This window comes from Armigeres subalbatus, chromosome 3 (genome assembly GCF_024139115.2).
Source record: "Armigeres subalbatus isolate Guangzhou_Male chromosome 3, GZ_Asu_2, whole genome shotgun sequence".
NCBI classification, from domain to species: Eukaryota; Metazoa; Arthropoda; class Insecta; order Diptera; family Culicidae; genus Armigeres; species Armigeres subalbatus.
This window is the reverse complement of record NC_085141.1, coordinates 380,215,833-380,360,011: the sequence shown is the minus strand read 5'-3', so window position 1 is coordinate 380,360,011 and position 144,179 is coordinate 380,215,833. Positions and strand designations below refer to the sequence as shown.

The 144,179-nt window shown below is 39.5% G+C and overlaps 7 protein-coding genes and 1 long non-coding RNA gene across 9 annotated transcripts in view; 4 read left to right on the top strand and 4 right to left on the bottom strand.

Annotated features, from left to right (window-relative positions):
* The first annotated feature begins 19,478 nt into the window (after positions 1-19,478).
* On the top strand, positions 19,479-21,568 carry LOC134226624 (senecionine N-oxygenase-like). Its single transcript, XM_062707511.1, has 2 exons — positions 19,479-20,197; positions 20,263-21,568. The coding sequence occupies exons 1-2, from the start codon at positions 19,633-19,635 to the stop codon at positions 20,973-20,975; spliced, it is 1,278 nt and encodes a 425-aa protein (XP_062563495.1). The 5' UTR covers positions 19,479-19,632; the 3' UTR covers positions 20,976-21,568.
* Positions 21,569-21,584: 16 nt separating this feature from the next.
* LOC134223755 (uncharacterized) lies at positions 21,585-22,971 on the top strand. The gene is made up of 2 exons (XM_062702947.1): positions 21,585-21,997; positions 22,064-22,971. Exons 1-2 carry the CDS (start codon positions 21,608-21,610, stop codon positions 22,937-22,939), a joined length of 1,266 nt encoding a protein of 421 aa, XP_062558931.1. The 5' UTR covers positions 21,585-21,607; the 3' UTR covers positions 22,940-22,971.
* A 15,382-nt stretch (positions 22,972-38,353) lies between these two features.
* LOC134222923 (senecionine N-oxygenase-like) lies at positions 38,354-44,756 on the bottom strand. The gene is made up of 2 exons (XM_062702068.1): positions 44,741-44,756; positions 38,354-39,707 (listed from the first exon to the last, which is right to left on the bottom strand). Exons 1-2 carry the CDS (start codon positions 44,754-44,756, stop codon positions 38,398-38,400), a joined length of 1,326 nt encoding a protein of 441 aa, XP_062558052.1. The 3' UTR covers positions 38,354-38,397.
* Positions 44,757-48,949: 4,193 nt separating this feature from the next.
* Positions 48,950-50,549, top strand: LOC134223754 (senecionine N-oxygenase-like). Of its 2 annotated transcripts, none has more exons than XM_062702944.1 (2): positions 48,950-49,083; positions 49,149-50,549. In XM_062702944.1, the coding sequence occupies exons 1-2, from the start codon at positions 49,081-49,083 to the stop codon at positions 50,448-50,450; spliced, it is 1,305 nt and encodes a 434-aa protein (XP_062558928.1). In that variant the 5' UTR covers positions 48,950-49,080; the 3' UTR covers positions 50,451-50,549. The 2 variants fall into 2 exon arrangements, with proteins under 2 accessions (XP_062558928.1, XP_062558929.1); XM_062702945.1 differs by having other exon boundaries at positions 48,960-49,083; positions 49,155-50,549.
* A 15,144-nt stretch (positions 50,550-65,693) lies between these two features.
* Positions 65,694-71,230, bottom strand: LOC134226621 (uncharacterized). The gene is made up of 2 exons (XM_062707509.1): positions 71,089-71,230; positions 65,694-70,833 (listed from the first exon to the last, which is right to left on the bottom strand). Exon 2 carries the CDS (start codon positions 70,706-70,708, stop codon positions 69,041-69,043), a length of 1,668 nt encoding a protein of 555 aa, XP_062563493.1. The 5' UTR covers positions 70,709-70,833; positions 71,089-71,230; the 3' UTR covers positions 65,694-69,040.
* Positions 71,231-71,232: 2 nt separating this feature from the next.
* On the bottom strand, positions 71,233-122,620 carry LOC134226623 (alpha/beta hydrolase domain-containing protein 17B-like). The gene is made up of 3 exons (XM_062707510.1): positions 121,791-122,620; positions 86,943-87,317; positions 71,233-71,501 (listed from the first exon to the last, which is right to left on the bottom strand). Exons 1-3 carry the CDS (start codon positions 122,063-122,065, stop codon positions 71,285-71,287), a joined length of 867 nt encoding a protein of 288 aa, XP_062563494.1. The 5' UTR covers positions 122,066-122,620; the 3' UTR covers positions 71,233-71,284.
* Positions 122,621-124,057: 1,437 nt separating this feature from the next.
* LOC134223753 (uncharacterized) lies at positions 124,058-125,161 on the bottom strand. The gene is made up of 4 exons (XR_009982706.1): positions 125,046-125,161; positions 124,658-124,987; positions 124,405-124,517; positions 124,058-124,327 (listed from the first exon to the last, which is right to left on the bottom strand). It is a non-coding gene; the product is annotated as an uncharacterized LOC134223753 (long non-coding RNA).
* Positions 125,162-137,120: 11,959 nt separating this feature from the next.
* LOC134222922 (uncharacterized) overlaps positions 137,121-144,179 on the top strand; it is a 9,338-nt gene continuing 2,279 nt past the window's right edge. Inside the window, exon 1 of the mRNA XM_062702067.1 lies at positions 137,121-137,437. Coding sequence (XP_062558051.1) covers positions 137,151-137,437 — 287 coding nt within the window. The 5' untranslated portion in view covers positions 137,121-137,150. The remainder of the gene's footprint in view (positions 137,438-144,179) is intronic.

Sequence of the window (144,179 nt, the reverse complement as noted above, 5' to 3'; positions counted from 1 at the left end):
GCTCGCGTTTTCGGGGGCACACCACTTGATTCAGAGGCGGCACACAACTGTCATTTTTGTTGATTTAGTTTTGCTGCGTCGCAGCATGCGTGAAATAATAAAATTGACAGTTGTGTGTTGCTTCCGTATCGAGTGGTGTGCCCCCGAAAACGCGAGCACTTTTAATCTTGGATTCCGTCAGGAGTGACCTTAAATCGAGCCATTCAGCAATACTTCCATTCCACAGTTCTGACTTTTTTTGCCTTACTTGTACAACACAGATTAAAGTGGTTACCTCCAATACATTTTTCAAATCAATATCTTCCACATAATGTACATACAGGAGTTAGGCAAAATGATTGAGATAGGCAAAATTTGACCCAAATTCAAATCCTTATAACTTTTTGAAAAATTGATGAAATTGGACAAACCCGGAATCATTCGACGGCTAATTTAGTCAAGATTTGGGAACATGCACGGTCACGAATACTGGCCACCGGACACCGGATTTTCGGAGGCCATGTCAAAAACACATTTTTTCTGCCGCTCGTATTTTTGTGTGGTTTGAAGTTGCATCGATAAACACTATTTTCCTTGAAACTAGATCTTATTGAAAATTGAATGCGGGCGGTAGCGCTAAGATCCGTTGAAAAACATCCGAGATATGGCCATTTCAGTATACCTGTTTCCGGATACTATGGTCAATTATGTATATCCTTCCAATCACGTATATATTATCCGGTACCATATCAATATTGGTATCAAACTTCAAGATTTTTCATGGAGATGCTTCAGGAAGCATATGCAGGACGATCAGTTGCCCTGACCACTCCACTATGGGGCGGCTCCTTATAAGTAGGTGGCCGAAAATATTTTCATTTCATTTCTGCAATATTTCACACTTATATCGTAGATTATTGTCTAAAAGATGTGAAATACTTGTTTTGCAGGTCGTTATTACTTCTAAGGTCTCCAAACTCCCTGGAATACAGACCTTTGATCTCTATGGAATATATCCCTTTTATCTACGAATGTCTCATGTACACAGCAGTCTATAGATGTGTATTTTATTGCAGCGCAGACCTGTAGAGTTCAAACTAGAAAATTGTATACTGTTTTTATGTGAATTGAGTTGTACAGATGTTCTAAGTTGCACAAGGACTCCGTCAAATACAGGCCATTGCATCTACATACGTAACAGGTTGTCTTTGTAGGATTTTTCAGATTGGTTCAGGCCCTTAACCCGTAAAACAAGTAAAGGGAATACAATATAAAGCTCTATTAAAGCTAAACGAACTCCATGCAATAAAAGCTTCAAGATATATAAGTATACTGCAACAACATTTATTTATTCATTATGTACATGAACATCCTCAACAAAATCATCATTTATTTCTTCAAGATCGATTAAAATATCTGCTATGGTATATTTTCTGTACTCGAATCTGTTGTATTGCAAGAAGTTTCAGTCACTAAAAACTTTGAACATCTTCTGGATATTCCAGATTAGATTTATTTTGAAGTCGCTTACCTAAGTTGAGGGAGCTTATCAAAGGATCCGACGAGTTCATAGCACGAATGAAAACGTCATGTAAATTTTCTTCTCTTGAGGCTTTCCTGGCATGATGAGTCCGACTTTTTTTAAGTGCTTGTGTTGACACTCAGCTGCTTCTTCAGCCAACATTCCAAGTGGTGCTGGTGAATGAATAATTATATCCCCAGCATGGGCAAGGACTTTATGCACCGTAGCAGGAATTTTATACCAATCATACAGCTGCAAATATAGCCGGTAGGTTGCTTTACAATAACTGTCTAGCTTTTCAGGATTGATTGGCTCTTGGCAGTTTATCGCGATCAGAATGTTCCAGAACCGGTGAATTAGCTCTTCGTTGACATTTAATGCTTCACTTAACAGATTTGGATTCGAAAACGCTCGTCGACAAATGTTTCCAGTTGTACTTGATCCTGCTCCACCTTGCCTTGGCTGGTCGACTCTCACACCAAAGCTATCATAAAGCCTTTTCTGTATAAGTTGTTTTCTCTTCAAGTACGCTTCCTTTAATATCTTTGATACCTGCCACTTTTAAAATCCATTCGGTAAGATATGTGAAGAAGGCACTCGAAAAATCACATCCATGCATGTAAAGGAGATATTCCATAAATAAGTGTCCCTATCTTTGGTGTATATCCTTTTTCGAACTCCTAGAATATTTAAAAAACAAAACAGTTTTTAAAAATTACAAATATTTCTTGAAAAAATAATACCTCTAGGCTTGTCATGACATTTGGAGTGGCTTTACAAATTGGGCAATTTTGCATAGATGACGTACCAGTTATGTAATTTAGAACTTTACCATCCACCATGCTCATGACAAAATCGAAGTCAACCAAAACATATTTCTCCTGCTCCAAATCGATCTTAACTGGAACTAATTCACTTAGTTCTCTCTCTATGGTGTTTTTGCAATCGATCACAACTTGCTTCGATTCCTTCACAAACTCTGGCATAATTGGTCTGCAATAACGAATACTTTGTGGGGTCAAATTGGACCAGAAAATATGTTTACGATTACTTAGTAAATGCAAATGTATTGGAGTCGTTGTCACTGAAAATACATCTGAATCATCTTGTTGATTCGTACCTGGGAATGGTATTGCGAGTATCCCGTAGATCCGTCCATACCCCAACTACTTAAAAGGACCATTTCGACGAAGTCCTGGTTATTTTCATCCATATATTGATTGATTTCGTGTTTCAATGATTTCACTATTCGTTCTACAGTATGTTGCATTAGCGATTGTATTCTAACCTAAAAGAAAAATATGAATACATATATTATGTGGGAGAATCGGGTAGCCCCTCGGCAAAAATGTTCGAAAAAGGACAGTTCTGATCAAGCCACCGTACTGGTGACCACGTATGTGCGTGTTATTATTCAATTACTTTAAATAAAGATATGATTTTGTTATTCTCTCAACTCTAAACCGTTCCATTCTACATGGGGGCTCAACCGGAATGGAGAGTTGTTGAGACAGTGCGCTGTAATTGAAGTGTGATTAAAATAATTCGCGAATACGAAGTCGCGAATCACAAGTGAAACGAGGAGAATCGGTCGATTCAAGATGGAGGGCGACGTTGCAATTTTGTGCGACACGTTCACCAAGCTTGGCATACAACGAGAGTGCGAAAAACGAGGATTGCCGATGACGGGAAATAAAACGACCATGGCGAAACGGATCATCACTCACGACAAGACGATGGCTGAAAACGAAGATGCTTCTGAAGCTAACGACGCGGCGCAAGGTCGCAATCACCACGACGAGGATGTAAAAGTTGGAAACGATGAACGACGCGCCGACGACGACGGCTCAGTCGACGAAGTTGATGATGATGACGGCTTGAACGACGAAAACGATGATTCCAACGACGACGCCAATAACGAATCGGATGACGGCGAATTTTTTACACCAGCGGCGATTAGAAAGAGAGAAACATCTACACCGAAGAGAATTCCACTCGCACAACAGGAGCAGCGACCATACTCATTCCGTGATGTCGAGGACAGCATCGAAGCGTTTGGTGCAGACGACGGACAGGATGTGAAAATTTGGATGAACCAGTTCGAAGCTATGTCGAAAATAGCATTCTGGAATGACGAGCAGAAGATGTTTATGTGCAGGAAAAAGTTGGTCGGAACGGCACGGAGATTCGTATTTTCCCAGCGCAACTTGACAACATTCTCGAAGCTAAAGACTGCCCTTGTTCGTGAATTTTCCCCTTTTGTACGGGCAAGCGATGTCCACCGTGTGTTGGCAGGACGTAAGAAGAAGTTGACGGAATCGACGCGAGACTATGTGTACGAAATGCAACGAATTGCCCTCGCGATCGATTTAGATGAGCCTAGCATCTGTGAGTACATCGTCGACGGAATAACGGATGACGAATTCCATCGATCCCTTCTGTACGAAGCCAGCACTATCCGTGAGTTGAAAGAGAAGTTGCTCAATTTCGAGAAAGTACAGCGGAAAGCGGAACGCAAATCGAAGCCTGACGACGGCGTCTGCCGAAAGAAAGAGCGCACAAAATCAGAATCAACGAAGAGCGGCAAGTTCGACGCGAAGCGCAATTGCTTCAACTGCGGTGAAGCTACTCACGTAGCAAACGAGTGCCCACAAAAAAGTAACGGACCGAAATGTTTTTGTTGTAACTTGTTCGGTCATCTGTCAAAAGATTGCAGCAAAAAGAAGGAGAAAAAGGAGAGTGACAAAAAAGTGGTATCCAAAGTGAATGTGGTGCAAGCCGACGGCAAACCTTGTTTGACAATAAAGTTGTTCGGTTGCAACTTTTCCGCGATAATCGATACCGGGAGTGAAATTTCGTTGATTCGGCGGGATTTGTGGACTGATTTACCGGAATCCTGTCCACCGTTAAGAAAATCATCGATGAAAGTACGCGGCTACGGTGGCAAAGTGAACATGGTTTGCGGTGAAACAGATCTCGACGCCAAAATTGAACATGAGAATTACTCTATGCGTTTTTATGTCGTGCCGGTCGACGCCATCGACATGCAGCTGTTGATTGGAATGGATTTCCTAAACAGTGTTGATTATTCGATTACTCCCGACGGTGCGCGTGTGAAAAAGTTTTCAACAAAAGTCGGAGATCAAGAGCCGTGTGATGCCAAATGGATCCGTCGTGTGGGGTACATTGGTGAAGACGAAATTTCGGTACCGTACAAATACCGCGAAGAAGTTTTGGAATTAGTTGAGAACTACAAGTCGAGTGAGTCGGCGGTTGCAGCCAATGAATTATCGATTAAACTAAAGGATAACGTTGTCGTGTGCGAAAATCCACGTCGCTTGGCGCAGTTGGAAAAGGAAGTGGTGAAGAGACAAATCAGTGAATGGATGGATAGTGGCATAGTACAGCCATCCGAAAGCGAATATGCAAGTCCGGTTGTGGTTGTTCCGAAGAAGGACGGATCGTACCGTGTTTGTATCGATTACCGCGAACTGAACAAAAAAGTGGTGCGCGACAAGTTTCCGATGCCCAACGTAGAGGAGCAAATCGATCAGCTTTCGGGAGCTCGCGTTTACACGACGCTCGATCTGAAGAATTCGTACTTCCATATACCAGTGGATGAAAATAGTCGCAAGTACACCGCGTTCGTGACGAGTGACGGACAATATGAATTCCTTCGAGCATCGTTTGGATTGTGCACCAGTGGTAACGCGTTCAATCGATTCATCACCACAGTGTTCAAAGATTTGATTAATGACGGGTCGATTATGGCATTCGTGGACGACGTCATCATTCCGTCAGGTGATGAAAACCAAGGATTAGAAGTGTTGAAACGTGTACTGGAAGTGGCTAAGAAGGCTGGATTGCAGTTTAATTGGAAGAAGTGTGCTTTCCTGCAACGTCGAGTGGAACATCTCGGTTACACAATTTACGATGGTCGTGTGGAACCGGCCCCAGCGAAGGTCGAGAAATTGTTGCGTTTCCCGCAGCCGACAACAGCGAAGCAACTGCAACGGTTTTATGGACTAGCCAGCTACTTCAGGAAGTTTGTTCCGGCGTTCGCAAGTATAACGCGTCCGCTTTCAGGTATGTTGAAAAAGGGAAGTTTATTTCAGTTCGATGACGATGCAGTGTATTCCTTCAACCACGTTAAGGAAATTTTGGCTAGCTTCCCAGTATTGCGTATTTTTCACCCTGATGGCGACGTAGAAGTTCATACCGATGCCAGCAAGGAAGCGTTGGCTGGTATTCTGATGCAAAAAGCAAAGGACGATGGGAAATTCCACCCCTGCTATTACTACAGTCGATTAACCAATGGTTCCGAAAAGAATTATCATTCCTACGAGTTGGAAACGTTGGCTGCTGTCGAATCCGTTAGAAAGTTCCGCTGTTACCTACTTGGACGGAAATTCAAAATCATTACGGACTGTATGGCCTTCAAAGATTCGATGTCCAAGAAGAAGCTTAACCCACGTATTGCAAGATGGGTCGTGGATCTCGCTGAGTTCGACTATGAGGTTGAACATCGCCGTGGAGATAAGATGCCCCATGTTGATGCTCTGTCCAGAGCAAGTGTAATGGTCATATCTGCACCAATTGTCGCCAAGGTTCGTGCGGCACAGAAGGACGATGAAGAAGCGATGACGATTCTATCTAGTTTGGAGCAAGGAGATAAGGTAGATGACTACTCTGTGGACAATGGTATCTTGTACAAAGGTGATGGAGAGTCAAAAAGGATCTATGTTCCAGAGTCAATGGAGACAGAGATAATTCGGTCGGCACATGAAAGAGGACATTTCGGGGTCAAGAAAGTGAAGAAAAGGATCATCGCGGATTACTACATACTGGGACTGGAAGACAAAATCAAACGGTGTATAGCTACCTGTGTTGCTTGCATTGTTAGTGAGAAGAAACGGGGAAAGCTTGAGGGGGAACTGCACCCCATCCCGAAAGGTGATGTTCCTTTAGACACCTTTCATGTCGACCACCTAGGACCCATGCCATCTACAAGGAAGTCCTACAACTATATCTTGACCGTTATTGACGTCTTTACAAAGTTCGTATGGCTGTTCCCCACGAAGTCAACAACCGCAGAAGAAATGATAAAGAAGTTACGTGTTATCACCGATACCTTCGGTAATCCAAGAAGAATCGTTTCTGATCGAGGGGCCGCATTTACGTCGGGCTTGTTCACTAAGTTCTGCGAAGATGAAAACGTTGAGTTACATAAGATCGTTACTGGAGTGCCTCGTGGCAATGGACAAGTGGAACGTGTCCATCGAATCATTATTCCGATGATCACCAAGATGTCCATCGACAAACCGGAAGAATGGTTTAAGCATGTAGGTGACGTTCAGAAGTACTTAAACAACAGTTGGCAAAGAGCGATTAACATGACACCTTTCGAACTACTGATTGGCGTGAAGATGCGAACGAAAGAAGACCTCATCCTACATGAATTGCTGCGGAAAGAGATTCAAAAGTGTTTTGAAGAAGAACGGAGCGGGTTGCGGAGTATAGCGCAGAAGAACATCCAGAAGATACAAGAAGAGAACCAGAAGTATTATAATCTTCGCCGTAAGCCAACGGTGAAATACAAAGTTGGAGATCTGGTGGCGATACCGAAGACCCAGTTCGGTGTGGGCCTGAAAGTTAAACCGAAATTCTTTGGGCCGTATGAAATAACTGAAGCTCTACCCAACGATCGTAATGAAGTGCTCAAGGCCTGTGACGAAGCCGATGGACCTAGGAAGACGACTACTGCTGGTGACTGCATTAAACCATGGACACTTCCGGGTCGAAAGTAGTGTCAGGAAAGGCCGTGTGGGAGAATCGGGTAGCCCCTCGGCAAAAATGTTCGAAAAAGGACAGTTCTGATCAAGCCACCGTACTGGTGACCACGTATGTGCGTGTTATTATTCAATTACTTTAAATAAAGATATGATTTTGTTATTCTCTCAACTCTAAACCGTTCCATTCTACATATTATTCCATTTCATGGGAGATGGTCTATCTTTCATTACCTGTATTTTTCTTGCCGTTTTTTTTATGGAATCCAGCGGAGGAGAACATATCGCTTTCATTTTTTGTATCACTTTGTAAGTAGGAAATCTTGCAGGATTTTTTTTTATGTGTTTGTTCGTACACATATTTACTCATATCACAATCGAGAAAATATTCAAAAGTTTCTTCATCGGACATCATTCCATGAGAATCACTTAGAGTAGTGTACATTCTGGAAGCGTGATCTCGGTTTTTTAAAATATGGCCTATCACTTTCACCATACTCGTATCACTTCTGTTGTAGGCAGTTCTTCTTGCTCCCAGTAGCGCTTTTTCTATGGTATCCTCTCTTGGATCCATTAGCTCGTCATTAATTCTTCTGCGCTTCGTACGCTCACTTAAATCCTTAAAATTTTTTGATGGCCTTCCACGAGATGTTGAAGCCACTGGCTCAGCATGATAAAATTCTTCTAATTCAAATTCTGTGTCAAGCCATTCCTCATTATATGAGTCAAAGTAAGTTTTGGACCGGGATGCGGCCTGCCATTTTTTTCAAATTTCAAATGCAGATTTTTCAATTTTGTATGGAGTTGACTCTTTTTTGTTTATCTACAACGAAGCTTTGGCAGATATATTACAAAGCTTTTTCAACGCGATCTACCTGACGTCCCTCGTGAGCTCTAAATACTTCAATGAGTTGCCTATAATTCATGATTCACCAAATAATAAGTACAAACACTTCACACGATTTACCTTCGCAATCACAGCTCACTATGCACTCAGATAGACATTCATAAATGTTCTGTTTTTTTATTTCACCTAGGTACATACCAATAATTATCGAAAGATGTCCTTAGGTACAGACATTTTTGCTTCTTGTATTCACATATTGGATTTTAATTAATATCAAAATTTTACTTTTTATGAAATAATTTCAAATCAAGCCTAGAGTATTTTCGTAACCTTCAAGAGTATATTGTTTTTTTTTTTCATATTTATTTGCTTGATACTTGATAGATAATGAGTTGCCTCCTCTTGGTGAGCCTACGCCAAATGGAGTATCATATAGCTGCATAAGCTATCGTGTACACGGCCTACCACGAAGCCTACGACACTTTTCGTGTTATCTACTATCTCTATTTTAACTGTTCTTGATGCTCTTTTGTCATACGCATGGGATTTGTATCCAGCCCATCACAGTCTGCCGTGTATTATGAGAATAATTACATTTAATGTTTCAAAATTAATGACTTTTTTTTGAAAAAGTGATCGGAATCGCAGATTTGCAGCCATAAGCAGCTGGAATTTGTTTTAATGCCTTCTGGGAGGTCCAAAGAAAGTCGTAGTGGTAGTCGCTAAGCGAAACTTTGAGAAACTTTTTTTGTATGGAACTTTTTGTATGAAATTTTTTTTTTTTTTTCTTCGGGTCATTTTCGGATGTTTCACTACCTATTTTCCCATAACTAACCCGTTCTTCGCAAGTCCATGAAACAAGCTTTCAGAAACTTTTTAAAGAGTACTGTAGCCTACTGTAGCCGAAGATATTGACAGTTGAATAATGCATTGATTTTTCAAGAACTAAAAAGTGTCTGGCTCTAATGCCTATATCTTGATAACCATATAACTTAGAGTGCTGATATGCTGGGGTTTAATGCTCCAAAGCATTAGCATTTAGTAGGTCAACTTGAATTACGAATCAGAGAAAGTCGATTTTTTTTATTTTCGGGCACCTGATTCCCCATAGTGCACTCTGTAGTAGGTTCCAGGTGCCCCGGGAGAAGTGGCCAATTTGAAAAACGTTCAGAACCCTTTCAATATGGGTATCAAACTTCAAGATTTTTCATGGAGATGCTTCAGGAAGCATATTCAGGACGATCAGTTGCCCTGACCACTCTGTAGTAGGTTCCAGGTGCCCCGGGGGAAGTGGCCAATTTAAAAATCGTTCAGAACCCTATCAATATGGGTATCAAACTTCAAGATTTTTTGAGGTGATACTTCTAAATGCATTTTAGAGACGAGCTCGGTGGTCTAGTGGCTACCGCTTCTGCCTTATAAGCAGGAGGTCGTGGGTTCAATTCCAGGCTCGTCCGTTTCCTCCTTTGTATTTCTATCTTAGTTCTTTCTGTGTTTCACGTTATACCAAAACGATTCCTACTGTTATAACCTTCCACGCAATCCCAAAAACCTCCCGTGGCACCTATGATAACAAAACGTAGTGGAATTAAATGAAGTGTACTAAACTCGTCTTAGACGGTCGAAATCATTTTTTTTATGCCAGTTGTCTTAGAAATGCATGAAACGTCGAGATCTGGCGCTATCTAAAAAAATGAAAAGAAAAAGAATTTTTGGGACTTGGACTTGGGTTGGACTTGGAAATTAGAAGGGATTTCGAAATTTAAATAAAAAATTTTGTGATGCCAAATGTCTGAAAAATGCATGAAACGTCGAGATGTGGTGTTACCACGAAAAACATTTTTTGAAAAAAAAAATATGACTTTTTAGGACTTAAATTTTTTGGAACTTAGATTTTTTTTTCGAAATTAAAAAAAAATTGGTGCCAAATGTCTCAAAAATGCATGAAACGTCGAGATCTGGTGTTACCTTTTTTTATCAGGACGACTTGGATAATTTTTGGGACTTATAAGTGCATGAAACGTCAAGTCAACACCAGATCTCGACGTTTCATGCATTTCTAAGACATTTGGCATAAAAAATTGGGTTTCGGATTTTTCCTGTACCACAAGTTGCATTATTGGGAATATGTCGGTTCTTTACAGGATCATTATTTTACACGAGATCCAAGCATTTTCATCAAAGTGCAAAATTAATAGTTTGGCGATGACAGAAAGTTACCCTTCGGGTAGCAAAATCACATTCGTGCTGCTGAGTCCGTTCTGCGTGAAATCTTCTCCGATCGCTCTCTGCGGTATCCCGATCAAAATGGATCGCGCACGCCGGAAAACAGCTTTCTTGTATTCAATACAGTAAAAGCGTTAGCCCCGCCCCCCCTTTGTGACCTGATATGGGTGTAAATATGATGTGCACTCATAACGATTAACGAAGGGGTGAAGCGAATAAGATTAATTAATTAGATACAAGAAAGCTGCTTTCTGGAGCGCGCAAGCTATTTTGATCGGGATTCTACATAGAGCGGTCCCGAAGCATGGGAGACTGGAATTTCAAAGCATCCTGTGAAATTTTCCCGCAAGATGTTCAATTTGGTTATGAACTGTTATTGATTCAAAATACGTTTTGTTTAAAAGAGTAACAAAATAATTTTGAACAAGACGAAATTTTCTTCATAGTACGAAACATAATCGTTTGGCGTCTGTCGGTCTGAGCAACGGTCGCCGATGGGTGAATGCTGTGAACAAATTTCCTCTAAAGTAGCGTCTTTATCGATTTTACTGTCGTCGGCAGAAAGTGCACTTTTTTGCCTTTTTTGCAAGGTTCTTTGGTTTTGTTTTTGTTAGTATTTCATAGTCATTGAAAATAAAATCATTTTTTTCCGATTCGCCATTTTATACAACAGATCCGAGATTGATTTTCTTCAAAGTGCAAAATTAATCCTTTGGCGACGACGGACAGTTGCCCTTCGGTAGCAGAATCACAAGCGCGCGTCGAAATTGATGAAATCACTAACAGCAACCAAGCTACCACGGCGATGCCACCGAAGTAGGCCATTTTTGTAATCAACCATTTCTGTCCAGAAAATGATGATCCTGTGATCCAGTTTTCTTTCCCAAATGCGCTTTTCCAATAGCTAAATGTAACTAAACTTAATGACTTTTTGGTAAGACGCTACCACGGCGTGTGTATGGGGGACCTTTATGACAAAAAAATGAGCATCGCCAAAACTTTCACTACGTGGAAATATAGCTCTTCAGCTTTCATTTCGTGACTATTTGAAAAAAATCTACCGAGGGGTCTCGAACAACTTTTTTTTCGCCCTGAAACGGATCTTTGTAGTTGGAAGACCAACGATTATTATTTATCGCGTCCCATTTAAAATGAGATTCCTGGATTTTTTTTATTCCAATAAATCGTATATAAACTCAGGGCTACCGAAATTACCAAGTTATAGTCTAAATTAATAGTTTGTTGGAGCTCAAGCGTCAAAGTGCATGACGAAGCCGAACTCGATATATTTATGTTATCCCCTGCAAACAGCTAAGAAAGGCTTGGGTGGAGATTATGCTCTGCATCGTCATCTTATGCACATATAAACCCAATTCTTTCCCAAATATATACCAAAATTGAAACTTTGGTGGTAAATTTGATGGTAAAAAAATGGTAACTTGGCTTAGAAACCTCGCAGTTAATAACTGTGGAAGTGCTGATTCAACACTCAACTGTGAGGCGGCAATGTCTTAGTGGGGAATGTAATGCCAAAACGAAGAAGGAGAAGTAATGTAGATACACATAATTCACTTTTTACACTTTTTTTTCTGGCGTATCTTTGATTGTGTAACTTCAATTTATCACTAAAAACTATCCAACATGCTCATAGAAATCCTTAATACCTCATTCAAATAGAAATCAGATTTCAATTGATATACGGTAAACAGATGAGCGCAAAAATGAGTCATGCTAAGTGCACAATAAAGGCAAAAATGAAGTAAATATCTAGCTTTTAGTTTAAAATAAAATCTCTTCTGATTTCAACAAAAAGTGACATGGGTATAAAAAAAACTTAAAAATATGTACTGTATTTTGTCCTAGAGATCATATCGCTGCGATGCATAGTTGATGAGAATGAGTGATTCATCCAGACAAGCAAATTCATTTTACTACAAATGTTGTGGAAAACATGCAACATTCTATGATATTGCTCTGCGTGAGCTTGGAGAAATACTCATTCGAAACGATTATTTTCACTCGAAATTCATTACCAATTTAAAAATTAGTCCACTTTTCATTGTGTTGTCGCATTATTGCTATTTTGCTTTTGGCAATCACTTTCAATAAAGTTCAATTATTTGGTCAAGCCGAATACCACCAACATAAAACGCAAACACAAAACCTGGACGATCAGAACCAGGGTAGTTTTAGAAGTTTTTGGAGAAGAGTTTGAATTTTTAAACACAAAAATCGTGCTGAAGGGATGACTCTAATAAAATCTAAATTGCCTAAGAGTTCAGAAAAGTTAACCAGTAAACGAAAATCAATCTCCTGCCCTATGCATCAAATGCATCTTCTTCTAAAAAGACACTTATTTTCATGACTCTTGGTACAACCACCAGACTTTGAAGTAATCGATGAGCTTTACTTTTATTCATCTATCTAGTGGAAGAAATCTAGCTCAACAATGATCAGAAGCGTAATTTAGAAAAGCTTTACTAATTATTAAGCCCCGTTAATATTTATAAAAACTCCATAGAATAAAATGTATTCCTTATTTTCAAAACCAAAAATATCTTTATAAAACCAACCCGCATAGAAATGCCGAGGAAATGTCCAACCTAAACATTTCCTAGACCGAACCGGGAATACAACTCAGCCAGCATGGTCTTGGCATGCTTATCTCGGTAGGTTAAAATAGTTTTATATTATCTTGGAAATGTTATAAAAAATCATTAGGTTTTCAGAAATCGTTATGTCTTGAATGTCGGAATCCTGTCGTTTTTTGAGCTCAAACAATCAATTTGAAATTTCTCAATTATCTGGAATAATTTCTACGAATTTCGCTAATTTTCATTTAAGCTTGAGCTTGATTGACTGCTCGTAGTTGCTACTCCATTATGACCAGATCAGCTGTTCTTGCACAGGGAACCAACAGATGTTTGCTTGGGACTAGCACACATCTTCAATGTACAAGTACTGGTGATCTCATTTGTTAGGTCATACTGGCGCCTGCCACGTCAGAATGCAAGTCAATGTAGGGAAGGGGGAGGAAATGATGATGCAATCACTCGCCCACTGCAAGCCGAATATACCTCTGCACTTGCCACGAGTTCATGCGGAATTTGTTGGAATTTCTGGGTTAGGTTGGAGAGGCAGAGGTCCGTCTTGGTTAACGAGCTGCCAATGTGATAGATAGGAGAAGGTAACTGATGGATTTTCTAATTGGATGTAGGAAACGAGCTCTATAGTTCATTTCCAATTCTAGCAGATTACTGATAGAATACTCAAGTTGAAGGTATAGGAATAGTAATGGAAACGGTATGGAAGTCCATTTCCAGTTCTAGCGATTGCTAGAACATGATAAATAAAGAGAAAGATACAAAGTAGGAGAATGGAACGGACCTGGGATTGAACCCACGACCTCCTGCGTATGAGGCAGAAGCAGTAGCCTTATGACTACCAAGCCCGCTTTGAAACAAGAGAGATCACGCACTGAACTGATTAATTTTATTACCGGCCGCGCAGTGCAGAACACAATAATTCGGGCGACCGCACGATCGTTCTGCTGTCCGGAACATGATAGAACACGCACTGAACTGATTAATTTTATTACCGGCCGCGCAATGCAGAACAGAATAATTCGGCCGACCGCGCGATCGTTCTGCTTTCCGAAACAAGAGAGAACACGCACTGAACTGATTAATTTTATTACCGGCCGCGCAATGCAGAACAGAATAATTCGGCCGATCGCGCGATCGTTCTGCTGTCCGGAACAAGAGAGATCACGCACTGAACTGATTAATTTTATTACCGGCCACGAAGTGCAGAACACAATAATTCGGGCGACCGCACGATCGTTCTGCTGTCCGGAACATGATAGAACACGCACTGAACTCCGAATTTCGCTAATTTTCATTTAAATCCAAAAAGTATAAAATTGAAACTAAACAAACACTGTTAAAAATATTAGTGGGTTCAACCCTTGCGAAGAAGTATGTTTGCTAGCCAAATGTTGAACTTTATAATTTTGGCTCCGTCATGCTTTTCCATATTTGAGCCTTTGAAATTAGGTTCAAAATAAAAGTACATGAAGAATATTCATTCCTTGCATTTAATTCATGAAAAATAGTTAAAAAAATAAATGACGAGTCAACTCGTGAGCGACTCGTGACTGGCAGCTGGTATTAGATTAGAATGCAGGTTCCATTTGGAAAGGAAAAAAAAAGTTGTTCGGGACCCCCCGGTAGATTTTTTTAAAATACCCAGGAAATGAAAGATAAGAAGCTATATTTTCACGTAGTTGAAATTTGAGCCATGCTCATTTTGACGTAAACTACGTCTAAGGGGAAGACTCGGATACAGGGGGACAAATGAAAATTTCCAAATTCGAGACCGTCACGAAATCATGTAAGATTTTGAACTTTAATAGCGTCTTTATCTTCCGATGGATTTTTGAGATTTATATATCAATCTACGCGGAAATTCTCTACCAATTTGTCAATTATATTGAAACTTTGGGTTAGGACGTTAAAATAGGGTATCGGATCATTTTGGCAGCACCCTCTTTTCTTGCCCGCAAGAGTCACGTTTCGGTCGTCGCCGTTCAGTGCGGTTGGCTTTTGGACTTTGCTTTTTGTGCGGTGTTTCGCACAAAAAGTAGAACAATGGAGCCGGACCAGTGACCGCGGTCGAAACAAATGTAACGAAAATGCGTAATGTAGTGCATGGTATATAAAAAGTGATGCAGATAGGGGCATGTTTGTGCAGGCATGAGACGATCAATTGTTATCAATGCCAATGCCCTTGGGGAACGTCCACAAATTACGTAACGCTTAGAGGGGGGAGGGGGGTTGAGTGAAGTGTGACAATTCAAACAAAATTTTTAAATGATTCATATAAAAAGTTTGACATAGGGGGAAGGGGGGTTGAAAAGGTCCATTTTTTGCGTTACGTAATTAATGGACCTTCCCTTGCTAGTAATGCAATCATCGCAATGTAATTGCATAAACATGTTTATATTTAAAAACGACTTTGGAAAAATGTTTAGCATTTTTTTGCAAACTGAAAACTAATAAGGCCGTTACACATATTTATTAAAAACTAGCGAAACAAATGCAGCTTTATCCGGATGTTGAAAATGCCACAATGAACTATTTGCAGCACCGCACTCTTGATCATTTTTCGTCCGTTTGTTTTGTTTTCCTCAACAGCTGTTTTCCTTCCCCAAAATAGTATTCTAATGATTTTTTACATTTCCCCGTTAAATCACCATTTTTTTGTATGTACAGTGATCGTTCGCTAATTGGGGCACGACCTCACCCCAACTAGCGAATGCCGTTCGCTAATTGGGGCGGTTTGACAAGCGTCAATGTTGTTTACTTTTTGCATTGAACAAAAGAAAATTTTACGCGCCAGAAAATATCGATCCCGCCAAACACGGAAACAAAACGTCAACGCGTTTTTGACATCACATTCTGACGTTTAGCTGCTTTTTAATTGGGTTTCGCCCCAATTAGCGAACCCCCAACTAAAAAGCGCCCCAACTAGAAAAACCCCAATTAGCGAACGTTCACTGTACAAACCTTGTGGATCCCAAAACGAATCGATTAGGGAAAAAATCTTGCAAATCGATCAAGCCGTTCGCGAGTTAAATCGTCAGGAAGGAAATCTCAACTCATTTTTATTATATAGAAGATTATGGTCTACGCAAGGTCAAGGTCTACTGGCCTCCGACTCTCCGCAAAGTCAAGTGGGAGGGGGTAATCTTCTTCTTCTTCTACTGAATCGAGCGGCGTGAAAATTTGAATGCAGAGGTCTTTGGGGCCGGGGAAGGTTCTTAAGATGGTTCGAGATCCCTCTCCTCTTTGAAACCTGGCTCCTATACAAATGAAACACCAATTTCATCATAACTCGAGATCAAGCAAATGGAACCAAATCTGGCGTGTGGAGGAAAGAGGGGCTCCCGTACAAATGAACCAAAAATTTCTGCATAACTCGAGAACTAATCAGAGAATAAATCAATTTTAGACGAAATAATGTTCGTCGGGTCTGCTAGTAAAAAATAAATATAAAAATGTTTAAAAAAAATGAAAAAAAAACTCCTCGAATTTGTTAAAGAAATTTACCTGAATTTTTTTTGTTGTCCCTCAAATTGTTATTTTAAGCAAAACAATGCGAAGGGGGGGGGACTTATTTTAAAAGATATTTATATCGGCCTAATAATATTTTGTCCAATTAAATGCGCGCCTGAATCAGAAGGATTTAACTTTGATTCAGGAAGTGTTATTACAGGAATGAATCATGCGGTACTTATTGTACACGACAAAAGCTTCGGAACGCATACGTTCTTGAAACGGGCTATATGAGTTACAATAGAGTTATCACCTTCTTGATCCCTGATTCAAAAGTCTTGCAATGATATTAATAAAATGGTTGCACGAATATTTTATCCATAGTGACACTCAGTGTTGGTAGAATCATACTCAAATCTGAATCATCGAGGTTTCATGCACGAGCTAACTCACCTGCGATTCTGTAGGGGGAGCATCGCGCTTGAGTTTCTCGGCCAGAATCGCATCGCTTCGCTCAATCACCGAAAAATGATTTCGTTTTAAAAAGCGTCAAAACGCAATCGAGGCGTAGGGACACGGCAGGTATTTCCGTCCATCGTCATAGGGGCTAAAACCATCGAAAGCAACATCCATTTGCTAGAGCTCCACTATAGCAGAACGTATCTCCTGTGCTTAAGATTTGATACGAATGAGTTTGTCAAAAAAGTGTCTCCTTTATTGGTTTTCGAGACTATGACGAAAAGACGAAAATACCTGCCTTAACCCTATGTTTTGTTATATATGCAATTATTAGCCATTGTTTTAGAAGAAAAACAGTTAATCCAATGCATTCAACAATGAAGAACACGTAAATATCATGCAATGATGCAAATTGTGATTCGAATTATGAGCAAATCTCTGGGCCATGATTCTGATGGGATTTGACTCACGCATGGTTTGAATCGCCGATGAGATTTGAGATTTTGAGATTTTACCAACACCGGTGACACTGCCAGACAGTGGGAGTTAGATTGTAATAACACACACTCCCTCTTTTCCCGTCCGCAACGTTTACTACTCGCGCGCATCACCACCAAATTAATTGGGTTTTGGTACATGATTGACATTTTATGATTTCTAGTGATGCACGAAAAACAAGATATGCCTATGATTGGAATGTTTCTGAATAATAAAAGTTGCAAACGGAAAATATTTCTATTGAAATATTTCAACAAATGCTTCAAAACCCAAATAAAAGGCAATTCGGATCCAAGAAAGGCATCATTACCACTGAGGAATAAATTTGGGTTTTCATAGTAATTTTTTTAAACAATTATCGTATCCAACAATTTTCATATCTTAAGATACGCTAGTTTTGTTCGAAACCAGTGACATAAGTAATCAAATGAATTTTCTAAAAATATTCATGTATGATGGCACTACAATCCTCAATGAACAAACTGTCTTACGTACTTTACGTTGGGCGGTTGTGTCTTGTACATAACCCTTCTGATTTTTTTGTGATAATATTGTTCTACTGAACACGCCGTAGCTACCATCTGCTTTATACATAAAAATGAATTTCTGTCTGTCTGAACCTTATACAGTAGACGTTCGATAACTGCAAGTCATTTAACTGCAATTCGATAGTTGCAACAGTTTTGCAGTTATCGGACCGCTAAACTTCAAACTGGTGTCAATCTCAATGACAGCTGCATTGCGCTGCACATTTAGATGCACTTTTATTGCATCTGACGTCGATTGACAATGGTTTGACGTCTAGAATGCGTTGCAGTTATCGAACGGCATTCGTTAACTGAAAAGTGAAAAATTTGCAGTTATCGAACGGCTACTATAGACTCCGAAAATACTGAACCGATTGGCATGAAAATTTACATACAAATTGTAGGGTTTTAGGGGCCGGGGAAGGTTCATAAGCATTGTTGGTAGAATCATGCTCAAATCTCACTCACCGAAGCCTCATGCGCGAGCTGACTCGCTTGCGATTCTGCATGGAGAGCATCGCGCATGAGTTTTTCACGCAGAATCGCATTCGCCAAAAAAAAAAAAAGATTTCGCCCCAAAAAGTGTCAAAATCCAACCAAAGCGTATTTTATGTTTACGTATGGATTTATTATCTATTGTCTTAAGCAAAAAAAGTTATTCCGATGAATTTAACGAAGAAGAACGCAATTCAAGGGCCGAAAACCTCATTAATAAAGACAATAATAATAATAATAAGAAGAACGCGCAAAAATCACGCAATGATGCAAATCGCGAGTCAAATCATGGACGATTATCTGGGCCATGAGTCAGGTGAGGTTTGCCTCGTGCTTGGTTTGAATCGTGGATGAGATTTGAGAATTTGAGTTTTTACCAACACTGTTCTTAAGATGGTTCTTCCCCAAGGGGGAGGGGGGTTCCCATACAAATGGAACACCAATTTCTTCGAAACTCGAGAATTAATCAAGCGAATGGAACCAAAACAATTTTCAGCCCCTACTTTTTAATACTTACGAAAAATTAATCTCAAAATTATTCAAATATTCATTCTCCAAGTTCAGTAGATCCTCTAGACTGCCCAATTGCTCCTTTTTTGATTATTCGGATCTAAAATGATTCATTAGTTTTGAGCGCTTTAGGGGAAATTTACACAGTTATAAGAATTTACAAATCTTCGCTTGAGGAGTATTTTCGATTTTCTAAGAACAGTTGTAACATGAAATAGTCTCGTCTCAACTAGCTAGTTTATCGCTAGATTTTAATTTAAACATTATTGATACATTCATAATGTATATAGTTGGACGATATAATCTTTTCTTTTTAAATAAGGACATGATCATAAAGCTTGTCGAGAACAAAGCGTCAGAAATAACTATCAATCAACAAAGATAGTCGTATCAGCTAGATTAGCACTGGATGTGATTGTGCGTTGACCGTTGCTCAACTGCCTGCTAGATTGTGACAGGCGGACGATCTACAATGCAGTTTTCTCCGTCGATGCCGACAGGTCACTATAAGTCCACAATCACACTATAATGGGTTGGGTATCATGTACGCAAACGACGTCCACCGTTCGCACGAGAAAAGAGTGCAGTTGATCAATTGATAAGGAGCAATGGAATTTTTGCATCTCTATGAGTCAAGCAGTATAAATTAATAGTGCACCAGTTGCGCACACTTTAGTTTGTAGTAGCACGTGTGGGGAACTGGTTCGTCGGTAAATAAGGTGGAATGGATTCCGGGCAAAGATACTGCGTGATCGGTGCTGGGACAGCTGGATTGGCGGCGGCCAAAAGAATTTTGGAAACCGGTGCGGAAGTGATCGTGTTCGAACAAACTGATCAACTCGGCGGAACGTGGAACTACACGGACTCGGTCGGAAAGGATAAATATGGGCTGGATATCCACACTAGCATGTACCAAGGGCTGCGGACTAACCTTCCGAAGGAAGTTATGGGTTTTCCGGACTTTCCGATCCCTGAACAAGAAGAATCGTACATTCCTTCGCAAGATATTTTGAGCTTTTTGAAATCGTACGCAGACAAATTTGAAGTTACGCGACATGTGCGATTGGAGCACCATGTGGTCCTAGTGGATATAGTGGAGGGGCCAAAAAAATGGAAAATACTAGTGAAGAACCTACCTGAACAAAGGATGGAAACGTTCTTCTTCGATTTTGTGTTTGTTTGCAACGGTCATTATCATACGCCTCGATTGCCTTATGTACGCAATTGTGATTTGTTCGAAGGAAAGCAATTACATAGCCATGATTATAGAACCTCAGACCATTTCAAAGGTATTAAGATGCATTGATTTAATTTTGAGTTTGCATTTTTATTAAATATGAAATATTTCCAATAGATGAGAGAGTGCTTGTTGTCGGAGCAGGTCCTTCCGGTATGGATTTGGCTTTAGAGATTTCGAAGAAAGCGTTCCATGTAACGTTAAGTCACCACACAAAGGAATCGTTCAAAACTGTTTTCCCATCGAACTTGATTCAAAAGCCCGACGTCTCGGAGCTAACGAGCGTTGGCGCTGTGTTCCAGGATGGCACCAGTGAAAGCTTCACCGTTATTCTCTACTGCACCGGCTATCGCTATAGCTTCCCTTTTCTCAGCGCAAACTGCGGTGTTGTTGTTGAAGACAATTACGTTCATCCGCTGTACAAGCACTGCATCAATATCAATCAACCCACTATGACCTTCATAGGACTTCCGTATTACGTGTGCGCGGCGCAAATGTTCGATCTACAGGCGAGATTCTGTCTCGCATATTACACGGGGAAAAAGGAGCTGCCGACAAAAGATGACATGCTTGCCGATATGCACGAACAGATGAAGCAGAAATGGATGCAGGGTTTGCGGAAAAATCAATCCCACATGATGGGACCGGCGCAGGGCGATTATTACGATGATCTGGCGAAGACAGCGGAGGTGGAACCGATTAAACCGGTCATGACCAGACTGCACAACGAAAGCAGCCAACGATTCAATGACAATTTGCTCCATTTCAGGAAAGATGTTTTTCGAATTGTGGATGATAATACGTATGAAGAAGTGGTAGGAAATTTGTAAAAGAATAATTAAATTAGTTTTTTGCAATAACATGTACAAATTTTTAAATAACAATGAAATGTTTTTCAAACAATAATAAAATCCACCGAAGAAGTCAGTAAACCTATAAATCCAATACGCAAACTGGCAAAATATTATCTCCATATGTAAAATCATAAATCCGTGGGGTAAATAATTTCTTAAAAATCACCTCCTTGCAACGCACAAGCCATGTGATTCTTACCTTTTTCGTTTTCCGAATTTATCTAAGATAACAGTAATCTGGGGATTCGTAACAAGTATTTATGAATTGCAGTCTGGAGTCCATTAGCAAACACATCTACCGGTTATATCTAGTGACTGACCTCGCTTTTTATCTAGATCTATATAAAAAGAAATTGGACTTTACGGATGCATTCGGAAGGGGTAAGAAATTACTGTTCTAGCCAATCAATCACAATCGTGTATCTTCCGGTTTAATTATTTCTACGATTAATTATAATGCCAACGTATGTCCCGCTAATCCGGACGCTTGCGACACATTTGATAAAAAAAAGTTCAATCTATGATAAGATGCTTCCCATCTGGTTGAACGGCTCAGTTCTACCAGTACCGTTGCTCGGGACGGAAGTCTTTCGGCGAATCGAGTGGAAATGACCAAGTCCACCTACGGTATCATCGGAGCTGGCCTGGCCGGAGTTAACGCCGCCAGACATGCCCTGGATGCAGGCGGTGAAGTGACAGTGTTCGAGCAGACCAGCAAAGTGGGTGGCACTTGGGTTTACACCGATGAAACCGGAAAAGACAAATACGGACTGGACATCCATACCAGCATGTACCAGGGATTGAGGACCAATATTCCAAAGGAGATTATGGGATTCCCTGATTTTCCCATTGGACAGCAGGAAGAGTCGTACGTAACCTCGCAGGACGTGTTAAAGTTCATTGAGAATTATACGGAGGAGTTCGATCTGAACAAGTACATAAAGTTTGAACATCATGTGATCAGGGTGACTAGGAAGATGGATTGCGAAAAATGGGAGGTGAGTGATGTTATGCTTGGCAAGATTGTTGTTTTGTGTTCAACTGAGTCTTGTTATATTCCGAAGGTATTGGTTAAGGATCTCCGGGCCAACCGTTACGAGTCATATCTGTTCGACTACATCCTCGTGTGCAACGGTCACTTCTTCAGTCCATTCACACCGAAAATTGTGGGACACGAAACGTTCAAAGGTGAACAAATGCATAGCCATGAATATCGAAGTCCGGCACGATTTGCTGGCAAAAATGTGGTGGTTATCGGTGGCAGCCACAGTGGTATGGATGTAGCGATTGCTGCTGCTCCTCTTGCCAAGGAGCTTGCCCTTAGTCATCGCTGTTCTGAGCGGTTGAATATTTTCTATGATAAAGTTGTGCAGAAGCCAGAAATTGCAAGGATCTATGAGAACGAAGTGGAGTTTGTTGATGGTACCCGACAGATTTGTGACGTTTTGGTCTATTGTACGGGGTATCGGACTAGTTTTCCATTCCTTAGTGTGGATTGCGGTATTACGGTAGAGGAGAATCACGTGCAGCCATTGTACAAACACTGCATCAATATTCGACAACCGTCGATGGCTCTGATTGGATTGCCATTCAATGCATGCTTTACCCTGATGGTGGACTTGCAGGTTAGGTTTTGCATTAAATTTTTCAGCGGTGGCAAAAGTCTACCAACGCAGGAAGAAATGGCTGCAGATACCAGGGCGGATGAAGAGGAGCGTGCCGCTAAGGGATTCATAAAACGTGAAGCACACATGCTTGCTGGTGATCTTCAGCAGCGCTATTACGACGATCTAGCTTGCATAGCGGACGTGGAACCTTTGAGACCTGTGTTGACGAAGTTGTACGCCGTCTGCATTCAGGATAAGAAGCGAGACATTATGAACTACAGAAGCAATGTATATCGTATTTTAGACAATGATACTTTTATAAAGGTAAATTAGGCAAAGAGAATAAATTAAATATACAAAATCAATACTCTACGAAACATGTATATTATTCCTACTTTCCAAACAAATAAGTGTGTAAGGAGTCGACTTTGATTAAGGTTATGTAGATAGTTCTCGGCATTCAGTCTTAATAAGGATCATAAACGGATATCCGTTTATGATCCTTATTAAGACTGAAAGCCGAGAACTGTCTACACAAACAAATAAGTGTTGATAATTATATACACGTTGAAGAATGCCTGTGTTAAGCACGCGTCTTTCGAATACCCCGAGAGCTTGCAAGTTTTCCTCGAGCATTGTCCAGGTTTTATGTCCGTCAAGTACGGAAACTTTAAATTTGTTTTTTTTTTAATTTGGATTACAATGTATCTACATTTCAAGTCTTCGACTACATAGCCCTTCATATCTGTATGATTATTTTATTGTTTTTCCTTTGTATGAAGTTTAATATTTTTAAAGTTTCGTTTGAATAATCCTACATGTTAACCTCTTGAAGGTGATGTTTAGGTGTAAGCATTACAAAAATTTGATACCCCAAATTGGAACGAGCGATAATCGCTGGAAAAGGCGCAACGGACCCTAAACCAATCTTTAAACTCACCAAAGCGTTCATGTAGTGCTTTCATCCCGGCCAGACGATGGACCTCAGATGTTCTTGTCGTGGGAGGGGTGTTCATAATCATCTACAGGAATTTGTTTAGGACCCGTTGAAGTTTAAGGTGATGGGTTTTTGCGCAGCTCTTCCAGACTGGCATGCCGTATTCGATCACAGGGAGGATGATTTTCTTGTAGACAGCAAGCTTATTTTTCAGGGACAATGACGTCCGGCGGTTGATCAGAGGGTACAGTAGTTTCAACAAAACGTTACACTTTGTCAACCTGTTGCCTGGAAATAAGCTTGCTGTCGAGGGTCAAGCCAAGGTAGTCGGCCTCATTGGCCCATTCCACAGTCGTGCCATTAAGGATGATGTTGCAGTCATAGGCATGGGGGATCTAGAGTGAGGGAAAATGATGACCTGGGTCTTCGCCGCGTTGATACAGATCTTCCAGCTGGTGAGGTTCTCTGGCAGGGCATCCAGGCCTCGTTGGAGTTTTGCCACTAGCGCTCTGATCACTGTACCTTGGTAGACGATGGAGGTGTCATCTGCGAACAGAGACAGAATGCCGGCTTCTGGAGGTTCTGGCATGTCGGAGGTGAACAGATTAAACAGCAGGGGCCCCAGGATACTGCCCTGGGGAGCGTCTGCAGTAATGTAGTGCGCATTGGAACTCGCTCCGCTGATTGAGACCCGGAATGTCCTTGTCGACAGATAATGGTTGATGATTTTCACCAGGTAGCAGGGAAGATTGTAGCGATGTAGTTTGTACACCAGGCCATCATGCCATACACTGTCGAATGCCTTCTCGATATCGAGTAAGGCCAAGGTCTGAGGATGTTGGTAGCTCGGGTTAGTTATGGTATGTCGGAAACCAAACTGTTCCTCGAGCAAGATGTTATGGTGTTCGACAGACTCAAGTAACCGGCGTTGGTCCAGTGTTGGTAAAATCTCAAATTCTCAAATCTCATTGACGATTCAAGTCATGCGTTAATTAAATCCCATCAGAATCATGGCACAGAGAATCGTTTATGATTCGAATCGCGATTTGCATAATTGCATGATTTTTACGTGTTCTTCATTGTTGAATGCATTGAATAATTGCATATTTTTCGCAACTCGGCCGTACGAAAATATTTTTTTTTGTTAAATATCTTGTTCGAAATGGACAAATTTATATGAAATTTACGAAAAAGAATCCACGTGGAAATCAGAAGTGCTTTTTTTTTCGTTGTGTCATTTTTTCAGTTTTTATTTTTCTTTTTTCTAAAATGTTCTGGTAAAAGCTTGAAAAATATTAAACCTAAAAGGTGATAATTAAGTCTTCAGATAGATAGATTTGTTGTGCGTTGTGTGCAGAACTTGTGCTTTCCAAATTTAGGACAATCCGTGTGTGTTAATATGTCTTAATCTAACCACCTAAATAGCTTTTAAAACTTTGACGAGATGAACGATTTTATCAGTGAATAATATCACGGAGAGCTAAATGAGTCACCATGTAGCAACGATAATAATTCGTCTTCCCATGTTTCTATCTAATTTCAGGGCTTTCGAATACCTAGCTGACATTTGTCTTTAAATAATGATTTTTGTTAAGTCCGCACGTTAGAGGCGATTCAAATATGCTGTCCGCTACTTCTTGAGATTTCTAACCCCCCTAACGCTTTCTTGTATGCCTAGAATATTTACTGTCACAAAATAGTAGCCCCCCTCTCCCCATGAAAAAGTGGCGTCATTATTAAACGACCCAAACTTTGATTTTTTGTTATTATTGGTTTAGGCGAGATCGGAGACCCATAGTGATGTAAATTGGATGGTGAAACAATCCGTTCAGTACAGATTTGTTCGTGTTTTGTATTGGACGTAGAACGATCGGAGATCGCGTCCAGACGTGTTTTTTCAGTAAGCAGAATGATCGGCCGGTCATCGAAATTTTGTTCTGCTTTGTGCGTGTGAGTAAATTAATTAGAAAGTAAAAGTTTAAATCGCGTCCAGACATGTTTCTTCAGTAAGCAGAACGATCGGCCGGTCATCAAAGTTTTGTTCTGCTTTTTGCGGAAAGCAGAACGATCAGCCCATCACCGAAATTTTCCGAATTAACCGAAATAAAAATATAAGTTTTGTTTTCATCGATCAAACTACACGCTATACACGGCATACCGTTTACCAAAACGAACCCTGCCACACCCCCTACCCTATATATCCAACATCCCAGTGATTTCTCGTGGAAGTGCAGATGACTCGTCGGCTTCTATCAAAGCGAGTATCACGTCAACAATTTCCTACCTATTCCCTAATTGACCTGCATTCGGACACGGCCGGCGCTGGTATTGCTTATATTTGAGTCACCAGTTCTTACATATTGAAGTCCCAAACTTCATCTGTTGGTTCTCTGTGTAATTATAACTGACCTGGCAATAACGGAGTAGCAACCGTGGGCGGTCAATCATGCTCATACTCATGCTCATGATCATTGTTGAATGCATTGAATTAACTTTTTTCGCCTAAAACAATGGCTAATAAATGCATTTACAGTCGCCTCTCCGCATCTCGATATTGAAGGGACCATCGATATAGGGAGAGATCAAGGAATGAAAAGAAAGTTGAAATGGGTACTAGATCAAAAAAAAAGCTCGTTGCTATAAAAAACAACAACAAAACAAATGTTGTTTCCTGTTGTTGACGTGTTTGTTATTGTCCAAAGATGGTCTAGTAGCCTAAAAATTTGAACATATCGAAATAAGGAGAGCGAATCCTGAACAAAATATGATCATAACCCATCGAGATAGGAAGGTTATCGAGCTGTAGAAAGCCCAAATGTATGTAGATAGAAGGGACTGAGGAAACCATCGACATAGGGAGAGATATCGAGATATAGAACATCGAGATGTAGAGAGTCGACTGTATAAACAAAACGTACGCCGCGATTGCGTTTTGACGCTTTTTAGAGCGAAATCATTTTTCGGTGAGTGAGCGAAGCGATGCGATTCTGGCCGAGACACTCAAACGTGAATCACCTTTCCAAACAGCTTTGATGTGATGACCCTGAGAGAAGGCTGATGGGACGATAGTTTTTTGGAGAGGAAGGATCCTTCCCAGGCTTCTGGATGGGAATGACTTGCGCAGACTTCCAGGACGATGGGAAGCAACTGAGTTGCAGACGCTGATTGAAGATCAGCGAAACTCATATGTTTGAGTTCGAGATTCTGGATGCTGCAGAAGCCTGGGGCTTTCATGTTTTTCGATGATTTTATATAGGCCATCAATTCGCCAGCTGAGATCTCCAACTCATCCGAGAAGTCGTTGGGAGTAAGATGGATGTTGTTTGCATGCTCGTTAACGGCTGCTTCGTTTGGGCTGATGATGTGCTGTCCAAGATTATGTGAGCTGACAAAGTGACGACCTATTTCAGCAACCTTCTCCGCAGGAGTTATCAAGCGATCCTTAGAGCCATTGTTGTTTAATGGGATCAAAGGTGGAATAGGTCGAGGCTTGTATTTTAGAATTTTGGTCAACTTCCAGAACGGCTTAGCACAGTCTGGGAGAGCGCGGAATTTTAAAAACAAAATCACTATTTCTGAGGTCCACCATTCTGGCCTGGATGACTTTTGTCAAGCGATTGCAAACAGGTTTCGAGTGCTGGCAGCCCAGTACGTTGCTACTGTCTGCGAAGCACGTTACGAAGACGAATGAGATCTTTGGTGAGGGTTTGTTTACCTGACGAGCCTTTTTAACATGCCATTTTTAACATCTGGCCACCGAGATGGCCTCTTCAAAGGCGCACAGCTGGCGATCGATACTTTCTGGCGTCTCCGGACGCACCTCGTAGTCGATAGTGGTATCAACGCACTGCTGGAATTGCTGCGCGGCTACAAAACAAGACCATGCTGATGGTGGCAGGGTTAGATTCCCGGTGCCGGTATAGGTAATTTTCGGATTGGAAATTGTCTCGACTTCCCTGGGCATAAAAGTATCATCATGTTAGCCTCATGATATACGAATGCAGAAATGGTAACTTGGCTTAGAAACCTCGCAGATAATAACTGTGGAAGTGCTTAATGAACACTAAGCTGCGAGGCGGCTCTGTCCCAGTGAGGGATGTAATGCCAACGAAGAAGAAGAAGAACCTGATGGTAGTTCCTTCTGGAGAATTGGTGACGGTTGATCGACGAACCGATTTCGGCCACCACCGGGTAGTGATCCGAGCTGAGTTCTTGATAGGCGATCAGCTGTGATACGTTATCCATATTCGTGATGAACAGATCTAGCGTTGAATGAGCACCGGATATGCTCAAGCGGGTGGGTTAATCCAGGCTTAGGATGATGTAATGACCTTCTTCCAGATCGCTACTCCAGATCATGCCGTTCCTATTGCTTCTTGAGTTTCCCCAGGCTTGATGTCTTGCACTCAGATCAACGGCGATAATGTACTGCTCTTGGCGCCGCGTTAGCTGCGGAGGGCGGCCGATGTACCATCGATCTCCTTGGCTTGAGTTGGGCAGTAGACCACGATGAGGGTAATTACTCCGACGGAAGTGATGACTTCTACCCCAACGGCATCGATGTGTAGAGCGGTGGGTCGCCCTCGGCCGGAAGGGGGCCGGAATCCAGGGGGAGGAAGTGGTAGCCAATCGCTGGTGGATAAAGCCTGTGGTGTTGGAGCTTTAATCGATGCTGCAGCGGCCGCCAGCCGTTTGTGCGGTTGCAAAGGTGGAAGTATTGGTATCGCTCGTAGGGGAGCCGGGATGGCCGGAAAGTTCGCCTTGTCGATTACTGGAACACGATTTCTTTTCGAGAGAGTATTGGATGAAGCTTTCCTTCGGATCTCCAGGAACTCAGTTTATTATTCCGATCAGCTTCAGGTCCTTGAACGTAGTGGAGCCGTGGAAAGCGATAGGTCATGAGGTCATGAGTAAAAACTTATATTTGTGGACCCCGAGGAACTCCACGATTGATCGGTGATGGTCCTTGTTGGTCGGCATCACCTTCACGCCCTCGTTACACACCCGAAAGGCGCACTTCAGCCCTTTTGCGATCAGCTGGCACTTCTCCTTCCGCTCTGGTTACACCTGCGGCAGCGGCGATTGCTGCTTCCATCTCTTCGGCGGGTTTCCATCGTCGTCGATTGGCAATGACGAATATACATTGCTCTGCAAAAGCTGCTTGGAGAGGGGTTATCCGCGCCTCCAAGAGCAGTGCGCATCGGCACCTTTCCCGTCATCGAGTCTCCCATGACGGGTCCGGGAGAAAACAACGCCAACGCGACGAAGCGAAAACGTAAACACAGCCAACGAACGAGAAAAAAAGCTTGGTAAAAATGCGCGAGCAATAAGCACGTCCGTACGCGCTGCTGTCACAAACTGGAATGACCAAAGGTAGACGAATTCCTCGACCATTCCTCGAAAGCAGAAAGCACAACATCCTTTCATGAATGCTTTTCATGCGAAATTGATCAAAGAGATCACGATATCTTCATTTGGTAGACTGAAAGAGAAAAAGGTGCTCTGCTTCCACTCATCCGGTATCTGTTAAGTTTTCCGGATTCTGACTATTAGTCTAGCTGGCAATAAGGTACCAGTCAAAACGATTAATGCAAGAGATGGCGTTTTTTCAATGGTAGTAAAATCGAAATTTCATCACTATTAGACTACTAATCAGTGCAAACTAAGTGCAGGAGATAAACTTTTCACCTCATACTTCATTCCTTATCACTACTTTCTTCTAAAACACCACAATTTTCCATAAATTTGCAAAACACTTGATTTTCCCATACATTTTATCGATTTCCAACTACCATTCTTCCATGAGCTCATGGTGAAAATTGTGAAAATCCCAGAACATAGAGTAGCAGGCTTAACAACACAGATAGAAACGCCGGTATCGCCACTCAGTGACGAGTACCGTAAACATGGTGCACGGAAGGTTGTTGTCTACACTTTTTACGGCTGCTGCACCCTGGAAGTAAATGTCATCGAAGTAAACAGTCGGTCCCTTATTGTCTAGCTTTTCCGGGACGATCTTTATTAGATCAGATCCAACATCATATTTTTCAGGTGTGCCATTGCGATCAGTTATTAGATCTATAGCAGCATCCTTGACAAATATCCCCCCCACACACACACATCCCTGACATTGACACCATCCATTACCTGCTTTACTTTTCTTGCGCTGTTGGATGGCATCCTTAATTTTTCTCAAGGTGAGGGCTGGGTTGTCTCTTCTGCTGCCTTGACCTTCACTGCCTCTACTCTCACTTCGTGTTCCTCGAAGTGCTGCCTTTCGATTACCAAATGTTACCATCCTCATTCTTGCAAATTTCGGCTCGTGGAAGCATTCAATTAATAACTGAGGAAATGCTAATAGAATATTAAGTTGAAAAGCCGCCCATGTTCAAGTTGGAATTTAGAGCCATTGAAGAAGAAGAAGAAGAAGAAGAAGAAGCAGAAGAAGAAGAAGAAGAAGAAGAAGAAAAAGAAGAAGAAGAAGAAGAAGAAGAAGAAGAAGGAAAATAGAATTTGCGGGAAGCATTGAACTTCTGATATATGTTTCTTGATAACGGTTCTTCTGTCCCAGCTCCTTGTACTCCGCTTTTTCCAGGCGGCGTTTACTCGCCTATAACTGGCGATCTACTAAGTCCCTTGCTGCAGCGCGACCGCCCTCGCTGCGTCTTTCTTCTTCAGAATCTGTCTTTGTAGAACCAATCGTTTCGTTGACCTCATCCCACATACCCAACATTGTTCTGCGCTGCAACGTTAATGGCTACTTCAACTGTACTCCAGCAGACCTCAATAGGGGCCTCATCGAGCTCACCCTCTTCCGGCAATGCTGCGCGTATGAAGTGGCGACATCAGGTTGCTTCAGTCGCTCTAGGTCGTACCGAGGCGCCTGTCGCTACCGAACATTGTTGATGACAGATAGTTTTGAACGCAGTTTACCATCAACAGGTAGTGATCAGAGTTGATGTAAGCGCCACAATATGTCCTGACGTCGATAATGTCGGAGAAGTGCCGTCCGTCAATTAGATATGGAATATGGAACTTCGAGATGTAGAGTCGATTGTATTTGAAAGTCATAGTACAATATGGATTTAAATCAGTTTCAAAAGGAGCGAAGTCAAGCCCCGGAAGTTATTAGAATTTGATACAGCATCCATTCGCTAACTGGGCGAACGCCGCTTTTTAACTGGGTTGTCGGGGGGATTTACTATGCATTGTTATGGAACGTACACACGGCAAGCAGTTTGACCAACATTGACTCCACCTCTCGTTTATTCAAACATCCAGCAAGTTTTACCAACAGCGGCACGAACAATCAATTTATTCGACCAACAATATCACACACGAACGACCGAAGCGCCAACTTGAGCACCAACCATCAAAAAATATATGGGGGTTTGTGCAACTTCACTACAAATGCTCAAACATGTTCGGCGAACTTTGACTCCACCCCCGACAACTTAAACCAAAATCAAACCGTTTTAATTTTTTCCAACCGAGCCGCCAACTGTCAAATGGTTGTTCAAGCAACTTCACACACGTTCAAACGAAGCGTTTTCTTGGGGGTGGAGTCAATGTTCGTCAAACTACTTGACTGGTGTGTACGTTGCATTATGATCAATGTTTTACATGGAACGACAATAATATACCATTTAGACTCCTCTCGCTGCCTAGTCTTTGTTTTTGTTTTTTAACTGCTGGATAACTGCTTTTTAACTGGGCTATGGCCTAATTAGCGAACGCCTAGTTAAAAGGCACCCAGCTATAGACCTGTGCGCCGCCGCGCCGCGCCGCCGCCGCCGGTGGTTTTACTCACGCCGCCGCCGCCGGCGATTTTGGGTCGGCGCGCCGCCGATCATAATTTTGCCACGCCGATGACTAATCGCAATAAAAAAAATCATTTACCTTGAGTCGAGTCGAGTAAAATAAAAGACACTGAAGATGGCCTTACAGAGACGAAATACGTATTTGTAAGACAATACAACGTGGTGGAATTGATTGGAATAGTACTAAACTCGTGTTATGATTGTTGTTGTTAGTTAGTTGTTAGAATGTTGTTCGGGTGGAACTCGTTTGAATTCAATTTCAAATCTACCTCAAGTGATGGTGCCTCTAAGACAGTGACAAACATTGGATAATGAATTAATTGGTTTATTAGTTGTGAATTTGAATTAGGCTGTATCTAGTAGATTTAATCTACTAAGTAGAATAATACAAAAAATGTTGAAATGGTCTTTGGAATTCGTCTAAGCCAAAACCTCATTTAGTCGGGCACCTAAATCTGCTCTATGATTTTTCTCCATCCAAACGATTTTACAATCTTAACTAAGTAAGTGCAACTAATAGAAGGCTATTTGAATTTTCTAAATGTCCATCGATTGATGGAGTAAAATCAAAGAGTAGAATTTCTTGCACAGAGTGTAAGACAACACTGCCTGTAGGTGACTCGCAAATTGTGTTTGTTGTGGCACATAAGCTTTTGTGAAGGCTTGAATACATCCCTAAAGCGCCAAAACCACTTGGTATATTTCCTAATAAATTCCTTCAGATATTCCTCCGAAAAGTTTCAATAAAAAACCTTGGAAAATTACTTCATGTATTCTTCCGAAAATGTCTTTCAAAATTTCTCCGAAAATTCTTTCAGAAATTCGATAACGGATTTCTTCAAAAAATCCTTCAGGAATTTCTTCAGGAAATTCCTTATGCATACAAAAAAATTGTATCAGTAATTTCTACGAAAAATGTTGTTAAGAATTCCTTAGGAGAATCGTTAAGGGATTCCTTCGGAAGTTTCTTTAGCGATTCCTCCGGATATTTCTTAATAAATTTCTCAAGAAATTCCATTTGGAGTTTCTTCAAGAACTGTTCAGCAACTCTTCATTTTTTTAAAGGAATACCTCCTCATGAATTTCTTCGGCAATTATTCTATGAATTCTTCAAATAAATTCTTCCAGAGATTGCATAAGGGATTTCTTCCAAATTTTCCAAAGGAATTTCTTCAGAGCTTCTTCCAGCAATTTCTTTAAAACATTCTTCGAGAATTCTTCCAGAACTTCCTGCAGGAATTCCATTGAAAATGCCTCCATGGGTTTTTTACGAAATTCTTTCAGTAATACCTTCGGATTTTTTCAGTGTTAGTTGTTTAATTTATTTATTTTATTTTTTCAAAAATTCAATTAGCAACTCCAACGAAAACAATTTCATTATCTAATTAATTTTCAATGGATTTCCTGGAATAAATCTAAGAAGGAATCCGGGAGGCTTTTCGAAGAAATTTTTAAGGAAACCCCTGGTGAAATATCCAAAAGAATTCTCGGTGGAGTTTTTTTTAGATTATTCAAGGAAAATTTTTTGAGGAGCTCTTAAATGAATTTTTGGAGAAGTTTTTGAAGAAATTCCTGGATGGTTTTGTGCAGGAATTTCGAAATATATTTCCGAAGGCATTTTTAAAAGAGAGCCTGAATGGATTTTCGAAAATAATTCCCGTTTGAACTACTTTATGAGATTTTGAAAGTATTTCTAAACAACTTCCCACAAACCACGTAGGCCGAATTTTCACATTTTCAAACCCACCCCCCTTTCCCCCTAGTAGACTTTTCCAAAACCCCTTCCCCACCCCCTTGAAGTATACGTAGACTTTTTCAAATTTAACAAAATGTCATAAGTGATTGGAAAAAAATTGGAAATCTGCCACGTTTTCAGCAATTCAGATATACAAATTTCAAACCTAACAAAATAAAACTGAATAAAATCCAACTCAATATCAATTAAAAATTCAAAACGAAATCAAATTCAATCCTCTGTCCATAGCTCGTGAAACCAAATCTCGAAGCCAATTAATTTAATTTCTGTTGGATTTGATTCCTCCTAGAGGTGTGCGCCACCGCCACCGGCACTTGCATAGGCGTACCACTGACTGCTTAAAATCTGTCACGCATCTGAATTATAATTCTGCATGCCGGTTCAAATTTGTAGAAAACCCAATCAGAATTTCGAGTTGAAATTTCGAGAACGTCAAGTCTACATTCCAAAAAGTTTGTCGTAGAAATTCCGTAGAATTTCCCGATTGATAACCTTCAAAGTTTCCAGGTAATACTCCAAAGAACTCTCCGTGATAATTCCGATATTTTTCTTAAAAATTCCATTCCGTTGAAATCTCAAGAATTTTTTCTAAATTCCAAAAGTTTTTCCGTTAAAACGTCGAGTAATTTTCCGTGAAAATTTTGAATTATTTCCCGTTGAAACCATGCTAAAGGTTTCTTACGATATTTTGACATTTCTCTTGCAAAGTAGAAGCGATTTCCTGAAGAAATTAAAAAAAATCCTATGGACATTCCAAAGAGTTTTCCAGATAATTTTCGGTGGAAATTATGGAGGATTTCAGTTGAATTTGTGGTGAATTTATCGTAAAAAATAGAATAAATTTTCATGAAAATTACTAATGCTTTCTTACAAGAATTGCAATATTTTTTTTGTGAAAACTCAAAGAGTTTTTGGTGGGAAATTAAAATAATTTCTCGTGAAAGTTTTCAAAAATTTCTTTTTCCATCGATAAAGCTATGTCCATTTAGAATCCGGAATCATTTATTGTTTTGCAGAGGCACGGAAAGTGACCGCAGCAAGAATTCTTTTACAGCGGTTTGTCTACCTAGGCGCCCACTTGCGGTGGTATAAATTTCACGAAGTTTCGTGCAGCGTGTCAAAAATTATTCCAGATGGAAGCCGAAAGGGGAGAAAAAAGTCTGCACACCCACGTTGATAATCCTGTCATAGACGATGGAACCTACGTCAAAATGGATTTCGGACAGCTTCTTAGCCAAAAATTCTACATGGTGACGGCACAAGGAGTAGTTCCTGCGAAGATTAAGTTTGCTTTAATGGACAAACTTGCAAAAAAAAAACGGATGATTGTGGCAAGGGATATGCAACTGTGGGGCAAAGACCTAAGTGTTTGTGACGAATAAGACGATGGACTCAAATCTGTACAAGGAGGAATGTCTCAAAAACCGCGGTCTACCTTCCATAAAGCCCATAAAGGTCCCGTGAAGTTTTGGCCAGATTTGGTGAGTTGCCACTACAGCCGGGAAGTCATCCAGTGGTACCGCGATAATAACGAAGATTTCATTGATAAAAACATAAATCCACGCAACTGCCCACAGCTCCGGCCCATCGAGACATTTTGGGCAGTAATGAAGCGGAAGCTCAAGAAAAGTGGAAAAACAGCTCGGGACGCGACTTAGATGACCAAAATGTGGAACAAATGTGCCAAGGAAGTTGACTCCGGAGGTGTGCAACTTTTGATGAGAGGAATAAAGAAGAAGGTGCGAATTTTCACTAGAAACAAGAAGAAATTATTTGTATCAATATTTTTTTCTTAAAGTACAGTGAATTACCCTTGTTTCGATGTATTAACCTTATTTGTACGTCAATCCGTTACCGAGATACAGATGATTTTATTATTCCGGATTCTAAATGGACATAGCTTTAATTCCAAAGAATTTTCATTAGAACTGCCGAAGAAATTGCCGTTAAATTTCGAATAATTTCGCTCATATACATCCGTCCAAAGAATTCCTCGCGAAAATTCCAAGAATTTCAGAAATTAAGGAAAATTTCCCGGGGACTTCCCGGAAAATATTCAGTTAAAATTCTGAAGAATTTCTCACGGAAATTTTGGAGAATTCCCCTTGAAAGTTCCAAAGAATGTCTTTTGGAAATTCCAAAGACTTCTTCTTGGATATTCCAAAATGCTTCCGTTGTAAATTCTAAAGAATTTTTCATCGAAGTGCGATATAATTTCCCGTGAAAATTCTAAAGAATCACTTGTAGTTTCTAAAGAAGTTCCTGCCGAAAATCAAAAGATATTTTAGTAGAATCTACAATGTAATCCAAGCGGAAATTTTGAATTTTTTTCGAAATTAAAAAAAATCAAACAAGTGAACTTTGCACTGCCGTATGAAATGTTTTCCGAAAAAAAAAAGTCTACGTAGACTTTTCGTATACCCCCGCCCCCCTTCGTAGACTGATGTAGACTTTTTCGAACCCCCTCTCCCTCAAGAGTCTACGTGGTTTATGGACAACCCCTAAAGGAATTTCTGAAAGAACATTTGAGGAATTTCCGGAGGAATTCTGAAGAAAGAAGAAATGAAGAAATGAAGAAATTTCTAATAGAATTCCAGAGGAAATGCCTACTGGTATTTCTGAAGTCATTCCTAAAATTCTCCAGGATTTTTTTTTGTAATTCTCCAAAAAATCCTATGGAGATTCGTCCAGGAATTCCCTCGTATATTACCTCAAGAAGTTCTACAAAAACTCCTCCGGAAACGAATTCCAGAAAGTCTTTTTCTCAACTATATTCGGAAATTTCTCTCAGGAATTATTTCGGAAAAAGTTCCTTCAGAAATTTGTTTAAGAAAACCTTGGGAAATCGTTAAGTTGTTTTCCCGAAAATTTCTCAAGAAATTCTTCTAAGAACTCTTTTGGAATTCCTTGAAAATTTCTAGGGCGAAATTTCCTTAAGAATTCCTGAACAAGTTCCTGAAGGAATATCCGTTTTTTTTTTTCAAAGTGACTCCTGAAGAAACTTCTGACAGTCTTAGATATCTCCGAAAATTCCTTTGGACATTCTGTCAAGACTTCGTTCAGAAATTCGGATATACCTTCTGAAAATCCTTCTTTTTGAAATATCTACAGAGAATGTTTTAGGAGTTCCTCAGGAAATTGTTTCAAAATTCAAAATCTCTAAAAACTCCTTCAGAAATTTATTAACTGATTACTTCGGAAATTTCTGTCAGCTTCGGAATTTTGCTTTGGAATTTCTTTGAAAATCAATTTGATATTCCTTCGGAAATTTTTGTTTAGTAATTCCTCTAGGAGTTCCTTAGCAAGTTCCTTTACAATAATTGTTTTTGAAATTCCCATAGGAATTCTTCCAAAACTACTTTAAGCAATTTAATATAGAATTTCTCAGGGTAATCCTTTGAAAATTCCTCCAGAAAATTCTTTGGTAACTTCATGACGCTACCTACAGACACTGATAAAACTAGCTCTGTACACATCGTTGATTCGTCCAGTCGTCCTGTACGGCCATGAATCATGGATGTTAAAAGATGCAGATTATCAAATTCTCAAAGTGTTTGAGTTGAAAATACTGTGCTCAATACTTGGCAGCGTGGTGGAAAATGGTAAATGGAGCAGACGAATGAATGAACCACGAGTTAAACCAAGTATACAAAAATGCAGACATAGGCAGGTTGATAAACTAAGGCAGATTACAGTGGGTTGGACATGTAGTGCGTATGCAGGAAGAGAGACCAGCAAAAGAACTTGCAGAGAACCTGGAACAGGACGTTGGTTCTGGGGTGTGCAATCGAGGAGGATGCGGAAGCAGCCGCTGATGCATTTTGGAAATACTGTTAGGAATTCCTTCGAAAAGTCTGTGGGGATTTGCTCAAAATTTTCTTAAAAGGTTCCTACTACACTTTCCAACACTACTCCAGGAATTTTCTCGGAAAGTCCCTTAGAAAATTCTCTTGAATTCAGAATGAATTCCAGGAATATTTTATGTTTTACTAAAGGAATTTCCCAAAGAGAACCTGAATGGTTTATTCTTTCTGAAATAGAAAAATTCTGCAGACATTGTCATAGGATTTTACGAAGGAATTCCTAATGAAATTTACTGAGAAATGCCTGTAGAAATTAAAAAAAATCATAGTTTCCTCCAGAAATTCTTTCAGAAACTTCACCAAGAGCTTTGTTGGCATATTTAGGAAAATTTCAGGAAAATTTTAGATTTTTTCTGAAACTTAGTTATTTTGAGATCAAAACGACTGAAATGTATCTAAATCCTAAATTGGAAATAACTTTTGAAAAAGTTATTACCAATTTGTTCTATGACACCGAAATCTAATTCTTAACACTTTGGGGTCACGAAAAAAAATTATTGTAAAAATTTGATTAATCAAAATCAAAGAGTAACAAAATAGTGGTAATTCAAATAACATTTTGAAATTAGGTATTGATTAGTATCACCGGCAATTGACTATTTTGAATGTGCTGTTTGATGATCAGCAAACGCAGAATATTGCAATTTTAATCCACTGAAGTCGATTTTTATGCGGCGATTCCGCGTTAATCCAAAAATCCACGGTAAAATTGATTTTTTCAGCCATTGATTTTTTTCTCCACGCCGGTTCACGCCGCCGCCGCCGCCGCCGATAAAAGTCAACGGCGCGCCGCCGTGACGCCGCCGCCGCCGGTGCAAAAGTGACCACCACGCCGCCGCCGCCGATGATATGACCGGCGCACAGGTCTACCCAGCTAGCGAACTTTTGCTGTATCTGTTTTTGTGATGCATAAAGAGAGTGAATTTCAAGACTTTCACTATGCTCGACAATATCGTAGTTTTTAATAGTTCACTGCAATTTATGAAGGAAAAATTTATCTACCAGATATGTATAATTGTATATGTAAGGCATATGGTCGGGGTTATACCAATTGCACCAAGTGCCACAAAAAATATTATTTTTTTCTGCCCAAGCTTTCATTTAACAGATTTAATTGATCACAAATCGCATCGGATGTCCCTCCATCCTATAACTGAGGATATCCTACAATAAATGAATGAATGAGCTGATATGAAATGATTTCCGTTTTCCTTTTACGAACAAAATATCACAAGTCAGTCAAAAAACCGCTTGGTGTGGTTTGGCAGAATCCCGACCATATGCAGTTTTATTTTATTAAAAAAATCTTTCTTTTCGGCTCTTCTAAACAACGGGAAAGTAGTTAACAACGCCTACAAATATATAACGCAATTTGAGTTTTGTTAATTTATTCCTTTATTTGACAAATTGTTATTTCATAAGAAACGAAACTCTTCATCATTTATCACTTCAAAGTTATCCTCACGATAGCGCAGAACATCTTTTGTTCTCCTTCGCATGCTCTCATCGAAAAGCGCCATCACCACTGGTCTAATTGGTTGAATGCCGGCAGTCCTCGCTAAATCATCGTAGTACTTGGAATGAAAATCTCCCTGCATCTTGTGCATCCACTTTCGTGGTAATCCTCTGCGTCTTCGGAGAGCAACGTCGTCTGCCATATCTTGTAACATTTCATCTTTGACTGGAATCTGTTTCTCACCTGTGAAATACCCCATACACAGTTGTGCTTGAAGATCTACCACCTGAGTGGGGATGCAGGAGAAGGGTATGCCAATTAGCGCCATTGTAGGGTGGTTGATATTGATCACATGTTTGTATAGCGGCTGTACATGGTTTTCCTCCAATCGAATGCCACAATCGACACTTAAAAAAGGGAAAGTATAATTGTAGCCGGTGCAATAGATGATCACCGAAAAGTCCTTTTGGCTTCCATCAACAAATTCTACCCCTGTTGAAGTTAGTTTAGAAATATCGGGTTTGACGGTTATGGACCCCTCAATGTCAAATTCAACTTTCTTTGGGTTGTGATAACTGACGGTGACACTTTTCGCAACTTTAACGGTTGCAATTGCTATATCCGATGCACTGTAACCTGCACCGACCAGCAGAAGATCTTGTCCTTTGAACTGATCAGCTTTACGGTAGTCGTGACTGTGAAGTTGCAACCCTTTGAAAATATCTTTTCCGGGATATTTTGGAATCTTTGGATGCGAGTAATGACCATTGCAAACCATTACGTAATCGAAAAGATGTGTGTCGTATCGATCATCCTTTAGATCCTTCACAATCACCTCCCATTTTCTTTTCTTGTTGTAGGTCGGTGACACTCTTATTACTTGATGTTCAAACCTTATGAGCTTCAGTAAATTGAATTTGGTTGCGTAATCCTCCAACCATTGCAGGACTTCCTCTTGTTTGACGTAAGATTTATCCGAAACAATTGGCCAATCCGGAAATTCCATCGTCTGTCGAGGTAAGTTGGTGCGCAGACCTTCGTACATGCTCGTATGAATCGGAAGCCCATTTTGATCTTGACCAACAGAGTCCGTGTAAACCCAAGTGCCTCCAATTCGAGTAGTCTGCTCGTATACTGTTATATCTGCTGCAGCTTTGGACGCGTGCCTGGCACAGATCAATCCTGCAGCCCCTGCTCCAATGATACAGTACTTGGGTGTACGCTCCATCACGATCACTAGCAAGTCACGAAATGATTCCGTAGAATACGCTGAGAGTTTTACTAGTTTTATTAGATACAGTGGCGTAACTTAGGGGGAATGTTATTTTGAAGATCTACACTTTTTTTTATAGATAATAAGGAATATCAGCAGATGATTATAAGAGGAAAGATGGTTGCGATGCGTCCATCAGGCATTCCAATGTCAGTGGTTAAGGAGAATCGCGTTAGAATTTTTAAAAGCAAATGACAAGCAACAGCGAAACCCAGTTTTAAAAGTATGCTTCGTTGCATCATGAATTATTTCCATGTGTTCCTGATAATCTATTAATTGAGATTTATATCAATAAAAAAGCGATATGAAGTTATTTTGGCATTCATGTTTACCGTAATTGTTCCTAAAACAATTTTTATGGCTATTTGTTTCCCTTGTTAGATGAAGAACAGGACTTTTATAACAATCAGCATGACAACTAGATAGAAAAGATTTTCAGCTAGGCGTTCAGTGCCCCTCGTACTGGCGTAAGTTCAAGTTCCGCTCATGTTATTTGGACAACGATAATTAGCACTCGTTTATTTAGGTTTGTCTGGAGATTTCTTATCGTTCAGAGTAACAGACAGTAAGAAGCAGTTGATTAACAGTTTGTGTATGCATATAGCTTGGAAAAACTAGGAAATATACATTTGGGTGGAGAGCTATTTTGGCATATAAGACTTTGTAATATCGAGTTTCGTAAAACATAAAATGGCATAATAAGGTGTTTTAAAAGCAAGGGATCTGTCAAAATTAGTTGAATGACATTGAGTAAGTTACCTTGTGTTTATAAATTAATATATATATATATATATATATATATATATATATATATATATATATATATATATATATATATATATATATATATATATATATATATATATATATATATATATATATATATATATATATATGCCTATAGGCAGCAAGCCAAGGGGCAACTAACTCTAAACTTTTGACAGTATCCAAAAATACTAGCAAATACTAGCGAAAAACTACGTCGTATCTATGGTAAATTGATCGAAGAGCCCTGGTTGGGAAAGCATGAAACACAACGCCACCCAGTCAATACAGTCCTCCCAGTTTTATGCAACACATGATTTCTGTCTCCTTTAAATTCTTAAAAAATCACTAAAAAGCTATTTCTATTACTAATACTTTTTGAACAATCTTTGGGGTTCACGTTTTGGTTTGATGGTATTGGAAATATAAAATGCGGTTTGAAAGTTTTCTAGAATCTGTAGAAGGTACAAATCAGGTGTTTCCAATACGGGGGAGTACTGTGTTTCATCAACTAACTGGAAAACGCCATAACAACCGAGCTAGCAACCGTTTCTTTGTTTGACGAAAATCATGGATACTAGAAATATCACGAATTACTATTGCGGTACAATGAGTAATATTATCGCAAAGTTTAGAGTTGGTTGCCCCTTGCAGCAAGCCATGATTTGGCATCTTTGGCATTTGGGATTACACATTTCGGCGATCCAGGTTATTTTTTTTTTGATTTTCGAGTTACAAAATAACGCTGGCGCTGATTTCATGAGGCTTAGCTTACACTCTGAAAAATCATCACGTCATATTCACGTGAAAAATCACGTAACTGATCTGTTTTTTTTAACAAACGACGATTATTACGTGACGTTAGTAATGTTCACCTGAAATTCACGTAACTTTTACTAAAAATCATGGTGAATATGTTTGTACGTACTACTCGTAAACAATTTAAGTGACATTGTGTTAGTGTGATTGCAGCTTCGGCATTTGCGGAAAACCAGCATTGTAAACAATCTTTACGTCAGATTTACCTGAAAACAAATATGGTTCTCATCCACCATACTTTTCACGTGAGAGTGACTTGACACTCACGTACGAATGAATGACACATAACCTAAACATATTTAGGCTTCGCAGAGGTAAGCAATATTTCAGGTGCAACTAGGCGGGGATTTTCCGAACTTGCAGGTTCCTTTCTTGAAAAAAATATCAACGGAAGTCGGATGAAATTTATAAGATTCGTAGAAACTTAATATGGAATAAGACGAAGCTACATGAAGATAGGAATTACGCTTTTTCGGTAGCGTTAGTTTAAAATTTCATTCCAGATTTCACCTTCTAAGGGTGGACTATACTTTTTGATTGATTTAACAGCGGAAATAGCAGCAATTTTCGAGAAAGAAACTAGTTTCATCATTTCTTAACAAATTTGATAAATTTCATTCGATATTCGTCAGTAACTTTGATTTGTTCTCCAACAGTGTTTTTGCGATAACTCCGAAGCGCAATGGCCGAATGACAGCATTCCCTGTCTAATGATAAAAACATCGTTCTGCATCAAATGCATTTCAACACATCAACATGCGAAGAGGTCTCCGTTTTACGGCTGCAGGCGTCACTAACTTATTTTGCATTCATTAAAAAAAAACAAACTTCAAACCATTTAGTGGTTACCTGAAGTCATGTAGCTTTCACTAAAAGTTCACGTAACCGGTACGTAGAAGCCACGTAAGGTTCACCTGATCAAACACGTAACTACTTTCAAACTTCACGTCATTAGTACTGGAAAATCCAGTCAGATTCACCGGATAAATCACGTAACTCAACGAAGCTAAATTTTGTTCAGTTTACATGCCATTCAGGTCACTCTTACATGAAAAGTATGGTGGATGAGAACCACATTTGTTTTCAGGTAAATATGACGTGAAGATTTTTCAGAGTGTACCTATGTCTATTTGGAATACTAAGGATTTTTTTTTCCTGTTCGGGTGTGCCACTGCGACCTGTTATTAGATCTATTGTAGCATTACCTGTATCCTTAGTGTTTAAGTGCATGTCGAATTACTTCATTAGTGATTACTATTGATAAGCAATGCAGTATCGGTTTCGATACAGATGTTGTTTTGTTTTCTCAAGAGCACCATGACAAGGTCCCGCTATTTAGACCCTTCACCGAGAGCAACCCCATTGAAGGCGCGCCCCTTATCAATAGGAAATCAATCCTTTTTTGAGAAAACAGAACAGTGATACTGTTTTTGGCCATGCATCGGAGCCCTAGCCACATCCTTGTCTTGCTTCTAGAATATCAACAGTAAAACAATGAAACTAAGGATACGGAAAGGCTATATAGTCAATACAAAACTGAACTTTTGCTTATTATTCTTTAGGCCGGATCAAATTTTATTTTCTTCTCCTCCTCTCCTGATAGGGCCTACTTGCGGATACTTACAACTTATTACAGCTTATTATTTAACACAGCGGTTCTCAACCTTTTCCTTCAGTGGTACCCCTTCAGACGTTTGCATAGCTTGAGGTACCATCTGGATTTTTTTTTTTGAAAATTTGTAAAGTAATAATTTCGTATTCGATCCTCACGTGGCTTCTATCGAACCGATTGAATTTTCAAAAATAATGTTGGGCTTCCAAAGCATTTATGCACTTCGACTTCGCTATTTTAAACTTTGCTATCACTAATAATCGCATTAAATTGAGTTAATTTCAAACTGTTTAGGTTTAATTATAATACAAATGCGTACACAAAGAAATTTTTAACACTACCAATGAAAGGTTTTTGATGTTGGAAATCAAATACCGCCATCGGGGGTGACAATGGGTCTGGGGGTGAGAATGGGTCATCGCTCTCACCGGCAGCCTGGAGGTCGTAGAGCAAAATCGTTCAAAAAGGTCTCTTATATTTTAGTAATCTTACCCTCAGATACATTCATTCCATTCTACAAGCATTCTAAGTAGTTGAAACAGTGACCCATTCTCACCCCCATTTGACCCATTGTCACCCCCTACGACGGACTTTTAGTCTTCTGATGCAGTATCATAGTGAAGGAGGCTAGGTTTTATTCCCGGTCTAGTCTATACCCAAGTAACCATTAGCACTATATTACGCAAAATTATAATTATTTCTGGAAGGATATTGAAATTATGATCTTTTTATTAGTTCAATATATTTGAATATTTCAGAATATTTTTAAAATGTTGAATTTTAAGTAAAACATTGCAATTCTGATGAAAATTCTAGGACATTAAAGGTTATTACTTGCTGTCAGCTGCTAAGTAATTTGATGTCCTGTTCTCAGGAATTTGATAGAAGTTTTTGATAGAACTTTTGAGAATTGAGGATCTTGGAATTTCAATTAAGAAACAGAGATTATAATGCTGTGATGTGCATCTAGGGCTTCTATAGCTCAGCAAAATTATGCATTGCCATAGAGACGATAATGCTGAAGTTGACTGGTTTCGAGATTAGACTCGGTTTGGGCTAGTCATTTTGCCTAGAAAAGTCAAGTATGTACAATTGTACAGGGGTTGAACAAAAAAGTTTAAATAGGCAAAAATTTGACGAAACTCCATGCTTAAAATAATCCGAAACCATTAGACGTAGAATTTCTTCTAGTTTTCTATCCTTTACCTAAATCATCGATTTACGAACATTAGAGATTTTCCGGTTTTTTAAGGTATTTCATAGTAATTCATGATTTACCAAGAATTAGAACTAGTTTTTCGACCAACGGTAAAATCCGTTCGCGAAAATGTTTCTGTAATCAGCCTCTCGGAAAGCCACGAGCTTTGATATTCGAGCCCATATTCAGACTAGAGGAATTCCTGCGTTCGAATATTCCAGCTTCATCAAAATGGGATAATCAGCCTTTTTGTCTTTTTCCTGTACATCGATTGCTTATTGTTTTGCCTTTGTCAAACCGATGTGGCTAGTAGAATTCGTAATTGGTTGCACACTAACTGAGGGCCAAATGTGGCCAAATGTGACGATGTTTTAATTTTGAAGAAAACTCGCACTGTATTCCTCTCTAATAATATGTTAAAATCTACGCCTGGTTTGTCACAAGCAGTCCCGTATTTAGTTCCTTTTCGCCATGAGGACGTAATGCATGTTATAGAATCTGTCTCAAACTCTACTGATCAAAAGTAGTTCTTGCCAATTACGAAGTAGCAATTATGATTTAGTAAAAATGAACAAAACATTATCAGTTTTTCACCGATTTTGACGATTTTGGTTGCTACGGATGCAGGAACTTACCCGCTATTCGATACATGTTACATAGAACCGATACGGATTTCGGAATTCCGGATTAACTGGGCCAAGTCCCAAAGTATGTATAAATTGAAGATATATATTCAACCAAATGAAGATTTCTTGCGTCATGACTAATAAACTTCGTTGGAAATTTAAAGAATATAACTTAACTACGTTACAGGACCATCTTATGATTAAATCCCGGAACGGTTATTCCGGAAACAGGTTCCCGTCGGGCCTAAAGTGGCCACAAACTCATTTTGAAGAAACCCTGGCAATATGGGAATCAAAATTCATGAATGTGTTTCGGAAGCATGATCTGATAAGTAATTGGATCATAGGATGGTTTGACAACAAACCGGTCATCCTGGAACAAGTTCCCGTGGGGCATAAAATGGCCACAAACTCATTTTGAAGAAACCCTGGCAATATGGAAATTAAAATTCATGAATGTGTTTCGGAAGCATGATCTGATAAGGAATTGAACCATTGAATGTTTGGACAACGAACCGGTCATCCTGGAACAGGTTCCCGTGGGGCCTAAAATGGTCACAAACTCATTTTGAAGAAACCCTGGCAATATGGGTATCAAAATAAATGAAATTGTTTTGGAAGCCTGATCTGATAAGGAATAGGACCATATGATGGTTTGACAACGAACCGGTCATCCTGAAACAGGTTCCCGTCGGGCCTTAAGTTGCCACAAGCTCATTTTGAAGAAACCCTGGAAATATGGGTATCAAAATTCATGAAATTGTTGGAGATCGCAGCAAGCCATGCGCGGGGATGGTTGGTTTTGAATTTGCTGTCACGTTTTAGTTAGTTCGCGCAAGAAACAGATTCGGCTGATGTTTATATTTTGCATGTACTAGAAAAGTGTTTTGAAGTTTGGAATTTACCTTTAATAAAGTATATTTCTTAATTGAGTGCGCGAAGTCGTTAGTGTATGCGGGGATGTTTTTGGTGAAATATGTGTGGCTGAGTGATAATACCAGAGATAGATGTTTATTTATCACTTATTTATCGAATTACTCCGTATAGCTTTGAAAGAGTGAAGTAAATTGTTCGTGAAAGTAATTGGATCAATTTGGTGAGATTGTTTCAATATGTTTTTATATGATTCCAAAATTAAATGCGCGCTGGATATAAAAATCCGGAAGTTTGTTTATAAATCCATTTTCCAATTGATAATTGTAGCATAAACAGGCGGGGCTTATTGCTAGTGAAAGTGACCTCGGACTGGACGTGAGTTACCAGGCAGTCTGAAATGGGTCACTGGAGCTGCAGTAGAGCTAGCACCTTCTAACTCCCGGGCTAAAGCTAGGGTTCTTAGTACCGACCCTTTTTGGCGAGTCCCGGTACTACGGTACTGAACCTCTCAGTACCGGGAGTACCGGGAAAATACCGGTACTGGAAGATTTTTTTTTCGAAAATCATTAAAATCAATAAAAAGTCAGGACTTAATGGTAACGATTCAAACTTTATTCATTGCTTTGTATGTATTCAACACTTGTCTTGGGGCTTGTCCTTATCCTTGAAATATGCTTTCAAAACGCACAGCATATTCATTATTCTATTATATATTATATATTATATATTATATATTATTCAATGTTTCGTTAGACATACGGGATCGTATTTTAGTAGCGAAGCTTCCAGAGAACAGCTCTTTCTGAGTCTACAGAATTAGGGCGAACTGTTGCTAGTGAATCATGAAGCATTGACAAGTATTTTCCTTTCAGCTTTTTCTGAGTCGTTGTAAGTTAACTCTTGTCTTACAATCTTTACGAATCCTGGTGCAGTAATCGAACTTACAGGAACAAGCGGGGACGATTTGGAAAAATACTGATGAAGTGTGACGATTTTTTTGGGATGTGACGATGTCGTTGCGGTTTGATTGTCTTGAGGTACGTCATCGGACGCCTGACGTTTGTTCTAATTGATTGTCGCTGTCGTCACTGGCGAGACATCTTTTGCTGGCAAGGATAGAGCACTAAATGTCAACGAAGGAAAAATTAGTACGTTTTGATAGATAGGTAGCCAACATGTTTGAAGACGATAACAAAGGGAACCGCAGCGACAATCGTCCTCTATAGTTTATTACCTCTATTGTCAGGTGTTTGGAATTTTAGTAAAAAAAATAATATCTTTCTTACTAGCTGCTGCATTCAAATAATGTGGTTTTAACCATCGGAAGTTTTACCCAAAACTTTTTCCTTAGTACCGAAAATACCGGTACTTTCATTAAGCTAGTACCGGTATTTCGGTACCGAAAATTGGTCGGTACTCCCGGGAATTCCGGTACCGGTACTCCCGGTACTAAAACCCTAGCTAAAGCTGACTTTATTAAAAACAGCTTTCTTCCATAATACCACTGCCGGACAGTGGGGGTTAGATTGATTGAAGAAGAAGAAGATACAAAATTCATGAAATTGTTTCGGAAGCATGATCTGATAAGTAATTGGATCATAGGACGGCTTGACAATGGATGGGTATCAAAATTCATGAAATTGTCTCGGAAGCATGATCTTTTGGGTTATTAGGCCATAAGATGGTTTGACAATGGACCGGTCATTCTCAAACAGGTTTCCGTGGGGCCCCTCATTTGGAAGAAACTCTTGCTATCTTCTTTTTCCGTTATTTCTTGTCAAAAAGACTTAAAAATTCTTGACAGGTACTCAGAAATGATTTATAATAAACCACATGCGCTGTAAGTATCATTGGTGTTTGCTGAATAATTTACAAAAATAAAAAGAACGATTAAAATTTTCAAATATTTTTGTGGTGACAAAATGGGTCAAAAACGTGACAAAAGCGGGACGTGATAAAATCGGATCGAAAATGTGATAAAGTCGGAGGTAGATAAAATCGGGGAGTGACAAAATCGGGTCAACACTGTGTCACTTTTCACTTCTCTCTTCTCTCTTCTCATTTCTTTCATTTCACTTTTCACTTTTCTCTTTCTACTTTTTACTTTCCACTTCTCACTGCTCACTTCTCACTATTCACTCTTCACTTGTCATTCGACCCAATAACCATTCGGCCTAACGGCCATTCAGCCTGATGACCCACCATCAGTCCCATCTTCTAGGAAAAACATGTTTCCGAAAATATTCCAAGAGTTTTGATGCCAGGGTGTCTTCTAAATGAGTTTGTTGCCACTAAAGGCTTTTCGGGAACTTGTTCTAGTATGACTGTTCCGGTTGATATCCATCCTATGGTTTCAACTTTATGGATAACATATTGCCGAAACAATTCCAAGAGTTTTGATACCCATATTGCCAGGGTTTATTCTAAATGAGTATTTGGCCCCTACGGGCCCTCCTAGAACCTGTTCTAGAATGACCGTTCCAAGTCATATCCATCTTATGGAACTACATGGAAAACATGTTTCCGGAACAATTCTAAGAATTTTGATACCCATATTGCCATGTTTTATTCTAAATGTGTGTTTGGCCCCTACGGACCCTCCGGGGACCTATTCCAGGATGACCGTTCCGGTTGATATCCATCCTAGAGTCTCAACTACATGGAAAATATGTTTCCGGAACAACCGGTGCGTTACGGAGTAAAACAATTCAGAAGCCCCTCCCCAAGCCCCCCTTACTGGATATTCATTTTCATACCACCCAAACCTTAATTTTGCCGAGTTTGAAGATGTCACGGAGTTTCAAATTCCTGCGATGTTTAGAGCCCTAAAAAAATTTCACTTGAAAACGAAAAAGGTACCCGGGTCGGTAACAAAAGGGTTAAATTAATATCAAGTTTAACACCGAACAACGAAACTTGTTTTTTTTAATATAAATTCGACCGTAATTCACAAATTAATTAAATTTAAATCTTCAAAATTTAGCAATACATATTTCATTATGCACACGGATTTCAATCCAAAACGGTACCTAATAATCGACATCATTTTTATGATTTTTTAGAGTACAATTACTGTAGTATGTCCTGATTATCCTCTAAAATGACCTATGCTCGAGAAATCGCAAGTAACCAGAGTCTTCTTTATCATTGAGGCGGGTACTTTTGCGATTTTCCCTCTACGTTACGCATTTTGATTAAGTTTCGAACGAAGTTTGGTCGTAAGGGGTTCACATACGTATTTACTACACAAACATAGCTAAACCAAACGCTTGTTGAATACTTCTCCATTCTCGTTATGCATATCTCGCTTCGTCGTGGTGGCTAACGACGATAGCCCGACGCAGTTAGTGTGATTTCGGACACTGTGAGAGATGGTACACAAGCACTCATACGTAGCGTGCAGAGAAGCAGAGCAATAATAAACGATTAGAACCACTTATCATAGTTCAATAAGAGCTGGCAGTATAGAAGAGATGGTAATTTTTGATTCGCTTCTGTAATCAAGCTCAACTTCCGAATTGCAAAAGTTATATAATTTCAGGAAAAGACACAGAAACGGTACTGTGTCATTGGTGCCGGTGCTGCCGGAATTTGCGCAGCCAAGTATGCCCTTGAAGCCGGCGGAGAGGTGGTAATTTTCGAGCAGACCGATCAAATTGGTGGAACCTGGTCGTACACCGATGACGTGGGGAAGGACCACCATGGGCTGGACATTCACAGTAGCATGTACGATAGCTTATGGACCAATCTACCCAAGGAAATAATGGGCTATGCGGACTACGATATGCCGGAACAGCGGAGGTCCTACATTCACTGGAGTGAAGTATTGGCGTTTTTGAAAGATTACGCCTCGCATTTCCAAGTGGATAAGCACACGAAATTTCATCACTTGGTTGAAGAGGTTCGGCCTTACGGGGATGCACAGTGGCAAGTACGAGTCAAAGATCTGAACCAAAATGCAAGCGACACAATGATCTTTGATTATGTTATAGTGTGTAATGGTCACTACTTTGATCCAGTAGTTCCCGACTACGAAGGAAAGGATCGATTTGAAGGAATTCAGTTGCATAGTCATCAATATAGGAAACCTCATGTACTGCAGGACAAAAATGTTCTAATAATTGGGGCCGGTCCAAGTGGGAGGGATTTAGTTTTCGCTGCAGCGAACTGCGCAAAGAAAGTTTATTTCAGTCATCATGTTCCGCACAAATTGAAAGATGCAACATTTCCTGAGAATGTGGTTCAGGTTCCGGATGTGGCTCGTTTACTTGAAACTGAGGCAGAATTCGTCGATGGTTCAAAACAATCCGTAGATTTAATTTTATACTGCACGGGCTACCATTTCAACTTTCCATTTTTGCATGAAGACTGTGGAATCGATTTGGACGATGACTGGGTCAAACCATTGTACAAGCATATTTTGAATATCAACTACCCGACGATGGCCTTCATAGGACTACCATTCTTGGTGTGCACTACACTGATGTTCGATTTGCAATCTCGATTCGCCATAAAATACTATTCCGGAGAAAAGCCTCTTCCTCCGAGGGAGAAAATGATGGACGATTACGAAACCGAAATGAACGGCCGCTGGGAGCGGGGTTTGAAGAAACGACAAGCGCACATGATGGGTGGAGAAGTTCAACGGGCCTACTACAACGATGTGGCCCAAACGGCTGACATCGAGCCCATTCCACCGGTGATGATAGACATGCATATAGCGAGCCATCGAAGGAAGAACGAAGACCTGAGTGGTTACCGGAATGATGTGTTCCGGGTACTTGATGGGAAAAACTTCGAAATAGAATATGTGGCGGAGTTGGCGAATCGTGAAATAAAGTGATATTTGTATTGCTCAACGAAGTGCACGCGGTGCTATCTACATTCTAATCTACATGTATACACATTTTTAAATAAACAGATATCTTTGGAATACGAAATTGATATTTTGCGTTTTTTTTGTCAATGACCTCATAAAAAATCACATTTCAATAAACTCGAAACTTCATGAATTATTTCAGATTGTTATCGTAAATTTATTTATTGAACAATATTTGACTTATTTTCACGCATTATGTACTTAATTCTTCAATATTTGATGACCTTTAAAACTTCATAAAGAGAAAAAAGTTTTAGGCGTTTTGTAGAGTACGTGGTTTATGCAAATCTTAAATAGTAGTTTAGATTATTTTATTTTACAGCACATATTTTTTTCAGATAATCTTCAAGTTTAGTTCAAATTAAAAACGATGTTTATAAGAGATGACAATGAGATACTCTTTGGTGATCACAGACTATTAGCGTAGTGGTTACGAAACCAATAGAGAAAGGACGACGTTAAGCCATCTTAGTTTAATTGTACTAATTAAATGTATTAATCATCGAACAAATTTACACATGTGCAAAGTTCGCAAAAATGAAAAAAAAAATCCATACTGTTTTTTCGTATACCGAGATAGGGTATATGGCATACCCGACTAGAAGAGCATAACAGAAACTGAACACAATATTATCATATTGTGATATTTATAACTTATTTTGATACAATTTTGTTCTAAGTGGCCATTATCTTTCGAATGTTGTAAAAGGATTTCATCATAATATGATTTAAAAAATGCTTAACACCGAATTGCCCAACAGTAGGCAATTAAAATAGAAGTAGCAAAGTCTTCCAGCCATATAGATTACACAACGTTGATATAATTTGCAAAGGCTGCCTTATTTGTAATGTTGTTAGTTTCATGTTCTCGAAAAATATTCTTGTTCAGACAAAAACAAAAGTTTTGTATTGTTGATCACAATCTGGAGACCTATCACGAACTGTAAAAATTTGCAACTGCACAGAAACAATATTTTTATATCTGATTCTGTTATAAATTTCTAACAAAATATGTTATTTTTAAGATAAAATTGTAACAAAATTTGATAGTTTTTTGTTTCCAGTAGTGTGATTTTTGATAGAAATTTAGATATTTTAACAACATCCTGCACCACGTTTCTAACAAATTTTGTTATAAAAATTTAGTATAACATAATAACATAGGTTGATATAATTTTGATATGACCTTCTAGTCGGGTAAGCCTTGGCCTAATATGCTGCAGTTGAGCACATTTAACGTTATAAATATTCATATAATGCCATTCCAAAAAGGGATCTCATGCAGATGTTTTTTCAACCCACTTGGGACGAGTGATTGTTGATTTCGAACATATTAAAGATAAAGATGAGTTGCTGTTTATATTACAAGTAATTTTCTTTGCGATGAATAAAGGTAGCATGCAAAATAATGGAGAAATTAAAACATCTTATTGAGCGTGGATTCTTATTGGTTGCATGTTTTTTTAATCATCTTTGATTCAAGTAGAAACTATTTTAATAATTGTGCTGTCGCGTGGTTTTCATCGAGGCAACCTACCCAGCCTACCAGAATGCCACCTAGTAACAGTGGTTACAAACTACACTTAGTCGGGGTTCTGCCAAATCACACCAAGCGCGAATGAAAAATTTCCTGTTTTTTGCCAAAGTTTTCGTGTAACAGATTCAATAGATCACAAATCGCAACGAATATCGTTTAACGCCATAACCAAGGATTTCACACAACAAACGTATGCATGAATTCCCATAAAATACTTTTCGTTTTCCTTTTGCGAACAAAACATCACAAGTCAGTCAAAAAGCCGCTTGGTGCGGTTTGACTGAACCCCGACCACTTGTTCATTCAATAAAACATTCATTTTGTATTTTTCATTCAAACAAGACAAACGTTTATTTAATATGTCCATTACAGAACAATTGACGATGAAAGGATTGCAAACCTACAAGCAAAACGGAAGGATTTGCTTCGCCCAGGTTTTTTATGAGGATCTTTTTTTTCAATCTTTACTTTATTATAGTGATTTTTTTTTTCAAAGTTCAATGGGAGATGTAATCAAGAACGATTAGATATATATCAATTGTCTAAGACGAGTTAAGTAACTCCATTTAATTCCACCAATTATTTCGATAGCTTTGCAGATACGTATTTCGACCACAACTGTGTGGTCGTCTTCAGTGTCTCGTATTTGACTCGACTTGACTCGAAAGTCGAGTCAAGTACGAGACACTGAAGACGACCACACAGTTGTGGTCGAAATACGTATCTGCAAAGCTATCGAAATAATTGGTGGAATTAAATGGTGTTACTTAACTCGTCTTAGACAATTGAATATTCTCCACTAAAAAGAGCTTAAAATATTTTTTCTAGATATATATATATTTACTAGCCTTGGATTTGTCAGATGAGCGTAGATCCGCTATACTTCTTACCTCGATTTCGCTAGAAGTTTATCAAACGGTAAAGAACATCTGCCATCCAAAAAAAAACAAATGCTAAGTCCTATGAAGGAATGTGTGCGCTTTTGAAGGAAAGAGCCTGTCCAGCGATAATTACATATCGGGAGCGAACATCATTTTATACAGCAATTAAGGCAAGAATCTGAAGAAAGCGTACAAGAATGGTTCGCTCGAAGAAACTATCTTTGAATTGCGATTTTAATAAATATTTGGATCATGCATTAAAGAACATTTTTGTGACGGGATTACAATCCGGTTCGATTTTTGAAGGGTTGTGTGATAACCCGGGTAGAGATGAATAAGAAACAAATAATATAATAATAACAAATTATGCTGTGATGTGTTATTCAAGAATAAAATAAAATAGCATCCTAACAACAAATTTTGTTATAATATATATATATATATATATATAAAAGCATAAAAGCAGAGTCTATTATATAGAGTTGCGCAAAGAGGATCTTCTTACACTTATTCTGAATAATGTTCTTATTATTATGTTGGCAACTTTCATTTTTGTTCAACCCTTCAAGTGACTTCACGGGAGTGCACAATGGTCGGATTCGTCAAATTTCACGACATAAATCGATAACTCGAAAACTATCGGTGACGTTTTGACGTATTGACGTCTTCAGAAGAAATGATCTACAAGAAAAGATATATTTTTGGTGTAAGTTGCCATTAGGGTAGCCCTTTTGTGAAATTATTTGAAAATCAATTTTTTCAACCTTTTGATTTAGGAGATCATATTATTCTACAAAGTTATAGAGAATTTAATTCTAAGCATTTTTGCTCAATAAACATTTATTTTATCTCATATAGGTAATGTTTTATGACAAAATTACTAAATTTAGATAGGGTGGCCCCGAAAAAAATAGTTTTTAGCTTTATTAGTTTAGCTTATTTTCAAAAACTGTCCAAGCATTGCTTTACGGTCTTTGGAAAGCACATCTTTTGGTTACATAAGATGGTTGATAGCTTCATTTTCAAGCATATTATAAGCGTTTTTTTCATGAAAAAGTGATATTTTTCTGAGCATTCTACTGCAGCTAGTAGCAAATATTAGCAAAAATTTCAATCGTATTCTGAAAGTATACATTTAGGCCCATCCAGTTCATGATATTCCGTTTGTCCATCTTTGTCCACTTTTGTTTGATGATAATATTAGTTTTGTAAAAAAAATAAAGGAACACTTATACCATCTTTAGGATTTTCCCAATATTCGGTAGAATAAAAGACAGAAACACAGTCTTCGACCAGAGGTCGTATAAACTGAACAAATAGACAACGGACAGGACACATAATACTCAGTGGACCGGTGAAGAATTTTTCGATCACGAATAGTTCCCTTCTTACCGGGGCGGGAATCGAACCCACGCTCCATATCACATGCGTCTAGACGATTGACGTCGCTAACCGCACGGCCACAAAGCCCACAAAGAATCGTTCTTTATCTAAAATATTTAAATCAACTCGTGTGGAAAAGTAATCGAAAAAATCATTTTGATATTTTAACCATTGGACCGATTTTCAAGGTATATAAGCTACATAAAATAAATGCTTAAGAGCGCTACTTTTGGGGCGAAAAACGAAACCATGGAATTCAAGTTGATTTGCAGAACAATTCCATTTTCGCAGTTTCTAAGTGAGGGTCTGTAATGACTACAGGTGATTCCATGAACATTGATAATCGGTCTAGTAGTTCAAAAATAATGTTTAAAAAAAATATATTTTCAAAAATGTTGATTTTTTCGACCACCCCGGATCGAGATTAGTGTATCGAACAAAACAAGAAAAGTGAGTTTATTCATTTTCGAAAAGAATGTTTCTACTAAATTTTGCGAAAAACAGAGATAAGGTATATGTGTTTTCCATGGAATAGCTGATTTTTCATACAAAAATTAATTTGATTTTCAAAAAAAGTGGACAAAGAAGGACAAATGAAATACCATGGATTTGATGGGCCTACATGTATACTTTCTGAATACGATTGAAATGTTTGCTAATCTTTGCTACCAGCTGCAGTAGAATGCTCAGAAAAATATCACCTTTTCATGAAAAAACGCTTATACAGTCAAACCTCCATGAGTCGATATTGAAGGGACCATCGACTCATAGAAATATCGAGATGTGGAATGGGAAATCTTTGAAAAACTGTTTGGAGGGACCATCGCAGTAACCCAGAAAATATTTTTTAATATGGCATAATTTGCTTCCATGAGTCGATATCGAGTCATAGAACATCGATTCATGGAGGTTTGACTGTAATATGCTTAAAATGAAGCTATCCACTATCCTATGTAACCAAAAGATGCGCTTTTCAAAGACCGTGAAGCGATGCTTGGACAGTTTTTGAAAATATTAGGAATTGGTGATAGTGGAAGCTAAAAACTTTTTTTTTAAGGCCCCCCTTTCTAAATTTAGTAATTTTGTCATAAAACATTACCTATATGAGATAAAATAAATGTTATTAAGCAAAAATGCTTAGAATTATATTTTTTATAACTTTGTAGAATAATATGATCTCCTAACTCAAAAGGTTAAAAAAAAGATTTTCAAAAAATTTCCCAAAAGGACCACCCTAATGGCAACTTACACCAAAAATAGATCTTTTCTTGTAGATCATTTCTTCTGAATACGTCAAAACTCTAGCACTAATAGTTTTCGAGTTATCGATTTATGTCGTGAAATTTGACGAATTCGACCATTGTGGAGTGTTCACTTCTAAAGCTTTTTAATTCGATAACCAAGTCACCCACAGAGTGCAAACACGTGAGTTCCTTGTTGCTACTTTATTGGGGGATGTATTGAAGTTTTTTGAAGCTGTTTCTAGAACAAATCTAATACATTTCAATTCATGCGTTTTAATTCGCCATAATAATTATTAGGCGATAACAATACTTCCGCCTTAAGGTAGCCTCAGACCTCGGGAATTTGGTCCGCGGAATTTTTCCCCATGCATTTTTGCATATGCGATGTTTTCGGGATTTGGGCACGGAAAATCAAAATCCCGGCCCCATTTAAAATGCACGGGGACCAAAATCCGGTGGAAAATTTTCCCGAGGTGTAAAGTAGCCTTTACCAACAAGCATTTGTTTACTTTGCGCGATAGGTAGACGGTTTGACAGTTCAATAGGTAGATTTGGCTTCACTCTTTGCGTAACTCTATATATAATAGACTCTGCATTAAAGCAGAACAACAAATGAAGAACAAACTATGTAATCATAATTAGTACATTTTTTATAACAGACGTGACGTTTCACTCCGACCGCCCGTTGTGGGTGGCAATGTTTACGTTATTATTCGACTAATACAGACATAAAGGACTTTGGCCAACACCTTTACTGATGCACATTGCATTTGTATTTTTAACATATCAATAATAACTGATTTTGATATTTCTTTCTCTGCAAATATTTTGCTATTGATTTGCTCTTATAATGGCAAAATGAGTTATTTTTTAGCTATTCTGTCAAACCATTTCTGCTATTATTTTAGTTATTTTAGCAAGTACAGTGAGTCCAAAAAGTATTCGTCTAGCTGTGTGTTTTCTAGAAAATGTCAAAGATAGAATCTAGTAAGCTCAAAAAAATAAAACTATCGATTACATTGTGTAGTAAACTAATCAATTCATCTTTATTGTTAAAAATCAAACAGAAAAATAAAACAATAACAAAAACACAGGTAACAAAACATAACAATTCATTAAATACGGGCTCAAAAAGTATTCGTCTAGTGAGGTTTAGCGCGCTTTTGAAACGAAAACAGGAGTTATAGAATGGAATTCAATATTTCGTTGAATTCCCCTGTGTATCTATGACGGGCTGTAGTTCTTGTGGCATGGAACTGAGCAAATTAGCCGTAATGGGGGACGGAATATTCTTCCATTTTTCTTTCAACACTAATTTCAATAATTTGTTGTTGGAGATATGACTTTCACGAATTTCACGAAAAGATTGTCTTCCAGAACCTTCCAATGGAGTTAAATTGGATTCATATCTGGGATCTGAGGAGGCGTTTTGAGTTGATTGGGGTATTATAGAGTAGCTACAGCTTAGTACTTTGGGCTGTGTGCTTGAGGTAATTATCACCATGTAAAATGTTTGTTCCATGTAAGCCCAATTTCTCAGCACTGACGTTCAAAATTTTCTTTCAAAATTCGGATGAACATTTTGTGATACATAATTTCTTCAATAATGTGAAATTTTCCCGCACCGGTTGCGCTCAAGCACCTCAGAGACCATGACCCAACCATGCTTTACTGCTCAAAAGAGATTCTGCAGCTGTATCTCAATATTCATTTTCTGCCATACCATACATCGGCCATTTGATTCAAATATGATGTACTTGCTTTCGTCAGATAACATGACTTGATTCCAAAAGTCATCCTTCTTCCAGCGATACTTTTAGCTGAAATCGAGCTGTTTTTGATAATTTGATGGCTCACTTGAATTTTCTTCCGTTATACTCGCCCATTATACCCATACTTTTCACAGGCACTTCTGTTCGTATTTGTTCATATCTTAGCACTTCTTCTCTCCAACTCACTTGCCTATATGGGTGAACTCGTTTTTGAGGATTTTTTTTTATTTTCCGCACAAGAAATCGCTCATCGTTATCAGTTTACCATCGCTGACGACCACTCTGTTATTTGTTTTAATAGATTTTTGTGGCGCTGATGCGATAAATCACCAATTAAATGGTTGAATTTTTGCTACCCTTGGTCTACCCACATTTCTTGCAAAGTCATGAGTCAACTTGCACTAATTATGCAGGCATAGAATAAGTTTTTTTTCATTTAGACCCATCTTTTTACTTTTCCCACCCATGGTGCTTCTATTTTCCGCGCCAAGTTCAAACAAAACAAAAACATTATTTGATCTGTCATTGAATATTGACAAAAATGTTGCTAGACATCACTAGAGTGTGCTAGTGTAACTACATGCGAATAAAACTATTATATTCGTGTTTCACTCGATTAGTTTCTGAATAGACGAATACTTTTTGAGCAAGCGGAATTGACGAAATTTAGATATTCTCTACATACCAGAAAAAGTAATTGAAATTTCTATTTGTTTTTGAATAATAATCATGTGTTGATAAGTTTTCTACCAAATTTAGAAGAAAGTTTTTTGATTTCACTTCTATCACGCTAAAAAATGTGCAGCTAGACGAATACTTTTTGGACCCACTGTATATTAAACAAACTAACATCATATTTTGTTATTATGTTATTCATATATTAATTTTTTTTAATGATTTATTTAGGTCAATAATAATAAAAATCTATACATAATTTTGTAAATGGCAATTCAAATGAAAATCCAGAGCATTAATATTAGTTCTATCATTAACATTATAGACAGGGTTCGTAATGCTCACTCAATCTCAGGAGCACAGGTTGCTCCCTTACGAAAATTTTCGGGGAGAAATCGCTTTCCGGGAAAGAAAAATAGCCTGGAGAGTGATAGCCATTTTTCGCTCACTTCGATTGCCGCAAAACGTTGGATTGCTCTTTTTCTTTCATATTCGAGTCTTTTCGTGGCACCATAAATGCAAATGGTAGTAGCTTATGAGGAACAAATAACTTAACGCTTACATACAGATAGCGTGGTGGTGCGTGTGGCTAGAGTAAGCGCATCCCCACAGCTATTATTGTTACTATTCTGGGTTCGAATCCCGGCGCGACCATACAATTTTGTAATTGTTCTGCGACAATTCTCGCGAAAAGTGAGTGAGAGGTAAAACGGAGGAAACGAAAAAGGAGTTTCATCTAACAGGCAAGATTTTCGTTTATCGTCCCAGGCTAATTCTGGAGAAAAAAATGATGGGTGAAAGATGATCCTCAACATAAACAACGAAAAAAGATTCTCCTTTGGCCCGAAAAGCGCTTGCTTTGGTCTCATTGAAACGAAAAGTCGTAACCCTGATTATAGATAAAGCAAACGTAGTGTATGAACAATTTTAAAATTATTATTCTGTTGTTTTTGGAAATATTGCTCATTGATGTTCTGAGGATTTTATTGAATGACAAGCTCTGCCAACCCCCAAGCACGTTTCTAATTCGTAGTTGCAAGTAATTCCAGGCTGCCTGTATTCTTGGACAACCAGTGTACTTGTGTTGAAGGGTTTCTACTGTAGTGCTGCAGTGCTGACATGTGTTGTTATCAGCACGTCCAATGGTGTGCAGTAGTTCCCGATATTTACCTTTCTCATTGATTATGAGATATAAATTGCTCTTCTCTTCTGAGAGAACGATCGCCATTGCAAACACAGCCAGATACGTTGCCAATTCTCTGCATTGGCAGTCTGTAGCCATGGCATGTGTAGTGGATTCCTATCAATGAAACCGATGTCGAGAGACATCGTTTTGTTCCAGTTTAACTTCGCACCGGAAAATCGTTCGAAACGAGAAAACATTCCTCTCATAGCTTCGATTCGCTGTATCGATGTAGATATTACCGTGATGTCGTCAGGGTACGCCACCACTAGATCGTCGCGGGAGAGTCTCTCCAGCTAGTCAGCAGTGTATGCATGTATAATACGAACAGATGCATGCTTAGTGGTGAACCTTGTCGAACGGATCGTTGTATAGCGAAGGATGTGGAAAGATGTCCGTTGATTAGAAGTCGAGAAGAAGAGAGACTGTCTATCCGAGTTAGCAGATCAATTAAGCCACGATGTATTCCGAGTGATCGCATGGTGTTGTGCAGAAATGATTGTCTCACACGATCAAAAGCATGATCCAGATCCCACGTAATTAGCTTTCCTCTCTGTTTTCTCTGTATTAATTGTGCCAGACGGTCTTTTAGCGAGAGCGTAGCTTGAAAAATGTTGCGTCGAGAGTTAGCGCATTTTTGTGAAGGGCTAATTAAACAGTGAGTTGTCATTACTTGCTCTAGCCTTGCTTTTAGAACTCTGGAGAGTATTTTGAAATCTACATTTAGCAGAGAGATAGATCGGTAGGATCGAGCTGTCCCGTCACCGTTTTTCTTTTTTACGATAACAATTATACCGTCCACGAACTTAGAGGAAAAACGACCAGCTATTGCCTCGTTCATAACAAGATCTAGCTCACGGTGGATAATGTGAAAAGTTTTGTGATAGAATTCTTTTGGAATTCCATCAAACCCTGGAGATTTTCGTGATGCACTTGTTCGTATTGCTGATAGGATTTCGTCGGTGCAAGCTTCGTTTGATGCGTCATTCTCAGGAATTACTCGTTCGTAGGTTAATTCGTTATCTGGCTCAACACCATGTTGTTGTTCCGAATAGAGTTCAGTGAAGTATTGCAGTAGTTTTCGCTCGATTTCTTCAGATTGCTTCACTATTTCCCCATCCTCGTTCTTCAGTTGTGTAATCGTCGTTCTCTTACGCTTTCTTTCCCCAAGTTGGAAAATTGACATTTCTTCGCCGGCCACATACGTCTCATTCATCCGAGTAAACATTTGCGTGCTGTTCCGTTACAGTGTTAACATTCTTGCTTTTAGTTCATTGATCTGGGCGAGAAGGTTTGGGCGCCCCGGTAGGTTGTCATAAGCAAGCAATATAGCCGTTGGTACTCTTGATGGAAGGCGTCATATGCTTGCTTGGATTTCCAACGAAAAAAAGATTTTATTTTCCGTTTGGCATAGAATATCCACCATTGCCGAAGGGTGGTTTCTCTTCTCTCGAGTCCAGAACTGCCACCGATATTGGAATTCTGCTATGATTTCGTGAGTAAGCATATGAGGGCGGAGGGACCAGAAGCCACGACCTGCCAAGGTTAGGGAGACACATCCGCAGAGTAACCGCTTTGTGATCCGAGAATGAACAGACGTGCATTTCAATAGAACGGAGTTGGCTACACAGATTGGAGCTGACGTAGTATCGATCATGTCGGGATGTAGAGTTTACGGAAATGTATGTATGTCCAGGTGAACGAGAGTGGAGTTTTATCCAAGCGTCAGAAAGTTGGAGCTGCTGGGTTGTTGTTCTGAGCGAGGGACTGTCGTTGCGCCCGGAGGCATCACATGGGCGAATTACTGAATTAAAATCCCCAGCTAACACAGTATGGGGTGTGCCGTGACGTAGATAATATGCTAGTGTGTTGATGAAGAGGGGTCCCTCCTTAGCTATGCGGTAAGACGCGCGGCTACAAATCAAGACCATGCTGAGGATGGCTGGGTTCGATTCCCGGTGCCGGTCTAGGCAATTTTCGGATTGGAAATTGTCTCGACTTCCCTGGGCATAAAAGTATCATCGTGTTAGCCTCATGATATACGAATGCAGAAATGGTAAATTGGCTTAGAAACCTCGCAGTTGATAACTGTGGAAGTGCTTAATGAACACTAAGCTGCGAGGCGGCTCTGTCCCAGTGTGGGGATGTAATGCCAACAAGAAGAAGAAGGTTGAAGAATCGTTCGCGTTCAGTTCGCATAGCAGAACCGCTTTGTGCGTAGATACAAACAATAGTTGTGTTTTGGACTCGTACAGAAGTTAGTCGACCATCCAGACTTCTTTCTACATGGGAGAATGTGATATAATCTCGTAGCGCGATCGCAGTTCCTCTCCGATTTTGATCGATGTTGAAAATGATGTTGTAACCAGGCAATCATATCTGGTCATTTTCGACCTTCTGTACAAACACGATTTCGGATTCCATAGTTCGTAGGAGCGTTCGGAGAGCGTTTATTTTGGTCGTGTTAGTTATGTTGTTGATGTTGATTGTAATGATGTTGTAACTCGTAAATCCATTAGTGCAGCATTACATCGTCCGGCGAGATCTCTCCGTCGTCGTATCTCGGTTTTTTCTCTGTGTGGCGTCGTGATCGTCTGGTGGTGTTTGATGATGTGGAATCATCTGTTTCGCCGCCATCGTTGGTTCGATTAGTTTTACCTGACTGTTGGGGTTTGTCTTTCTGTTGATGTTGTTGGTTCTGCGTCGGTTTCTTGAAAATCGACGAGGTTGTCGATGCGAGGGACGCCATCGGAAGCTTGGTCATTGTTGAGGTCGTATTCGTGCTGCTCGCTTACGTTGTTGCCGGTGGGGCTGTTGAAGGGGCTACCGTAGGTGATGAAGTTCGTGGATGTTTTGGATTTGTCATTCGATTTGACTGAACTTGGTTTGACCGATTTTTTACCTACATTGGCATACGATTGCTTCGATGCAAGGATGTTATCGATCATTTAGTAATCTGCCTTCGATCATTTAGTAGTTTGTCAATAACTCATTCCAGAGGCGAAATTTCAAAATGTGTTGTATGGTGGACTTCTAGTGCAAAGGTTTATCTACAACTCAGCCTAACAGTTCGTTGTTTGAATTTCAATAATAACGTAGCTATATCGCTAGTAGCAGTAACTTAGACTAAATGATTGCATTTTTTGTTATCATTTAGTATGAGTATAGCAACTAGCACCATAACTTCTTTAATAGTGGAATTCGAACATCGACCTGTTAAGAAGACTTGTAGAAAAACCTTCGCACTAAAATTCCACCATACAGTACATTTTGAAATTTCGCATCTGGAATGAGTTATTGACAAATTACTAAATGATCGAAGGCAGATTACTAAATGATCGATAACATCGTTGCTTCGATGTTTGTTCGGCTGACATCTTCGGAATTAGAAGTTTTTTTATTTGCACGCAGGAAACTCCATTAGGCACATTTTCTCCGCAGTGTTTGCAGGATTGAAGCTGCCCGTAATAGGACAGATACGTTGTCTCCCCGTCGATAGTGACGTAGGAAGGAATGTTGTGCTTTACGATCATTCGTGCTATCCACACGCCGGTAAATGTACCTTTGAAGGTGTATTGGTCGGTCCACATTTGTTCTCGGATCGAAAGCACTTCTCCGAAGTCACTCAGAAAGTCGATGATGCACTGTTCGGAGATGTCTTCGGAAAGGTCGAACAATTTGACTTCCACTGCTCCATCTTCCATACGAATTTTCAGCGCATACCTTTTGCCGTCAATTTCGACCTCGTGTTTTGCGTCATGTTCTTCGCACACTTTTTGCGCTAGTTCGAGGACGCTAACTTTAACGAAAACACAATTCGAACTTCGGCTGCACTGTATACGTTGCACTTGTTGAAGTTGGAGGCCAAGCTCGGTGGCCACAAAATCGTGTACCTATTCATAGCTAGGTTTTTTCGGGATGTTCGCAAAATCTATGCGAAAGGTGTTTTCGCGACGTGCCACTTTTTGGAAAACACTAACCGTCTTCGACGGTAGCACTTCGCGACACTGGTAATTATTAACGCTCGTTCGAATCAAAAAGCCCGTGTCTTCCAGTAAGCTAATGACTGTTTGGCTTGGAAGTTGAACACTGAATGGAAGAATTTGTTATTCTTTTGCTATTTTCTTCTACATGTGAAGTGGGACCATGTTTCATTGGAGAGTTTGCTCAAGATTGCGGTAAAAAAGGGAAACCACTTGAAAAACCGAATATTGCTGGGGTTAATAAGATTAACGAGAAGAAGGCAAGTAATGGTTCGAAGCCGACGAAGAAAGCTAATTCGGCGAAATGTTTTACGTGCGAGAAGAATAACCATGATTTTAGAAGTTGTCAGTATCGAAGTTATGTATGCAAGATTGGCAAAGAGAAAGGTCATATTGCCGTAAGGGAAGATCCATTAATAATAACGTAACGCAAAAATTTGGTATTGTCAACTCTCCCTCCCCCCTATGTCACAATTTTTGTATGAAGCGTCTGAAATTTCTGTATGGGTCGTCACACTTTGTCCAAAGAAACAGAAAGAAGGGTCAAAACGGTCCATTCGGAGAATTTACACTTCATCCGTTCCGTGGGAAGTTAACTACATTCAAATCATCTTAGAATTGTAAAAATGAAATCGTTGGCTCTAAACTTTTTCTGGTGGCCAAGCACCGAAAAAGAGATAGAAGATATGGGAAAAATATGTGAATCTTCCGTCGTCTGTCACCATTAGTGAACGAGTTCGTGGGAAGTTATCAAGCCGGCTTCGTTGACGGCCGCTCGACAACGGACTGTACGGCAAATCCTTCAAAAATGCCGTGAATACCAGATCCCAGCGCACCATCTGTTCATTGATTTCCATGCGGCATACGACAGTATAGACCGCGTAGAATTATGGAAAATTATGGACGAGAACAGTTTCCCTGGGAAGCTTACCAAACTGATCAAAGCAACGGTGGATGGTGTGCAAAACTGTGTGAAGATTTCGGGCGAACACTTCAGTTCGTTCGAATCGCGCCGGGGATTAAGAAAAGGTGATGTACTTTCGTGCCTGTTGTTCAACATTGCGCTAGAAGGTGTTATGCGAAGAGCCGAGTGTAACAGTCGGGGTATTTTCGACATGAACATTGTCGGCCATACATTTGCAAAGGTGGCAAAACTGTACCCGCCTTAAACGTGAAGCAACAAAAGTTGGACTGGTGGTGAATGCGTCAAAGACAAAGTACATGCTTGTGGGCGGAACCGAGCGCGACAGGGCCCACCTGGGAAGCAGTGTTACGATAGACGGGGATACCTTCGCGGTGGTCGAGGAATTCGTCTACCTCGGATCCTTGCTAACGGCTGATAACAATGTTAGTCATGAAATTCAAAGGCGCATCATCTGTGGAAGTCGGGCCTACTACGGGCTCCAGAAGAAACTGCGGTCAAAAAAGATTCGCCACCGCACCAAATGTGTCATGACGCTAATAAGACCGGTTGTCCTCTACGGACATGAAACATGGACAATGCTCGAGGAGGACTTGCAAGCACTCGGAGTATTCGATAGACGGGTGCTTAGGACCATCTTTGGCGGTGTGCAAGAAGACGGTGTGTGGCGGCGAAGAATTAACCACGAGCTCGCCCAGCTCTACTGCGAACCCAGTATCCAGAAGGTAGCTAAAGCTGGAAGGGTACGATGGGCAGGGCATGTTGCAAGAATGCCGGACAGCAACCTTGCAAAGATGGTGTTCGCTTCCGATCTGGCAGGTACGAGACGGCCTGGAGCGCAGCGAGCGAGGTGGGCAGACCAGGTGCAAAACGATTTGGCGAGCGTGGGGCGCATTCGAAGATGGAGGGATAGGTCCTCGAACCGTGTATTGTGGCGTCAAATTGTTGATTCAGTGTTATCTGTTTAGATGTAAACTAAATAAATGAAATGAATTCGTGTGCTTGAGTACTAACTCGTCTTATGACAAGTAAACCGTCAATTGTTACTGTCATTGATACTGTGCTCAAACAATAATTTGTACAATATTTTGTGTAACAGATGAGAAAATAACTATTTCATTAAAACAGTTTTTTTGCGCAATGTTTTCAAAACCAAAGAAAGTTTTAGGAAAAAAAAACACAGGTGTTTGGTCGAACGAGAAAGTTCTATTGCTATAGACCGAGAAAAGGAGATTTTAAATTAAGAAGAATATCAGAAACTGAACCGACAGAGCATTGCTGCAGTAGCTGCGGTATCTCCAACTCAACGGTTTTAGCTGAAACGTGCTGATATCATCAAGAAAGAGGTTCCTTGACAGTGTTACCTCGAAAAGGTATCTATCTTATCCACTATTTTTCGGTGGGATTCAAACTGTTGAACCAATTACACGAATATGTAAATTTTATACAAATTATGAACTTAAAATCACTTACCTTCAATATGATAATAGAATCTATGTGATACAATCACAAACGGCTCAAATGCAGCGCGTCATTCGACATCAACATGCAAAGACAGAAAAAATACAGATGTGTTAGTATAATTGAGGTGACAGACATGGCTGTGATAAAATGTCAGCTTGAAACGTTTTATTTGGGTTTTACTCAACAGTTGGGTTCATATAATTTCCTTTTTTTATAATTATTTCTTCCACTTTACTTTGTATAATTTTATGACAACTGACAACTAATATATACTATTTCTTTACCATGTAAATAATCGTAATAATAATCTGGTTTCGGGATTATTCACTTGGACTAATAAATGGGGAAATAAACTTAAAAAACAATCTTCTTTGCTGTTTCCATGTTGACAATTATGATGATTCGCTAATATAAGGTTTACTTTTGACATAATTTTTACACCACATTTTACGGACTAATATTACTAAAATCAATAATATTCGAACGCCACAAAAACTAGAGAAACATAATGAGACACGGCATTTCCATCATTCGTTCCTTTGCATTTTCATAATGTTTGGGATTCACAATTGGGACAGTATCGCTCTAATGACAAAAATGAACATTTTAGGTTTCCCAGTTCATCAGGTGCCACAGAGTAATTGGATGAAGTCTTTTCACGGCTAGTTATAAACTTAACACCTTAGGGAGTTAATTTTTGCTTGCTTGCTTGTTATGTTTTTACTATAGTAGACGTGTTACATACTTTTCATAAAATTTTCCTATCGGACGCAAAGACAGCATCCACTGTTACTTGTTTGTCCACCTCTCAGTCGCTAAACCTAGATTCGTCTATCTCGGTTATGTATAATAGATTCGAAAATCCAAAATCATGACAAAAAAGATGCTTCCATCTGTGTTCTACTTTTACAGTACAGTCACTTATTAAGTTTGATTACATTACATCTTTATGCAGTCCTTGGTTGTACGAGTGCGTTCGTTAAGATTATTCTCTCATCTACAGTAGAGTGTTCGATCTTGTATAACTGCTTGCAATGGGAAACAGCAACGCTATGGTTTAACCTAAACTTTCCACTTTTATATATTTTAAAATAAATAGAAGACTTTTCGCGAAAGGAAGTTTGGAGAGACAGCAGTCAGTATTCACACGATGGGATTGCACAGGAACTAGGGTATAGTAACACATTCTTCTCTAATGTGCATACGACAGATAAATGCAGTATATTTTTCTCAAAAAACGGAAATATGCACACGCAACATAGAAAAACACAACGATCACGAACTTTAGTTGTTGGAAAGGAATGCAAAATCATTCACTCAAAGGGAAGCGGTCACGTAATTTCTAATATACTACGGTCGTGAATAAGGGGTTCTAGTGTGGTTTCCTCTTCCACGTTTGGTAAAATGCGATCTCAAAGTAGTATTTTGTAATTATTTTAGTAGGAAGCATCCGGGTTAGGAGAAGTAGGAATATTGTATAAATATTCTCTTGTTATCAATATGTGACTACTGGCAAATGAATGTCGTCAATCTGCCTAATTACAACAGCTATATGCTTGTTATTATAGTTTTACTTTTAGTTGTTTGTGCTACATGGGACGGCAATAAGGTGAATTCAGATCAGATCTGCAATAGAGGTGGAAAAAACAATATTGGTGTCAGATTTAGAGGAACTCGTTTCAAAAGCTAATGATGTTCAGAAAGAGTATGGGTAGTGTGCTAATTGTTGGAAAGTCAATTTATTGGAGGAAGATCGTGCAGGAACATGCTGTATTCTGATCAGTTTCAGGTTAGTTTTGTTTTTAGGTGCTGATGTGTGTATTATATGTTAACTTCTATTCAGTTTTTGTTGTGTGCTTATCGAGATTTTTTTTATCAAAAAGAAATCCATTAATTGCTAATATATGTGTTGGTGGATTAAAAGGTTTTTTTTAGTATTTTTATGTAAATAGCTAAATCAGTCACTGCCTTGGTTTTCTTCAGCCAGTATCGCTGTTTGGATAAAGTTCTTTGATTTATTTGCTAAACTGGACAACTTATTCATAGCCAATCCTTTTACTAATTGGATTTTGACTTTTCCAAACATTGATTTTCTAATACGAATTAGAACTTTTTATTTATTTTGACAGTACATCCTTTATTTAAAAAAAACTATTTTGAATGAAAATTATTTATCAATGGATCTATTGTTTATTCTGAATAACGCGCTTCCATTTTGAATTAACATATTAGCAGTATTTCTCTGTTTTACTACTGAGAATATTTAAACAACGTAGATCCAGTGCGCCAGAAGTGCAGCCACTTACGAAGTGTATTATGAATGCATGAGTGGTAGTTTTTGGCACAGACACCTTGTAATTAATAGCATTGGAAGTGCCTTATGAACTAGGGCTGTGCAAATATCGATAAAATCGATAATATCGATATTATCGGATGAAATTTATCGATACGATATCCGATATCATTGAACTCAGATATCGCCGATATCGATAATTTTTTGTAATCGATGTAATGACGATGCCCAATTAAATCAACTACATACACTGGCTCACTGACTACATCCTTTAAAACATATGTAGCAAACCAATCAAATTTTTTAAATGTCCATTGTGTCTGGTGTTGAGAAATTGGGCGCATCAGTACCCATTAATACAAATAATAAACCACAGGCGGTGAAAGTTATTTCATGAAAATTATTGTCGTTTGCGGCCTTTGAATAAGAGCGACTAAAATTTTCAAATGGTTTTGGAGTGACAAATTAGAGTTAGAAACTCGATTAGAAAATCGATAGTAGACAAACTCGGGCAAAAACTGTATTTTTTTTATTTTATCGGATATCGATCCGATATCCGATATTTTCAAACCCGATATATCGCCGATACCGATATATCACCAAATGAATATCGTCGATATCGATAAACCTCTATTGTGCACAGCCCTATTATGAACACTAAACTGCAAGAAGGAAATGCCACGGTTGAGGGATGTAATACAATCGAACTCACCAACACCATGTTGGCAAGTAACTTCTTTGATCACAAGGTTAATTGGATATGCGAATACAAGAGGTGTGGAATAGATATTGTTAGTAAGTGGCCATCTTTTGTATTCCGAAAAATGCTAAAATATTTAATTTCAGCTTCGATTAAACTAGAAACATCGCAGCATATAAGAGACAGTGTTTTCCATTCATATCGCAGAAAAAGATTTTTTCGAGAAAAAAACATTACTATAAAAATATCAATTAAAACCGTATAAAGAGTATGTAATAAAACAACTACATAGTTAAAAGATAAACATATAAATAACAACCCGTTATACAAATTAGTCAAATTAAGCTGAAGCATGATTTGCATGTTTGTCAATTGAGTGGATATAAAAATCCAGCTTCACATTTTGTGCATGATTATGAGAATTGAATTGCTTTGAAATAAATGTGCCAATTACCCGGAAGTCAATATTGTGCAACAATTGAAACTTGTGACTATTTTTGTGCAATTTGAGTCCATCCTACTTGGATGCATTCAGGGTAGCATCTGTCGCAGTGGTAGCGGCACTCGCCTCGGCAAACATTGTCCCTATGTCTTTGCTCTCCAACGTTTCCGGCGAAAATGGTTCCTCGTAAGTCAGAAAGCTGTTGGAATTGGAAACAGTCGTTTTGCGGCGGGAATCTTTCGATTTCAGTGAACTGCTCTTGACAATTTTCACGTCGCTCTGCGCGGTGGACGATTTCTCCTTGTAGTCATCGCTTATGATGATCAGGTTCTTAGAAGTGGATTTTCTCCGCTTAAGACTTTTCTTGTTCCCATCAACGATTATAACGTCGGAGCTGGTTCGGGTTTTACGCTGGACAAATTCGTCAGAGATAAAAACCAGCTCCACACTGTTAGCAGCGTTAGAGAGCGGCCCAACAGGGGGAAATTCATCCTCGTTGTGATTGGAGCTAAGCGAAATGTCGTCAACGGATTTAGATTTGGACTTCTTATGCCCATTCGAGTCGACAACCACCGTCAACGTGTCGTCTTCCAGGTGGAGACATTCAAACACCCCTCCACCTATTTTCCCAGACTTTTCATCCACTTGCTTATCGATACTTTCCATCGATTGAGAGAATTTCTTTGCCCTTTGAATTCGGATCTTCTGATCAGAAATTGATTGTCTTCGAAACTCGTCGGATATGACGATGATTTCCTCTACTTGAGTTTTGCCCTTCCGGAGCGGATGTTTCTTGCGGAAGCCCGATTTCAGCCCGTGCTGAATACCAATGGAACGTCGTTCCACGTTTTCGCTGTGACGTCGCTGAAGTCGACTCGGATCGTCCGTACAAACGCTTGGGGATGGGGAATGGGAACAAGGAGAAGGAAGCAAAGGGGACCAACTGGCTGCTTTGGAAGGGCTACCGAGCTTATTTACTACCGTTAAATTTCGATTGCACTGTTCTGCCGTGGGGTGATCGGTGCCATTGGAAACGACCACCTGCGGGCTCTCTTCTTTTACTTCATCCTGGTCTGTATATTTAAGTTTCCCATCACTTACGATTTGATTTAAAATATTGTTTATATCTAACGATAATCTACACTTTGTACAAGATGAGGATGAGCTATTCGTATCATTCAGTTTATTTACTAAACTATTCAAATTGTCTTTGTTTAACTGTAGTAATTTCTTACTTTTACCTTCTTTGCTGAACGGTGTGGAGGCTGTGACGGCAACTACGGAAGCTCCCTCGTTTCTTGTCGCTGATGCAAACAGTGGCCCATCTGCAGAAGGAAGGCTGGAAGTGATGGCCAACGATGATTCCGAGTTTCGTTGTTTTGTCTGTTTCTGCTGCTGTTGGAGATTTTCTTTGGAAATATTAATTATGTTTTCATTGCAAGCACACTTTTTGAACTTTAGGTTCAGTTCAATCATGCTGCTATCGCTGGAATATGAGATAAATCCTTGGATGTCGTTATTTTTACAGGCCGCCAACGAGGACCGGTCCTCGTCGACGTCCGAGTTCTGTTGGAAGTGATCGACCGCGATTCCGTTGATGTGAACTGTGGCCTTTGTGTTTCCGCTGCTGCGAGCGGAGCTGTTGCTTCGTTTACTATTGTTAAGACTGTTGTTGTGGCTATTGCTATCGTGAGGCAGCATGGATGTGCTGGCAGCGGGAACAGCTGTATTGGCGGTGGCCATCGTGACGCTGGTAACTAAGTGATCGACGCTACCTGCGTCCGACCCCTGATGCTAGAGAAGCTTCTCCGTTGTCGACACATTCGAATTCGAGCTGATGGTTATGGATGCGTTCAGTATCTCGTCGTCTGAAAAAAAAAAACAAAGAAGAAATTTATCAGAGATGTTAGGTATTTTAGCAGGCGGAAGTGTTGCAGATGCAGCTTTATCAGAACATTTTAAAAGCAAATAAAAAATATATAATAATCTAATTTCAAACTTTTATAACAATATCTTCATACAAAGTGATGAGTATTTCGATTTTATACAAATAAGACAAATGAAGGACTAATTATTGCATAAATAAACACTTTGCTTTCAAATAACGAAAAAAATCTTCTCACCTGTATTGAGATCATCTTCAATCTCATCCTCCTCCGGTACATCGTCAATTGCTCCATCACCACCGCTGCTGCCATCCGCCGCATCCTTGCTTCGTTTGTCCTTGTCTGCACTTCGTGTCTTCCGGCCGCTTCCTTTTCCTCCTCCTCCTCCTCCTCCATCGTCACCACTCCTGCCACCGCCTTTGTTCAGCTTTTGTCAGTTGACCAGTTCCACCGAGACAAATTGCTTCAGTCGCTCGAGATATTGGCTGTACATTTCTACGTCGTTGTGTCCGGCCCCTTCCACCCACAGGGGCTCAACCGCTCGGGGGCACTTTTCGTAGATTGTCATTCCGTGGGAGAAGTCAATCACCTCGTCCTCGGTACCGTGTATCACCAGCACCGGCGAGGTTACTTTGGGTACTTTGTCGATACTGCAAAATAGTAAGAAAAATGGATAAATTACGTTTGGCATTGTGTCGACTTGGAGGAGATAGGGGGACCATTTCGTCCATTTTAGGCCATTATTTTTCATGTATTTTACGTAGCACAGTGATAATATGCGAAAGGCTCTGGCGACGAGACCACGAACCAGATTTTTTTGGAGTGGTTGTCTAAAAAATAGAAATGTTCATCTCCAAAATTCGATCGTAGAAGTGGTAACTCCAAAGTATCGCCAGAATCTGGACGAGAGCATATGATTAACCTACAGATTTGGCGATATTATCAGTTTTTGCAAGACTAAATATGAAAGAATTACTATTCATAATAGGGTAACAAGTGAAACATATAACCGCCGGGAGGAAGTATAAAGACAAGTATGATTTTCATACATTTTTATCATGATTGAGGATTAAAATCTCGATTCGTAGCGATTCGATTTGGCTAAAATTTTACTAAGCACCTGTTTTCTGAAACTTTTCTTTTTTCAGTGAATTGTGTACTTGCTGCCCAGAAAGCCATCCCGCAAGTCCAGTGGGTTTGGAGAAATCGCTTTCGATAGATAAATAACGAACAACGATAAAAGAGAGGCAAAAACCTCTACGAATCATAACAAGCCATGAAAACAAGTCTGTCACACTTGTATATACAAGTTGAAAAAAAAAACTAATTCGAATAGACGGCCCTAGGGAGTTTGATAAAACGCTTTGTTCTCGCTCTTTTTATGTTATTAGAATGGTGGTGGATTATGTATCATTAGAACCGGTGCCCCCGCAATTGGGGCTTTTAAAAGATTTTTTCATGGGGTATAGCCCCCCGAATCAGTCCATTATTATAACAGCTTCCTAAAAATGCTTCTCACTGTATGCTACCTACTGAGAGTGTACACAGACATGATAGGTGAGGATTTTTTCATTCTCCTATGGATTCAAACCCTGACCGGGACGAATTCCAACGAATGATCGCTACTCGTGATCCAATCATACGCATTTTCCTTATTGCCGCAGACCCCTCCCAATTACCTGTTGACCCAACTATTTTCAGCAGGTGAGTTGGCCCACGCACTAGCAAAGTGGAATGGGAAATCATCCGGATCGCTATCCTATGTTGAAACGGCTCCCTCCGGAGAGAATTGTCAACCACCGCCTTAGAGAAAAACTGAAAGCCGATGGATGGTTCGGTTATTAACAGCATGCGTTTCGCCCAGGATATGACAACAGCACGTACGCTGCATACCTGGCGAAGGGGCTACAAAACGCATACGGAGATAGCAAGCCTGCACCTGTTTTTACTAGACATCGCTAAAGATTTCAATAGGTCGTCCACTGGTCATCCGCAAACTCCAGGAATGTGGCATTATATGCAACACGATTGCCTTCATCAAAAACTCAAAGGTGCAGCCCAATCGGGTTGTACGCAAAGGTGACGTAGGACTACGTAGCTATTTGAAATTGATGGTATTTGCCATAATGATTTGTGTCGTTTTATTTACATTGAGCAAACAGCTCGGAGGCCAACTAAATCAAGAAGTCGAATAGTTGTTCCCAGTTGAATGAACTTTGAGTCTCTAACCGTGGAATTAACATGACTCATCGGCCGCTGAAGCCTATCGACTGGCTTTCACATCACAATCCTTACTTTGCCACGTACGCTTACATCGCGGACGAAAACCAAACGTTGCAAATAAATATATTTGCGTTTGGTTTAACGCCACTTCTGATTCTGCTTATTTCTCCTTTATTTCGGACATTTTTGAGGATGGTGTCCTCCAAAAAGGTCTTTATACAACAGAAGGTTGATCCGACAATCCGATATGAACTTTCTTCAAAGTGCAAAACTCAATCGTAACTGAGCGATTCCAAGCAACAGCATCAAAATTTAAGAAAATTTTTAATTCATGATTTTCTATTGAGTTGAAACTTTGCACAGTTTTTCAATTTCATCTAAATCGTCATTTTTCGATATCAAATCTTCATATTGAGTCACGACTAACTTTTCAAAAGGGTGTATGTGAAAATGGTTCAAAAATATTTAAAAAGCTGCACAGCAAAAACGGAATGTTCGATTGTTATGATTTTTCAGCAAAGTTAGACAACTAAATGGTGATTCTTAAGAAAATGTGCACAGTAAAAAAATTTTTTGCCTTTAAAAATATCATTTTGTCACAAAAACTCAAATATCTCAAAACCCTATCTTTTTTCGAACGTAATTTTTTAGGAAAACGGTCCATTATATTAGCTATCTACCATAAAAATTTGGTGATGGTAAACTAATAAACAAAAAGTTATGACATTTCAAACATTTCACAATTTTCACATATAGTAAACAAAAAAATTTCCGTGTATTTTTTTTTCAAGAATCGCAGTTTGATGCTGATTTTATTGTTAAGGGCCTTGCGTGAGTTAAACAAGTTGTTTGTATGATATTCCATATTTATGTATTCATCGATATTATGTATATTATATGTATAAATATTATATGTATAAATAAATAAAAATGAATTAATATTATCCTAAGTATTAAATTAAATGTGGCAGTTACACAATGTTGTTATAGAAACTCTAAGAGTTTTGGGTTTGAATTTTGGTATGGGTTATGATATCATGAAAACAGTTTATTAATACTTATTTTTTATTTATTTTATTCAAATTTTTAAAATATCGAACACTTTTGCATTATTATCAGCACAGTTTGAGTATAGTTTGGCTTTAATTTTATTTTCCGACAATGGAATGAAACAGTGAAATTTTTGGGTTCCTTGGATCGTTTTCGCGTTATTAAATTGCTCGCTGAGCTCTGAAGCCTTTATTTCGTACTCTTCAGTAGTAGTAAAACAAAATGATAATTTGGATAAATCTTTTTCTTTTCTACGATTTGCCCAATCAAAAAGTTCTTTCGCAGTTTTAATTGGATGCTCACGTTCTTTGGCTAAACTTGCTCTTGTGGCCATGCGCTTTATTGTTCCTCCAATAGCATCACAAGGACCTTTGCCATGTGATGTAGCAAAAATGCCATTCTGCATCAATTCCGTACATTGATTTAAATTGACATAGGCTCGAAAAATTCTTACGATTTTTGTACTGCGACGCTGCTCCATCAGACATGAAATATATCTTTTGACTTCTTTATGCTTATCAACGCGTAAAAAGTTAATCATTTTTCAATGAACAAGTTTACGGATACTGAATCGTGTCTTAAATCTTCGGAAATTATAATAAAACTTAAGTGTTCAATTTGCGTACTTCCATTAAAATAAATAACGAATGGATGAATTGTAGCTTGTTGTACGTTCCAGTGATGGGACTGCACTTCATCTTGCAATACAAAGCTGTAATTTTCAGAAAATCACAAATGACTAAAAATTCACCATTTTGTAATGTATTTTTCGTATTTTTAAAAAGCTGGATTGTTCTGTTTTAATGAAATCGTGAGGATTAAACTTTCTAATTTCAAGCAAAAATATGACACAAACTCATCTACAGGTTTTACAATAGTTTCTATGTCACACCTATCCGTGGTCACCCATTGCTCAAATGATAACTGATCAATATATTTTCTTCAAACTCAGCGAATAAAGTATTTTCCAATGATGAAGAATCTGGACAATCCGAACAAGATCGTAGATAGCAATTTGATGTTGTATTTTCACACAAAAGACTACCAGTTAACATTTTAATATCCTTTGTTAAATTGATTCTTTTCAAACTATGTAAAATAAGATTAATATTCTCATGGGTTGTGCACACACACATTATGTGTTCCTGAATTGGAAAGAAGCTTACATTGCCTTGGCCGAAGGCTTGCAAATGAGGAAAAACCTATTTTAATATTATCGTGAATTTCCTTGAAGCGTGTGTACGCTTCTTTCAAAGTCGTCATCATTAATCGTTTTTGGATTGCTTGACGCTTTCCATCTTTTTTACTGATACATAATCTTTTTGACCAGGCATAGCTCGACTTACTTCATCATCTTCAAAATATTGAACTACTATTTCTTTTGTCTCATCTGTTAATGCAGTACTAGACCTAGTATTTTTGGTTGAAAGACAGTTATTCTTCAATTGTTTTGCCTCTTTTACTGTATTTCTATTGGTTTTGAACTCATCAATGGCATCCTGAATAGACCACGAACTTGGCAGCATCGACAAAATCAATAATTTTTCTTTCCTTGTCGTGGCTGCATTCGAGAACCTTTCCTTCATATTTATAATTACCTCATCGTAGTCTGTATTTTCCACATCATCAGGTCCTAATTTGAAGAGGTTTCTTCGTACAGCTTCGTTTATTTCACGGTATTTTTCTCCGGGTAATAAACGTAGTCCATCTTACTCCATTTAATCGGAGTCACTTTTATCCCAGCTATGCCCTCGTTAAAGCGTTCGATGTTGACCTTTTGGATACACTCATCTTCCGATTGATTTGTTGAAACAGATTTCGCTGATGGTACGGTGGCAAGGCTCTCAGCACTTAATACTTCTGGTAATTCCTCAGTTGTTGTCGATACATCTGGCAATTCCTCAGTTGCTGTCGTTTTCGAACTTCCTGCGCTCTGCTCAACCGATGATATACAGATTGCTCTTTTGTCAACGTTTAGACGGCAGGACGTGCAAATGCGTAAATTTGTATTCAATGTGGACATTGGAGCATAACCAGTCGCTTTCAGTTTATCTATGGTGCTTTCGGTGAGATTTCGTAACTCTTTTGAACACTTTTTTCCATCAAACGGCCTACAACAGTTGAGAAAGCGGCTACTCATGTTGTTCGTAATATTTCAATAAACAAAATCACTTTTAAGTTTTTACTGACTAGTTTGGTGTCTTTGCTTGACTGAAGAAAAAAATTACTATAACTAGACCAACATTTGAAAAGGGCGTAACAGCCAAAATTTATTCCTTCTGGTTCTTCGTCTACATATAAAGCCATATATGTGGACGAAGAATCAGAAGGAATAAATTTTGGCTGTTACGCCCTTTTCAAATGTTGGTCTAGATAAGATCTTTAACAACCTTAGTAGTAGTATTTTTTTTGCTTTTTCGTGAGCGTTGTCATGGTATGTACCTATCATGCATTTGTTGTTGAAGATACCCGTTTCCTCCCGATCATAAAGTCTATTCTCTAAGAGGTATATTTTTTGCAGGTAAACTATAGACGTACACGTGTATATAAATCTTTGATTTTGCAGCTTTTGTCTTAAAAATAACATTTCTGATATGTTTCTATCAACGTTATTATCAACAGGTTTCAACACTATTAAAAGAATTTTTCGCCAGTCACGTGCAATGAAAATTATGACACTATCAATACTTTTGATCACAACACTGGATCGTGTCTAAGTTTCTTATAGATGCTATGAATAATTAAATCAAAATATCATGAAAACAACTTGTTTAAATCACGTCCCTTAACAATAAAATCTGCATCAAACTGCAATTCTCGAAATAACTTACACAGAAAAAAATTTTTTTTTACTAGATGTGAAAATTGTGAAATGTTTGAAATGTCATAACTTTTTTGTTTATTAGTTTACCATCACCAAATTTTTATGGTAGATAGCTAATATAATGGACCGTTTTCCCTAAAAAAATTACGTTCGAAAAAAGATAGGGTTTTGAGATATTTGAGTTTTTGTGACAAAAATGATATTTTTAAAGGCAAAAAAATTTTTTTTTTACTGTGCACATTTTCTTAAGAATCACCATTTAGTTGTCTAACTTTGCTGAAAAAATCATAACAATCGAACATTCCGTTTTTGCTGTGCAGCTTTTTAAATATTTTTGAACCATTTTCACATACACCCTTTTGAAAAGTTAGTCGTGACTCAATATGAAGATTTGATATCGAAAAATGACGATTTAGATGAAATTGAAAAACTGTGCAGAGTTTCAAATATTTTCGAAATGGTCGCTCAGGATCGACTGACATGCCCCCGTGGAATGCCTCAACTAGCAAATTTGATATCGTGGCGGAGGGCGATGATGCAATTGAATTGAACGGATGGAATCACTAGCAACAACCAAGCTATCACGCAAAACCCGCTAAACGCCGCCGAAACGATCCATTTTCGCAATTAACTCTTTCTTTCTATAAAATGCTGGTCCTGAGAAGAACCAATTTTCTTTTCCCAATGCGTCTTTCCAATAACTAACTGCATCCCAACGCTTGTCAGCACCTTGCGTTGAAATTGTCCGACCGCCACTCGATGATTTTTCGCTAAGCCTCCACCATTTGGAATTAATTTTCAGCATTGCCACTGCTATTCACGCCTTCATGCTGCTGTGTCCGCTCCGCTGCATCAATTTTTTATGAACCGCTCATTCCGTTCATTCCGTGGAATTCCGATCAAAATGGCCCGCGCGCGCCGGAAAGCAGCTTTCTTGTATTCAATAAATTAAGCCCGTTAGCCCCGCCCCTTTGTGATCTCTATGGTTGTAAATATAATGTGCACTCATAACGATTATTGAAGGGGCGGGACTAATGGAATCACTTCATTAGATATAAGCAAGCTGCTTTCCGGCGCGCGCGCGAGCCATTTTGATCGGGATTCCGTAGCAGACAACGGACCGTTCGGAGAATGACAAATTCTAAGAATCCTATGACATTTTCTCGCAAGATTCTGAATTTGGTTATGATATGTTGGTTATCTAAGATGCGTATTGTTGCGAGGAATAACAACAGAAATTTGACTCAAGACGAAGTTTCTTCATATTGCAAAACATTATCTCTTGACATCTGTCTGTCCGAGCGACGTTCACCGATGGATGGTTGCTGTAGATAGTTTCCACTGAGGTGGCGTCTTCATTAATTTTATACAAAAGCCAACATTGTATACAAAAGAAGGTGGATCCGACTATCCGAAATAATGTTTCTTCAAAGTAAAAAAATCAATCGTAAATAGCAAATTTGATAGCGCGTCGGGGGGAGATGATGCAGTAAATTTGAATGGATGGGATCACTAACAGCAACCAAGCTACCACGCCAAACCCGATGCCACCGAAACAGTCCATTAACGCAATTAACTCTTTATTTCCTTAAAATGTTGGTCCTGAGAAGAACCAATTTCTTTTCCCAAGCGGCTTTCCAATAACTAACTGCATCCAATCGCTTGTCGACACCTTGCGTTGAAACTGTCCGACCGCCACTTGATGATTTTTCGCTAAGCCTCCAAAATTTGAAATAAATTTTTAGCATTGCCACACTGCCACCCACTTCGTGCTGCTGTGTTCGCTCCGCTGCATCGAATGTCGAACCGCTCTCTGTGGAATCCCGATCAAAATGGCTCGCGCGCGCCGTAAAGCAGCTTTCTTGTATTCAATAAATTAAGCCCGTTAGCCCCGCCCCTTTGTGATCTGTATTGGTGTAATATATGGTGTATAATGTGCACTCATAACGATTAATTAAGGGGCGGTGATAATGGAATTACTTCATTAGATATAAGAAAACTGCTGTTCGGCGCGCGCGAGCCATTTCGATCGGGATTTCGCAGACAGCGGACCATTCGGAGAATGACAAATTCTAAGAATCCTATGAAACTTTCTCGCAAGATTCTGAATTTGGTTATGAGATGTTGTTTATCCAAAATGCGTATTGTTGTGAGGAATAACAGCAGGAATTTGACTCAAGACGAAGTTTTTTCATATTACCAAACATTATCTCTTGGCATCTGTCTGTCCGAGCGACGTTCACCGATGGGTAATTGCTGTAGAAAGTTTCCCGTGAGGTGGCGTGTTCATGGATGTTATACAAAAGAAGGTTGATCCGACTATCCGAAATTAACTTTCTTCAAAGTGCAAAACTCAATCGCAAATAACGAATTTAGAAGCGCGTAGGAGGGAAATTATGTAGTGAATTTTAATGGATGGAACCAAGCTACCACGCCAAAACCGATGCCACCGAAACAGTTCATTTTCGCAATTAACTTTTTCTTTTCATAAAATGTTGGTCCTGATAAGAACCAATTTTCTTTTCCCAATGCTCCTTTCCAAATAACTGACACCACAATTTGTAATAAATTTTCAGCATCGGCACTGGCGGTGCGGTATCGCCACAGTGCTATTTTTATGGTCAACCCTTTCTTCATATGAAATGCTGGTTCATTGAGGTTGAATGATCTGCAGCAACACATCGAGCAAAACCACCAATGCGATGGATTTTCTTTGAAAATGTTATTAGCACCTCCGTTAGGCTGTCTCCACTTCGCTGCGATCGCTTTGATGCGTCCGCTCTGCGTAAAATCTTGTTCAAACTGAGGATTAGATCCAAACCCGCAAGTGATTGATTTTTGATGTCTGTGCTAGTGATGCATGTACGTGATTGGTTAGTTTACCTATTTCTAAACATTTTATCAATTATCGATAATAAATAGTTGAAAAATAGTATTTTCATATAAATACAAAGAAGCGTTGACTCATCCTTGATCGAATGGTCCAAAAACATTGAAAATCCATCGAGAAACGGGTGAGATATTAGAGTTTAAAGTCTATCATATTTTCGTGACGGTCCCCGATTTTCGCAATCGTAAAGTGTACCCCAATATAGAAAACACAGACGTAGTCCTACGTCAAAACTTTTGTCAATGGACACATTTGTAGCGGCCGCCACCAATTAGTGGGTCCATCAATAAAGCTTGGCCTTAAAGCCGTATGCAACTGGAAGTTTGTCCGAATTCTTGATGTGAACATCGACCGGAAGCTCATCTTCATGCCTCACTTGCGGGCGGTGAAGGTGGATACGCGCCCAATGCAATGTAACATCGCACCAACAACAGATCCTCCAGGCTCAGAGGAACAAGCGACAATTGACAGTCGTCTACTCTATGGCCTCGAGCTAACCTGTCCTGCCTACAGAAATCTCTTCAACGTCCTATCGCCTGTCTTCGACTCCTCCGGAGTCCGGATACCTCCTGTCCACCCCCGCAGAAGCGGCCTGTTTTGATGCCGGCGTCATTCCTTTCCGGCATCGGATCCTCGTTTGCACACCAAGAGAGCACAAGCTCGACGAGGCCGGTCTGCATCCTGTCTCCCACCAGCAGCATGGAGCGAAAAGCTGGCTTATGCCACATCGTCAAAACCATCGCCACCCGTTTCTAGGGAATACTCTCAGCCATCAAATTCACCTGGATCCCTGGTCACTGCTGCATCAGGTGGAACATCGAAGCAGGCGCGCTAGCGGTTGCTGGACAGGAAGATCAACTCTTTTGTCGTTCCATACCGCTGGTCGACGTTAAAAAGTGGACAAAAATTGTCGTCGATAAAGAATGTGCTTTACTCTGGAACACCAGAAGATCAACTTTCCTCAGAAAGGTATTGGGCTCAAGGTCAAGGCTCCGGACTAAAAGATATTTTAGTTACCAGATAAAGATTGTCGCTGTCGTCGCTGTCCGGAACATCTTTCGCTGGCGAGAATAGGGGAGCTAAATGTCAAAGAAGGAAAAGCCATACGATTTGACAGCTTGGTACCCAACATGTTCCGGACAGCAGAACAAAGGGAACCGAAGCGACAATCTTTATCTAGTAACTAAAATATCTTTTTCCGGACTGGTCACTCAAGGGTTTCCTACAATCGGCGAGGCGATCTTTGTGAGATCGAGAACAGTCAAATACTTTATCTTTCGCTGCCCCAAGTACGATCATCCCAGGTCAATGGGATGGACGATGAAGCGAGGCAGCATTATTTAGCTTCCTGAAGGACGGGTTACAAAATGGTGAGTTGACATCTAGGAAGGGGCGTCAAACATAGCTCTTGTCCTCACAAGTTCCAATTCTTACGCTTCCACGGGTCTGCCGATGACAACAGACCGCCATTTAAGGGTTGCGAACTTATATAGCCTGGGTACTGTTATTTTTTAACAACAGCTAGAGTGAGGGGGTGCATTCTGAGGGGCCTGTCTAGGGTGTGGTGAGGTTTGACAGTGGGCTCTATAAAAAACTACATGTATTCGCAAGAAAACCCTCCAAAGCGACAGTGTGCCGCTCAAAGCGCACTAGCCTAGTCCTGGAGTGGGGGGTCTGCGAAAGAAAGCCTCACCTAAGCGACAGTGTGCCGCTCAAAGCGCACTAGCCTTGTCCTGGAGTGGAGATTGCAGCGCCAGCGCTTCTGGAGGTACGTTGGGGAGGAACAGGAGAACGGGAATTCCGCGCTGTCGACCAAATTACGGGTACCTCATTCAAGTTATCACATCTACTACACTGCCCATGATCGCTTATTTGTAACATTTGCATTTTTGTTGATTTTGTAATTCGTTTGTCAATCATCCCCACAAACTCAATCATTTCCAGCTTACCACAGATAAGCCATATAGTAAAGCCTATTTTACTGTTGTGGGATTAGATGCAGTAAATTGAGCTTTCTGAACGATCCACAGACTTTTTACAAAATGAACAAAAATGCGAGTGTTACAAATATGCGATCATGGGCAGTACTGTCAGTGGTGGCGAGAAGGCGGAGTATGGGGTTGGTGTCTAAGTGTTTGATAAGCTGCAGCATCGAATTATTACACGTAAAAAATTAAATGTTATATATTATTAAGATTTCTAATACTTTTTTGCCGAAGCAGGCGCTTAATGATATGTATAAAAAAAAACTTATACATCGCATTAGTCACATACATTCCGAAACTTATATTTTTCATTAACTTATGAATGTTATTAGCTTTTTGATATGGGATCATTCATTAGGTGGCATAATGAAGAGTATAAGTATTTTCGAATGTTTTTTTTGCCATAACATATAAGGTTATTTTTTTACGTGTAGATGGAGGCCGGCAAGTGAACGCATCCAATTGATCAAAGCAACTGCATCAACCAACGACAAATCCGATGATGTGGAGGGCCAGTTCTATGAGCGTCTAGACAAGACCTACCCGGAGAGGGTTTTCCACGAAAGGCTGAAAACTCATAACGCTGAACACGAAAGGCTGAGAAGTAAAAATCTCACATAAGGCTGAAATAACAAAAGGCTGAAACTCGAAAGGCTGAAAAATCGCGAGAATCAATTTTAGTGGATGAATTCACATTTGTCGTTATTAGGGGCACAAACTAAAATGATCCGCAACCTTCTTGCGACTTTTTGCTGTCTTTCATTTTTTATACGGAATTCTTATTTTTAAGCCTTTACAGCTCAAATTTTTTTGAAGTAACATAAAAAGGAACAAGACTTTATTGTTCTTGGTTCTTGTATTTGGTTTTTGATTCTTGCCAAAATTACTGTTTTTTTTATTCTTTATTATTTTTTATTCTTTATTCTTCTCTCTTCTTCCTTCTTTTTGCTTCTTTTTTCCTGTTTCCTTCTCCCTTTTTTATTCTTCCTTCCTTTTTATTCCATTTTTTCTTCCTTTTTCCTGTCCTTCCTTTTCTTCCTGTTTCTTTCTTCCTTCTTCGTTCTACCTTCTTTCTTCTTAGTTCTTCCTCCATAGTTCTTACTTCTTAAATCCTCCTTCCTTGTTCCTATTCCCTTCTTCCATCTTCTGCCTTCCTTGTTCTTTCTTTCTTCTTCATACTGCTTTTTTCTGGTTTCTTCTTCCTTCATTTTTCTTTGTTCTTCTTCCTTCTCCATTCTTTCCTTTTGCTTTTTTATTTCTTTCTTCTTTCTTTTCCTTGTTTTTTTTTTCTTCTTCTTTCTTCCTTCTTTCATTTCCTTGTTTTTTCTTCCTTTCTGTCTTCTTTCTTCTACCTTCTTCCTTTTTCTAGTTTCTTCTTTCCTTTTCCTTATTCCTTTTTCTCTATACTGTCTTCATTCTACCTTCTTCTTTCTCCCTCTTTCAAACTTTTTTCATGTTCCTAAATTCATCCTTTCTTCTTCTTTCTTTTCTTCCTCGTCCCTTGTTTCTTCATATTCTTTCTTCTTTCGTCTTGTTTTCTTCTTCCTTCATTTTCTTTCTTTTTTCCTTCTTCCTTCTTTTTTCTTTTACCTTCTTCCTTTTCTTTTTTTCTTCATTCTTGTCCCTTCTTCTTTCTTCCTTCTTCATTCTTCCATTTTATCCTTCCTTCTTCTGTTTTCCTTCCTCCTTGTTACTTCTAGTTTCATCATTATTCCTTCTTCCATCTTTAGCTTACTTTTTCCTTCTTCCTTCTTCTATGTTCTTTCTTCAATCTTTCATCTTTTTTCCTATGCAATTTTTATCTCTGTGCAATTTTTATTCTTTATTCTCTATTCTTTCTTTTTTATTCTTTATTCTTTATTTTTTATTCTTTATTCTTTATTTTTTATTCTTTATTCTTTATTATTCATTTTTTTATTCCTTATTCCTTATTTTTTTAATCTTTATTCTTTAGTCTTTATTTTTTATTCTTTATTCATCATTCTTTATTCTTCAATTAATATCCAACCCTTTATCCAACTACTCAACATAGTTATACAACATATCGTATGGTTGGGATTCATTTCATCCCATCAATTTCAGCCTTTCGATACTTTTCAGCCTTCTGATACTTTCAGCCTTTTGAGACTTTCAGCCTTTCAGGATTTCAGCCTTTTGAATTCAGCCTTATGAGCATTCAGCCTTTCAGCCATTCAGCCAGCATTCAGCCATTCAGCCAGTGATTCAGCCTTTCGTATGAGAATGCCCAAAACATGAAATTCTGCAAATGCACTGGTCGGAAGTGAACTGTTCTTTCGCCCAGTCATTGGAAAGGAGAGCCTCCACGCAACTAATAATGACAACGGTCTGAGACTATTTAATTTTGTCGCAGTCAGAAGAATGGGTATCTGTAGCACCTATTTTGCACGCAAAAATATTTGAAAGCACGCCTGGAAACACGAAAATGGCGATACGTGTTCACAAATCGACCATGTTTTGGTGGAGGGTCGACATTTCCGAGGTCCAAATATGGACTCTGACCACTATCTGGTGGTATGTAAGATTCGCGCGAGGCTGTACAGTATCACTGGTTCTAGGCGTGAGGAAATCATGCGACTAAACATACAGCGACTGTCGGGTGAGGGCAGTACGGAGCAATTCGCCCATAAGCTCGATGAACTAATCGAAGGTCAATCAACTGGGGAAGATTTAGCCGCATTCTAGTAACAAGTCCACGAGACGGTCAATACAACAGCCACAAAGGTATTTGGTATCACAAAAGGAAATCAACGGAATGATTAGTTTGATGTGGAGTGCCAAAGAGCGACACATAACAAATACCAAGGCAGGAGCCGCATGCTCGTAGCTTATACAAGCCAAAATAGGAAACGGTTTGAAGAACTAAAGGCAGCTGAGAAAAAAATTCCACGGGCGTAAGAAACGGTGGTACCACGAAAAAGTAGCCTCGGAGACAGAGGGAAACTTGATGAAGAATCGATGCACAGAAGTTCTACAAAACGATCAAAAACATGCGCAAGAAAAACGCACCAGCGCCTATCATGATCAAAGAAAGCTCCAGAAATTTGTTGACCGACTGAGCATGGGTGGCTGTAAGGTGGAAGGGGCACTTCGAGTTATTGTTGAATGGACACTCGGACAGAGAGCGCACACAGAGAATAAGGAGTGAGGATGATGGACAAGCAGTGGAGACACCAACGCTAGACGAAGTGAGAAAAACTCTTCGTGAGCTAAAGACCGGTAAGGCCGCTGGGAAGGACGGAATCCCGGCCGAGGTTCTAAAAATTGGGAGTGACCAGATGAACGCAAAAATCCTGTCCTATCGAGCACATACTCGATTGTGCTAACTATCGATTTACAACACCTCTAAATACCGCCTACAAGGTAATCTCCCGAATTCTGTTTTGCAGAGTGTCCCCGTTTGTGGAGACCTTTGTCGGCGAATATCAAAGCGGTTTTCGAGAAGGATGATCAACCACGGACCATATGTTTACTCTGCGACAAATCCTTGATAACGCTGTTGACTTATCATATGTTTGTGGACTTTAAGGCAGCGTACGACTCAGTGAACGGAACGATCTATCGCATAGAGAACATGGCTTTCCGGCAAAGTTAATTAGGCTAATTCGTGCGACGCTGTGAGGGTCCAAATCTAGCGTCAGAATATTTGGTGGGACATCCGATTCGTTCGTAACGTTAGATGGCCAATCCGACGATCTGGTGTGCAAAGGACCGGAAGTCTTATATGTTCCTTGGTATGCGGATGACATAGACATCATTGGTACAACACGTGATTCATGCGTGCCGATTCATTCATGCCGGAAAAGAGACCAGCAAAAGTTTCATCGTTTCCAGCATCTTTTTTATATAACACGGCATTTTGCTATGTTATCGAAGTATTCTGTTTCCTTTCTCCAAGGTTTCTTTTGGGCAACAGCAGGTTCTTTCCGATAAAACGAATTTGGAAATTTGCCATATTAACAAATTGATTTTCCGATCCTTTTAAATAGAGGAACACAATAATCCATAAGGATCCTCTATATAGCAGACAGAATGAACCATGAGCTCGCCCAACTCTACGGCGAACCCAGTATCCAGAAGGTAGCTAAAGCAGGAAGGGTACGATGGGCAGGACATGTTGCAAGAATACCGGACAGCAACACTGCAAAGATGGTGTTCGCTTCCGATCCGGCAGGTACGAGACGGCGTGGAGCGCAGCGAGCGAGATGGGCAGACCAGGTGCAAAACGACTTGGCGAGCGTGAGGCGTATCCGAGCCCGAGGATGGAGAGATGCGGCCTCGAACCGTGCATTGTGGCGTCAAATTGTTGATTCAGTGTTATCTGTTTATATGTTAACTAAATAAATGAAATGAATATAGCAGACTAATGAAAACCGTGGAACTTTATGTTTAACTAGAACTTAGACCATCGTCCTCCAGAAGTAACAAGAGGCCCCACCGGAGAACAGCACACGCAGGATTGTTGCAGATTTTCATCGACCGCTGGAGAGTAGTACAACGGATTTCCATTGCAGATCCCCAGATGAGAACTTAACCCCACCAATCATTATTTGGAAATGTTGAGTAGTGTGTTGTTGGTGTATTAATTCTAATTGATTTTTTTTAAACTGTTTGTTATCCTAACTGTTAAGTTCCTTTTATAATACAATACGTTCATAAAATATTTGAAATTCAATTGAAGAAAAAACACAAAAATCGATTTTCTGCACATCAATAACCACAGCAGTCGTGTACACCTGAGGACTTATTATTTTTCTATCTACCCTACACGTAAAAAAATTTAATGTTATTTATTATTAAGATTTCTAATACCTTTTTGCCAAAGCAGGCGCTTAATGACATGTATAAGAAAAAACTTATACATCGCATTAGTCACATACATTCCGAAACTTATACTTTTCATTAACTTATGAATGTTATTAGCTTTTTGATATGGGATCATTCATTAGGTGGCATAATGAAGAGTATAAGTATTTTCGAATGGTTTTTTGCCATAACATATAAGGTTATTTTTTTACGTGTACATAATAATTACAGATTTTGAGATAAACCTAAATCATAACAACCTTCCCGCAAACGTTTCGCCTCCGCGTCCACTCACCTGGGGAAAGCATCAAAGAACCACGTCCGCTTTGTCGCCGGGAACGCCACCCGCATGCCGGACATCAGGGGGGAGTGCAGAATGACAGCGCCGACCTCGTATCGGCTGGCGAGATCCACCGTCGGCACCGTCCCTATACTCTGCCCGTACAGGATGATGTTCTCCGGGCTGATGCCGTAGCGTGTCCGCAGTGCATGCCACGCCGCATCGATGTCGGCGTATAGATTCTTCTCCGTGGGTTTGCCCGTACTCATACCGTATCCCGAGTAGTCGTAGCTAAAGATATTGCAATTTATCCGCTGGCCTAGTCCGATGAAGAAGCTCGTCATCTGACCCAAATCCACTGCGTTGCCGTGGGAGAACAGCAGTGTGAATCTGTGAGGGAGAGAAAAAAAAAACAAAAAGAGGGATATGCATGAGACAAAATTGATTTCGGTCGGCTTGTTTTCATCATCACGGAATGGGGCTGGAGTGTAGGGTGCGGTTGTCGTCTAGTCATTCAACCGAACATGTATGGAGGGGCTGGTTCCATTTATCGCGAATCTAGGCATCCACTTTTAGTAGCTGAACAAAAACTGGAGCACCTGTTCACTGATATGCGACATGCACAAACAGAAAGATAGACAATTCAAAAATTATGTACTGTGAGTTGGTTATATGTTCACACAATGTAGAGAGGAATGGGGCAACATATTCTTAAGTACTATGTCTGAAAATCGATTTGTACAATTGCACAACATGTGAAAGATTTAGTTCGAAAAATGTATTGAAGCATAACCACTATTTTGGTGGGGTTCGATCCCACGATGCCAGTACGCTAGACAGGTGATTTTCCTACTAAGCTACAAAGGACCTCCGTCGTCATCCGCAGCTCAGCGGGTACTGTAATTACCACTGCGGGTGGCTTATACCCGGAATAGAGGCAATTAACTTTAATGCTACTCATCTTACATAGTTTTATAAAAATTATAAGTTTGTATGTACATACCATTGTCGCCATTCACTCAGCTCCTAATTAAATGCAAGGGGTGGTTTATGAGCTAGATTATGTCTACACAGTGAGGATGACATCTTGGAACTCTGCAAATACCAAGGAGTCAAGTTATTCTTCGGAATACTCCACTACTAGTATCCTGAAATTCGCAATTCTTGCAGAATTCATATTTATATATATTCACTAGTATGTTACAACTGTGGTGAATAAGGCCATAGTGAAAAAAAAAACATTACAGGCTTCCCCAAACACACGCGACGCGACTGTCGCCGTATCTGACAGTGCACAGCCCCTACATGGGAGAAAAATCTGTTCCCCGATATGAGTACAAAGTTTATGATTTCATGATCCCCGTGCAAGTTTAAGACTTAACGATCCCTCTCCAGACCACTGCCTTGCTGTGAGGTTTGCCTAGGATGTGCTGTGGTTTGATAGTGGGCTCTGTCAAACTTCTATAAAAAACTGCATGTAAACAGGCTTCACCTAAGCGACCGTGTGCCGCTCAAAACGCACTAGCCCAAGTCCTGGTGTTTGGTGGGTCACTAAACAGGCCTGACACGACAGCCCACCAGCGAGACAGGAGGTTTGCGCAGTTCCAATAACTCGCCTGCAAAACTAATAATAACGAACAACATACGACTGGATATAGTCGTCGAAGACCTACGATGAATTACATCCCGTATTGCGGGCATGGACCAATTCTACCAAAGCTGTGGCACCAACAATGAGCTGCAAACCGGCTTCATAGTGCTGGGCACGATGCGCCAACGCGTGATCAGGTGGCAGTCAATTATAGCAGGAATGTGCCAGCAGATGATCAAAGACCGTTTCTTCAACTATAGCATCATCAACGTACATCGCTCACATGGAAGGCGACCCGACAACGAGGAAGAAGCGTTCCATGCACAGCTGGAGCAACATATGATGGATGCCCATTGCCCACTGCGGGAAGTCAAAATCGTTATCGGTGACATGACAGCTCAGGTAGGAAGGGAGGTCACATAGAGATCACCTAAATCAGAAAACGAAAAACCAAATCGACCACGTTCTAATTGACGGTAAATTTTTCTCCTACTTCACGACTACAAAAAGGGTGCTAATCTGGATTGTAGCAACTACCGCGAAATCACATTGCTGAACGCCACCTACAACGTACTTTTCTAAATGTTATGCCGTTAACTAGCACCAATTGCACCAAGAGTTCGTGGGGCAGTACAAGGCGGAAATCATTGACGAACGCTCTACCACGGACAAGGTGTACACCAGATATTGCAGAAATGCAGCGAATGCAACGTGCTCACAGCATCTATTTATTGTCTTTATAGCCGCATATGATACAATCGAACAAGACCAGCTATGGTCTTGATTTCTCCAGGTGCTTTTCATTAATTTCCAGGTGAAAACAAATGTGTCAAATATAGATGTACGCAGTTGAGTAATCAATTGATAGTGAAGTATTAAGAATATAGTAACAATTAGGTAAGCAAAAATCAATTTGAACAAGTAGGGGAGAATGTTCCCAAACCCAAAACAAAATGTAACACAAACCTTAAATGGCAGAGGCCAAGAAATTGCGAAAAATGATTGTTTTGGCCAAGTTTCGTAGTCCATACTGTAGCGACATTATTCTATATTTCTGAGGCTTCATTGTGGGTGCAGCTGTAGAAAGTTAGGAGATACAGAGGGTGAAGTGAAAGTATACGTTTTCGGCATTCTCAAAAATGGTGGTCTGAAACCGACCCCCCTCCCTGTTGTCCAAAACTAACCTATATTTCGTACACAAATAGTTAGAGTAACGACAAACGAGAGAGCAGATAGATTAGCCGACAGCACTATCTACGAGAAACACCGGAGAATCGGTACACTCCTCCCACAATTATAGAACACTTTTGTAATAATTTCACAATCAAATTTAATATTTTCAATGGAAAATGAATTTCTATCAGCACTATTATTGATTTCTTCAAATGCTTAAAAGGCTTTAAATTTGATTAATTCGAGAAAATTTAATTGACGAAATTTTCTAATCGTTTATTATTTCCTGTAAAAATCGCTTCATAATCATTTTTTTTGTCTCGACATCCACGCTCAAAAGCAATAATTGTAGGTTAGTGTTATATTGTAGCAATCACATTGGCGGTATGAACGAATTTGTGGCTAATATTTGCATTAAAACGACATTGTTTACATTCGCCGCAATCTTATAGACACGAATTGTTCCATAATATGGTTATTTGCAATCGATTGGAAGTTCAGTAATTTTGTTCTAATCAAACCTATTTTCGATTGGATATCACATAGCGGACTGAAAGCTTAGATCCTAACGTTGGTTTTCATGTATTAATATCTACAATTGGTTGATTTTGTGGCGTGTTAGTAGTAATTGAATGTTGAGAAAGTCATTGAGCGTTCCATAACTGTGGGGGTAGTGTATTGGACCATTATTATCCCCTACTTCGCGGAGTTGATGTAGGGTAAGACGGTATAATTGACGGTGCCTCCTGGCCATTACGCCCCTGTGAGATTTCTAGAAAACTATAACTTACTAAGGTCTATAATCAGTTGGTACCTTTAAATATTTGTAAGACCGCCATACTACGTGAATGTGGATTGTGGTATTTTTGTGTTACATAATGAAAATAATTTTAAAATTAAAAAAGTAACAGATTTGATGTAAATTTCAATGTTTGTTTGCTCAATATAATGGAGCAATGCTACTGTCTGCAAAATTACACTGAAGCACACAGTTGGGTAACAAAATAATTTTCCTCAGTGGGGTAAGCGGGTAAATGGGGCAAGTGAAAAAAACGCAAGTATTTCACTAATGAAGCACAGAATTCTTCAATTTCACTTCACATTCATTCAAGGCCATTCAAATCAATTCGTTGAATAAGTGAAACATGAAATAATTAATAATTTCAACATCCGAGAGTAAAAGTTTATTAACCTACCAAAGTGATCTTTTGCACAAATTGTTTTACGTGTCAATAAATACAAATATTTTTTTATGTTAGTTTCCATAGCACATTCAATTAGTGCCTTGATAAGCTGATTTTCTCTGAAGTTTTGAATTCCAGCCACAAAAATTAGGATATGAACACTAAGAATTTTGAAAAATATTTTTTGCTTTGCCTGTTTTTTACCACGGGTGGGGCAAGTGAAAATTTCCCGATACTGAATGCATTTCTCTATTTTTTTAAACAAAAATAATTTCTATTAAGCGTATATGAACAAATAATACCAATTCAAACTCATTCAAAGGCTTTTGGTTATTACAGTGATACGTGCTAATACTAAATCAGGAACCGAAAGTGCAAAGCGTGTCAGTGTATTAAATAATCCATGTTTGATAAATAATTCGTAAAAAATGGTATTTATAGAGCTTGAATACAAGAATCAATACAATTTCAAATATATCAACAGCTATGAGTTATTTAGTCGAAATTTAGAAGATTTAGCCATTTGTTAATATGAACTCTTTTACTGAAATCCTAAGTGGATTGTCAATGAATCACAACACTGATGATTTCTGGTTTGATGAATATTTCAAAGATAATGTTTCTGTATACACAAAAAAACTATCGCGAAGGTTCATTATCTTACTATAAACCTGAAATAGAAAGTAATGTTAGACACAAATGGAGATGAAATGTTAGATTTCAAAAAGTTCAAGTAAAGAAAACAAAAAAAATCATTTAATGGAGGCACTGCAGTGCACTCCAGTGACTTTCATGAAGTATCAAAAAGCATCACAACAGATCACAGTTATACTCTATTCAGTATAATTATCGTTTGTATGAAAAATATGAATAGAAAATGGGTTTTTATATTGAAAACTCATATTTTCAAATGATTTTTTCACTTACCCCACAAGTGGGGCAAACAGAAATTCAATCGATTTTTTTTGGTTTTCCAAATATTTTGTATCCTAGAAGTATTTTTCAAACATCTAGTTTGCAGGCATATAAAGATTGGATAGATGATTCGTTGGGGCCCTCCTTAGCCGTGCGGTAAGACGCGCGGCTACAAAGCAAGACCATGCTGATGGTGGCTGGGTTCGATTCCCAGTGCCGATCTAGGCAATTTTCGAATTGGAAATTGTCTCGACATTCCTGGGCATAAAAGTATCCATCGTGCTAGCCTCATGATATACGAATGCAAAAAAGGTAAGTTGGCTTAGAAACCTCGCAGTTAATAACTGTGGAAGTGCTTAATGAACACTAAGCTGCGAGGCGGCTCTGTCCCAGTGTGGGATGTGATGCCAATAATAATAAGAAGAAGATGATTCGTTATGTCATAAATATGATCAATTTCAATAGTATGATCAGTTTTTATGACTTGATGAACATGAACTATACGATTTTCTTTACCCACTTGCCCCACTGTACCTTAATATGATATATATATGAAATAAACACAATATGAAACTGTGCTGAAAAGTAATAAGTCGTTGCCTTAAGGGTTGGCGGGGTGGGAATCATATCGTATCGTCTTACCTTAGCTAGATAAAAATTCTCTTTCTTGTCCCATCTCAGCAAATAAGGGAAGATCCATAAATGACGTAACGCAAAAAATCGGTCATTTTCAACCCCCATCCCCTCTATGTCACACTTTTTGTATGAAACATCTAAAAATGTTGTATGGGATGTCACACATCAGGGAACCCCCTCCCCCTCTAAACGTTACGTAATTTGTGGGTGCTCCCTGATCTATCAGAAATTCGTCCACTCTCTTTTCCCCTTTCAAATCATACAGTAAAAAAGTAGAGAGCAATAAAATGGGGGGTCGGTTTCGGACCACCCCGACTTTTTTTTCGCAAATAGACACGCCGTTCATCAACCTCATGCGACCTAACTTAAGTACGTGCAACATAGCTAAGACCATAAGCAATAAGGATAACTTATCGTTCAATTTCTCAATATACGGTTTGGGAACATCCTCCCCTAAGTATTGCGAAAATCGTTTATTAAAAGAAATTTTTGGTAGCCTCACAGCTAGATTTCAAACAACGAGTTTTATCGTCGTTGTCAACAGAGGTCGACAGGGTTCTTGGTGTAATCGTTGATTTGCTTCGGAATTTCCCCCAGGAATTCCTTCAGGACTTCCTCCAGAATTCCATTCGGAAATTCCTCTTCAAAAACTTTATAAAATACCTTAAAGGATTTTTCCGGAAATTGCTTCAACAATTCCGTTAGAGATAATTCCTCCCTCTTGAGCAAATCCCTAGGAAATACCATCGTAATATATTTTGGAGAATTTTTCAGGAATTCTTTTGAAATTTCTGCGAGAATTACTTAGAAATTTCTGTATTGTGGAAATGTATTTCAGAAATATTTCGGATTTTCTTTAGGAATTCTTTTGGAAAGTAAAGTAATTTACTTCAGAGAAACTTTGGAAAACTTCTTAAGGAATTACTTAGAAAATATGTTTGAGAATTTCTCCAACAATTCCTTCAGAAATCCTTTTCTTACGAAAATACCTTTAGACAATCATTTGGGAATTCTATTGTCAATTCCTTTAGAAATTTCTTCAGCAGTTTCTTCAAAAATTCCTTTGGGAACTCCTTCAGGAGTTTCTTTGAAAATACCTTCACAGTTGATGCAAAAGTATTAAATTGCTAATGTCACTTCTGTTCGCATGACCATATGGAAAAAATATATGCGATTCTGGGCAGTATAAGTGCCAAACCAATGTTAGTGATGAAACCATTTATGCGCTATAACATGACACAAACGGCCAAGTTAAGCTTATTGAAGCATCCAAATCCGTTAAGAACTCCTTCGGGATTTTTTTTTTTGAAAATTCCTTCAGCAACAATTCCTTACAAATTCCTCTAGATTTTTTCTAGAAAAATTCTCCTGAAATTCTTTTTTCAATTCCTCCAAGAGTTCTTTCGGGGCTGATCCTGAAAATTCCTCCAGGAATAATTTAGAAAATTATGCTAATAAATCCAATGAAAAATTTATCTAGAAATTCATTCGAATGTTCCTCCAGGAAATTCTTTAAACAATTCTTCGTTATTTGTATTTTCTGATACATTCTTGTTGCATTTCAGAAAGAATTCTAAAAAGAATTTAAAATCCCTAGAAGATTTCCAGAAAAAAAATCCAGGAATTGCTTCGGGAATTGTTCCCGAAATTCCTTTGAAGATTGCAATACGTTTGTATTGCCCATAGATTGGAGCAACGATCCATAAATGCAGGGCTGTTACAAACTAGTCGAATTCCAATCCGCGAAATCGAAAACAAAACCGCGACAAACAAAAATATGGTTTCTTACTTCAAAACACGTTTTATAAATGCAAAATTTCTATATTTTTGCTTCTAATCTATTGGCATATTCGTCGATAGAAAAGAAAATAAAAGAACATTTGGTAATTTATGTAATACCCAAAACTGCATAGTTAACGCTTCAACCATATCACGAGCCACAGAAAATATATGTGCATCGTTGAACTATGCCCGAAAGAAATTCAATTTTTAATGTTTGCGGAAAACCTTCATGCTCGATGTTGTATTGATGCATTTCGTTATAAGTTGGTTGGGCAGATAGGAGTCTGTTGTCATAGGTAAATACCAGTTAGATCAAGGGCTATATTTGAATTATACTTTTTAGTACGCTATATAGTTTTCTTCTAATATCTACCATCGTTTTACAAGGGCATGGACGTAGGCTATTTATTGATCAGTCGATGCATTGTGTACTTCCATCAATCCACCAGTTAGGAAATAATAAGACCTATTTCTTCAAAAGCAAGCGACGGAGCTCTGCAGAGACCCGAACAAACCTTGACAAATCTGATTAAAATTTTGAAGCACAGGTAATGGAACAAAAACGCATGGAACTGAGAAAAAAAATAGCCTACCAAAAAGTTATTGGAATACACATTAAAACAAAGGACGAATACTGAATGGTTTGAATTTGATACCTGTTATAGTGGGAGTCATTTACCACGGTACAAAACTGGACGCAACTGATGGTCGAGCAAAGAAAAAAAGCTATCTATCATGCAACCGACGATATTCGGATTTCTGAATATCGCCCCAACCATCCCAACCTAGACCTCAATCCTTCAGCAGCAAGTTAACACACCACCGGAGAACAGTGCACAAAGAAAAGATTACTGCGAGACACTCGAGAACCAGAACCAGATTCCCACCACCCTAGGATAAGGAGTCATACAAAGCGGCAGGAACCCCAGGATCCCAGTCCCCACGGAGAAGCAATTTTATCCTTACAATAATTTCAATGTGGCAATTTTAATTTAAAATAACTGGCGAAGCCCTTGGTTGGCTCACAAGGCGGCCCTTCTGATCCGGCCTTCCTCTTAATTTAAATTGCTATATGTACCTTGCTATTGGCGGGACCCAAGGTTGGGTTGCGAAATGAATCCTTCTGATTCTGTTTGATCCGACGTTATCGTTATCGTCGAGCGCAAGTAATTATAATTGTAATTCCGGAAGGCACAAAAGTTCTAAGCAATAAAATAAATAGTTCTCGGCATTTCGCCCAAGTAACATTTTTAGTTTTATAATGGCCATGAAAACCATAATTTGCTCTTCATGACTTCTATAAAACCGGCATAAAACTAAAATTTTACTGGGGCGGGTATCTTCAAATGCAATATGATCGATCTGACAATTCGACAGACTTTCTATGCAGCCACTCAAACCAACATCCTAAGACAATTGAAAGGTTATACGAATACCGTGCTGTGCCCTTTGGGTCGTACACTAATTACGTAATCATTTTTTTCTGGGTTTTTCAACCCCCCTCCCCCCATGTAAGATTCTTCCCATACAAATATTTTTTTATTTATATGGAACGTAACAAAAGGACAGACCCCCCCTCCCACATAAGTGATTACGTAATTAGTGTACGACCCCATTATTCCAATCAGCGCCTAATTCCGTTCACGCAAGACAATATAATAAATAATAAAGAATTTTTGTATAAAAATAACAGAAACATATTTTTGTACTTTTCTTTGGTTGCATGAAATGAAATGAAAAGCAGTGTCATTTTCACGCGCCAGGCGCCACTTTGACTGTTTTAATATACCCACTTGCTAAGAACGTCTGTCATAATATTTAAGCATTTCTAGGCGAAAATTTGCCCTGAATTCGAAACAAAGCAGCATAACAAGATATAAGAGGTAATATTATAATGTATTACCTAATCGTTGTCTGTATTTTACCGATATAAAATGCTGAAAAGTAAAAAATATCTTGACCGGAATAAGGGCACATCTGAATCAACTCGTTCCAACTTCTTCCGTTCTATGGGTTTGGAGGATGGATTCCGAAAATTCCATTCGTGAGAATATAATCTATGAGTAAGAAAAGGTACATCGTATATGAATGAAGCCATATGAATGATGAACTTTAGAAAATCTATCCTGCAAGCAGTCAGACCGAAAGAAACTCCGTTTACAACTCTATGCGAAATGGATATGGGAACATTTTTCAACTCATGCCGAGAAAACGCAGTTTTTTTCAGTTGATGGTGAATGATGACGCATTGTTAAGTGATTGCTGGACAATATTAGGAAAAGTTTTCCTGAGAACATGGACAGTTTCAAACAACACAACCCATTTAATTGTGGCATTTTTGTTCTTAAAGCTTTATCCGGATAATCATTGACGAGTTACGAGTCCACTATGAAAATACTGCCGTCTCTGAGTTACAAATAAGATTATGCTTTACCGAAATCCGTGAATACTTTGCAGAAGTAGGGTTTCCCGTTGTATTAGAGAATACTGAACAGATATTTAATTTGAACAATTCCAAACAAATAGAGACATTATTTCGGAAGATTTATGCCTAGTATCCAGGCTCTAGTCAAAATTACGTTGAGGATAAAGTGGGAAAGCTAAGAGTTTTTAGACATAGCTCATTGTTTTAGGTGAACGGAATAAGGGCACAGCACGGTACCATGTGTTTGGATCTTTGACGGATTGCTTATTTTGCAGACGTCCAAATAATTGACATGTTGAATTTATCCTAAAATTAAATTGAGGGAATCGCGATTTACGCGGGTGTTATTATATATCCGCGATTTTCGCGACAATGTTTGACGAAACCGCGATTTTCGCGACTGGAAGGATAAATCCGCGACAAATCCGTAAATTTCGCGAAAAACGCGAAAATCGCGAAATCCGTGACTGTTGTAACAGCCAAAACATTTTCAATTGTATGGTTTTCTTGATAAATTTATTCAAAGTAATGGAATACTTTCATCTTTTGAGAGAGTTTCACTCTACAATGATCCCCGAGTTAACTACCAAGAAAAGTGTATGGATTAGTGTTCAAAGTAAGGGATACCTTCGTAAATGTCCCCAGGATTTTTTTCGGAAGCCTCTTCAGTGTTTATTAGAGTAGGGTTTTTTTTCGGAACGATTTTGGCGTATACAGATCTCCCGCTCATCCCGAAATGAAAAAAAAAATCGCAAAATCTTACTTGGCAACAGGTTAATGCGATAGCTGAACATCGCTCAGGATGAAGCTCTGTCAAGTCAGGCCTTTGCATCATTCAAGAGTATACTATCCTTGACAAATTCTTGACAAAAAGGAGGACATTTTGTTGAAAAGGAGGACTAAAAATCAAATTTCAAAATATCTAATGTTTGACATAGGTACCTTATTTGAACAATTTAAATTATTTAAGAAAAATACGATTACTTAGATCATAAAATACAGAACAAATTTTCTTTTCCAAATATGTAAAAACACATTTTTCAATTCGAGTCTTTTTTCTATTTTTACAACGAAATTTAGTTTACATTGTATGATCTAAATAACAGATACTAAATAACCATTACATAGAAGAGCGAAAAATGTATATATTCAAGGTATTAAAAAGGCAGTGATTTATCTAGAGCAGCATGATTTTCTCTTCTACTATTCTGAAAATTTTCACCCAAATGATTCAAATAATTCAAACAAATTATTGCTGGTAGTTCGTGACAAAAAACTTGATATGTTTTAGGACTAACTCATCAAATAAATAATTTTCAACCACGGAAACCTAATTATCCAGTTTGAATATGGGTCTACACAATACAAGCTTCGCAAAAACATGTCGAATAGTTATGCCGTTCAACGAAAGTTTTTGGATACGCATTACCATCTATAAATAAAATTTCAAAATTTACTCATCTTTTACAGGACAGGAAGCTTAAAGCTATACGCAAGTATAAAAGATGCCAAACTTTAAGATTATAATTCATTCGTAAAGATTATATAAAAATTGATCTTTGCAAGCAACAAAATTCATTTTGATAGTGCTTCACTTGTTAGATATGGAAGTGTAAAATGGAAATAGGAGTAATAGGAGTTAAAAAAAGAAAGAAAATTGATAAAATATCCAAAGTAGTGTTTTCGATCACAAACTGTTTCAAAAATGTCGAAAAGGAGGACATTTGAGGGGAAAATGAGGAGAAACAATTATTTTTTGGAAAATAAGGACATGTCCTCCTTTAGGATCCCATACGGTCACCCGCATAGAAAAGCTTTCAATTTAATAACTGAGGAAATGCTAATAGAATACTAAGTTGAAAAGCAGGCCAAGTTCCAGTTGGAATGTAGAGCCATAGAAGAAGAAGAAAAAGAAGAAGAAGACGATCACCCTAACATCAGGATCAGACTGAAAAGGGAAACTAATTAGACCGGTAATCCTTTACCGATACGAGGCCTGGACAATGCTTGTAGAGAACCAACACGAAATTTTCAAGCGGAAAGTGTTGCGTACTATCAATAGAGGGGATCAGATAGAAGACGGTACATGAAGGAGGCGAATGAATCACGGGTTGCAACAGCTGTTTGGAGAACCATCACCGCAAAAATCGGAAGACTGCGGTGGGCCGGGCACATATCCAGAATGTCGGGCAACAACCCGATGAAAATGGATCTTGATAGCGATCTGACGGGCAAAAGAACGCAGCGAGCAAGGTGGATCGATCAGATGGAAGATGATTTGCGGACCCTTCGCAGACTGCGTGGCTGGTGAAGTGCAGCCATGGACTTAGTTGAATGAAGAAGACTTTTATGTACTGCACAGGCCACTTCGGCCTTAGTCTGAGTAAATAATAAATAAATAATAATGAGACAGACATGTGTAGAATGGCAGTATAGCCTTTATATAGTAAATTCAATGTGTAAGGCAAAAATATAATTTTTCATATCCTCCGAACAACTCACCGTGCTCCGACATACCCTAAGTACTTCAACTGTAATGCGCTCCAAATAACAAATGGGGACATCGAGCGGATGTAGATTATGTATGGAATTCTATCGCCCCACTCGTGTCCACTTGTACAGTTCCAAAAGCACGCTGGGGAGTTTACGGTTGACCTTCCTTATCATAATTAACTACATTACGGCCTTTCGAAACGGAATAGCAAATAAAGTAAATCTGCTTGAAGGTTGTGCACCGAAGACGTTTGCGGATCGATTCGGAGTTGTATGTGCTCATTTAGTGAAGCCAACAATCCACACCTCCTTCAAATCCAGCGGAAAAGTGTGTCACATTCAAACGATTAGCGTTTTTGAGCGCAATCAAACAACTTGTCGAAACGTTGCAGCACTACGCACTACATTAACTCGTAGCAGCTAGCGTGGCCAGTGAACCAGATGATCACGAGTGCTCCGACAGGTTCTCATAAACTGCGCACAGCGTGTACAGCGTGCGATGCCGGAAAAAGCAGCGCAACAAGTTTCTGATGCTTTTCACGTGATAACCTCTTTTGAAAGGTATTCTAATTAATCTCATTCAATTTTATAATAATGATTATATTAAATTTGATCGAATTAATCTTCACTGCAGCCTTGACGATCTGCAATTAAGATCATTAGTAGGCTTCTGCCGGTAAATCTAACAAATAAGTCTCAATAATAGAAGAACACTTGACTTTCTTATTTTTCGAAAATCGATGAGATAAAAACAATTATTTTTCATATTTTTAATGGAGCACACTGAGCACTGAAACTTGTCGGTTTAATTTCTCGATTCATCGCATGTCTCAAAACTGTAACTTTCGCATACAGGCAATTAGACGGCTCTTTATCAGACTATCGATGGGGCTTGTCGTGTTTACATGAGTCATTATCACCGGCACCGGGAGTAATTTTTGCGCTTTCGTTATCGGACAACCGTAGGAACATTTTTTTTTCGGGTGATTCAGTTCAAACAAAATTCGCTTTGCTGGTGCCTATTTGTTGACGTTTCGGAACATTCCATTTCTCCTGACGATAGCCTCCTCGCCACTTGCCGGCAGTCTAAGTCACTAAGGTGAGAAATGTTGAGAGTATGCCGTATATATTGTTTGACGGACAGAAAAATCAATTAGCATCTGTAGCAGTTTCGATATTTGGTGTGAAATACGATAAGAGGACTAGGATTTGCCAATGGGCTGTTTCTCGTTTCTCGGAAGCTTATCATTAGGAATTAATGATACAAGCCGATGCAATTTGTGGTAAGGCCATTAGTCAAATGGCACTTAGGTGCTTGAACCAACTGATTAGTCAATATGTTTGGGTATTTTACGGTGGTTCTTTGAAGCAAATACGGAATTCATGATTGTGCAAAGTCAATTACTAATAACTGTTTAAAAATCTAGTGACATATTCGGCAGCAGTAATGATGACTATAGTACTGGTCATATCTGACAAAAGATTTGATCCTGGTTATATTACCTATTGTTTGTATTTCATCATAATCTTGTATGAATGGCCAAACATTGATGGGGTGGTTCCATAAGCAAAGAAGCTTATGCGAATCCTGGTGTACAATCCAATACCGCCTTATCTGCTTTTGTAAACAAAGATTCAAACGTTGATTTAACGAATCTGCTTTGCGTTGAAGTCCTAGGTACTAGATTCGTCAAATCCACGTTTGACCCTTTGTTTACAATAGTAGATAAGTTGTTTTGAAAATTTGGTATTGAATCCTTTTACACCTGATCAATTATTCCAAAAGAAATTATCGGTGGCCATTTTTTCTCATGAATTATTTAAGAAAATCTTTCGGAAATGCCTTCAGGAATTCCTTCGCAAGTTTATCCAAAAATTGTCATTAAATCGAAAATTACTTCAGGAATACTTTCGAAAAATCCTCCAGGGATTCCTTTAGGAAATGTAATCATAAATTCCTTCAAAGAGGGAAATTTCAGAAATTTCATTAGAGACTTCACCGATAATGTTATAACCATCGAATAATATTTTGGAGATTTCTTCAGATATTTTTTCGAAGTTTCTTCGAGAGCTCCTTTAGGAATTTCTTCGGAAATTTTTTAAAAAAATCGTTCGGAAATTTCTTTGGGAATTCGTTCGAACTTTAATTCGGTAGTTTCTTAAGAGAAAATTTAGAAAACTCCTTAAGGAACTGTTTCAGAAATTTGTTTGGGATTTTTTTTTTAAGTTTCTTCAGTACTTCTTACGAAAGTCCCTAAGAAAAATCATTTGGGACTACCTTTGTAAATGCCTTCGCAAGTTTCTTTAGAAAAATCCGCGAAAATGTTTTAGGAATTCCCTTGGAAACTCCCTCGGGAGTTCTATAGAAAATTGATTCAGAAATTCTTTTCGGAAATACAGTCGATAGCGTCGCTTAAAACTTGTTACCTATGCACTGATACATAAAATTACATCCTAAATGACATCCTAAATGGAAAATAAAATTATCATGAGCTTAAACAAACATCGGTTCACAAGGTCACGTGGGTCTCCCGTGACGGCTTTACAGAAAATCAAATCGACCACATCTGCATCAGCCGAAAATGGAAACGGAGCCTTCTTGATGTACGGAATAAACGTAGTGCCGATATCGCGTCTGATCATCACCTCCTCATCGGCGAAATACGCCTGCGCATTGCGCGGATTCGTCGGCAGGAGGAAAGAGTTGGACGACGATTCAACACACGCCGACTGGAAGATGCCACGGTGAAACGGTCCTTCGTTGAAGAACTGGAGACGCGTGCTGCAGATATTCCGGAAGGTGGCAGCGTGGAAGACCAATGGACCGCCATCAAGAATGCCTTCATCGCCACCAGCGAGAACAATCTGGGCGAACTACGCACCCAGAGAAAACAATGGATCACCGATGAGACCTGGAGGAAGATAGAGGAGCGAAGAGAAGCCAAAGCCGCGATAGAGCGATCGAAAACCAGAGGAGCCAAAGTCTTAGCCCGTCAACGATACACGGCTCTTGAGAAGGAAGTAAAACGCTCATGTCGACGGGACAAGCGAGCGTGGGCAGACTCTCTGGCCGCAACCGGGGACATTCGCCTCCTCTACGATATCTCACGACGCTTAAGCGGGGCGAAGATGAATGCAACGATGCCTGTGAAAGACGCGAATGATCAGTTATTGACCGACCCAACTGACCAGCTGAAACGCTGGTTCGAGCACTTCGAACAACTTTTTCAAGTGCCAACCAGGCCATCACCACCTCGGCATGATCTGCCTAGGATCCGACGTATAACACGTGTCAATACCGAAGCTCCATCACTGCTAGAGATTCAAACAGCCATCCAAAGCATGAAATCGAATAAAGCCCCAGGGGTCGACCGCATATCAGCCGAGATGCTCAAAGCTGACCCCATGACATCCGCTCAACTACTGCATCGTTTATTTCGTAATATCTGGGACACCGCAACTTTCCCGGTCGACTGGATGCAAGGTATCTTAGTGAAGGTGCCCAAAAGGGTGACCTGACTGTATGCGATAACTGGCGAGGCATTATGTTGCTGTGTACCGTTCTCAAAGTTCTGTGCAAAATTATCCTAGTCCGGATTCAGGAGAAGATCGATGCGACTCTCCGGCGGCAGCAAGCCGGATTCCGTGCCGGAAGATCCTGTGTGGACCATATTGTCACGCTCCGCATCATTTTGGAGCAGGTCAACGAATTCCAAGAGTCCCTTTACTTGGTATTCATTGACTACGAAAAAGCTTTCGACCGTCTCAATCACGAGAATATGTGGGGCGCCCTGAGACGCAGGGCCTCATCGAAGCACAGTACGAGGCCTTTTCGTGTAGAGTGCTGCACAATGGGGTCCTGTCCGACCCTATCCGGGTCGTAGCTGGTGTGAGGCAAGGATGTATTCTATCACCGTTACTGTTCCTCATCGTAATCGATGAGATTCTGGTAGATGCGATTGACCGTGAACCAAACCGCGGGCTGTTATGGCAGCCTATAACCATGGAGCACCTAAACGACTTCGAATTGGCGGATGACGTTGCACTACTCGCGCAACGGCGCTCTGATATGCAGAGTAAGCTCAACGACCTTGCCGATCGCTCCACCTCGGCAGGTTTAGTCATCAACGTCAACAAAACCAAATCGTTGGATGTAAACACGGTGACTCCTTCCAGTTTCACAGTAGCCGGGCAACCAGTGGAGAATGTTGAAAGCTTCCAATATCTTGGTAGCCAAATGGCGTCAGACGGCGGTACCAAGATCGACATAGGCGCACGGATCAAGAAAGCAAGGGCTGCCTTTGCGAGTTTAAGAAATATCTGGAAAAACAGGCAGATAAGTGAACGCACCAAAATACGAATTTTCAACTCTAACGTGAAATCTGTGCTGTTATACGCTAGCGAAACATGGTGTGTATCAGTGGAGAACACTCAACGGCTGCAGGTGTTCATTAACAGATGCCTGCGGTATATAATTCGGGCCTGGTGGCCTCACAACTGGATCTCAAACAACGAGCTCCATCGTCGTTGTCACCAGAGGCCGATAACAACAGAAATTCGGGATCGGAAGTGGGGCTGGGTCGGCCACACTCTACGTAGGGGCGGAAACGAAATCTGTAAGCAAGCATTAGAATGGAACCCAGCGGGACATCGCAGCAGAGGCAGACCTAGAGGCTCATGGCGGCGAAGCCTCAATAAAGAAATAAAAGAAGTCGACCGAAATCTAACCTGGCAACAGGTTAAAGCGATAGCCGGGCATCGCTCAGGATGAAGATCTTTCAAGTCGGCCCTTTGCACCACCGGAGGTGTACAGGATCCATAAGTAAGTAAGTAAGTTAAACATCAAAATCTATGCATTTCCGCATACCAATTCCTTAAATTTAAAGCCAGTGTACAGGTAGATTGAGGTTAGGAAAACACCACTAAAGATTGGTAATGTCACTCCCGTTCCAACTCCCGTGTGACCAACATCTAGTTTGCTTAAATCTAGTAGCCAAAATACCGATACTATAAGTGTCAAACCGATGTTGTCAATGAAACCAAATGTGGACTACAACATGATGTACAATAAACGGCAAAGTTGAGCTTATTGCAGCATATTTTGGCTAAATAATTTTAATGGTTACAGTGTCATTAGCTTTCTAATACTTATGCTTCTACTACCTTCAGAAACTTTTTTGAAATTCCAGAGGCGTCGCGTGATCAATTCTTCAACCTGTGCACCGTTTGATTGAAGTTAAATGTTTCGAAAGAAACGCATATAAACGCATAAACTCAAACTAAACTTAAAAGTGACAGTGCGTAAAAAAAAAAATCCATCATGAGAATAGTTATGTCATATTAAAATGCCAGATAAGACATCTATTTATCTATTCAATGAAACGGTCACTATTAATTTTAATTTGAGTTATTTCGTAAAATGAGGGGTAGTATATGTTAACTAGAAAAATAAAATATTTTAACCATGAGTAGATGCTCGTTTGTAATTAGCATGTCTTATCAGATAAATGTACAATAAAGTTTATAGTCTAAAAGTTTCTCAATTATTATTTATTCTTTTTAGTTTATTCCTTTGATAAATAATATTCTTTCGGAAGGGGCTATTATCATTACCACGTGGATAGATATCGAACAGTTTTACATGTGTACACCGACCCCACATATATGGGTCACTTTGTAACAATTATAAGTCACTCTATTTTGCATGTTGATCAAATGGAAATGACCCATATTAGTGTGTGACCCATGATTGTGGGGTCAGTGTACTTCCTTCCATCTGCTCATGCAATTTTTCATAAATTTGTGTTAATCATGGACATTCGTCATACCCCTCTATCCCCTAAGTTGTCCATGTAATTTGTAAACGAATAGATCCTAAATATTTCGGATTTCACGAATAAAAAATCTATAGGAAATTTGTATTTGTAAATGGGCCATTATACCATCCGAGGTGCTCCGAGGTGCTTATTCAAGGCCGGACTTTCGTCATGGAACGCTTTGAGAGTGCAGAAAATTTATTTTACCGCCTCTTTTCTCTTCCTATTTTGTTCCGATCGAGCACTCTTCACCGAATCGTGCAAGTGCTTTTTAAATCGGTATATAGGTATTTATACCAACTCTATAGGAAACAAACCGTGCACTGCTAACGAATAACGCTTTGACTATCTCTAATAGATAGTATCTATCTGGGACGTATCTAATCTATACATCGCCGATTGCGGTTAGAGCGGATGACCTACACATACAAAATAATGCCTGTATCAGGGATTGAATTCTAAAGAGAATGAGCAAGTCTCTCACTTATCATCTCTGTATACATGTACGATATGTAGCATCCCGCGAGAGACTTTTTTTCGCAAGTTGTCATGATAGAGAACTGATTCGGGAGACTATACCCCATGATAAATTTCTTTTAGAAAGCTCCAAATGCGGGGAGCACTGGCTCCAATTACGCATTTCAGCTTGTACTACACAGCTGTGCAGTAACCAACACGAAAGGAGCGAAAACAAAGCGAGAATCACCATTTTTCTGTGGGGGCTGCCTATCCGATTCTGTTTTTTTGCACTTGTATACAAGTTTGATAAATTTGTTACCATGGCTTGTTATGATTCGGAACAGTTTTTGCCTCTCTTTTATCGTTGTTCGTTATCTATTGAGAGCGATTTCTGCAAACCCTGGCCTGTATGATGCATGGCAAAACGTTCTCGGATGGAAGTACACGTGTCGAACAACATGCAGTGGCGGTGGGTCGTTTCGGTATCGTAGAGCAGCGGTTCTCAACCTGGGGTACATGTACCCCTGGGGGTACCTCGAACAAAAATTAGTAATGGCGGACGAATTACAATTCCAATCGAAATGTATAGATAAATTTTTGATAATTGTGTATTTTTCTATTTCAAAACTTTGTTTTGGACATAATATGTATGACGATTAATAAATCCAATAGAATTCTGCCCTCCACAACCAGCACAGCCTTTTTCCAAGCTGCTCGAAGGCCTTCTTACAAGAGTTTCGAAGGACTTCTTTTAAGAGGTTCAGAAGCCTTTTTTCAAAAGGTTCGGAAGCTTGGAAGCCCCACTTCAAGAGGCCTGGAAGCCTCCTTTCAAGAGGCCTGGAAGCCTCCTTTCAAGAGGCCTGGAAGCCTCCTTTCAAGAGGCCTGGAAGCCTCCTTTCAAGAGGCCTGGAAGCCTCCTTTCAAGAGGCCTGGAAGCCTCCTTTCAAGAGGCCTGGAAGCCTCCTTTCAAGAGGCCTGGAAGCCTCCTTTCAAGAGGCCTGGAAGCCTCCTTTCAAGAGGCCTGGAAGCCTCCTTTCAAGTAGCCTGGAAGCCTCCTTTCAAGAGGCCTGGAAACCTCCTTACAAGAGGCCTTGAAGCCTCCTTTCATGAGGCCTTGAAGCCTCCTTTCAAGAGGCCTGGAAGCCTCCTTTCAAGAGGCCTGGAAGCCTCCTTTCAAGAGGCCTGGAAGCCTCCTTTCAAGAGGCCTGGAAGCCTCCTTTCAAGAGGCCTGGAAGCCTCCTTTCAAGAGGCCTGGAAGCCTCCTTTCAAGAGGCCTGGAAGCCTCCTTTCAAGAGGCCTGGAAGCCTCCTTTCAAGAGGCCTGGAAGCCTCCTTTCAAGAGGCCTGGAAGCCTCCTTTCGAGAGGCCTGGAAGCCTCCTTTCAAGAGGCCTGGAAGCCTCCTTTCAAGAGGCCTGGAAGCCTCCTTTCAAGAGGCCTGGAAGCCTCCTTTCAAGAGGCCTGGAAGCCTCCTTTCAAGAGGCCTGGAAACCTCCTTTCAAGAGGCCTGGAAGCCTCCTTTCAAGAGGCCTGGAAGCCTCCTTTCAAGAGGCCTGGAAGCCTCCTTTCAAGAGGCCTGGAAGCCTCCTTTCAAGAGGCCTGGAAGCCTCCTTTCAAGAGGCCTGGAAGCCTCCTTTCAAGAGGCCTGGAAGTTTCCTTTCAAGAGGCCTGGAAGCCTCCTTTCAAGAGGCCTGGAAGCCTCCTTTCAAGAGGCCTGGAAGCCTCCTTTCGAGAGGCCTAGAAGTCTCTTTTCAAGAGGCCTGGAAGCCTCCTTTCAAGAGGCCTGGAAGCCTCCTTTCAAGCGGCCGAGAAGTTTCCTTTCAAGAGGCTCGAAAAGTTCCTTCCAAAAAGCTCGAAAGCATGTTTTGAAGCCTCCCTTCAAAATGCTCGGAATTCTACTTTCAAGAGGCTTGGTAGCGCATTTTCAAGAGGCCTGAGCGTTCTTTCAAGATGCGAAGGAAGCCTCCTTTTAAGTGGCCCGGAAGCCTGTTTTCGGAAGCCTCATTTCGAAACACTCGGAAGTCTGCTTTCAAGAAGCCCGGAAGCCTCGTTTTAAGAGGCCTGGAAGACTCCTTCCAAGTGGTTCGGAAGGCTCCTTTTAAGAGGGTCGGAAGCCTTATTTCAAAAAGCTTGGAAGGTTCTTTCAAACGACTCAGAAAGCTATTTACAAAAGGCTTGGAAGCTTTTTAATGAAAGAATACGGACTGATTTTACGGCGACGACTCTTAGCGCGAAACAACGGACACGAATAGGAACATGGAACGTTTTAACCCTAGCCCAGCAGGGTAAATTGGCACAACTTGCCAATGAGGCACGCCGCATGAAGCTTGAGATCCTGGGACTGAGTGAAGTCCGTTGGCCAAACTTTGGAGAACACAGAACGCCGTCGGGACAAGTTCTGCTATACTCTGGTTTACGAGGTGAACACGCTCCCCGGCAACGCGGAGTTGGCTTCCTACTAAGCGCTCAGGCACACTCTGCGCTTATGAAGTGGGAACCTATAAGTGAAAGGATAATCGTTGCCAGATTTAGAACACGGGTCCGAAACCTTACTATAATCCAATGTTATGCGCCAACCGATGCTGCCGATTTGCAAGACAAAGAGAACTTTTACAGTCAACTCAATGCCGTCGTAGATAGAATTCCGAAGGGTGATATCAAGATCTGTTTGGGCGACTTCAATGCGAAGATCGGATCCGACAACTCGAACCATGAGCGCATTATGGGACGCCATGGTCTCGGAGAAATGAGCGAAAACGGAGAGCTGTTCGCAGAATTTTGTGGTAATAACGACATGGTGATCGGGGATCGCTCTTCCCTCATCGACCGGTTCACAAGGTCACGTGGGTCTCCCGTGACGGCTTTACAGAAAATCAAATCGACCACATCTGCATCAGCCGAAAATGGAAACGGAGCCTTCTTGATGTACGGAATAAACGTAGTGCCGATATCGCGTCTGATCATCACCTCCTCATCGGCGAAATACGCCTGCGCATTGCGCGGATTCGTCGGCAGGAGGAAAGAGTTGGACGACGATTCAACACACGCCGACTGGAAGATGCCACGGTGAAACGGTCCTTCGTTGAAGAACTGGAGACGCGTGCTGCAGATATTCCGGAAGGTGGCAGCGTGGAAGACCAATGGACCGCCATCAAGAATGCCTTCATCGCCACCAGCGAGAACAATCTGGGCGAACTACGCACCCAGAGAAAACAATGGATCACCGATGAGACCTGGAGGAAGATAGAGGAGCGAAGAGAAGCCAAAGCCGCGATAGAGCGATCAAAAACCAGAGGAGCCAAAGTTCTAGCCCGCCAACGATACGCGGCTCTTGAGAAGGAAGTAAAACGCTCATGTCGACGGGACAAGCGAGCGTGGGCAGACTCTCTGGCCGACGAAGGAGAGAGAGCCGCCGCAACCGGGGACATTCGCCTCCTCTACGATATCTCACGACGCTTAAGCGGGGCGAAGATGAATGCAACGATGCCTGTGAAAGACGCGAATGATCAGTTATTGACCGACCCAACTGACCAGCTGAAACGCTGGTTCGAGCACTTCGAACAACTTTTTCAAGTGCCAGCCCCATCACCACCTCGGCATGATCTGCCTAGGATCCGACGTATAACACGCGTCAATACCGAAGCTCCATCACTGCTAGAGATTCAAACAGCCATCCAAAGCATGAAATCGAATAAAGCCCCAGGGGTCGACCGCATATCAGCCGAGATGCTCAAAGCTGACCCCATGACATCCGCTCAACTACTGCATCGTTTTTTTTTTTTTTTTTTGCTTTATTAATGTGTTTTTTTTAATTCTAGGAGACTACTGCATCGTTTATTTCGTAATATCTGGGACACCGCAACTTTCCCGGTCGACTGGATGCAAGGTATCTTAGTAAAGGTGCCCAAAAAGGGTGACCTGACTGTATGCGATAACTGGCGAGGCATTATGTTGCTGTGTACCGTTCTCAAAGTTTTGTGCAAAATTATCCTAGCCCGGATTCAGGAGAAGATCGATGCGACTCTCCGGCGGCAGCAAGCCGGATTCCGTGCCGGAAGATCCTGTGTGGACCATATTGTCACGCTCCGCATCATTCTGGAGCAGGTCAACGAATTCCAAGAGTCCCTTTACTTGGTTGACTACGAAAAAGCTTTCGACCGTCTCAATCACGAGAATATGTGGGGCGCCCTGAGACGCAAGGGAGTTCCTGAGAAAATCATCGGCCTCATCGAAGCACAGTACGAGGCCTTTTCGTGTAGAGTGCTGCACAATGGGGTCCTGTCCGACCCTATCCGGGTCGTAGCTGGTGTGAGGCAAGGATGTATCCTATCACCGTTACTGTTCCTCATCGTAATCGATGAGATTCTGGTAGGTGCGATTGACCGTGAACCAAACCGCGGGCTGTTATGGCAGCCTATAACCATGGAGCACCTAAACGACTTCGAATTGGCGGATGACGTTGCACTCCTCGCACAACGGCGCTCTGACATGCAGAGTAAGCTCAACGACCTTGCCGAGCGCTCCTCCTCGGCAGGTTTAGTCATCAACGTCAACAAAACCAAATCGTTGGATGTAAACACGGTGACTCCTTCCAGTTTCACAGTAGCCGGGCAACCAGTGGAGAATGTTGAAAGCTTCCAATATCTTGGTAGCCAAATGGCGTCGGACGGCGGTACCAAGATCGACATAGGCGCACGGATCAAGAAAGCAAGGGCTGCCTTTGCGAGTTTAAGAAATATCTGGAAAAACAGGCAGATAAGTGAACGCACCAAAATACGAATTTTCAACTCTAACGTGAAATCTGTGCTGTTATACGCTAGCGAAACATGGTGTGTATCAGTGGAGAACACTCAACGGCTGCAGGTGTTCATTAACAGATGCCTGCGGTATATAATTCGGGCCTGGTGGCCTCACAACTGGATCTCAAACAATGAGCTCCATCGTCGTTGTCACCAGAGGCCGATAGCAACAGAAATTCGGGATCGGAAGTGGGGCTGGGTCGGCCACACTCTACGTAGGGGCGGAAACGAAATCTGTAAACAAGCATTAGACTGGAACCCAGCGGGACATCGCAGCAGAGGCAGACCCAGAGGCTCATGGCGGCGAAGCCTCAATAAAGAAATAAAAGAAGTCGACCGAAATCTAACCTGGCAACAGGTTAAAGCGATAGCCGGGCAACGCTCAGGATGAAGATCTTTCAAGTCGGCCCTTTGCACCACCGGAGGTGTACAGGATCCGTAAGTAAGTAAGTAAGTTGGAAGCTTTTTTCAAGAGACTTGGAAGCCTTCTTTCAGGTGGTTCGGAAGCCTTCTTTTCAGAGGCCCGGAAGTCTCCTTTCAAGGAATCCGGAAGCATCGTTTTAAGAGGCCCGGATACCTACTTTTAAAAGGCTGGGAAGGCTCCTTTTAAGAATGTTCGGAAGCCTTCTTTCAAAAAGCTCGGAAAGCTCCTTTCAAGAGGAGCAGAAGCCTCCCTTCAAGAAACTCGGAATTCTACCTTCAAGAGGCTAGGAAGCGTACTTTCAATAGGCTCGGAAGCGTCCTTCCAATATGCAAAGCCTCTCTACAAGAGGCACAGAAGCCTCTTATCAAGAGGCGCGGAAGCCTACTTTCAAAAGATTCAGAATGTCCTTTCAAAAGGCGCGGAAGTCTCGCTTCATAGGGCTCGTAATTATTCTTCAAGATGCTAACGAGGGGGTACCTCAATTAATGAAAAATTTCGAAAAGGTACCTCTCAAGAAAAAGGGTGAGAACCGCTGTCGTAAAGTATAATATAATGCGCCCCCATCGCAGCATTTCGGCTGCTTCATAAATATGCATATCACATGTCGCCTATAAAAAAATAGAGCCACAGACATATAGAGCATATGTTACTTGTATAAAACATATGAACAATTCTCTGTGAAATCGAATGTCGATTTATATTTGTATTTTTTTGATTTCCTTGAAATTTTGAATATACATCCTTTATGGCCAAAAACCATCTGTATCATTGGTTTGCCATTTTAACTCTGGTATAACTTTTGACAAGGGCCTAAGCAAAAACACCTTGAACACTTTCAAAAAAAATATAACTTGAAAACGGCTTGTCTGATCATTCTGGTGTCTTTGGCAAAATTTTAGGTAATCAATGGGGCTATTTGAAAAAAATATAAACTGTAAAAAAAATTCAAACATTGGAAATAAAACTTAAAAATCAATTTTCTCAAAAACGAATTTTTCAATATTTTTTATTTTTTGATGTATTGTAGCAAATAATATATGTATCATTTTGCAAATAATATATGTATCATGACCAATAATGATGGAGAAATGATGGTCAAAAAAGTTATAATATTTTTTAATTAAGTTGGTTTTACAAAAATGGTTAAAATATTATTTTTACGTTTTTATCAACACGATTTTATGAAAGTACGTAAAATTTCCAATGGAAAAGGTATAGGGTGGGTGTACCAATTGTCGCCATACATAAGAACAACTATTTTTTTTTTTAAATAAGTAAAAGGCATGTGAGTGGACTTTATATATCATGCGAAAGGTTTTACTTCCTGTTCCTGTGAAAACTACAATAAAATGTCCAGCTGTGAAAACTACAATAAAATCTGTTATAATCCTCAAAATTGATTAATCCATAATAGGAACGCATGCACCAGTTATGACACTATTCTTAATTTTGGTTCCTTATTTGGCAAATCCCATTATTTTCTTATGGAATTGGCCAAATTGGGACCACTAGTGCGACAACTGGTGCAAAGGACGTCAAAAATTAAGCAAAATCAATTTTCACAATTATGCTTTGTTCGTTTTGGAGGAGATCAAAGGTGTTATCGTATCATATGAATATTACTTTACTTATGGATCCTGTACAATTCCGGTGGTGCAAAGGGCCGATTTGAAATATCTCCATCCTGAGCGTTGCCCGTTGTCATATGAATATGCTTTATCGATACAAACTTGGTTTGCGGTGATTTGATTGGCCATTTGGCATATAAAGCACTCAGTGGCGTTTCCCTAACCTCAATCTACCTGTGCACTGGACCTAAATTTAAGGAATTGGTCTGCGGAAATGCATAGAATAACTAGATGTTGATTAGTTTAAACGACTCTGATAATTTTATTTTCCACTTGAGCTGTCAAAATATCAAAATTTTCATTTTTTGGGTCAGTGCACAGGTAAAAAGTGAGGTTACGCGACGCCACTGAAAGCACTAGTGCAACAACTGGTGCTATAGCCACAACTGGTACATCTAGCCTAATAGAAAATGTTCGGCCGTGATAGCGGAAAACAGTGATTCTACCGAAATTACTGACATTTTTTCGTGCAGAATTAATTACTGAACTGCTTATTTTACAGCATAGAAAAGTCCAGCAAAATTTTGCTGATTACCAGCGAAAAACAACTTAGTGCGATAGATTCATGGAAATTCCACATTGTTAGTTATAAGTGATTAAGAATATTTTTGCTGTAGAATAAATATTAAAGACTAGGTATTGATTACAGATATCAGGGGTTCGAATTTAACGCACAAAATAGGTATGTTATCCCAATTTTTTAGCAGCTGCCTTTTGACAGACCAATCATTGTTTGATTGAAACATTCTTGTAAGGTCGCGTGCCATGTCAATTTATCATGTTTCTACTTTTTCTCGAGTCATTAACTCAGTGACAAACACTGACGAAGAGAGTGTCCGTATAAGAGCATTTGTTGCGCCTTGTTCTGGAGACATATGAATTCAGCCGAATCAGCCTTTCTGGTAATCGCGCGTACTGTTGTCCGGATTTTCCTCCTCAAGGTGTTTTCCAATGTAAACGAGGATGACATCATCAGCATATATACTTAAATTAGGATTTTTTTTGGGAGACGCTCGAAAACGCGATTCATCGTCACAAGAAGTCGTGTGACAAAGATTACCGGCTGCATGTTTTTATCTTGGCACGAAACATATCATTTACAGACCAGAAATTTGCCACCAAGAGTATTTAAAGTGAAAAAACGATCAGCATAAATATTCTATATCCTATCAGGTTACGAATATTAAGAGGACTCTTGCTTACAGATTTCGTCTAAGCTCCACTGCAATATGTGGCCGACCCATTTCCATCCACGATTTCGAACATCTATTGTTATCGGTATTTGTATTTATTAGTTGCTCGGAACACGATACCCAACTGTTATCACTGTCCGGTCTAATACATACTCATACGATGGCGGGCATAGAAAAGCTTTTAATTAATATGCTATAAGAATACTACGTTGAAAAGCAGACCAAGTTCCAAATTCCAGTTGGAATGTAGAGCCTTTGAAGAAGCAGATGAAGAAGAAATCTCTTCCGTAGTCAATGAATATCAAATAGAGGGACCCTTCCACCTTGATGACCTGCTTCAGAATGATGCGGAGCGGAGCAAAATATTGCATAATAGTTGCTTCAACATTCGCACAGACAGCATAGGGACTTTTGGGACCTCTCTAGATTTTACGCGTCGGATGGTTGCTTTTTGAGGAACCCTGGCTGAGACTTGAAGAAAAGTGGTCGAACCAACATTTCAGCTGTCGAAGTCACTAACCCAAGTCCAAGTAATTGAGGCAACAATCTCCGGTTGCTGCAGCTATCCTTTCTTAATCGGTCAGGAAGTTCAACCATGCCCGACTGTGCTGTCTGCAGCAGCGCCCGCTACCACTTACAGATAAACATACCGTTGACGGGACTCGTAATTTACTCCTCTGGTTCTTTCCGTTTCCCAAGTTTTTCTCGCCGGTTTCGATAACGGCATTCTTCGCTGCTCACTTCTCTTCTACGCTGCTACCTTCCAGAAGCATGTTCTACCCGAGTTCCAAGTGCTTCAACGAACAATCTCCTCAGTCTTCACAGCTGGATCTACTAGTCGGTCTATGTTAATACATTGCCCGAGCCTCTCCTTCAGCCGATGACTCCGAGGAATGCTTTGTCGGATCTCGTCAGTTAGAAGATAATAGTCTAACGCGATGTTAGCGCTGCCTTCAATACGGACTCAATAAGGCCGTCTCCATTTTCAGCTGATCCATTTCTTAAAAAAATGTGAAATTTACATGCGACTGAAAATAATTTGTATTTAAATATTTTGTGACGCAAACACAAATTAGATTTATATTTACGTATCCTTTGATGTACTTCCAACATAACATAATCGGCTTTAGAATGATGGAGTTTTAGAATGCATAAGACGTAAATTTACATGTATTTGGACCTGTGCCATCATGTACACAATTATTTTATTAGCGAACGTCAGTGGCGAACTTGTGACTCGTGTTGTAACGCGATATATTTTTCATTCCATTGCGTAGTTATTGGAAAATAAAAAAGTGATTTGCTTCAGAAAGTATAAAGTGAACTATAAATTCGTTACGAGTGCCTATTTATTGGATATACCTTGGCATATAATTTGCAGTGAATTATCAGCAATCTGCTGTACGGCAAAAAAAATCGGGCGATAACTAACTTTTTTTTCCTGCAGGTGCTTGCGCAGAATTTAAGTTTACTCTGATCGTTGTGACAAGGATTATTGATTAAAAGAAGTTTGATGGTTGTTTTCTAAGCTGCAGTGCATTGAAGAAAGTGATTTAGATTGCTTGACAAGTGAAATAAAAATGAAGAAATGTGGTGTGTTTGGAAGATTTCCGGAGTGCGAAGGCAGCCAATGACATGTCCTTTATGATCTCGAGTCTACATTGCTGTTGCAATGCCTACACGCATGCATATTATTGGACTATCAGATTCAGGTAAATGATTAAATTTTTCGAGTGAAAAAAATAAAGTGCATACAACAAGAGCTCAATTTATTTACACGTCGTGATGTAAAAGTACGATAACTTTAAAAGTCGACTTTTACGTCATGGCGTGTATTTTTTGTGTTCTCACGGTCATGTAATTTTAAGACCAGACTTAAAATTATGTTGAATGCACCGCTCCTTTTATGTGCATGCAATCGAACTTAAAATTACACGAATTTTTCTAAGTGTGAGAGAAGCCGAATACTAGTTCTGCCCAAGATGACTACACTACTAGGTGTTCCAATCTGACAAATTCACGATTCAGCCATCTTGGTCTTTAGTATGGGAGAGTCAGCGAGTTTGTTTGCACTGAAAATGATTTCACCCCCGCCTTCTTCTCTTCCATGAATTTGGCAGATTGGAACACCTAGTTGTGTATTCATCTTGGTCCTGCCAACTAAAAGCGGCTCCTGAGAAGTAAGTCAAACGCTACTGGCTGCGGCCGGGAGAAGCGGGTGCGGGTGGACTCCCCTGCCGACAATGCAATGTGAGGAAAGGTGCAATAACCGGCGATAATCGCCTCCTCTACGATATTTCACGTGAGATATTTCATGTGAGAACCATACTGTCATGCTTCGCGTGATCCTGGACCTGGAGCAGGTTAATGAATTTCGTCTAATCGTCTGATCGATCGGATAGTCTGAATCACAAGAAAACTGTGCCTAGAAGCAAGTGAGGTCTAGACAAAATCCAGAGTCCTGTACAATGGAGTCGCTAGAGTGAGACAAGGATAGATGTATTATATATCTGTTGTTGTTGCTCATCGTAATCGACGAAATCAAGGGCCGCTCTAGCAGCCCACCATCATAGAGCAATCGAACGACCTCGACTCAGATGATGATAATGCTCTACCAACGCAACAACGCTCCACTATGTAAAATAAACGGAATAACCTGGTCATACGCTCCCACTCATCAACGAACGCCAGCACCAAATCGTTGGGTATGAACTACTCCAACTCCACGGTAGCCGAGCAAACAGTGGAGAAGGTCAAAAACCAAAGCCAACCAACGTTGAGCGGCGGACCAAGATCAACATAGAAAATGGAGATCTAATCGGTCCAGGCAATGCAACAAACCTCGAATACTCAACTCTAACGTGAAATCTGTGATGTTACACGGCAGTGAGACTTGGTGCGTATTAGCACAGTTCACATAGATTAGCATGCACTGGCGGAGCCAGCTATTGTTTTTGGGTGGGGCACCACTAAGCGCAAGAACAATAGCCTTCGAGAACAATGGTGTGATTGCATCGCGTGGTGCCCCACCTCTGTCTCCGCCAGTGTTAGCATGTTGTTTATAAGATTGATTAGCATGTATTCATTACGTTTTACAACTCGGGTCTGGTAGCCTCACAACTGGATCCCGAATGCTGTGCCCCAATGACAATGCCATTGAAATCCAATATGTATAAACAGCAACTCCACAGTGTGTATGGACGCCCTGCCACATAAGAACGGAGACGAAATCTACAAGCAAGCACTGGACAGGAATCCGGCAGAACATCGCAGAAGAGGCAGACCTGAGATAGTCAAGAATGGAGAGAGAAGGAAATCAATCCCAGTGCCGTATAGCCTATGTATTGTGTAACAATACCCATCGATATTGTTTTTTTTTCCTTTATTTATTTGATAGGCACTCTGTGTTACTTAACCGCTACTGTGCCGAGATCTACTGTGGTATTCTGCACCCAGAATCCACACAGAATCTATTTATAGATTTTTCCATTATTCATTGTTGTTATCGTTGCCGGTCCATCTCGTCGTGAGTCTATTGTGTTCGTATTGTCCATGTCGTGTATCCAATGATCGTTGCATTGTCCGGTTGCCATTTATCCGGGTAACGTTGGAGGAATGCCTCCGAGAAGAACAAGTTGTCAGTCGTCATCAGGCAGCCGTGACGTTGAGGCGTGCACCCCAATACGCCACCGCAAAGGCTGCACATCCGGCGACTGACGACTTCAACCAACTATAACCCAAAACTTATTCTTTGAATAATAAAAAAAAATACAAAGGATGTTAGAGATAATATTGTTCTAATGTCAATGACAAAATAGACAATACAACCACAATACAGTAGTCAAATTATAGAATTATTGCGCTTCAATCTCCTAATCTTACCAAAGTGTGAATATTGTCTATGACAGACAAGTAACTACACTCTGTATGATGATTCTGCTTTTATTCAATATGATAATAGTTGGAAACATAGAATACCGCGCTGAAACAATTTTGTCTTTCATGGGTACTGGGTAGTTAGTAAGACTAGTAACCAACATTTAAACAACAATGTGCATGATTTGTTGTCAGTTTATACAACCATCATCCAGTTCGATTCAAGCAGTGGTACGAAAACGAGTTCTATTTGGAAAAAAATGGGAAAAGCTAGATCACACGAGGAAAACCGCCTTTTCCGAGAACGGTAGACGGAAAGAGCATATACGCCCCACTTCGGAACGTCTCAACAATTAAACTGACTTGTTGAACTACGATGCATTTACTACATAAATTAATGCATTTACTACATAAATTAACTGACCCAGGGAATACTAGTATCCGACTTAGTAACTAAAAATGTAATAATATAAATAATAAAATGTAACTTTCTTATACATTTTTTTCATATGTAAAACATTTGAAAGGCATCAATACCGATAGGTGGATTTATCAGGCTTTTTCTCATTTATATTAGTCCAATTACCACTGGAATCACAATGATAACAAAGAAGAAATATATTATGATTCACAGCTATCGAAATAAACCCTGGAGGGAAGAAAAAAATCCGTGATTAGAACATTATCCACTCCCCCCGCAGTGTTTGATACCTGGGGTAAGTGTAAAATCTTTTAATTATTTGCTTTCTTGGTACAAACCACTACCAATTGAATGGGATTAGTTTAATTGTATTATAAGGGTCACCTGTGATATAAATTCACTGGAAAAAGGGACAATTGGTGCAAATAAGAATTGATTTTATGAATGCAAAAATCAACTTTTCGCGAAACCTAAAATTACAGTTCAAGCGTTAACCGTGTTATTGTATGTATTATACAAATTTCAACATAGTACTAGTGTAAGTATCAAAGTTTATTCATGCATAATGTTATGATGTGGTAAAAACTGTAAAGTATGTACAATTCCAATTTTTCTAGTCGATTTTTACACTTACCCCCTTTTTCCACTTCCCCCAGTGTACCTTAGTTGAAACCATAGGATGGATATGAACCGGAACGGTCATTCTGGAACAGGATCCCGGAGGGCCCGTAGTGACCAAAAACTCATTTAGAATAAACCCTAGCAATATGGGTATCCACATTCTTGGAATTGTTCTGGAAACATGTTTTCCATGTAGTTGAGAGCATAGATTGGATATGACCCGGAACGGTCATTCTGGAACAGGTTCCCGGAGGGCCTAAAGTGACCATTAATTCATTTGGTAGAAACCCTAGCAATATGGGTATCAAAATTCTTGGAATTGTTCTTGAAACATATTTTCCATGTAGTTAAGACCATAGGATGGATATCAACCGGAACGGTCATTCTGGAATAGGTTCCCCGAGCGTCCTTAGGGGCCAAACACTCATTTAGACTAAACCCTGGCAATATGGGTATCAATTTTTTTTGGAATTGTTCCGGAAACATGTTTTCCATGAACTTACGACCATAGATTGGATATGACCTGGAACGGTCATTCTGGAACAGGTTCCCTGACGTCCCAAAGTGACCATTAATTCATTTGGTAGAAACCCTGGCAATATGGGTATCAATATTCTTGGAATTGTTCCGGAAACATGTTTTCCATGTAGTTGAGACCATTTTGTCACTCCCCGATTTTATCTACCTCCGACTTTATCACATTTTCGACCCGATTTTAACACGTCCCGCTTTTGTCACGTTTTTGACCCATTTTGTCACCACAAAAAAAAAATGAAAATTTTAGTCGTTCTTTTTATTTTTGTAAATTATTCAGCAAACACCAATGATACTTACAGCGCCCGTCAATAATTAATGTAAAACACTACTTGTCTTCTATATTTTAGATCTGTTATTGTCATTGTGTTGTTGTCGGTTGTCTGTCTGTTATGTTTCAACATAAAGGTCTTTTATAACTTTGTCTTATTAGTGTTTTAGTCATTGTTAGATACAGTATGTATAAAACTACAAAAGAATTGTTGAGTATTGCCTTACAAATCTTATGTCCTTCTTCTATCTATCAATATTTGATTTCTCCTTTTATCAATCTCTTTTTCTCTTTTATAATCTCAACCTCCACTTTTTTCTTCTGTCTCTCTTCTATCTCAGATTTTTAATTTAATATTTTTCTATTCAATAGTACAGTAAACTTCTACCTTGGCTGCTCTAAACCATTTCTGAAACAAACATAAAAAAATAAAATTCTGTTTAATTACTGAATCTAAAATGTTCAATATTATTATTTCATTTTGTGATCAATCTATTTTTTGAATCCTACGTTTTTTCTTGGCTGATTTCTGGTTTGCTATGACATTACTATTTTGAATTTTTCAACCTGATGTAAATCCTGATAAGTCTAAATAGTTCTCCACTCCCAATTGAAAACATTTTGAAAATTGAATGTCTCTAAAATACAAAGTAGACTTCTCAATTTCAATCTATATTACAACCTATCCTATCCTACCTATGGCCACGCGTTGGCTTCGCTACTTCCAGTTGACTAGAAATTGATTAATTTCCCGACCCCTTGGAGAGTGCTAATGAGCCCTAGCGGATCCTTCATGTAAAGAGCTATACCTGATAAGTATGCCGAGACATACGATCAGGGGCTCAGTCTGCAAAGCAGCCGATCCACTGTGAATCGTTAGAGGCGCACTGAAGTGCTCCAAATGTGATATGATACACAGATGAATATTATCTTCAGTACCGTCAACCCCCGTGACCTTGGCTAGGGTTTTTTTTAAAATGGAACGAACCTGGGATTGAACCCACGACCTCCTGCGTATGAGGCAGAAGCAGTAGCCATATGACTACCAAGCCCGCTAAGTTCCTGTATCCGTAGCAATCAAAATCGGTGAAAAACTGACAATGTTATGATCATTTTAAGTCCGTGGGTACCCGGGTACCCTGTCGGTAACGTAAGGGTGTTTTTTTTTTGTCGGTAACAAAAGGGTTAAAGGAGAATCTGCAACCAGACATCTGAGAAGACATCTCAGATCGTGTGGGAAGCGCCTAGGCAGCAACAGCCGTGCATGAGCCACAATAACCCCGCAGAAACCCCCGCGCATGTTTCTTGCATTGGTGAGTTTGGCGTCTATTGCATCCTGTCAACGGGTTTGTCCGAGGTCGTATCTATGCCGCTAACAAGTAGCATGGCATTCCAATAATCTTAGGAACGTGGGCATGCTGATATGACGTGCTTCACCGATTCTACTTCAAACTTCACCTACGTATTCCGTATAGTTTGGGAAGTCTCCAATTCCGAACCTATGCAAGAACTTCAGCACATTTAAAAAAAGAAAAACAAAAATTTCTACAGAAATATGTACCAGATTTTTTTTTATTTGTATAAAACTTTTTGTCAAATTCAGTATTGGATAAATATGTTACAAATATTTCTATTCTTTGCTTTCTCCAAACGATCTTTGCTATCATTTGCCATTGATATTTCAAATTTTCAATGAAAGAATTGCATTTCGGACTTTTTTTTCGTTTTCATGTTTTTTTATTCCTCCCCTCTTATCTTCCAATTGCTGCCGGACATAAAAAAAATTATCTCGCATCCTTTGTAATTACTACAATAGTAGTGACTGTCGGGGTCCAAATGATAATTGGTGGTAGCAAGGCTGAATCCATTACTACGTTCCCCCTACTAGGACACAGACCGACAATGGACTAGCCTATGATGACCACTTGAACATCGTGTGCAGTAGTTAGATCTTGTGCCGGAGTAGTTTTTTAAATGACTCAAAATGGAATAAAAAGTAGAATTTTTGTTATTTCATACCCCTGGCTTACAGATTGAAAAATTGAAAAGCTAAATTAAAATGTTTTTATTTTGAGGCATTGATGGTTCTCCTTAGGTGACCCATCTTGCCCCATCCTACCATATAAAAAATATTTAAAAAAGGCATTATGAGTAGTATGGATTTTATACTTGTTGTAATTATAGAATCGGACCTGGGGATCCTGAACGTTCGGGAAAACTGGAGGAACATCGCCCAAGACCAACGATTATGGAGCTCTACAATACGCCAGGCATAGGTGTATCGACGCTGTAGCCAACCAGTTATCAAGGTAGGTATCATTATAATAGGAATTCAAAAAAACAATTTTGCATCACCCCATTTCGTATTCGATGAACATGGACCCTATTTCAATTTCTCGCTTAATTAGCAAGTACTAAATAAACAACAATATTTTTCAAACTTGTCTTGGTTTAGTTGCGCATCAGCTCAGCTGCATATCTGCCAGCATGGCAAAGGCATTTCCCTTATCAACACACAAGATGAAACATTCTGATTATCAGCGAAATCAGTCACTCAAAAAAAAAGACATTCAAATAGGGAAAAACAAAATGATTGCCAATTTCCACTGAATTCCAATTTCTTACCTTGCATTGGTGCTGCATTTGACGAATAGGCAGGCAATCCGGTTTCCCCGCGAGGACCTGGCGAAAAATGCCTCAAAGCATTCCTTCTCTCGGTCACCGTACTGCCAATCGGCCCGATCCAGCAGGTTCAACGTGAATTTACTATTGGCAGCGTCGTCTGCCTTGAGATCGTAGCTCGCTTCCGGTGGCAGAAAGGCCAACTTGGAGGCGATCCGTCCCGGACAGGGCGGACAGCAAAACAAACAACACAACTCACTGAAGCTGAGCCCGTTCATCTTCTTTTTGCTTTCGATTGCTTCCGCTGCTACTGCTGTTGTCGTTGAACCTCCAACGTTGGCGCCTGCTCCTACTCCACCGCCGTCCCCAGAACCAGCAGAAATCGTTCCCTCTGAACCGTGATGTTTTCGGGCGTTCTTGCTGGTGGTGGTGGTGGACGTTCTTTTGTTTCGTTCCAGTTTGACTGTGTAATTAACCTAGCACCAAAGCACTATGAACTAAAAGGAATTGCTACGATATGGAAGCGATTTTTCGCTGTGGAAACCCTTTTGCAAAATGAAGCACCAACTTCTTAAGCACTTTTTGCCACTCGACCGACGAATCAACTCAACCAGACCGTGGAGCGAAAAATCTTCTGATTGCACTTTGTAAGCCCGAATTTCACTGCTGCTGCATGGAAAATATGTTATCCGTCATGACAACACCTTCACGACACAATATATTGAACAATTTTCGACTATTTTACACAAAATTTTAGATTTTTTTCACTTGAATAACGCCACACAATCAACACTTCAGTGAATCTTCCTTTTGTCGAACTGAACTCCGATGATTTTTTGGGTGCTGTTCGAGTTTTCACAATAGATTGATGACGATGATGATGACAACTTCTGACAGATAATGATTGCACATACGCACACAAAAAAAGAAAAATAAAACATCGCAGCACAACAAAAAATGTTTCATAAGGGGCTGTTCAAAAATTACGTCCAAGGTTTGAGGGGGGGAGGGGGGTCAGAGTTTTGTGACAGTTTGTGACAGGGGGAGGGAGGGGGGTTCGTCTTATGTGACGTCCCTTCACAAGAAAAAAATACTGAAAGCATTTTAGAAACAACTTGCATTTTAAAAACATTCGAACTGTTAGTAAGGGACATAACTCACTATGTTATTGTGAAAATAGTGTACGAAAAAGATAAACCACAGTAATCGCTAAAATATAAATGAGACATGTACGTACAGGGGGAGGGGGGGGGGTCAATTATTTGTGACAGTTTGTGACAGGAGGGGGGGAGGGGGGTTGAAAATGCCGAAAAACGATGGACGTAATTTTTGAACGATCCCTAAAGTTGAATGTATTAATTACCCTTACACGGTTAGACAAATTTACACGCTAACCTGGATCTACCCAGAATTATGCCAATGTGACCCAGATTCAGCAAAATCGTGCGCAAAAGATATTTTGGTTACAAGATAAAGATTGTCGTTTCGATTCTCTTTGTTCTGCTGTCCGAAACATGCTGGGTACCGAACTGTCAAGTCGTATTGTCTATCCGGAATAAAGTTAGAACGCTTTTTATACCGAAGTTGGATTTTTTTCCACCTAATGTTAAGTTCAAATAGGTTTAAACAACCTAAATTTGAGTTCAACCCCTTTAACCTAGGGTTGGCTTCCCCCATCGAACTGCTATCGTTGGGTGGTTTTCTTTCTCTGGTTTTGATATCAAAGGATGGAATGAGAGAGATACCCGGATAAAAAATATCATTAAAATATCATAAATTTTATTGTTACAACACCATTTAAAACATAATTTTTACCATTGAATATAATGGAATTTTGACAATAAAATCACATGAGAAATAATGGTTTTCCACGATAAAATGAATGGTAAATGGGACTTTTACAATTAAAAAGGGGGGTTGTTATGTATCTTTACAATAAAAAAATCGAAAATTTTCCATACAAAATTCGGAGCAAAACAATTGATTTTACGGTTCTTCAATGGGATGATTTCGAGCGACAAAACAATCCAGCTTTTCGCGCACGGTAATGGCGGCTCTGTGGGTTTTAAAGTGTATCCATCCCTGTACTTCTTTCAAATCTGGCTTGGGTTTGACTTTTCGTTTTTCTCCTGTTCCATGATGAGGGAGGGATTAATCGAAATGTCAAACCAATGTCAGATGTTAAAGAAGTACGGGGACGGATACACTTTTAAATCAACAGAGCCCCCATTAAAGTGCGCGAAAAGCTGGATAGAAAACATTGTGTTTTAAATGTTTTCAATTACTGTTTCTATTGTTTTACAATAGAAATACAACAGGATTTAGAATACATTATACTCCAATATTACAATAAAAATACAATACAATTAATTGTTTTACAAATTATTTTATTTTCCTCCGGTTGTTTAGCATATCTTTAGACGAATCCAGCGCACTACTTCCAAAGTTAAGTGGGTTGCCTGTATCTGGAGAAAAATCCAACATCGGTTTAAAAAGCGTACTAACTTTGTTCCGAATAGACAATACATATAGATATAAACCTGTGAAAAATGTAAATTATAAAAGAATGTCAGTTTTATTAGAAAAAATACGTCGAGAAGAAATGAAAAAAAAATACCTGCATCAGTTCTTATTACATCCCGTTGATGAGATTGGCCAATGGTAGCCACTGAACGATCTTCAATCAGTGACCAGCAAGCAGCAGTATTTTATTTATCATAAGCTTCATTTCTGTAAAGGAACAAGGATACATGTTACCAGGCATGTCATCAGGTATTATGATGATAAAATTTTCATTCATTTTTTGTTCGGGATGAACCACTTCCGTTCATTATGTACATTGAACTTTTGTAGTATAAGATTACGATTACCGGTGGTGAGTATTAACCGTTTGTCAGCGCAGTATCATTACTTGACACTTTACCGGTCGCTACTAAACGCGCTGCTAAAACAGTAGCGCAGCTGACAGGTGACCAAATTGACCAAATAACAGCGCTACACGCAAAAAAATGTTGCGGTCGAAACTACCATTCCGAGGGTTAATTTAAGAATACGCACCGACGATTTTCAGCAGACAACAAACCCGTTTAATTTTACCATGCGCGCAGTAAAAATCAACTGTGGTCCTGGTGGAATGTTGTTACATTAGCTGAATCAGTGGTGAATTTGTCCGAATGCATTGGAATGCATGGTTAATTTAACTGAAAATTTGTGGTTGTTTTAAAAACATGGCATAGTCTACAAAATAGTAATTGTCACCATGGAATTGTTTTCAGTGTACTATTTGATGAACTATCAAACGTCGAACGTCACCGATACGGAATGCAGCCACCGAAATGATAACCGAAAATACCGAAAATAGTGACCGATGCGAAAAGGGGCTGTTCAAAAATTACGTCCAAGGTTTGAGGGGGGGAGGGGGGTCAGAGTTTTGTGACAGTTTGTGACAGGGGGAGGGAGGGGGGTTCGTCTTATGTGACGTCCCTTCACAAGAAAAAAATACTGAAAGCATTTTAGAAACAACTTGCATTTTAAAAACATTCGAACTGTTAGTAAGGGACATAACTCACTATGTTATTGTGAAAATAGTGTACGAAAAAGATAAACCACAGTAATCGCTAAAATATAAATGAGACATGTACGTACAGGGGGAGGGGGGGGGGTCAATTATTTGTGACAGTTTGTGACAGGAGGGGGGGAGGGGGGTTGAAAATGCCGAAAAACGATGGACGTAATTTTTGAACGATCCCAAAAGAGTGACTAATCTAAAATGACAGTACAGTGAGAGTGATCAAAATACTCGCGCCCAGTAATGATGCTCTAACGCGCTTCAACACTTTAGATACTCATCACGGTACAGAAGCCATAGTGATCTACCGCTTTTCCAGCAGCAGAAACTGCAATGAAAAAAACACTTTCTGCACCATGCAGTTTTATTATTTTCATCTCTTCACTAATTATAAACAAAACTGTACACGCTCAAATGAATCCAGCCATTCTCCGAGTAAAATTATAAGCAAAAGTTTTTGTTCCCTTTCATTTTTTTGAAATCAAATTTTTATTGCAAAACATTTCTAGACCTGCAACAAGACCTGCAATAGGCGAATTCGAGAAGGATCCAGTGACAGAGTGCGCTGCGAGTGTTTGGGAGAAAAGTCGTCAGAAGCGATTATTTACATTCAAAATCAAATTTTCTTCATAAAATTTACTTCACTTTATGGTATATGGACACATGTTTTCCACTGGCAATGTCTTCTTACAGTCTTTAAGCAGCTGTTGAAGACGAATCCCACCCAAATAAGCCGCGAATTAAAAATCCGGGAAATCATAACCAAGATAGTGCGGTGGAGGCATTGCAAGAGATGTGCTATTTAATCGGAAAAATCATATGTAAGCACCCACGGGATGGAAGCTCATCCCAAAGAAAGCAAAATTTTCTTCCAATTTGCGACTATTTCAGCTTTCATGAATGGTTGAATTAACCAGAAAATGCGAAAATCGTACTCCCTCCAAGGGGTGTCTCACATAGAATAAATTGAAAATATTTGCTGGAAATGAACCAAGCAACCGAAGCGACTTTATTTCGATGTAAATCGAAATTTGTTTATGACACATTGCTGATTTTAGCAACGCCACGAATAAACCATCTGTCAAATCGAAAAGTGGGATTGCCAAAATGTGAAAACGCCTGCACCATCACTCAACTTTATGAAGTTGGTACCGAAAGAAGACTATCTTTACATGTTTTTCATGATAAAGTACGTGAATTTTTATTCTCAACTGCAAAATGGACAAGTACACGATGTATCGATAGATCACTTTCATGTAATGGAATGAGTGGCAGAGAGTTTAGACAACATTCTATTTGGGCTGAAAATGTCCCAATGCAATCGTTCACCGTGTATGATCGATCGTATTGTCACCTCTTATCCAAAGTCCTCAAAAATTTGGTGCTGTAGGAGTGATAAAGCCTTCGTGGATGCTGTAGTGCTCTTGAGCAATTTTATCTAGTCCCTGATATGGTGCAGCATTTACAGAATCTAGAATACATGTTCCACATTGCTCCCAGACGGAACTGAACTGTCGATGAACGACCCACGATGCTTTGATAATCGGAAAATGACAAATATATCTTCGTGCAGCGAGTTACAATGTGAAATACGAGGTGAAATACAACACCTAAGTGTTTCCACAACGAAACAATGTCAAAGCAAATAAATCCTGTCTCATGAGCAGCTTGTAGTCGATCGTTAGATAAGATTTATTCTCGTCCTGCTCGTGTTAATTTGTTAACAAAAAAGATCGAGCAGCATGGGAGAAACTTCGATCGACTTCATTCTGCTCATTAGACAGGACTATTGATTAAGTCTCGGAATTAAGAAATGCAATATCTGAGGACTGAGAGTACGAGAATAATAAAATATTTCATTTGTCGCCACCGATTGTAGAAGTTATTTAAGTTCTCAAGAACATTGTTGTATGCAATAAAATATTCAATTTCAGTTTCCGCATATTTTCCTAACAATTCAACGAATCTATAGCGATAGTGTCGTTTCGAAGTATACTTTAGCAGCCAAAACCTAAAAAAGAGAAAAAATTCTTTAATTATTGGTGCAAATTATAGGAAACTTCAGGAATCATGCCCACTGATTTGTTGATATAAAAATAAACAACTCACTTGATGTCATGGGTAACGTGCAAAATTCACGATTGCTTAGACAAAAATTACAGTTCAGTGTCGTAGAAGGTGTGTTGCAATATTGATCAAATAGCACCTTCTGATAAAATCAATACAAATCGACTTTATTTCGATTGAAATTCGTTGCCATTGTTATCAGTGAGACACCCCTTGACTCCCTCCCTATGCTGCCAATACACTTTTTTGGCCAACGACACTTTTTTCGTGGTTCTTGTGACGACCACCAGATGTCAAAATGATCGATGAGCTTTACTCAAATTCGCCTATATGAAAAAATATACTTGAGAACCGGTATAACATTTTTATTTATTTAACAAACAAAGCTATTGTAATTTTATTGTTTTCAATTGTTATTTTATCAATATAATAAATCCATGAAATATTCCAAAATTATATTAATTCAATAACATTAGACGGATTTCCAGATCATCCAAACCGAATACTTTTAAAAATTGTTTAGTTTTTGGATGAGCAATACTAAACATAAGCGAACAATAAAAATATAATAGAATATATCGGAAACATTTAAATATATTGTTATTTTAATGTACGTACAATAAAGATCTTTTACAATTGTGAATATTTTACAATAAGCATACAATAGTTTGTATTGTTTGCCACACAATCTATTGTATTTCAATGGGTTATGTCATACAAGTTACTGTCAATTTTTATCCGGGATGCCAAATCGAAAACAACTCAAAATTTGGGTTGTTTGATCTACCCGTGTAGAGGCACTTTTCTGAAAAAATGGGTGAATTTTGCACGGTGGGAATAATATCAACAATAACAGAGTACCCATTAATGGGTAAATAAATTGATCTAACCGTGTAGATTTTCCGTGTCCAAAACCCGAAAACATCGCATACACGGTTAGATGACTTTACCCATTAATGGGTACCCAGTTATTGTTGATATTATTCCCACCGTGAAAAATTCACCCATTTTCTTTGAAAAGTACCTCTACCCATTAAAATGGGGGAGAGGCACTTTTATGAGAAAATGGGTGAATTTTTCACGGTGGGAATAGCATCAACAATAACAGAGTACCCATTAATGGGTAAATTCATCTAACCGTGTATGTAAAAACACATCCTGAGGTGTACACGATTAGTTCAGTTCACCCAAATATGGTTGAACAGTACCCATAATCACCAAAAAGTGCACATACGTACACAGAAAAAAATTCCATGGTAACGGCTACTATTTTGTAGACTACGCCATGTTTTTAAAACAACCACAAATTTTCAGTTGAATTAACCACGCATTCGGACAAATTCACCACTGATTCAGTTCATGTAACAACATTCCACCATGACCACAGTTGATTTTTACTGCGCGCATGGTAAAATCAAACGGGTTTGTTGTCTGCTGAAAATCGTTTCGACCGCAACATTTTTTTGTGTGTATTTATGGGTGAAATGCCATTTAAGGCTACCTTACACCTCGGGAATTTGGTCCGTGGATTTTTTCCCCACACTGAAAGGAGCGGCATGGTAAAATCTACTAAATCGAGGGTAAAAATAAAAACATTTTACCACTTGATTTGTGCAGACTACAGTTTGGACTTAAATCAACCATGACTGCAGTTGATTTTACTATGGAGCCTTTTTGACACTTCTTGCCTAATTGTACTATTTTTTCGTTCAAAAGTACCATGTGCAGCCGTAAACATTGCAGTAGCTGTTACCATGCTTATTGTGGAACCATAGTAGAATTGACTATACATGTTCTTATTTTATAGTAAATAAATATTTTCGCTTTATTTAATGTTTGTGAAATACAGATATGTATACAAATATAATCTATTTAAATTATGAATATTGGTGCACTATTCGTATGTGGCAAAAGATAGCCTTCTTGGACGCGGACGGACCAATTCCCTCGTCCTTCACCGGCTCTTCTTTGTTTCGGAAGCAGCAGGAAAATTCTTGCGGCAGCAGTAGCAGTAGCACTTACACTGGATCTTTTTCTTGAACCCGTCGAGGCAAAACCAGAATCCATGTCCAAATCCATGTGAACTTTCAGAATGCCCGAATGTGACATTATGTTCGAACGACGACGAAATGTAGTCTGTAACACAAAATGCGAGATGTAATGTATTTTTCACTATGGCCTCATAAATACTTACTGTAATCTTCTGTTTTTTACGTTTTATTTAATAATAAATGCGCAGAAATTCATCGCTAACCACTATGACCGCTTCGATGGTGACCTGATAGGTTTTTGTTGTGTAGATTTTCTTCACTACACTTTGTTGTTAGTTTAACCATGCGCATGGTAAAACTCACAACAGTATTGTTATTATAAATAGGTTTACATTTATATCGAATACATACTCAAATAGTAATTTTAAGAGCTATTGCATGGTCAAAATTACTGCAACATTGTTTTCAGTGCATGTATTTTTGCATATGCGATGTTTTCGGGATTTGGACACGGAAAATCAAAATCCCGGCCCCTTTAAAATACACGGGGACCAAATTCCGGCGGAAAATTTTCCCGAGGTGTAAGGCAGCCTTTACCCATATTTGCGTACAAGTGGTTCATGGAAATATTAGTAATGTTTTCCTATTTATGAGTACTCTATTATAGGTAAAATTCACTTACATACACGCAAAAAAATGTTGCGGTCGAAACTACCATTCCGAGAGTTAATTTAAGAATACGCACCGACGATTTTCAGCAAACAACAAACCCGTTTGATTTTACCATGCGCGCAGTAAAAATCAACTGTGGTCCTGGTGGAATGTTGTTGCATGAACTGAATCAGTGGTGAATTTCTCCGAATGCGTGGTTAATTTAACTGAAAATTTGTGGTTGTTTTAAAAACATAGCGTAGTCTACAAAATAGTAACCGTTACCATGGAATTTTTCTCAGTGTATGTGTTGAGAGGAGTTGATAAGTTATGTGAAACTGGCAACACTGATAATTTCAAATATGTGTATGCTTTCATACCGAGGCAATGAAATTTGATTAGTGTGATAGAGTTGCGATGGAGCCTATAGCTAGTAAAATGGACTGAAACTAGATTGTAAATTCCTTCGTTTATAAATTAATTTTAATTATTATTAAGAGAAAATAAATTCCAGTTTTGAAGCTGTTTGTAATGGAGGACTGCTGTCAAATACGGTTTCATTCGACCCAGGAAAATCCCATCGCAACAATATGGGTGATATTTTAATGTTTTCGTTTCGAAAATCGTATTAAGGGGCTGTTCAAAAATTACGTCCAAGGTTTGAGGGGGGGAGGGGGGTCAGAGTTTTGTGACAGTTTGTGACAGGGGGAGGGAGGGGGGTTCGTCTTATGTGACGTCCCTTCACAAGAAAAAAATACTGAAAGCATTTTAGAAACAACTTGCATTTTAAAAACATTCGAACTGTTAGTAAGGGACATAACTCACTATGTTATTGTGAAAATAGTGTACGAAAAAGATAAACCACAGTAATCGCTAAAATATAAATGAGACATGTACGTACAGGGGGAGGGGGGGGGTCAATTATTTGTGACAGTTTGTGACAGGAGGGGGGGAGGGGGGTTGAAAATGCCGAAAAACGATGGACGTAATTTTTGAACGATCCCTAAATGAAATTTATATTTTTATAAATATATAGTAAAACATTTTATTGATCATACAGCTATAAACTATTCTACTGGTTTAAATGCATGCTTTTCATTTTCATAAAATAGTTTCATCAATATTAAATCTTATATTTCATGCTGCTTGATGCTGTACCACCAGCAGCTGGAACTGATAACTGGTAACTGTGCCGGAGGAACAGATACCTATATGTTGGAACGATCAATAAAACAATTGTCACCGATCACAAAAAGATCTGGAAAATATTAAAAGTCAAAGTTAAATGCTAAATAATTCCATTAAACTATGTAATTTAAACTGAACCCACCAATCGAATCAAAAATTTGCAATCCGGCTATTGCTTCAGCAGTTTTCACCGGATCCAAACCAAATTTGTAAATACTTGATACAAAAAGATCAGAATCCTCTGTTGCGGTCACATACCGTTTTCCTCTTGCGCTTCCTGTATCTTAAACGGATCCGTCGTCTGGACTTCGTTGCTCATTACCAGTTGATTCGTATAAGCTCATTACCAGTTGTTACCAGTTAATAAATCTGTTTTTGTTGTCGCCATCGCGGCCACTACCAAGTTGACGATCTGGAACAAGACGAAGCAGTTTGCCAATTGGAACGCAGGATCTTCCGGCTAGGTTTGTCCGATGTGTTGGGTGCCTTCATCATTTTCACTCTCAATTCTTTAGCACAGATTTTCGTTTTTCTTGCAACTAATTGCTGTGCAATTATAGTGCGATGAGCTGAGACTTGTCGGAAGAGAATGTCCATTTATCTTAACAGCTCGGTTCATGCTTAAAGCTCCCAATGCACTATGGTCCAGGATACAGATTTACGCGGAAAGATGCATTTTACGCCAAAACGATATTTTTTAGAAAAAAAAAAACTGTTGTTCTACAAAATTGTTAGAAATAGTAAGGCCATCATTATGGTGCAACCAAGAAACAGGGTAGCCCATCGTATAAAGAAATGAAAATATTTTTTTTTTATTTCTCGGAATATTGACATAATATGTTCTAAAAAATTGCAGCGCAGCTTATTCCAATCAATTTAGCTAAAAAAACTTTTTCTGTAGCTCTCAAGTTGGCTGATTTAGAGCAATTTTACCTAATTGGATTAGGGTGTACCTCACAAAAACAGTATTTGATCTACTTTTTTTGTTTTAGATTTCTCGAAAAAGTCATCTTCAGGTGACTTTTAGAGCTCAAAAAAATGCAACTTTTGATGGGTAAATATGCTCAATATCTTTTACCGATCAAAAGTTATAATCGTTTTTCTGTCAAAATTACATTTTTTCATAAGTTCACGGTAAAAAATATACAGATGAAAGAACTGTCATCTAATTTTAGAACAACACCAATATCGCTCCACTCTTAAATCAATAGCCTTGAACCTGTGAATTCAATAGCATAGCACTTTCAATTCTAGTGGAGACATTATTGTTGCTGATCGAAGTGCTAATCATTTCAACATCCAGTGCCCAAGTAACCACGAAGCTATATATGCTTGTAGAAAATACACCCCTTAAAGTTGACTAAAAGTGGAAAAGGGCAATTATAAGACCGAATTAACGGTTTATTACATTGACATGTTGAAATAAAGCATCAGTAATGCGTCGCTGCATTCGTAATGCTGATTTAGAGTATCGTTGTCTGACAGTTGATAAATAAATGCAACTTCACATTATTAAAACTGATCTAATGCAATTAGCATTTAGCATGTCGATTTGTGATCGATATATGTGCAATATTGTAATGCTTGGTGTTACTTGGGTGAGTAGCACTATGATCAACAGTGTTGATGTTATGGAATTGTTTGCATTCAACACACTCGTGAAAGGTGTGACACCACTTCAAAATCAAAGGAATATCATTTTCAATAATTTTAATTTTAAAGTTGATCATTCAATAGATGGAACAGTTAAATTGAGCGTGTTGATTTTTTACCGTGTTGATATCTCCGGTTAGGGCAGATCAAAAAAATATGTTTACACGGCATTTGAAAGAGAAATTCATATCCCTTATTATGTCAAAAAATTGGAGATATGTTATTTTTTTATCTCAAGTTTTACCAATTTTATTAAAATCATGTTTTTTTTTAAATGAATTGATATAACTCGACAAGATACAGAAGAAAAAGATACAGACGATATTCTTATAGCAAAACACGCGTTTTGGAAAGCCCCAAAAGTCTTCAGAAGGTGACATTTGTGAGAAATGAAAAATTAAAAATCTACGGCTTTAACACTTTTTATAAGTTTTATCATTATCATCGTATTGCAAGATTTACGAGAAAAGATGTATTTTTGGCTTAAAGCATACTTAAAAAAAAATTGTTCTACAAAGTTGTTCTGGATACTCGGGCCCTTATCATAGAGTTACCGCAAAATAGGGTGGCCCATTTTATAAAAATGTGAAATTTTATTTTGCGGAATATTGACATATTGACAAAATATTCTACAAAGTTGTAGCGGCGCTTTTTCCAATCAACTATAAACGACGACGAATAAAGGATCACGATTGGAAGCTTGGAACATGGAACTGCAAGTCGCTAGGTTTCGCAGGTTGCGACAGGATGATCTACGATGAATTACATCCCCGCAACTTCGACGTCGTGGCGCTGCAGGAGATTTGCTGGACAGGACAGAAAGTGTGGAAAAGCGGGCATCGGGCGGCTACCTTATACCAAAGCTGTGGCACCACCAACGAGCTGGGAACCGGCTTCATAGTGCTGGGAAAGATGCGCCAACGCGTGATTGGGTGGCAGCCAATCAACGCAAGGATGTGCAAGCTGAGGATTAAAGGTTCCCCCAAACACACGCGACGCGACAGTCGCGACGCGATTCTATCGCTTGGCGACAGCGATTCTGTCGCCGTTGGTATGGAAGCGTAAATAGAACATTGCCTGCAGCGAGTCAACGATAGAATCGCGGCGACTAGTTGTCGCCGTCGCGGCGATGAAATCGCTTAGGTCTGGGGGAGCCTTAAAGGCCGTTTCTTCAACTATAGCATCATCAACGTGCACTGCCCACACGAAGGGAGACCCGACGACGAGAAAGAAGCGTTCTACGCACAGCTGGAGCAGACATATGATGGATGCCCACTGCGGGACGTCAAAATCGTCATCGGTGACATGAACGCACAGGTAGGAAGGGAGGAAATATATAGACCGGTCATCGGACCGGATAGTCTGCACACCGTATCGAATGACAACGGCCAACGATGCATAAACTTCGCAGCTTCCCGCGGAATGGTAGTCCGAAGCACCTTCTTTCCCCGCAAAAATATTCACAAGGCCACATGGAGATCACCTAACCAAAAAACGGAAAACCAAATGGACCACGTTCTAATCGACGGTAAATTCTTCTCCGACATCACGAACGTCCGCACTTACCGCAGTGCGAATATTGAATCCGACCACTACCTCGTTGCAGTTTGCCTGCGCTCAAAACTCTCGACGGTGTACAACACCCGTCGAAGTCGGACGCCGCGGCTTAATATTGGGCGGCTACAAGACGGTAGCCTAGCCCAAGAATACGCGCAGCAGCTGGAAGTGGCACTCCCAACGGAAGAGCAGCTAGGCGCAGCGTCTCTTGAAGATGGCTGGAGAGATATTCGATCCGCCATTGGTAGCACCGCAACCGCTGCACTTGGCACGGTGCCCCCGGATCGGAGAAACAACTGGTATGACGGCGAATGTGAGCAGTTAGTAGAAGAGAAGAATGCAGCATGGGCGAGATTGCTGCAACACCGCACGAGGGCGAATGAGGCACGATATAAACAGGCGCGGAACAGACAAAACTCGATTTTCCGGAGGAAAACTGTACCGCACTAATAACACACGAAAGTTCTATGAGAATTTGAACCGTTCACGTAAGGGCCACTTGCCACAGCCTGATATGTGCAAGGACATAAACGGGAACCTTCTTACGAACGAGCGTGAGGTGATCCAAAGGTGGCAGCAGCACTAAGAGCACCTGAATGGCGATGTGGCAGACGAAGATGGCGGTATGGTGATGGACCTAGGGGAACGCGCGCAGGACATAATTCTACCGGCCCCGGATATCCAGGAAATCCAGGAGGAGATTGGCCGGCTGAAGAACAACAAAGCCCCTGGGGTTGACCAACTACCAGGAGAGCTATTTAAACACGGTGGTGAGGCACTGGCTAGAGCGCTGAACTGGGTCATGTGGTATTTTGAGTTAAGAGTGTATCTGAGGGGGTGAGTGTGTGAGTGCTGATGAGTTGTAGATTAAAATGGAGGATTGTGTTTTATTGGAAAATCGTCTAATCATTTCTTTGACCAGTTATCACATTGGCGATCCTGCCAAAATAGTTGAAAATTCATTTATTGCGAAACGTGTGTATCGGACTTGCTTGGATTGTTACCACTAATGGTAAGTTTATGTCTATTTATATATGCAGAAAAAAGGAAGAAAATCGTATGGTTTCAAAGTAAATTTTACAGAAGTGTTGCCAAAATTGCAGAAGTCGTAATGCTCATGATGCATGACGCTTTATTCTTTTCTTTTTTTATTTATTTTTGAAATTTGCGGTGAGTCGGGTTAAGCCCAAGGCCAGCTATTGCAACTGATTTTTGAACTGTTTTGTTCCGCCAAAGTTGAGTCGGGTTAAGCCCAAGGCCAACTATTGCAACTGATTTTTGAACTATTTTGTTCCGCAAAAGTTGAGTCGGGTTAAGCCCAAGGACAACTATTGAAAATAATTGTTGAATTGTTGAGTTTCGTGAAAGTTGAGTCGGGTTAAGCCCAAGGCCAACTATTGCAAATGATAATTATTGAGTTCCGTCAAAGTTGAGTCGGGTTAAGCCCAAGGCCAGCTATTGCAACTGATTTTTGAACTGTTTTGTTCCGCCAAAGTTGAGTCGGGTTAAGCCCAAGGCCAGCTATTGCAACTGATTTTTGAACTATTTTGTTCCGCAAAAGTTGAGTCGGGTTAAGCCCAAGGCCAACTATTGAAAATAATGGTTGAACTGTTGAGTTTCGTCAAAATTGAGTCGGGTTAAGCCCAAGGCCAGCTATAGCAAGAGATTGTTGAATTATTGGGTTTCGTCAAAGTGTAGTCGGCCAACTATTATAGTTTGTTGTTGTTCTTCTTCTTCTTTGTATTACATTATGTACAGTCAGAACTCAAGCGAGCGAAGCCCAGAACCAACGCCTTTTATTTTGATCACATCAGATATCTCAATGCCAACGTTTTTACAATTAGCAAAACATTTACTAATATTAAAATAAAAATATAGCAAATAAAAGTTTGTTTGAGATTAAAAAAAAACTGGTAACACTGCTTCCGCACGTAAAATGCAGGGTAGAGCGGCGGCACGAGTGACGTGTGGTGCTGGAAAAATGAATGCATATTTTCACGTGAACACGCATATAAATACAATTGAAGAAGCAGTACGGAAACTACTGAGTGAGTTTCTGTAGGTACGGTAAAAGAAACAAAAAGTCGAAGTAGCTTACGTGTTCGTGTGTTTTTGTTTTGTTTTGAAGCATACGAAGCATCGGAGATGCCGGCGATCAAAGAGGTCAAAGTAGCTGCTGGCGGCCAAAAGCCAGGATGATGCGTGTGTATGTGTGTTTTTGTTTAACCAAAGAGCGGATCTGATGTTTTAACTAGTGAGTGGCTTGTACTGGTGGAAAACGGTAACGCCGAAAAGTGTGCTGGAAGAATTTTTTAATGCATAAAGCTATTTGGATAAATTTTTGTTATGATGAGTGGATTGTGGACAGTGAGCGATATTCCGTTGCCGGATGATTTAATTGAACAGCTTGGGAGTGATGAGAATGTGGAATCTGTGGTGAAAATGTCTGTCCAGCGTATAGATAGTGGAATATATAGATGAGCGAAGATAAATCCTCTGTTTCCAAACGAACTGTCAAACGTGTCTCCAAACGAGCATGACGTCACGATTTCAATGGAAACGTTAAGGGCTGTGACGTCATATCCACGTGTGCACGGGCAAAAAAATCGACTCAGCCATGCTTTCGCTCATCTATAGATTCTACTATCTATAGTCCAGAGTAATAGCGAAGTGAAAATTGCTGAGAATATGGTGACAAAGGATGAGAAAAACGTAACAAAATGGCTGTCGGGTTCATGGCCGTTGCAGCCATTCGATGAAAATCTACCTCTCAACAAACGTAAAGCAGAGTGGGTTCGTTTTCGGAACCAGTTTGAGCGCATCGTTGCCTGTAAAGAACCAGTTGGAGCTGCTATGCGTTTGACCGGATTAAAGATCTTCGCCGGTAATTATTTACTGAGCGTGATCGAAACTCAGGAGCTTCTGTGTGCCGATGCAGGGAACATCTACAGTGCAACGATATCAGCACTAAACAGGTAGATTTATTTTACATTTTCTTTTTTTTCTTTTTTCTTTCAATTTTTTTTACTTAACCGAGTTTTTGAAATTACGATTTTTTTTTATTTGTTAAGTTTAATTTCATTAAAGAAAAAAAAACACCAATCAAACGAACTTTACAAATTTTGGAGCATGACAATTTATAATTTACATGGAGGGAATCACCAGTTAACTAGAAAAGGTTGCGCTAGAACTGCATTACGTTAGTTATTTTTGCCTTTTTTTTATTGATTGAGAACCAGCATGATTGAAGTATTTGTCGACAACCGGAAGCTTTCGATTAGGAGGGTGACACGGATTCCGAGTCTTACGCTGCGCTGGATGAATGGATGTGAACGATACCTTGCGGTTGAAGAGGGAATGGAAGAGCCATTTTTTTGAGCACATAAGAGCTTTATGCTAGTCAAGCAGAACAAAGTCGTGGAGAGGAAGTTAGAACGCCATAAGTGTACGCACAAGACGAACACCGAGAGGGTCTGGGCGAATATGTACAAACTATTTCTAATCATGAACAACCAAACCATCACTGACGATCGAATAACTGGCAGTGGTGGGAGCAACAAGAGTGAGGGCTACCTCATTAATGTTGATGGCTTTTGATGAGATTTTCCTGACTTCTCGAATCAGGATTGGTACTTGTAAGTCCAGTCCATGTGTGGTAAGTACGTTATATGCATCACCATTATTATACTCATTACGTTTCTTGACGTGTTTGTATTCTAACATACTCATAAAATTTAATACAGTTGATTCACCATGAGTCGCTATTTCGATGCGTTACACCGGGCCGAGTTAACAACTCTCAAATGTTGTTGTTTTGTAAAATGTAGCAATAATAATAATAATAATAGTAGTTTCACCACTTTTCATAGCGGGCATAATAACCAGGGGACTGAAGAGGTGGCTGATTCGCCTACCCATCATTCATTCAATATGGCGCACAATGTTTTTGTTTTTAATTAGTTTAATTCATGATAAGAAAGCTTCGGAGGTATCGACGTGCTATTTTTCGACATAAAATAGCTATACAAACACAAACGACTCGATAAATCACAACTAATTGCTAGTTTTCGTCAGGCAAATTTAAATGCCGATGAATAGCACTAACTACATACGAGCCAATCACCCAAAACGAGCGCTGGATTAGGGTATACCACCCAGAAACTGGGTACCAAAAACAGAAGTACCAAAAACGATGTTGGGTAGAGTGCCATTGTACCGCGGATGACAGGGGTTTCACCCTCCTGATAATAACAAACGAAATTGGTCGAATAATGTTCGTTAATCGCTTGTTATGCCAGATTCATGTAAATATTCTGAAAAGTTTTAAATATTTTCAAACAATATTTTAAGACAATTCATTTTGTCTACCCTCGATTATGTCAACCCCTAATTTTATCACGTGACGATTTTATGACGTTTTGGATCCGAAGGGATAAAACAACACGAAAAACTTTAAAATTTTAGTGGAAGCAAGACGGTTTGTTTTTTGCGTTTGTCATTTTCTTCGATCTTTTCAAATTTAAAGTTTTTAAAAGTTTTAATATTCGGTGCACTTGATATTGAGTGAACCACATCAACTGATGATGCCAACTCTGGACCTATCTGCAAATTGCCTTCAAATTCCCTGGCTAAGAAAACGAAGGCTTCGAGCGGCCGCAAATAAAGCTGGCCAATGCGTCAGATGCTGCTGCTAGATATTATCACGGCTGCTGACCTGTAACATGCTGGAATAGATGCATGAAATCACGATTACAGAATTCGTAGGGTGAAGATTATGTGGGAGAGCTTCTCCCGACGTCAAGTTTGCCGTGTCGATGCTGTGAAGTGGAATTCTAAGTATCATTTCAATTTTTATGTTCTTATTATAACAATATGTTTTATTTGTTTTCTGTACAGCAAGGTTGCTTTTTACATGAAGTGATTTTTTAATTTCTTGTCTCGATATTTCATAGAATCCAAAGGCCTTAACGTGCAAATCAGAATAGCAAACGTTATTTGTCTGTCGCGCCTATCTGTGAGGAAGTGCAAACATGTGTAGCATCACCCCTACTCTAACGCATGTAAAAATTGTTATTAGACCATCGCTTGAAAAACATAATGTGAGGATTTACTTCTGATTTACTATATCCGTAAATTTTGCATGTCCTGAAATTTATACTGAGTTCATACATTTCCTCGACAATTGCTTTAAGAATACTTAGTAAGCATTGTTTGAAGGTCCTTCAATGGCTTACGACACTTAGGGCCTCTTCGTACGATTTAAACGCTTTAAAAACAGTAAGAGCGTTTTCGTATATTGGATAAAATCTATTTGGCATTTTCCATATGATAACAATATTTTTTCGATTATTCAATTCATTTGGCTAACCAGCGTACTGACCAGTCTTTCAACTATTTATAATAGAACCACCAGCAAAGATATAATTTTAAAAAACCCAGATTAATCCACCTACAGTGAGATTTTGACCCTTCCTTAGTTATAAGGAATTTTTTCCAGACTTCAGTATTTAAAACGAGATAAAACTACTCAGCATCCCACGGCGATTTACCGTGAAAGTGACAAAATAATTGCCTACCCAAAGGCGAGGTCTTGGGTTGAGTGACAACTTAACGAATGATAACGTACTGTACTTCATGCTGCCTATCTATAAGGCGCTCGTCGGATTGAATAACTATTGTGGCATGGTTAGCAACTATCGTAACGCTGGTTGCATATATTGTACTCGTAATTTCCAGAGACCTCGATATTATTTAATCCAGAACTAGCTAAATCAGTCATTGATCTGAGCGAAACTCAATAGCGTTCAATAATAACATATATTTCACCTTATGGATGCCTAATTTGGTAAAACTAAACTTGTTCAATACCTTAAAAATGAGCGAGATTTTTATGGTAGTAAATTTCAGAATTTGCACACATACGCACACATACATGCATATAAGTGATCTATTAGTGTCTCAAAACATGCTCACATTTGCTATCAATCTTCTACTGAAGAAATTTTTGAAATCCTTTTCAATTTTTACGTTTTTGCTTTTCTGAGAAGATTTTTTTGTACATGGTTCTATATGTTCCTCAATAAAAATCATTTGTTTCTTTGAAACAAATCAGAAAAATAGGCATAATTTCATATCATATCATTTGTTATAATTATATTTTCAATGTCAAAGTGAATTTGTTTCAAATAGGGGCTGTTCAAAAATTACGTCCAAGGTTTGAGGGGGGGAGGGGGGTCAGAGTTTTGTGACAGTTTGTGACAGGGGGAGGGAGGGGGGTTCGTCTTATGTGACGTCCCTTCACAAGAAAAAAATACTGAAAGCATTTTAGAAACAACTTGCATTTTAAAAACATTCGAACTGTTAGTAAGGGACATAACTCACTATGTTATTGTGAAAATAGTGTACGAAAAAGATAAACCACAGTAATCGCTAAAATATAAATGAGACATGTACGTACAGGGGGAGGGGGGGGGGTCAATTATTTGTGACAGTTTGTGACAGGAGGGGGGGAGGGGGGTTGAAAATGCCGAAAAACGATGGACGTAATTTTTGAACGATCCCATACCATACATTTTATTTAATAATTCACGAGATTTCTTGATAGATTAATACGTAACACACCTGCGTAACGCATACGAAGTGAAATTATAGACACTTCCGAAGGAAGGGTCAAAAATGTGATAGTTCCAATCAAAATATCTATAGATATATTTATTTTCTGTAATATCTAAATGTTCATTTTTTTTTGGCTCGCATTCTAACAAAATATAGTGATTCGAACTGTCATTAGTTTTTTACCTGTTTTCCAAAAACTTCAACTAGAATAATTTGAATGTTCTACCCTTATTTCTATTGCCATTGCATTTTTCCATAAATGGCTTGACTTCAAGTTTTAATGAAATAAAGGATACTTTAGTTTCAATTAATCGTGGTCATCCGAAGATAACCAAATTACATATTGATTTTCAAACAAAATCACTCATGTTGTAATGTTTGATGCTGCCTTCTTTCTTTTCGTCACATCTTTCAGGATTCAACAATTATGTTTTTCAATATTTTTTACTTTCAAATGCTCGAAGATATTGACTCAATACTGTGAACGCGCTAGAACCAATTTCAATGTCATGACAGTAACAGCAACCAGAACTTCAAAACGCACTAACCCCAGGAAAGCTTTCGCAGCAGCCAAATCAGCCATAGTTGGGCCAAAGACTAAATAGAAACAAAGTAGGATCATAACTGCAAAACTCTGGATGAACTAAATTGGTGAGCACGTTCCAATTCTTTACTTTTTCTTCTCTCATTGCTTCACCAATATATGAATTTGAAAAATTGAACACTAAATACGTACAGGGCATCGTTTGCTACTATTGCCGCGGATATTGTGGGAGTCCCAGATATCCGGTTCAAGCTTTAGCTAGCAGCGGTGGCTCTTCTTGGCCTTCTACTCCCTGAGTAGTTAGTAAGGGCGTCCTTGTGAAGTCTTGCTGTACCTGTTATGATCAACTAGTACATCCCATTCCCTACACTTCTGAAGAAACCTTCCTTGCTTCAGAAGTGATTCCTTTTTGTAGTACTAGTCTTCATAACAAAAAGGGCACCATTACGGAGCATGAGATCTGATCAAATTATTCGTAGTACTACTTAATCAACGCCCCCAGCTGGGTGAGGGATAGAGGATGAAGCACACACACACACATTGAGAACCAGCATGATTGAAGACAAGTTTTCATTTTTGTTTGTCTTCTATTGCGATAGGTATTTTGATCAAACGTGCGATTATACGAAAGAAAGAATGAAGTTCCGTGAAATGAGAATGACTGCATCCGAGCCATTTGTTGATTGGGTATTGCGATTGGAGAATCAAGCAAAGTTTTGCGAATTTGAGGCAGAACAGCGTAAAGAGGAATTTATTCAGGCACTGGTCAGACGTTCTGTACCAGCAATAGCATCAAAGCTTTATGAAATGAGTAATATATTTAACAATGATCTGGAACGTATTATGGCCCATGGTAGACATCTTGACTATATTCGGATGGATACAGAAGAGGGACATCAAGCTATAAAGGTGGACGATAGAAATATTGCTGAGGAAGTAGGTGAAGGCTGTGTGGTGAAACCAGTAAGCGCTGTATTCGATCGGAAATCTGAACTTGGTCCAATGCACTATAATTCGCGGCGTGGAGTAGGTATGCAGAGAGACAGGGGAATGTTTGACAGGAATAATCGGTACCGGGGCGCAAGGTTCTCGAACAATGCGGGCCGCTACAATGGCTTAAATAAATATTGTTCAAAATGCGGAAGACTTCATGGCCCTAAGGAATGCCGGCCCCATCTTGTAAAATGCTACAGCTGTGGAAGAGAAGGGCATTTTTCCGAGTTTTGTTTCTCGAAAAGCGAAGATTCAGCTAGAAGCCGGCAAAGCTGGTCTGATAGAGATGCATCGATCAAGACGGAAGCTCGAAAAATAAATCAGGTAAAGTAATCACGTTTAACTAAAATTGTTCGGCATACATTGAATGATTACAATAATAAATAAATAAAAAGCTTATTTTGTTTATAATATTTTAACTATTTTTTTTCTGGTATTTATGATCAATTCATAAAGTTGATAACTGGCACCAAATCAACTGGTACACAGAATTACAAAGATTCCAGATTTGTCGATTTGGCGAGCGTGGGGCGTATCCGAGGATGGAGAGATGCGGCCTCGAACCGTGCATTGTGGCGTCAAATTGTTGATTCAGTGTTATCTGTTTAGATGTTAACTAAATAAATGAATGAATGAGATTTGTCGATTGTAAGATCGGAAACGAAGTGTTTCAATTCTTGGTTGATACTGGCGCTACTGTTAACACCATAACGGTTAATGGATGGCAGAAGATCAAGCGTAATTGTCGATCGGTGATACAGGATTTTGTTCTCCATCCAGAAGAAATTTTACGGAGCTATGGGAATGAACGACCGCTTGAAGTGGAGTGCTCATTTTAAGCATTCATTGGTGTGAGTAATCATCCGTTGCAGTTGGCCAAATTTTTTGTGGTTAAGGGAACTGATTTATCGCTGCTCAGTTACGAAACAGGGCGATTGTTGGACTTGGTTCACATTGGCCCAAAAGATCCGAGTGGATCCAAAAACTCTTTGTTTGCCATATCTGACACCAAGTTAGAGCCCAAGATAACCATTGCGCATGAAAACGAGCAACAGGAATTTCCGAAGATTCCTATTACCGCCGTGAAATTCAAGGTAGATGATTCGGTTATGCCAAAGCAAATCATTCGATACAACATCCCGAAAGCATTCGAAGCTGCTACTAATGAAAGATTGCGTGTGATGGAAGAGAGATGTATTATCGAGAGGGCGGATAAAAAGAATGATATTATATCATTCGTTTCTCCATTGGTATTAGTACCCAAGGGTTCTTCTGATTTCCGTATTGTTATTGATTACCGTGAAGTTAACAAGGCCATCATCCGTGAGCCATATCCTATGCCATCCCTCGATAAGATTTGGACGGATATTCCCAATGGAACGATGTATTTTTCTAAACTCGATCTGAAAGATGCATATTTTCACATCGAGTTAGATGAGAAAATTCGACATTTCACTACTTTCATGACCGCTAACGGACTAATGCGTTTTCGGAGGCTTCCGTTCGGATTGTCCTGCGCTCCTGAGCTCTTTCAGCGAGTAATGGAGATGCTCTTGATGAAGTGT

Coding starts and splice junctions, on each gene's coding strand:
- LOC134226624 (XM_062707511.1), top strand. CDS start 19,633: ATGGATTCCGGGCAAAGATACTGCGTGATCGGTGCTGGGACAGCTGGA. Junction 20,198..20,262: donor AACCTCAGACCATTTCAAAG/GTATTAAGATGC, acceptor TATTTCCAATAG/ATGAGAGAGTGCTTGTTGTC.
- LOC134223755 (XM_062702947.1), top strand. CDS start 21,608: ATGACCAAGTCCACCTACGGTATCATCGGAGCTGGCCTGGCCGGAGTT. Junction 21,998..22,063: donor TGGATTGCGAAAAATGGGAG/GTGAGTGATGTT, acceptor TATATTCCGAAG/GTATTGGTTAAGGATCTCCG.
- LOC134226621 (XM_062707509.1), bottom strand. CDS start 70,708: ATGGCCACCGCCAATACAGCTGTTCCCGCTGCCAGCACATCCATGCTG.
- LOC134226623 (XM_062707510.1), bottom strand. CDS start 122,065: ATGAACGGGCTCAGCTTCAGTGAGTTGTGTTGTTTGTTTTGCTGTCCG. Junction 87,318..121,790: donor AAATGCAGCACCAATGCAAG/GTAAGAAATTGG, acceptor TCTCCCTCACAG/ATTCACACTGCTGTTCTCCC. Junction 71,502..86,942: donor TTCTTTGATGCTTTCCCCAG/GTGAGTGGACGC, acceptor ACTATTTTGCAG/TATCGACAAAGTACCCAAAG.